Source organism: Lepidochelys kempii, chromosome 9 (assembly GCF_965140285.1).
Source record: "Lepidochelys kempii isolate rLepKem1 chromosome 9, rLepKem1.hap1, whole genome shotgun sequence".
Lineage (NCBI taxonomy): Eukaryota > Metazoa > Chordata > Testudines > Cheloniidae > Lepidochelys > Lepidochelys kempii.
Window position 1 is genome coordinate 37,311,712 of NC_136388.1, and position 144,179 is coordinate 37,455,890.

The following is a 144,179-nucleotide window of genomic DNA, read 5'->3' on the forward strand; positions in this document are numbered from 1 at the left end:
ACAGATATTGCAAGTACAGTATCAGTTTATTTTTAAATGCTTATTTGATGCCCCTATCATTCCACTGGAGGTATATCATCATTCTACATGCACAGCTGGCCTTGGGTAATTGTTAGATGTCTGCAATTCAAAGCAAGCTCATAGAAGCTCAGTGGCATTGGTGTGGGCCTCTTGTTCCTATGGCTGACTCGAGAATACCCAAAGTCATATTTGATTGTCAGCTAAAGCAAGGCACCCATTTTCACAGTGGAGTGACTTGAAAGCATGTCAGGTTGACTCCAGCATCTGGGAAACATCATCAAAGCGAGATGGCAGATGTGTCATGTCGCCGTTAACTGCTTTGCAGCAAGGCACATTAACACATTATGTGATGTTAGGCAAGAATTAAAAATTCAGTTAGCAGCTGAGGCAGAAACCTACATAACTAACAAGTAGAAATACCAGAGGCCCAAGGACAATGGCAGCTGTAAACACTTGATAACTTAAATGGTCAGATGTCCGCCCAGTAACTCGGCCTCTCAGTAAGGAAGAGCAGTACAAACCCTCCACAGCTCTCCGGATATATGTGAACATTCACCCCCACCCCACCACTTCACCTTAAGGGTAGTCATAGATAATTGATGTAATCAGAATGGTTTCTATGCGTATGTTCTGCTCCTGTCATTGTCATGTTAAGTGTTCTCTCTCTCTCTCACACTCGCTCTCTGAAACAAAGTACAAGATAAAGGCAAATGGATTGGTAAGAAAAAGTATATAATGGGTCACTAACACCATACTTTTGAAGCTGTTTATCAGTCTTCCCGGTGCCGTGAATAAGCCTGTTCAGTATTGTCTGTGCTGCCTGATTCTTGGGGAAAAGAATCTCATTGCTTCACAGTGAAAATCATGAACCATGCAAATCAAAGTTACAAGAGCCTGCAATGGTCATGCACAGTCCTGTCTATCCCACTTGTAACTGTGTTTGCGGTCCCTGCATTGTCCTGACCTTGTATACATGTGCTTGTTTGCTGAATCCTAGTACATTAACATTGACGTGAGACACCATCACAGTATCAGTACAGTGTTGATAATCTTGGATTATTAGAAAGCTGTTCTTACCACTCTGATCTCTTCTTTTTAGATTGGCTTGTTTCAGTCCACATAATGGTGCTGGAGCTTATATTTCATTTTAACTATTTTGTTGGTTTAAAGAAAAATGCACTTATTAATTGTAGGATACTCTAGAAAAAAAGTCTCTTTTCTGCTGTGCATATGACAGGCTCCCTTAGATTCACCAATTAGGCTTAAGAGTAGTTTTTCTGATATGATATGATACTGATATGATACTCAGATATGATGTATATATAGGAGTCCCAAGCATTGATTATAAAGCAGAAAAATCTGCAAAACTATTACCTAGAATCAATATGCTGTGATATAATTGTATGTGTGACATAACCAGACTGATCTGCAACTGAGGGGTTTATAGCACACTAACCAGCATAGCAGGCTGTGGCCCTGAGTTGGTTTCTCCCAGCTGGCCCTTTAAATCACCCTCACGGACTGTACTCAAACAGGCAACAAAGGCTTTTAAATAAACAAACCTCAAAGAAAAACCTTCACGCCAAAGTTCTTTCCACCACAGAGTCTCTGCTGGGATGCAGTTTCCAGTCTTCCTGCACAACTTGGAAGATAGCTCAAGAGGAAAGGTCCAAACTCAGTACTAGAAGAGGTCAGCAGGCAGGCAAGAAGTCCTTCTCCTGCTAGGGACTTGCCAAGTACAGGGAAAGAAAGCACTTGATATGCTGCCCTCCCCTTCCCAGAACTTGCCATGGTTGGCTGAGTTCCTTTTCCCACTTGTCCTGGCTCCAGCCCAAGCCCAAACATCTGCACTGAAATTAAACAGTCCCGTAGCCCAAGCCAACTGACAAAGGCCAGCCGCGGGTTTTTAATTGCAATGTAGACATACCCTAAGATTCCACCCTCTGGCCTGAAAGAGCCAGTACATTGCATTTCAACCAGTTATACACTGAAGGTGCCGAAGGCTTTCAAAAGAGCTAATTAACTGTGTTAAGTCTGGATTCACGTAAGCATAGGAAAGCTATGTTCACACTGCATCTGGGAAGGTGCTTGCCAGCTGTGGTAGACAGACACACTAAAAAGAAGCAGTGAAACCAGGGGCAACACAGGTGTCGGCTTGGCCTTAGCCGCCTGAGTACGTACTTAAGGGGTCTAGGTGGGTTTGTACTCAGGCGGCTAGCCCAAGCTGCCACCAGTACTACCTCCAGCTACACAGTGATTTTTACCATGTAACTTGAGCAAAGCCAGCACGGCTCCCTGCCCACGCTGGAAAGCACAACTGCAGCTGCTGAGTAAATGTACCTGAGGATAGGTCTACAGAGTTTTAAAGCCTGCGGCAATGAGTCTCTGAGCCCAGGTCTACAGATTCAGGCTTGTGCTACAGTGCTAAAACCAGCTGTGTAGACACTGAAGTTTGGGCTGGAGCTCAGGCTCTGAAGCCCATCCTCCTCCCTGGGCTTCCAAGCCCCAGAGACACCCTGAGACCAAATGGCTACAGAGCTATTTTTAGCACTGCCGCACAAGCCCAAGACTGTAGAGCTGGTCTCTGAGACTCATTGCTGTGGGTTTTTAAATGCAGCGTGGACATAGCCTGAGATGCTTCACAGACAATTGCATAGATGTACCCTGGTATTGTTCGCAGTCTATTACTATGTAGTTTTAGTAATTGCATTTCCTCTCTCATTTATATATATATATATATATATATATATATATATATATATATATATATATATATATATATATATATATATATATATATATATATATATATATACACACACACACACACACCCCTACCACAGGTTGTCAGAATTCCTTTATTTATCCTAATAAATCTGCAATATTTTTCCAATTTTTTTCCATTTCTGGTTTATTATTTTAAGCCATTTGTGTTTTACCCCTTACCTTTTGTTAGCTAATGTGGAGGCTAAATCTAGATCACTGGAAAGTAGACTTCCAGTTGTATGTGCTCGACTCATCCATTATTCTTGTATCCATTTTTCTACACACGTTTGTCCGTCTCCTGGCAGTTTCCTTAATATAACACCCCTATGAAAATTAAGCTTTCCATAGGGTTACTTAATACTTTATCCCTTCTTAGTACCCAGAGTTAGATTAGCTTCTACAATAATTTACAGTCCTTCACTTCTATTTATTGAATTTAGCATTCAAAGAGCATCCTGCAGAGAGTTTTGCTGCTGCAGGGCCTTAGGAAAATTAAAGTCAAATTATCTAGAATTACTTTAAACTAAAAGTTTCCAGCTTTAGAAATATCTTTGAAGGTTTTGAATACAAGTGTGTACCAGGAGGAGTCTGGCATCTCACACACGGATGAAGGCAAAATAAACGGGCTGTCTGTTCATCAGGAAGGGCTTAGCATTCAGCCAGAGATCATTCTGTCCCACCAGGTCCATGGAGACTAAAAACCTACTGTGAGAGTGGGTGCATTTCAATATGAAGAATAATAGAACTACTGCTTTACAGCAACAAGATACTACTGTGATTAATGCAGAAATATAGGGCTAGTAGACTCACCCCCAAGTTTAAAACTAGACAGTTCACATGGCTGACACTCCGGCCCTCAGCCTGAACCTTTGCCATGTAATCAATATAAATGTGATAGTATCTGAGATTGACTCAAATCTTTGCAACTGATTTCCAGATAATTGCATTCATTTACGACACTCCAGCCCTCCAACACAATGGGTACCATAATATGGTCTAAAAGAGGTAAAATTAATCATTGCAACCAAGGTTGAAATACAAGAAATAAAGATGATATTTACGTATCATTTAGAAATTGCCAAGCAGAGTGTTATAATACTAAATGTCAGCATCACACAACAACACAAGTATTGTTATAAAAATAAGTTTGCATGGTCTGAATGTAATAGACAGTAAAAATGTAAGAGGGAAAAGGAAAAATTATTAGAGGAAGACAGGAATGTTATAGTATGTCACACACTTGTGCAAAAAGGTTTCCAACAAAAGGAGAAAAATTCAGAGTATGTCCCCTTTGAAAATAGCAACATTCTCAATGGTCTTAATTCATTACCATTTTTAAAAGCGGCAAGAACATAGTTTATATGTGAAGGGTTAGATGTGTCCTCAGCTGATGGACAAGTATACTGTTCCACCAAGTTAATGGAGGGACCCTAATTTACACCAGCTATGGTTCTGGTCCAGAATGATTTTTTGTGGGGGGAAAAAAACAACACCCTGAAAAGGTGAAGAACAGGAAGTGCGAGGCTTAATTTGTGAAACTCAATTTTATCTTTCTTTATTTTTGAAACTTAATGTCCAATTACAAATAAATAATTCATACAATATAAATCAGTTATGATATACACTTTTTCAGGCAGTTCACATTAACAACCAAACCAAGATTACATTGAAAATGAGTTTGCATTAAATAACCAATTATAGTATTATACAACTGGTCATTCAATTACATTTTCAGACTGGTCTAATGTGTTCAAACTTAAAAGGAGACCCCTCCTCTTAACCAGTATGGAAGACACAGATGTATACAATTTTCTTACAAGCTCAAACGAATGAATACACCACATTTATTAAAAAAAAAAATGCTGCAACACAAGGTCTAAGTGGAGTTCTAATACAGAAGAAAAGCTTGCCAATTTCAGCAGCATACATATAAAAGTTTACTTCCATGGACTCTTATCCCCTGTGGCAGTTTCTGCCTAAATTTACAAGCTTTGTAGAATGTTTTTATGTAGGGTTTCAATTCCATACATTTCTCTTCATCCTATTTATAAACTTGTTAGCACATATCTATGTGCTATATTTGTAGTTTCAATTGCACACCGCTTTGAACTTCAACTTCAGCAAAATGTTTTACTGCTGAGAAGACACAGCTTCCCCTTGAGGTACAGTCAATTTTTCTGTAAACTGCAATAGTAACAGCATCAATAAACTTGCCAGGTCTTTTCTGACCTCTAATTTTTAATTTCCTAACCACATCCAAACAAGCTTTGTTTATTCTCTGTAAAGAACACTTGTGACATCTAGATTGAAGTGTCAGTCTAAAGTCTTGAAACATTTCAAAAACCAACACCAGAAGATGTGTGCCAACTATTCATCTTCAGTCCTGGTTCTTACTAGGTCAGTTAATCCTCTTTTATACTGCAATTCAAAATTCATAGCTATGCACATTTCCACATGGGGATAAGTAGCTAATGATCACTACTATCCCACAGATTCAGAATTTTAGGAATTTTAAATTGCTTCTTGTCAAGATGCTTCTTTTCAAAGGCCAACTTTTAGGGCCAGAATAGACTCTCAGCGGCAGTTCCCACCCCATGTTCTTATTATGAGAACCTTGAAAATGTGGAGGCTAAATCTATTCCATCAGGTTGCTAGATTTCTTTCACTTTTGAGGGCTGAGAAAAAAGCCCCCCAGACCAGTTCATAATTGGAGTCTGGCATCACGTTGACTGCTACCATTAGGATTCCCATGAACCGCCTCCTAATTGAATTGTTCCTCTGCTAAGCAGCTAGCATGGCCCATGATCACAAGATGAAAGGATGGTGGCAGCTCAAGCACGCAAGAGATATCATTGCTCGATGGACTACAATCACAAGGGACACGTGCATTTTAATGTCAGTTATGACACAGGCTCCTTTTGTGGCCCTGGTCATTTAGTGTAACTTTTCTGCCTTAGAGCCTGCTCCAGAGAAGATCTGAGTACCCACAACAAGTGACTTCAACAGGAGTTGCAGATATTCAGAACCTCAGAGGATCAGGCCATTTGTTCCCCCATCTTTGAGACAGGATAATAATACTTACCAAAAAATATTTTTTAGGCCCATCCAAAAATTCAAAGGCCCTTTTCTCTTTAAAATTGTTCTACCGGTTTATTTTCACGTAGAGGAAACAAAAGCTTTATCTTTTACAAAACCAATCTGATCTCAACAGAAACTGGAACTATTTGTCTACATCAACTTAAAAGTACATCAGAAAAGAAAATTGGACTGAAAAACAGATGCAGAGTTAGATTACAGTTCAACCTTCTGGCAGAGCTGGAAGGAAAGTGAAGACTTGTTTCCAAACTAATGTTAAAACATCTGTTAATTTCTGTGATTTATCCAAAGTGCATTTAAGAACTTAGCATACTTTAAAATACTATTTCTTTCAGAATTCTTCTTCTGGGTTAATCAAATTTAGAATTTTATTAATACACTACAGAGTACAAGTGGTCTTAAGATGCTGGCCATATTACGTTAGCCATTTTTTGGATTATTTTTGTTTTTCTAGGATCACAAAAAAGCCATTTGCAACTTTAAGCAAAGTATATCATTGCTTCAAATGCAGGCTCTATTTATGAACCTTATTGCTTCTTGATGCCATTTGACAGAGTGCAAATCTATATTTTATTAAACATTTTTCTATAACTAAAACATGACGACACTTTTCCTTTGAACTTGACAGTTCATGTGCTCCCATTCTTCAATCAATTACTTTCCTACATTTAGGTTTCAGAGTAACAGCCGTGTTAGTCTGTATTCGCAAAAAGAAAAGGAGTACTTGTGGCACCTTAGAGACTAACCAATTTATTTGAGCATAAGCTTTCGTGAGCTACAGCTCACTTCATCGGATGCAACCTACATTTAGTCTTATCTGTATATATCTACCATGTGTTTATAACTTCTTTAAGATTCAGATCATGTATAGCCTGGATTACAACGGCCTCATTACTCATACAAATGTGATTTTGAACCCCTTTTAATTCTGACAATTCTATTTGACTAAATACACCAAACCTCACCAAAAGGTCCAGAGAGTTCTCCAGCACCAACAACAGTGCAAATCCATGGCAATCCAGTAAGAGCTATTAAAAATACAGCTCATTCTTCCATTATTTAAGTGACTGAAACTAGGTATGATACGTTCAGCTTTCACCAGCACAGGGAACCTACCTGACTTTGGTCTCCGATACAACTGAACAAGGAGTGTCAATTTTCATATACTTCAGAATTAACTTTTTCATCAGAGTTTGTGTGAAACCATCTCCTAAAACTCCCAACTTAAAGCTTTACCAATGTTAACAGCAGAAAAGGTTGGTTTTAGGTACTGCAAGTCTTTTGTACAGCCAATGCTCTGTTATCAAACTATTGCATCAAGCAAGCATGAAGACCTGACTTTTTACATTATAATTTCATACACCCTATGAGGAAAGAAATTTCAGCAAATTAAAGCCCTTTTAATACCTGGTCCACCACAAAATTTACTGATGTATGCCTTTCCATGTTCTCATGTGACCCTGATCAGAATATTTTCTCTAAATTAATATATTAAAAAACTAATAATAAAATACATATCTGAAACCAATCTAGAGGCTCTCACTTTAGACCTAGCTAGCACCCAGAACTCTGGAAATGAAAGCTTCACAGGACTATTTATAATCAACTAAATCAAGAATTTGGGTGCAACAATTAAACAACCAACCAAGTAAAATAAATATGACTCTTAACGTACAATACTTCAGACATCTGCCTTCAAAGAAAAAAAGATGATAAACAAAAACATTAAATTATTAATTTAGGGGGAAGATTTTCAAAGGCACAAATGGCAGTTAAGTGCCCACTTCCAACTGGTACCTAATGGGACATTTTGGGCCTTTAAGAAATTTCCCTCCAAAAGATTTGGGCTGCAGCTAGGTTTGAACATGACTGTTATCAATGATTTACAAGCAACAAAACGGAAAACCTGAATTGTGTACGTAAGACTGATGAGAAAAGAGATGATTTTGTTAAAGTCCCGCCAAACTTTCTGAATTCATTTTACTTAACACTTAAAAGTTCTCACAAATCTTAAACAATATAACTTCTGTACAAAATGGCCTGAAGATATTTTAAAAGTGAATTTCAATATTAGACAGATTATTCACAGATGTAGCTTTTGGTGTGTTAAATAGCATCTTTTGCATTAATAAAGCCTCAAACAACATATTCTCCAGGGCTGTCTGCTTATATACAGTGCTGTGCCATGCCCACCTTTCTTTTTCAGGTAAAAAATAAAATATTTAAGGATCAACCATCAGGCACATATTTCAGGTGTATTTCATAAGTCAGAATGTCAGACTTTTTCTTTCTTAAATTTACAAAGAACAATTGCACAGCAACAAAATAATCTGGTCTTCCGTCCAACAGTGATTTGATTTATAAGCATTTTCAGATTACATAATTTCACAACATCAATAAGTTTTTATATTTAAATACTTATATAAAAAAGGCCCCCAGAATAACCATTTCTTACATAGCCAAGTTATCTGCCTGTACATCCAAACTTTAAAAAGTTGCAAACCGAACATTATACAGGATTTATAAATGATATTTAAAAACTTGAGGCTTCAAAAATCACACAGTTTCCCAAAAGAACTCAGGAAAATCCAATTATTGACAGGATAGCAGAGAATACTGGAAAGAAGGAGACAGACACAAGTTTGCTGCCTTAACATTTTACTAATCCTGACAGTCAACGATGTTGATGTTATCAGTTTAAGTTGAAAATGAGGAATGGTGTTTTTGTGTGTTGGTCTCAAGTACTGAGACATGAGATTCAAGTATTTCCTATTTGATCCGAGCTCACTGTAGCAAAGAAGCGCAGGAAAAGAATTATTTTGTTTTTCCATACATTCGATCAATGTCCATCTGGTAGTGTGATGTAAGCTCTCTGCGTTTTAATTTGAAGGCATCTGTCACCAGACCAGTCTCAGGGGTCCAAGGATCAGGGCTCAAACGAATTTTTACTGGTATTTCAAATTTCTCCAGATGAGCTGCAATAATAAAAAATACAAATAAGAGAAAGATTTCAAATGTATGTGGGTTTATTTTTGTTGTTTTTTCCCCTCCTTAACTAAAACATAGATTGAGGAGCTAAATCGTGCTCTCACACAGAAAAGCCAGTGCTATGGGGATAAAAGTACTCCTCAAATTTTAGTTTGATGCCACACAGAGAGGTCTTTAAAGCATGTGGCGTCACAGGATCTCTGGACAATTAAATTCGATTACCATGGAATATGTCCCATGTGCTTGGGCTTTTGTGCTGCTCACTGGCTTTGCAAATGCATGCTCGCTCATACACACAGCAGAACGGCTCACTCAAGATCTATCCTGCCAGGCCTGTTTTCTAACCCTGACCCTCTGAAAGTAGAAGGCGGCATGGAATTGAATTTATTTAGGCTCAGAATAGTGCTACTTTCTGCTGTTTATTTCTCATAGTATTTCTAGAAAGTTGCTGGGAGAACGTGTTGAGTACAGTAGCTGATTCCTTTGCTACAATATACTTCCCCAAACCTGCCCAACCCTAATTATACACTGTTTGTGCAGTTGATCTTCAGCGAACTCACTGGAAAGGGACACTGAAGGAGGAGGAGAGAGGGAGAATGTAATTTCCCCCTTTCACTGTTTTCCCACCCTTTTTGTTCTCTATGGAACACAACAGAGAGGAGTGTTTAACTATTACTCTTTAGCATGGAGGCTAAGGTTATGAAGTAATGTAAAAGTAAAGTCAATGGAACGCTGAGCTAATGAAAACAAATAGCCTATTGCATACTGAATGCTCATTAGCTTACACAATACTTAACTTGCTATATTATATATTAAAGTTTCTGAGACGGACAAGGAGAAAAATGTGGGTTACTTACCTGTAACTGGAGGTTCTTCAAGATGTGTAGTCCCTATCTATATTCCATACATGGGTACACACACTCCATATGTCGGAGATCAAAGATTTCTAGCAAGTAGAGTTTGTCAGTCCACACATGGGCAGTTTCTTCATACCAAGGGCATACATGGCAGTGCAGATGGACGTCTCTCCAATTAATCCTCTTACTGTGAATCCGAGAGGATCAAAAGCAGAGGGGAAGGAGGACAGGAAGTGGAATACAAATAGGGACCACACATCTTGAAGAACTTCCAGTTACAGGTAGAGTAACCGAGTGCTGGTCCCTATGTGTACCCCACATGTGGGTGACTGGTAAGCTGTATTCAAAGAGGAGGGTGGTGCAAGGATGCAGTCAATATAGAAGTCTGTAATACACCTCTGCTGCATCTGCAAAAGATGCCTGGACTAAGATGTTATCTTTGAGAGATATGGATGGAACTCCAGACTGCTGCCTTACAAATGTCCAGTATAGGTACTTCTCGAAGACATGCTACTGATGTTACCTGTGCTCTAGTATAGCGGGTCCTCAGCCTGTCCGTGGAAGGGAGATGCGCCAACTGATTACAAAGAGCAACACAGATATCAATGTAGAGAGTCCTTGAGCAGAAAAGCTGGTCCCCCAGAATGCTTTGCTATAGTGACAAATAGTCTAGGAATTTTCCTAATTGGTTTCATTCTTTGCACACAGAACTCTAGAACCCATCTGACATCAAGGGAATGAAATCTCCTCTCCTCATTAGAAGCATGAGTTTTAGTGAAGAATACCAGCAAGCGAAGAGACTGCTTCACATGAAAAACTCAGAAATTACCTTGGGGGTGATTTTTGGGTGAAGGTGAAGGGAAACCTTCTCCTTATGAAACGTGGTGTATGGTGGGTCGCCCATGAGTGCCCCCAGTTCACTCACCTGCTGACTGCTGTGATGGTGGGAAGAAAGACTACCTTCGTGGAAAGATGGGACATCAGGCATATGGCATATGGTTCAAAGGGTGGCCCAGTAAGTATTGACAGTACAAGCACAGGAACAGACTTCTGGTTTTCTCCAGGGGTGCTTCACCCGCGCTCTGCTCTGAGGCCCCGCCCACACTCCGCTCCTTCCCCCAATGCCCTGCCCTTGCTCCACCTCTTCCTGCCCCCACTCTGTCCCATTCCCCAAGGCCCTGCCTCCATTCCACATCTTTGCACCCCTCTCCGAGGCCCCTGACTGCCTGCCACTCGCTGCCCTCCCCCAAGCCCCTCCGTGAGCCACCAAACAGCTGTTTGGTGGCACCCCCAACTAGCTCATTGGGAGCATCGCCAAACAGCTGACTGGTGCTGAGCACCAGCTATTGGTTTTAACATGGGTCCTCCAGCCTCGGAGCACCCACAGAGTTGGCGCCTATAGGTACAAGCCTGAGGTCCCGCTGCAATGTTGGCACTGCTACTGGAGGGAAGATCCTAGTGAGACCCTTCAGAAATCTGACTATTGTCAGGTGACTAAAAATGGATTAGCTCTCTACTGGAGAATAGAAGACATTGATTGCAGCTAAGTGGACCTCCAGTGAGCTAATGAACAATCCTGACATCTTGAGGGTAAGAAAGTAGTATAAAATAGCAGATGCTTTTTCTGAGGATAACTGGCTCTGTTGCATCCACGTAGAGAAACGCCTCCATTTTGCTAAATACCATTTTCTGATGGAGTCTTTTCTGCTGCAATTGAGAATAGTCTGAATGGCCTCTGATCATGGCTATTAGAAGGGTGCTACTCACAGACTGAGGCCAAGGTACACAAGGTTTCCTCTGGCCTGGATCAGACTTGTGTCTCATGGCCTTCTCCATGAGGTTCTTCCTCAGTCGGAGCTCTCGTCTCTCATAGGTCCAGAGAGGGAAGGAGCAGCAGATGCTGCACTTAGTGGAGATATAAGACTCCACAAGACAGTAAAGGTAGTACTGGTGGTCATTACTGACCAAGATGCGGGAGGGCAGGAGATACGGTTCTTAAATCCTGGAACTCTGGGAATAGACATAGTTCCTGAGGTGGGGACAAACTAAACTACACTAGACTATAAAATACTAAAAACGTTACAACTATATACAATTATACATGCAGATTATGAAAGATAAAGATAGCTTCACACACACAAGATTCCGACTGAGGCCACATGGTGGTAAGAAGGAACTGGAAAAGCATCTGTCCTCACCGCTCTTTATCCTGCCAGTATAGGGTATAAGGGGAGCAACTGTGCAGGTGCAGACCAAGAGACATTACTTACTAGAAATATCCAGTCTCAGACACATGAAGCACATATGTACCCACGTGTGGAAGTCACACAGAGACCAGCACTCTAAGAAGAATTACATAGACTATGTCCCCCACCCCTCCCACACACAAAAAGCACCCTCCAGTTAAAGTCAAATTTTGCAGAAAACACAAATACTTCATTATCGGCGGATTCTATTTTGGACACAAATTACTCATAAAACATCTTTTATAAATTCATATGCCTATTTTGTTTCTACTGTTTTATATTTTATACTTTTACAATACATTAAGTTCCACAAAGCAAATACAAATTTACCTGACTGCTCACCTGAGCTAGCAGCTTCAGTTACTACCTTCAGTACCTCTCTTTCCATTTCAGCACTGGTGCAGATCTCTTCCCACGTTCCTTTAAATCCTTTCTTTCGAGCTAGTTCTGTAAGTTCCTTTTGATTTGGCACAACAAATGCAATGACATAAGACTGGAAACTGAGAAGTATAAAATGTACTTTAGTATGAATTTGGTAGCATTAACAATTAAGTCATTTAAAAACAATTATAAAGTTAAACTTTTTTCTATTTTACATTGATTTTTAACTTTTGTTCATCTAGAATCTCACAGAATAAGTTCACAAAATTGGACCTCTGCCCTTTTTTAAATAGGTAGAAGTTTGTATTACTGAATATGGTTACTTATGCCATAACAGACCCATGTAAGTATTAAGGAGAAATATGATAGTGGAAGAAAACACACAAATTTAGAGTTGTAATTAATACCTAACTATAATGTCAGATTAGCCATTTTTAAATGTAATTTCCTTATTATGAGATAATTTGGATTGCGTATTTACATAATGAATAAAAATAGGGCATATCGGGTTCAAATAATTCATTGAGGGGCAAATCTTAACCTGACCTTTACAGATATGGAAAGTCCTCTTGCAAAGGAATCAGTGCAGTTCTGCTATACTAAGGTGAGGGGAGGCAGGGCTCAGCCTATGCAGAATGTGCACACCTCATACATAAGGAGGATATGCAAAGGTCCATTATAATTGGATGTTGTGTTTTACACAATATTTGTGAGAGCAAGCAGGAAAGCCTTATAGGTAGATGGGAGAATGAAGAGAGGAGACTTGCTCAGAAGTTCGAGCAACCAGCAAGGCATCCCATACAGAACACAAACACCAGGGGAATGCTGTCAGGGATGCCTACTGTTTGTATTTGAGTCACATGCCTGAACACGGTAGCCAGTGCGGTGTGTGTTCAGATGCAAACATTATGAGTGCTGGTGTACTGTGTGTGGGTCGTTGAAGTTGAATGGTCCCTATATCCTTTTGTAAAAGCTGATGCATTATTTCAGGTTTATTTAAAGGATTTTCTGTGTTAAATGCATTGATGACTCATAATGGATATATTATGTATAAATAGTTTTATTATGAAAAAACAATAAAACACCAAATACAAACCTTTAAATGAACAAATGGGAAAAAACTGTATTTGGAACCCCATTTAACCAACCAATCTTCTTAAATAACCAACTGAATACAAACCTTTCACAAGTGCAACAGTAAGAACATTTCAAATGCAACGATTTGGAAGAGGGATGCAGAAAGTTAAAGGCAAGTATACACCTGGCCTCTGTCTCTTCTCATCCACATAGGTTGAGCACTTTGGCTCAAAATTCTCAGAGGCATTGTAGGGCGCAAAAGAACTGGAGTCCCAAGTGCCTAGAGGTTGGATTTGAGAGGTGAATGGGAACTGCTAGAAGCATTGCTGTGGGCATGCAGAGGTTAGGAGTTAGTGCTGGTCCCCTAGCCAGAATTGTCCAGGGTCTGAAGAACATGGCTAGGTCCCAAATTATGGGACTTCAGGGACTGCTGGCCTAGCAGAAGCATGTTTTCAAAAGGACGTTCTGTCTTAGGATAGCATCCATGAGTTGTCTCAGAATCTCTCTGCCTTTTTCCATGCTCTTCTTCACCACGGTGATGCAATTCTTGGCTACAGCCATACTTTCACTGGTCACTGTGACGTTGTCCTTGCTCACTGCCACGTTCTCCTGGGACAGCTGCACTTCTTTCTCCCTCCCTCATATACAGTCTCCACTTCTCAGCCAGCCTGGTTTTCCTCTGTGTCTCTGCCCTGAGTTCTGCAAACACCTTGTCTTGAGTCTTCTTTTTTCTCCCCTTCAAGTTGACCAGCCTGTCAGCAGTTCATATCCTGTCCTTGATGATCTGGCTATTGCAGAGCTGTGGCTGTGGAAGTAGGGGGCAGAGGAGAACAACTGCTTATTGTTCATATCGCAGACAAATCATGATACCAGAAAAAAGCTATGTATATGTGACTTTACCTCCCCGAGACTCTTGCCATTCATGGGGGAACCTCAGAGATGCTAAGTGGTCTGCATGTACAGAGGAATTTGGGTGCATTTGGATTTCAAATCTACTGTATCTGCTTTCATGCTGTTGGGGTGATGTGGTTGGAGCTATGATCCAGGTTTGGTTTTGCAGTTTTGTTTGCGCCCTGGAGGTTCTTCTATGGCATTGGAGGTGTAAAGGAAGGACTATAGGGGGCAAACTGGATAGTAATTCCCTCTACATCGCCTTTAAGCTGTCCTCACTCTCCATAACATTATGCTGACGTGGCTGACTAGGAGGCAGAGAATGGTCTTATTCAAAAAGACAAAGGGCAGTATCTTGCTGCTCAGTTATTCACCAGGATGCCCCCCCCCAAAAAGCACTGCAGGAGTGGAAGGAGCTGACAAGCTATACTGAGAAGCATGGGTGAGTGACTATTCCCTGTAATATGCAAAACAAATATCAAGCTATTTCTCAATCTTAAGGTCTGCTATATCTTCCCTGTGGACATGGAGAAAGTGCAGAGAAGGACAGGGTCCTTCAATGATCATCAGCTACAATGTATTTTACCAGGCATTTGTACCTTAGAAGGGTCCAGTATTGTTTGTGTCTTGACTGGGCAGGCAATGTGCACTTATACCTCACATAAACTATGAAAACTAACCCAATTTCTTTTCCTGCAAGCATGGTCTCAATCAACTGTTAATTTTGCACAAATGAATGCTTTTGTTATTGAAATATGCTATGAAGGGGGGGTGCACCAGAGGAGGAAGAGGGACTAACTGCAATTGCACTATGCTGGCTGGATTTTGAAGCTGTAACAAACGGGATGTGGGTTTCTAGCTCATATTTGCCAACAATAATAAAATAATAAATTGTAAACATAGATACTTACATGCTGAAGTTTCCTTTATGGGATATGAGCCTTCAGGCCTGGCATGGGTTTCTGTCTGGGACTCTGGCTCAGCTGATGCAGGGCAGGAACAAGGGTCTGTTGTAGCAGAGCATGACGGGAGCTGGCTTTCCAGCTGGCCAGAGTCAGGCTCCTGAGTCAGGCTCTCAGGGGGCAGTGCCTCTTCGGCAACCTCCTGCTCATCCTCTGATGGGTCTAGATGGTCGTCCTCAGTGTGGGGGGGAATGCAGGCAACACTCTCAGAATAGTGCCTGAGATGGGTTGTACTATAATCAGGTAGAATCCTGTCTACTTCATGAAAAATGGAGAGATCATGTGCCCCGTCAGATTGTCTCCTTTTTCCCCCTCATTTCAATGTTTCTCCTGAGCTTTTGGCTTCTTATCTGGCACTTGGCGGCATCCTGGTCACAAGCCCCCCGCCCCGACATCTGCTTTGCTATGTCCACAAAAAGGTTCTTATGCCTGTGGCTGGCCACAAGAGTTTTCTGAACTGACACTTCTCCCCCAGTAGTGATGATCCAGGGTCCCAACATGGCTCCAAATAGCTGTGTGAGGAATGTTGTTGGGTTTCTCATGTGCTAGCACGTTTGTATCACCAGAATAATGATACACTGTAGTATAGGAGCAAATGGCCAAATCTGGCTCTGCGCCGCCCTTTAAAGAGGGGAAGGGTCATCCTGGAAACTCAACACCAGGGCAAGGATGGCACACGAGTAAATGGACAAGTCATAACGGTTGACCTGAAAAGCACTGTGGGATAGCCACTGTAAGCATGCAAAAAGGTGGACAGCAACTGTAAGCACACAAACAAAAGACTAAACTAATTCAATTAGGAGCAAACCTAGTTCATTTGCGGAGGATTCCAGAGTTCCCAGGAAATGTGGAGTTAGAGTGCAATGATGAGTTGCATCATGCATAAACAGGAATTTTCAAACCAGATTAACTGGATTTGATTCAGTTTAAAACCCCATGTAGACAAGCCCTCAGCGAGTTGCAACAACATTAGAAGCTGAAGAGCGGTTTTCCACTGCTGCCTCAATGTCTAATGGTGGATGGGTCAGGTGAGTTCTCCCTTCACTCTTGCAGAGATCCTCAACATATTCAGTTACTTGCAGCAGATATGTGGAACCAGATTTAGCTACAAATGTATTAATTTGGTCATGCACAAGTACTTATGCATCAATAAGAGATAGCTAACGCTTAATCTTTTCAAGTCTTAGATATGGTTATACCTGGAGCTGAGTGCATAGGCACAGTGCAAAACTTCAAAAAATACAGAACAAAACAAAAATCTCTTTCAAATGGGCAAAAAACTTGCAAGTTAGCAAAAGAGTTTTATGTGCAACCACTGTAGTTTAAATATTAGAAAATGTTGACCCCAAAGTCTTGGACACGAGCTCTCTTACCTGCTTGCATATGCACAAATATTATCTACCAGTGGAAGATTCTTCAAAGCAGCCTCAACTTTGCCAAGAGAGACGTATTCTCCAGCCTGGAGTTTTACAAGGTCTTTCTTACGATCTATTGATAAAGGGAAAAATTAAATAAACGTTAGTTGCAAAATGAAAACACCAAGGGCTTGCTGATACCCATTTCTGAGATATTAGTGTATAAAAGCAACAAACATATTTCTGTGTGTTTTAAATTGGATAAATAAAGTTCCAGTTTTTGGTACTGCACAGATTAGCAAAAAGCAATCTGCCCAGATCATTAGATGTGTCCTTCTACCAACTGTGATCCATATTTTAAACTACACAGAAACCTTTCCCCAATGAAATATTTGTATGTTTACTATATGTTTTATTCCAACTAGATCTTCTAGTTATATGGTATCTTTATCAGATGTAACAATATCTATCAGCACTGTAAGCGAATATAACTAGACTATAATTAGAATTATGTGAAAAACAGTATTTGGCTGAAAGAGAAGGTTACTCATACTCTGCAGTAACTGAGGTCTTTGAGATGGTTGTCCCCATGGGTGCTCCACTTTAGGTGAATCTGTGCCCCTGCGCTTGTAATCGGAGATTTTTTGTAGCAGTGCCTGGTTGGGTCACACATGCATGGTCCCTGTCCCTCTCTACCGCAGAGTCTCTAACATGAAAACTCCAAAGTAGAGGGGAGGGAGGGAGGGAAGTGGAGTTCCAGTACCTCAGAGATGGATGGTCTCAGTGTGGTCGGTACTGATGGGGTCTGCTGGGTCGGGAACAACTCTTTTTGGCAAATTCCCAAGAAGGGGAGGTCAGAGTTCTTTTCTTTGTCACCTTTTTGGCAAAGTGCTCCTTCCTCTGAGGGGGTAGCAGAGAACCTCTGTCAGATGCCACCATTGGGGACCGGTGCCTGGGGGTCCATGATCCCTAACCGGATGCCGGGCGCAGAGACTTCTCCTCATGACACTGGGATTGAGGACCGACAAGTGAGGCAATATTTAAAACCCAGGGAGTCGGGCATGCCACTTAGAATAGGGTTTCTCCCGTGAGGAAAGGTAACTATACTATACCAAGGGGGATCCTAATAACTGTAACTTAAATTCCTACGTTAAGACTTTTTTTTTTAAGAATAAAAGGGGAAGAGATAGTAGTTAGTTTAGTTTACTACCCTAATTAACTAGTATTCTAAAGTTAAGATAGGCTAAAGATAAATCTCAGAGGTGCTGCCAAATGCTCCATCTCAAGCTGAGAGAGGTGGAGAAGGAACTGGGGGGTGGGTTGGTCACACAGCACTATGTAACCGCCAGAAGCAGCACGGGACAGGGACAGCACATGTGTGATCCAACCAGGCACTGCTACTAAAAATCTCCAATTACAAGCGCAGGGGTGCAGATTCACCTAAAGTGGAGACCCAAAGGGACACTCTTCAAAGTAGTATGTTTCAAGCTGCTTGGCTACTATACATATGACCAGAAACATATGCAGGAAATGCAACGTTTTGTGGTATTTTATTATTTATTCTTTTAATTTATATTTTAACAGTTCATCTATTGCACAAGACACAATAATTAGAGATACAGGCCTCATTTCTCAGGTCTGGCTGAGGTCTCATTAATAAAGGACCCAAGTGGGGAGGATAGTAAAGTGACCCCCAATCCTGGATGTGGTAAGGAGTTGATTCAGACCTTGGTACAAGTGAGAGCAACTTGAAGGCTGTTCTATCTTGCACCAGCTGTAATGGCTTCCAAGGGGCTGTTGCAACAGACGAATTGCCAAGTGCAGTGGCACTTTGGCCAAACCCCCTTTCCCTGGTCATACCCCAACATGCTCTCTGGGGCAGCCAAGTAAGCTACTTTTGCAGCTATAGTGTCCTGAAAAACCACTGCAAAGGGACCTAGGACTTGGCCCATATCACAAAATAAATGAAGTCAATAGCAACAGTCCTCATTTTACTCTTAAATCAGTGCTCTGATTTTCAAGATTACGGAGCACCCAGAAGTTCCCACTAACTTCACTGGTGTTTCACACTTCTGAAAGTCCTGCCACTTATTTGGGTGCCTAAATATGGCCTTAGGAGCCTAACTTTAGGCACTTGTTTAAAAAAGTGTTGCCTGCATGTATTCCTCTTCCATTGTCTGTAGAGGACTCCAATTAATACCAAGACAAAGAAACACACCTTAGAATTACTGACAGCATAATACCATTACAACTTCACCCACCCACCCACCCCCCATCAAAAAAACAACAAAACAAACAAAAATCTCTAGAACTTAATACAATAGTTTAAATAGCTCATAAATCTTGATTTAGGAAAGTAGAGTCCTCTGTTGATGCACCCAATATCACAGCTAAATCTATATTAATATTCTAAAAGAGGGAGAACAATTGTAGTTTAAAATATTAACTGGAGCTTTGGGTTGAAGGATAAACATATTCCTTGGATACACAGAACAACATGAGCCCAAATGCCAAGTAGTCCACCACTTGAGAATTCTAGGTAACAACACAATAAAGCAGTTCAAGTATGTTATTTACCTGAACTGTGTCAATTGATAGGAGTAAATTAATCAAATTCCTTAGGTAACTCACCAATTATTTTTAGACATCCATCTGCATGGAACTCTCCAATGTCTCCAGTATGGAGCCACCTCTGTCCAGTCTCATCCACAGTGAAATCTTTTTTGGTTCGTTCTTCGTTTTTGTAGTAGCCCATGGTCACATTTTGGCCTCCAATAAGAATCTCACCTCTAGGATACGGTTTATCAGTATTATAATATCCACCTAAAAACAGAGTTAATTATTTTCTAAACATGATGTTGATTTAAAAAAATTGAAGTTAAACAAAAAAACTACAAAACAGAAACTATTCCAAGCAAATCTATACAGTTTTCAATGGATTGATGTGTTTGGTTTATCATCAAAATTAGATTTTATAGAGCAGGTTTAGATTAGAATAATTATTTTTGAAAGTATCTTTTTTTACAATAAATTTCTGAATAATTTAACTAGAGTATTAGTGGCTCCAAACCACTTTTAGCATCTAGTTAGCGAGGTGGGTAGGCACTGTTCATTAATGGTGAAATTCCTATGTGTGCAGAGGACCAACTTAAAGCATACGTATCACCTCAGTCCCATTCAGGGGACTTAAGTTAGACATAAGCCTTACACTGGCCCAAATCAAAGGGGTGAATTTCATTCAATGTTGTGAGACAAAAGCGCTCCAAAATAATAAAGCAGCTCCGCCATCCAAATTAGAAGAAACTGTGAAGGGAGGCAAAGGACTGAGAGGTACTTCAAACATCTAATTAGACCCATTAGATTTGGCATCTATTTAATAGGCTTCCATTTCTTTCTTTCTTTCTTTCTTTCTTTCTTTCTTATATTAATGCTAGTAAACTGCACTATGCCTATTGTGAAATTTTCTAACAAGAGGAGAAAATGTGTACTTGTAGTTTAGCTTGAACCACAGTGAATCCAACACCCCTGGTTTGGCACATACAGAATTTTGTCTCCCATTCCAGTGTGTTGACATTAAATAATTCTCTAGATAGGAGGGTACATGCATGCACATGCACAAACACACCAGATGTATGTTCATATATCATGTGACTAACAAAAAGAAAGAAACACTACAGTAGATTATTTATATTATCCTAGTGCCTAGGAGTTCCAGTAATGGACCAGTATCCCATGGTGCTAGGCATTGTACAAACACAAGCTGTAAATCAGAACTGTTTAAAAATATTCAGTGTGTGCTAATAAGCAAATCTATAAATATTTATAACATTTTACAGTGGCTTAGGAGCTGATTTTTTTAAAATCAAACTTGTGTGCAACAAGGTAGGAAAAAACAAACAAATATTCATCTACCAATCTAATATTATTGAAACACAGGAAGTTTCCGTTCATCCTGAAACAAAAACAGACTAATTCCATGGCTTTATTATACTAACCATCACCTATTTAGGCAAATATCAACAATTGTCTACATTTAAATTATTTAAACATTTTGTTCACTTCCTCTTCAGTAAGCAACACATGCACGGTACTTCTTGAGGTAGATTTTTCTCAATCCAGCTTGAGCAAGCTCTATAAGGGAGCTTGGTTGCAGCTCACTAATCCTGTGTCACCCAGGAAACAGCTTTACACTGTGGAGGATTGGGCATAGTGCAGCCAAATAAATAAATACTGACATAAGGTTCTTACGTGCATTTGAGTTTCATTACATAAGAGTTTTCTTACCTTTTTCCCAGTTCATTAATTTGATTTCACAGCAAACCAAAGGTGCTCCTACTCTCCCTGTAGTGTAGTCCCAAACTAAAATTAAAAATAATTTTCAATTAACAATTTGCAAGTAGTGATTACAAATAAATTTTATTTATCAAAACTGAACAGAGTTGAGTTAATTAATGAATTAATTCTTAATTTTAGTTCTTGCAACACAACTTTCAAAATGTGCAATTAAGATACAAGCATACTGATTAGGATATTGATCCTGCAATGGGGGAGCAAGGTGAAGACCTCAAATTAAGTCAATATGGCTCTGGGTAGTCACAGCAGTCCACCCTCATGAATCACATTACAGGACCAGAGCCTACAGCTGTAAATGGATGCTTGTGTGCTTGCTGATTAAGTCAACAATAAATAAAATTTCACAATAATTTATCAATACTGAATTTCTTTTCTGAACTACCTTTGAACAGACAATGAAATTCCAAGATGGGAATCCCCAATGCCAAATGATGCTCCATACCATGTAGTTCCCACTTGTGATCTCCAGAGATCACGTCTGCTCTGGCTCTCTGCCAAAGCATCCACACTCCAGGAAGGTGCACTGGTTGAGAGGGTGATCTGCAAATGCAGAAGTTCCAGAGATTGACTGCTTCTATGCAAAGAGGGGCAAACCATGCTTCCCCTTGTTTTCTGATATAGTAAACTGTTGTCATGTTATCCAATAGGCCTTGAACATGCAAGGTCTGAATAAAAAGTAGGAATCACTTGCAGGCTTTGTGCACTGTATGCAGCTCCAGAAGGTTTATGTGCAGCTCGGATTTTCGTTGGGTCCAGGTACTCTATCCAACACGTTTGCACAGATGGGAGGGGGTCTGTAGTTCATCTTTCTGAGGGTGGGGAGGGACAAAGCGAAGTCCCATGTTCCCTTTTTTCACACCAAGGGAGAGAACACAGAACTCGGGGCAGGGGGGGAGGGGGTGGGCGGGGAGAAGAGGAGATCAATTTGTCTGGACTGTGTTTGTTTGGCACTGTCCATAAATCAAGCCTGTAGACATCGAAGTCTCACCAAAGGGTGGCACATGACCTAGGCAGTTAGGACAGGTTCTAACTGTTGTCTGAGGGCTCAGTCAAAGCTAAGTGATGAAATCCTTTATGGCTTGGAATATGTCCTGGGGTAGGTATGCTTTGGCTCTGATTGAATCTAGGGTTGCTCCAATGAAGTCTATAGTTTGTGTGGAAGCTAAAATGGACTTTTTTATGTTTACTTGGAGTCTTGACAAGTGTAGGAATCTGAGCAGGATCAGGGTTGTCATCCATACTTGATATGGTGTCCCCATGTACAACCAGTTGACACTGCTCTGTGCTAGCCACCATTTTAAGGAGTTGATTCATACTTTTAAGATGAAGCTAGAATGCACGTGATGTCTGATTGCATCCATGGAATGATCCCTATGCATAATACTAGGAGGCCTAACAGTTGAAGGCTCAGTGCAATATCAGGCCTCTTGAAATTCCTAAGCAACACGAGGAGGTTCTGAATTTTCTGGAACCTCTTAAAGACAGACACCTCGACAGCAAAAATATGTTCAAAAATCTATGTTCATTCCCAAATGAGTTATTTGGGTGAACGGAATCAAGCTTTTCTTGATATTGATAATAAAGCCATGAACCTCAAGGAGATTCAAAGTCAGGGATGTAGCTCTATGTGCTGTTGCTGTGGATAAGAGCTCTGATTAGTGTCATCCAAGAAGGAATATAGGTGGATCCCTTGTGACCCGAGTCTGAATATGATTACCACCACCATCACTGTAAAGACAAAGAAGCCCGCAGACAAGCCAAATAGGAGCATCCAATATTGATAATGCTTCCTGACGTACAAAAACCTTAGGAACCTGAGATGGCACAGTCTGATCATGATATGAAGTTATGCATCCATCAGATCCACCAAAGTCAGAAAATTCCCTTCAGATAGGGATGACACCTTAGAAGTTAGGGTCTCCATCCAAAACTTTGTTTTCTTCATCCACTTTTTGAGCCTTTTGGGATCTAGAAGGGCTCAGCTTCTCCCTCCCCGTATGCTTCTGAACAATAAAGAATCTCTCTTATAAGGGAACACTTTCTATTACTTCCATATCCAGGAGGTAAGAAAACAGATTCTGGATTAGACCATGCTTTATGGGGTCATTTGAGATGGAAGACTGGATGAAGAATGGGAGGGGTGGAGCCTATAACTCAAAGGAACATCTCTAACTCACTATCTCCCTGACCACTAGTCCATGGTTGAAACAACCCATTCCCCCAGGAAATGATAAAGCCTGCTCCCAAGCTTCAGCTCCAGGCAAAGACCTAGATGGTCTTCATCACACAGAGAGGCTTTGGGAGCAGCAGGGTTCCTTCTTGGCTTTCCTCCCGAGCCACAGTTTCACAGCTTTCCTCTGGAGAATCTGCTGTCTCTTCATTTCTGCAAGGATGAAGGCCAAAAGGAATGCTTTTATTGCTCTTAAAGACATCCTGTAGCATTTAGAGGGAGCGACTGTTTAGATTTTTGCAGCATTGTCCACCACTACCTTGACTAGCTTCTCTCTGAAAAGCCAGGCTCCCACGAATTTGGTGGAGCACAGAACCTGCTGTGTGTGGCCATCCACCTTTCAGTCACGGAGCTTTAGGTGGCAACTGGTCACTGACCTAGAGACCATGACTTTGGCTGAGAATCTCCTTGTGTCCATTGAGGTATCAGCAATGAACTCTGTTGCCAGGGAAATGTCCTTTAAAACAGAGCCAAAGTCAGGGTGATCTCTATCTTTGAAGACCCTGAGATCTTCCAGTCAGGAGAGATGTGCTCACAAAGCAAGCAGCTGATAGGGATTCACTGAAGGAGACTGAGAAGGTCTCAAAGTCTTTTTTGAGAGTGGCCTCCACCTTTTTTTTATCCATGGGGTCCTTAGGCTAGAACTCCCCTTCTGAGGGGATAACCATATCTGTAGCCAGAGATGCTATGATAGCGTCAATCCTCCTGGCCAAATTGGGAAGCGGGCGGGGGGAACATGGGAAAAATGGACTGGGGGGGGGTCTATGGACCCTGGTCCATTTTTCCCATGTTGGAGTTGTGGTTACTCCAGTGGGTGGGAGATTCCACATGCCTCTCTGACTCATAGCCCTGAGTTAGAGAGACAGAAGGCTGGGTGGAGGCTGGGCACAACTCACCATCTACTAAGCCTGGGAATACAGTCTCACAGATGGAGCACCATTTGGTGCATTTTAGGCAGCAATGCAATACTTGGATGGTTCAGAGGAGTCAGCAGAAAGGCACTGCAGCTGAGGCTCCAAACAGTTCCAACACCTGGCTAAAAAACTGGCCTGAGAGGAAACAGGGGCTGGGCGGGAGATAACTACTCACCACTACCCCAAATCTGACAAAACACACCCTTAGGCATATGTGAAGGCAGGAGCTGTAAAAATCGCTGTCCACACACTCTAACAGAGGCAGAGAAACTGGAAGCAAGCAAGGTCTGAGGGGACACAGCCAGACAATGTGGCTCCAAAACTCTGATCTGCCTCTGTAGCTTGCGGAGGGGGAGAGTAGCTCATATGTCAAGAATTGTGGGAAATTCTGGGTAGCAGAAAAGTAGGCTTTTATACTGATGTGCAGTGCTGTCAATATTAGCAGTCTTTTTACACCTCGACTGTTTGATGGTACCAGTGAGTTTTGAACTGATGGTCAGGGCAAGATACAACAGTACTGGCAATTCTTAGCCTGTTTAGATTGAAATGTCCTCCAGGGCACTGTATCAAACTCCTGATACTGGAGAATGAACCGGGCTTCTGTCCCTTTGTAGCACTGGCGGTACCAACAACTCCTCTCTCACTTGCAGTACTGACAGCATAGGTAGCATCTGGTTAGGACTGAGGATGGTCCCATCCCTTTGGCTAAGGATGGTTTTGAGGTACTCTTGCCTCTCAGTGACTTGAAACTGGTCCCATGCTCCTTGTGAGCGTCTGACACTTGTATAGTGGGGCACGGAGTCTCACCCGACTTAAAGGGTGTTGTGGAGAAAGTCAAGGTGAGCTTGAGTGAGATTTCTCACATTTCTTGTGAAAAAGTTCTCTCTCTTACCCTCCTCAGGTCTCTGCTTGGCAGGGTCGTTAGCCCTGCTCAGATTATCCTCGGATTCAGAGACACCATGCTCAGGAGGGTACTTCTTGGTGCCCCTGCCTGATGTACAGGGGTGGTTGACAGCCAGAATCAGACCGGGGCCTCATTACATGAGCCCATTGTAATCTTTTAAGCCTGTACTCATGGGCTTGACAAGTTCATCTGGGAAAGGACTAGCAGATGTTGCACTTAGAGGGGATATGAGTGTTGCCAGCTGGGAAAGCCCACAGACGAGACATACAGATCTTGGATCCTGGACATACTAGGCAGCCGTAGAAGGGGTGTCCAGTGGAGTAGGGAGGCAAAGCCCTAAAGACTACTAAACTACTCCAGCTAATTTGAAACCATCTAAAAACATGTTTTAAAACTATGTAAAACTAAAAATTCTGAAGAACGCTAGCTAACACTGCAGATACTGAAGAAGTTCTGTCTCAGAACACGAGCAGTAGAAAGGAATTAGCAGTTTGGAGTATAAGGAGGATAGAAACACGTGTGGACAAATGGATACTGCTAGCAAGAATCTTCCAGTCTCAGGTGCATGTCACACATGTGCACCTCAAGTGGAATACACATAGGGACCATCACTCAAAGAACAAATTTACTGCTGGGGCCTCAGGCTCAATATATGGGGAACGGTGAAATGTAATAGTCTATGATATATAGGTCAGACTAGAGGATATGATGGTTCCTTCTGGCCTTAAATTTTATGAAACATTTTTTTGGAATGACCAGCACAACTCAAAAACGTCTTTGCTACTCATGAGTAATGTAGACATTCCAATAGTATACCAATGAAGTCTTCACCCAATGATGTGGTGTATTCCCTGTTTATTAAGTACATGCATACTGTACATAAAGCAGCATAACCTATAAAATAAGCCTTTCACACAACTGTTGTATGAATGTCAGTTCATCCATAGTAACAAATTTAAATTTTTTTAGCTGTTTTGAAAAAAAACTAGACTTTGTAGTGCACACTTTCTATATTCGTCATGCATGATATGTCAAGGCTTTTTTAACCAGCACTCACTGTAACTCAAGGTATTTCAAGAATCCTGTCGTCAAGTACCGTATATATTCATGGTTCAGCTGAGTTATCTACTGTATATATATTATATATTTTTAAATAGATCTGTTTCTTTCTTATTTGAGTCAATACTATTGGCTTGATTCAAATCCCAGGAATACTGCATGAGTTACTGGATATCTTGGGAAAAAAATGTGACTGCATATTCACAGCAATGTGCATTCACATATTTGACTTATATATTTAACTTAATTACTATATGGTCTCTATCCAAAAGTAGAAAATCAAATTCCGGAGCCTGTGTACACTCAAGAAAGACTGCAGGTCATTGGTGAATGCATTATTCCCATCATGATGCTGGCCAACCTATTCTGCAGGCTTCTTGGAACAAATTTATTCAGTTCAGCTAGTATACACAAATAATTCCAAAATTCAGTTCAGACCATTTCACCTTTGTTTGCTATAATGAGAACATCAATTTATATATTCCTATGTTTTAGCACAAAATCCCCAGATTATGCCTTCTAAAATTAATTTACTCTTCAAAAAGCCTGTCACCTCTCAGTGCTTTCTCACTTACCAGTTTGTGGACATAAGCCCAAATGAATACTCTGTTGAAGATTATACAAACACAGATCACCGCATCCATTTGGACATGCCAACACTAACCTTCAGTGATTGTTCCAGCCCCGGCTGACTCAGTTAGTCCATATCCCTGTCCCACAGGGCAACAGAAACAGATGTTCATAAATCTCTGAGTTGCAGCAGAAAGTGGAGCTCCTCCACATAGTAGGACGCGAATTTTACCACCTAGCAGCAGTCGTACTTTCCGGAAAATAAGACTAAAAATGCAAAGTTAAGAAAAGATGATGTTTTTGTTGCTTAAAAATAGAAGACCAAGGAGATTATCTTGTTTTGCATGGGCACCAAAAACTTCCACTAACTCCAAAGATTTTTAGATGTGCAGAAAATGCAGGATGAGATCCACAAACAGTACACTTAAAATTTAAAGTTTTTAAAAACAATGTTTAGATAGAAAATTTTCAGGTTTTACTTTTGCATTTTACTCTGCAGGATAAGTCGAAGTCTCTTGAATATGCTTTACTGAGACAGCAAAATTCTAATGTTTATTTTGCCCACATTATTGAAAAGGAAAACAAAGTGCAGAAATCTGTTTATACTATATCTTTTAGTCTCAGCAAGGTCTGAAATCATTTAAATCTTACAACTGACTTGAGCTTGGAGATAAGTTGTATGATTTATACACTTTTGCAGAGTTAAATTGGACTTACCCATGTATCACGTGTATGCAAAAGGCTCAGAAAACATTAGCAGTAGTCTGTAAATATTTATGTGCTGTTTATTTTAATTGAAGTTTACAAGAGGATTTGAATTAGCTTGATGCGACTCTACCTTTCTGTCTGCATTTGTGAGTAACTACCTTTTCCCCCCATGTCTTAAGTTCTGACAGAAGCAGGGCCATAATCACAGAAATGTAGGTCTGGAAGGGACCTCAACAAGTCATTAAGTCCAGCCCTCAGCCCTGTGGCAGGACCAAGTAAACCCAGACCATGCCTGACAGGTGTTTGTCAGTATGTTTTTTAAAATATGCAATAATGGGAATTCCACAACCTCACTTGGAAGCCTATTTCAGAGCTTAACTACCCTTACAGTTGGAAAGTTTGTCCTAGTATCTAACTTATGTCTCCCTTGTTGCAAGTTAAACCCATTACTTCTTGTCCTACTTTCAGCGGACATAGAGAACAATTGATCACAGTCCTCTTTACAACAGCTCTTAACATAATTGAAAACTGTTGTCAGGTGCCCCTTCAGCCTTCTTTTCTCAAGACTAAACATGCCCAATTTTTTTTAACCTTTCCTCATAAGCAAAGTTTTCTAAACCTTTTACTGTTTTTGTTGCTTTCCTCTGGACTCTCCAATTTAACCACCTCTTTCCTAAAGAGTCGTGCCCAGAACTGGACATAGTACTTCAGCTAAAGCCTCACCAGTACCAAGTGGAGTGGGACAGTGACCTTCCGTGCCTTTCTTACATCATTCCTGTTAATACATCCCAGAATGATAACCTTTTTTGCACCTTCATCATATTGTTGACTCATATTCAATTTGCGAACCACTATAACCACCAATCCTTTTAGAAGTACTATCACCTAGCCAATTATTCCCCATTTTGTAGTTGCGCATTTGATTTTTCTTTCCTAAGTAAAATAATTTGCACTTGTCTTTACTGAATTTCATCTTGAATTCAGACCAATTCTCCAATTTGTCACGGCCATTTTGAATTCTAAAGCTTCCAGCTTGGTGTCATCTGAACATTTTATAAACATACTCTCCACTCCATTATCGAAGTCATTAATGAAAATACTGACCAGTACTGGATCCAGGACTGACCTCTGCAAGACCCCACTAGCTATGTCTCCCCAATTTGACGATGAAACATTTTTATCTACTCTTGAAGTATGGTCTTTCAAACAGTTCTGCACCTACTTTATAGTCATTTAGACCACACTTCCCAACTGTGCTTATGAGAATGTCATGTGGGATTGTGTCAGAAGCCTTATGAAAAATCGCAATATATCACATCTACTGCTTCCCCAATATCCACTAGACCAGTAACCCTGTCAAAGTAGGAAATTAGGTAGGTCTGGTATGATTTGTTCTTAACAAATCCGTAATGGCTATTAGGTGCTTACAAGCTGAGTGTTTAATAATTGATTCCAGTATCTTTCTAGGTATTGAAATTAGTCTGCCTGCTCTATAATTCCTCTGGTCCTCTCTGTTCCTCTTTTTAAAGACAGGTACTACATTTGCCCTTCTGAAGGATGGGGGAGGTCCCAGAAGAGTGGAGGAGTTCTCAAAAATAATTGCTAACAGTTCAAAGATTGCTTCAGCTAGTTCCTTAGGTACCCTAAAATGAATTGCAACAAGACCTGCCAACTGGAATACCTCTAACTTATCTAAATGTTCTTTAACCTGTTCTTTTCTTTTTCTGGCTTGCATTCCTTCCCCCTTGTTGTTAATAATAATAATGTTGAGTATCTGGTCACCATTAACTTTTTTAGTGGAAAACTGAAGCAAAATAGGCATTATACATCTTAGCTTTCTTGATGTCATCAGTTATTGGCTCTCTTTCCCCTCTAAGTAGAGGGCCTATACTTTCATCTTTCTCTTGTTCCTAATGTTTTTAAAGAACCGCTTCTTACTGCCTTTTATGTCCCTTGCAAGGTGTAACTCATTTCATGCCTTAGCCTTTCTGATTTTGTTCCGATATGCTTATGCTATTCTTTTGTGCTTCCTAGGAGTTTGTGCATATTTCTACTTTTTGTAGGGTTACTTTTTGTTTTTCAAGTTATTAAAGAGCTCCTCATGGAGCCATATGGGCCTCTTCCTGTTCTTCCTATATTTCAGGATAGTTTGCAGTTGTGCTTTTAATATTGTCTCATTGAGAAACTGCCAGCCCTCCTCAACTCCTTTTTCCCTTAGATTTTCTTCTCATGACCTTACGTAACGCTGACAGACCCCGGTCGTCAGCGGGAGGGACCGAACCGGGGACCTCAGTGCATGAACCTCTACCGCATGAGCTAAAAGCCAATTGGCTGTTAGCTAAGACTGTAGAGCAGACTCATTTTTATCGCTCTGTAAGTGGTTTCGGTGCCACTAGATGGGACAGAACACCACACCCAGAAGGTGCGTGGGTTATACTTACAGACCAGTTGTACGATAAGGTTCACATTATGTTAAAAACAAAATATGATAAAGCCTTGCTAGGTTATAGAAATAGATTTTTCTCTCCAGGTATGTACAAAACCCCAGATTAAAAGCTAACAGGAGCAACACAATGACTTGAATAGGAAAAGATATCTAAGCTTTCAAATTACTGAAAGAAAAATAATAAACTTAACACTTTTATTATATTTATATTAATAAATGCTGAAGTAATCCCAACTGAACTACAGACTCATTGTGTGACTTTAGGCGAGTCAATGTATTGTGCCCCAATCAAACAGTGAGCTTTAAAACTAAACAAAAGTATGACTTCACTGAAGACCACATATTGCACTTATAGCAATATTTTGATGAGCATTTAAAAAGACCCCTATAGAAGTGGAATTGAAAATCTACCTGTCACAAAGTGGTGTAGTGTAGCCATTTGAAATCTGCTCCATTTTGTAATTGTAGGCCAATATAAACAGATTCCTTTGGAAACTGGTCATTTCGTTCACTTTATTCATGACATTTTTGTAGATCCGATCCATGATTTCCTAGTTACATTAAAGGATTAAATACAGATAAGCAAGTTAATAGCAATACTAAATTTAGTGCACTAAAAGGTAAACATGAGACGTAGAAATGCTAGTACATTTCAAGGCACAAATCCTTGCCTATTGCTCCCACTTTTACAGGATACCTGTATCTGGGGTAGGATCTCTAGGACAGACCAAGGTGACAGAGCAGCAGTAAAATGCACTCCCAGTCTGAGCAGGTGCACAGTGCAATCCTAATTTACATCCTGCCTGCAGCATAAGTGCTGTATAGCCAGAGGTCTTAACATCTCCTAACCAGCATCTCATGCTGCACTGGCTATGGTGTGCAAGCTGGCATGTTTGCTAACTCTCAGTGTTCTTAAATGCTATGGAGTTTACTTCTCCTGCTTGGTGTGGACAAGCAGGGTGTGGACACCTCCCCTCACCCCGATCCCTTTCCTATCCCTTCAGCATTAGCAAAGCCTACAGAAGGACACCGTCCTCAATTTATAGTTAAATGGTAAAACATGGATGACCTAACAAAAATAATGATAAAATCTTAATGTACAAAGTACAGTATTACTCAAATATTTTGAGATTTTTGATGTCTTGCACTACACACTATCTGAATTTAGAAGTATAAAACTGTAATCTAATTACTGCTAAATACCACCTTTCCAATGTTTCATTAGTAATATACCTCAAGATGCAAAGCATACCCACTACATTCTTTGCCCACAAAAGGCCTAACTAGCTTGTATATTTTTTCCCTTTAAAATAACAAATGAACGAATGTTTACGCCAAAGCCAATTTTCCACATTCTTTTTACATAATGCTGGCAGACTCATTGCTCTATAAGGAACATTTCTTATTAGGAGACAATAGTATAGCACACTCATGACAAATAGAATAAAATGTCTTCTACAGATCATATTTAGCTAATTTTACTTAAATCATATTTATACTACCTACTATTAGCAATAGTGTGATAAAAGTTGAAATTCCAACGTGTAATTTTCGCATCTGGTTTCACATTTTCAAATAGTGTTAGTCATCTAGTATGTAAGAATGTTCACACCACCGTGTAAATATTTATATACTTTTTTTTAAATACAGAGGACATTATGTAAACTATCAACGCTAAAGGTCTTCTCATCCTTGTAATTTACAGTAACTATCAAGATATTATTCCTCTTTGTCATGTAACATTTGAATGACGAAATATCTTTAAAAGAAAGCATTAAACTTACCGGTACAGATGCCATTAGGGTAGGTCTAAGCATAGTAACATCTCCTTTGCTTCCTTTCTTTATTTTAGAGGACTAAATAGGGAGGAACATAAAGTTTAATGGAGGATTTGTGAAAGGTTTGAATATGTAAATAGAAAAGTGACAGTTTACTTAATTAGAAAACCAGTGATGTCAGTTTATAGAGCCTTCACCTTAAAAATTGCTTAGAAACTAGTCTAATGTATTGATATAGAACAAAAAATATACCCATTTATATTTTGGTATATAAAGATTTTCTTATTGCTTTCCTATTAAAAATGTTTAAACAGCTATTAAGAGATCCATCAAAAGTTGATCTTTTATTGTTATGTTGTGACATATACAAGTTACGTACCTGATCAGCTAATGTCTGGGGTGAGGAGTAACCAATACGGCATCCATGAGACAGACAAACAAGTTCAGCACTTAATTCCAGAACATGAGCAAGAGGCAAATATCCAATATAAATGTCTTTTTCCCTGAAAAGTTTTTAAAAGATACATTCATATTGTACTATTTAGTGTCTTCATGACAATCATTTAAAGCCAAACTGTATTTACAGCCTCCAAAGAACCAGAGAAGGTTAAAGAATATGTGTGTACCTGAAAACCAATCTCAGTATTCTTGAGCATATATGCGTGGTTTCAAAAGTTGTGAAATGTTCATTTTAAATTTAGGGGCACTGAGGAAACTGTGTTATTTACTTATCAGGGAACAAAAGATTCAAAAAGTGATCACTTATAACTAAGACCACAAAGACTTTTCCAGAGGCAAGAGTCTATGCTATACCAACTAGAGGTGCAGCATAGAATTGACAGCTAGAGGGGAAAAGAAGAGAAGGGGGCTTTACCCTACCTTTGTGCTCTCCTGATTCCGGGGTGCTCCGGTGCTTCAGCGGTCCCAGACGTAATTTAGACAGTTCTAAGGGGCTAACTTACATCAGCTTCCACAGACTGACCTCTGAGCCACAATGCTGCCCAAAATCTCTGCAGCACTCCCTACTGAAACTCTGACTCTCATATGCCACTGCTGCCCTGGCTTGTTATTTGGATTTTTGCTAGTCATTTGGATTTTTTTAAAAAAAAAAAATCTTTAAAAAAATAAATAAATAAAAATAAGTCACTATTCCGAATATTCCTAGTAAATGCTTTAACTTATCTTTCAGTGAGATGTCATGCTCTTATCTACCACATAGTAAATGGGCAAATAATCAACAGCACTTCCTTTGAAAAACTTGGATAAAATAGTTGTATGCCTGCTTGTGGTCAACAACTTTGCTGCTGATACAATGAAACTCTCCACATTAAGGGGAAAGATCATCCTTTTGGGACACAGAACTTACTCAGGGGTCAGTCCAAGACTGTGGAATGAACTCCCAATGGAACTAAGGACCACCACAAACCTCACCACTTTCTAGTCTAAGTGCAAGGCCCATTTTTGACCTTGCCATCCCTAACACAAATACATGGGAAAAAACCACATGACTAATATCTGTCAGAATAATAATGCACGACTGAAAAATGCCCAGATACTATGGTGGCAATGAGTGCAGTAGAAGACTTTATATAGAATAACTAGTTATACAATAATTAATCTATGATTGCATGTAATTACAAGCCATCTTTAATGAAAATTTCTATTGGTACATACCCCAAATGAGGAATTCTTTCAGCCATCCCAGTTATACCAGCAATAAGGTTGCTATGAGAAATCATGACTCCTTTTGGAAGTCCTGTAGATCCACTTGTGTACATGATTACTGCAATATCTGAGGGTACAGGCCTGGCCTGCTGTTTGCTTACTGTAATTTTTATTAAAAAAAATTATGCACAATGTATAGAAAGCATATAAAATGTAGCATCTTAAATACTAAAACATATTATAGTGATTATTCTGATAAGGAACCAGACATTACTACTTCTGTGACAATTAATCCCAGGAACCTTCACAGGGAGAAAGAAAATTTGAAGTGCCCCCTAACTTCTCTGCATCATCTATGAATACTGCGTAGCTACACTATGGTAAAAATCAGACTCTGAGTTTACTACGTCTCAACCACACACCTGGATGGAAATGGGTGGGAAGAATGGGGAATGAACAAAGCTTTTGTTCCCACCCTCAATGTGCTGGACAGCAGAGCTGCACTGGCATGCCAGGAGATGTCCGCTGCACCAGATATAGGGCAGGATATATACCCACCAGACCAGTGAGGGGAACCAGGAGCCTGATTGAATCAATCTGCTTGTGTGCGCTCCTGGGGCATAGCAACACACTACCTTACACACAGGGCTCACGGCAAAGCCACAATTGAGCCAATGTCAATTCTCAAAACCGTGTTCTGTTCACCTACTATAACATCTGTGAAGAAGGTGTAATTCATTTGAAATAAGCAATCTACACCGAACTGTAGAAATGTAGGCCCTAATCCTGCAATTTATTTCCTGTAATTAACTTTTTGCTTGAGTAGTCCATTGACTTCAATGCACTAAGTTAAACACATGCATAGGTGTTTGTAGAATTGGGGCCCTTATTTGTATATAAAATTATATTTGCTATATTTGTAAGTTTACTAGTGTTGGGCAAACTAAATCACCTTTTGTTTATTCTTTTGCCCTTGCATACAGGGTTCTGTTTTATATGCAGAGCTGGTAACAGTAAGTCACTTTCCATTATAAGACCCTATTTTCAGTTGCTTATAACATTACCAAATGTTCCATTCCAGGTGTCTGTTGGAGGTTGACTATATTTTTAATGTTTATGCAAAAACGGTTCAGCTGTTTCTCAGAATGAGATAATGGAAAATACACTGTTTTGCGCATGTTAAAAAAGTTTTACAACCATTTCGTAGAGCAGCTCTAGTGCCTATATATCTTGGAGCAGGAATCTGAAATACAACAGAGCAGTCTCCCAGGTGTCTGGGGCATGTCTTTTTCTGCCACCATGAAAAAACTTGTGCCATTTCTAAGCTACTGTTAGAATCTGGCAACTAACACCTCAGAAGATCCCATCTACACAGAACAGGACTATTCCTGCAACTGCTCTCCTGGCAGCCAGGGCCACTGTGGTGTTAGCACAGGGACAGAGGAGGGATACATGCTCTCAATGCTCTTACTGCTGGTATACACGCAAAAGAGGAAACTGCCTGACTGGAATGCAGAGTGGTGAGGAGCAGGTGTGACAGAAACATCTGTTGGGTGAGCAAAGGGGAAAACAGAGGCTGAGTAGGTAGGGAAAGACGGGTCTATAATCAGTAGATATCACTCCCTTCCAGAACCTGGAATAGAACCTGGGATTTAGAAGGGGGAGGGATAGCTCAGTGTTTTGAACATTGGCCTGCTAAACCCAGGGTTGTGCGTTCAACCCTTGCGGGGGCCATTTACACATATGGGGCAAAAACTGGTTAGATGATTTAACTGGGGATTGATTCTGCTTTGAGCAGCGGGTTGGACTAGATGATCTTTTGAAGTCCCTTCCAACCCTGATATTCTATGTTTTCAGAGTAGTGAATGAGACAGCCCTCTGCAGGACCCTGACTTATCTGCTGTAGAGGCTGCAAGGTGCATAGTGAACAATGCAAGGGACTGCAGGGAGAAAAGGGATATTCTTGTGATTCAGGCAGCTGAACGGCAACTTGGAGAACTGAATTCTATCCCTGTCACACAATTCCTATGTATTTAGGAAGTCACTTAAGCCAGATTTTCAAAGATATTTAGGTGTCACCATTGCAACGCCTAACTGATTAAGGAGCCTAAAGGTCATTTTCAAAGGGATTTAGTCACTTTGTCACTGAGATTTTGGTTTCTAGTGCCTAAATCCCTTTTGAAAATGAGATTTAGATTCCTAAATCTGTTTAAGTGTTGCAACACTGAGCATAGCAATACCTACAGACCTTTAAAAATCTGGACCTTAAACCAAAACTTTTCACAAGGGCCCACTAATTGGGTGTTCTTTATTTTATGGATGCTCCACTTGGAACACATAGGTTAAGATTTTCAAGAATACTGAACACTCAAAACTGCAACTGTAATCTACTCAAGGCTGTGCACTGAACATATGAACTGCTATACAAACGCTAAACACTCTAAAAAACCAAAATCAGGCCTTAAGCATCTCCAATTGGGCACCCAAAATTATCAATTACTTTTGACAATCATGGTCTTAATCTCTACAAAACCTCAGTGCCTGGTTTGTAAAATGGGGTAATACTACCACATAACACATAGTAGTGTTATGAAGGAAAGGCCATTAATGTTTTTAAATGCTCAAATATTATTACAGTGATGAGTACTGCAGAAAAGCCCATGAGAAAAATAATAATTCTGTATTTAGAGAAGGGTTTGCATGGTGTGCAGTAAATATGGAATGGAGCACTGAGGAGTACAAAAAGAAGTATTGCATAGCTACCCAACCAGAGAATATTGTCCATCATGGGCACTGAATGAAACAGGGTCCAATGAAAAAAAAAAAAGGTGTTCATGTAATTAAAGTGTATATCATAATGCATAGGACCAAGGGGGTTGAATTAAAGTTGCATGAGGAACCCTAATTATGGCATTTTCTAACTTCTGAAAGCTTTACTTTGCAAAGTTATCATTCTTTTAATGGAGTTTTTTGTATGCAATATTAAACAGTTTGAAGCAAGGTGAAACATAAGGCCTTCTATTTAGTAAAGTCGAACCTCAGAGTTACGAATACCAGAGTTACGAACTGACCAGTCAACCACACACCTCATTTAGAACCGGAAGTACACAACTGGGCAGCAGCAGACACAAAATAAAAAAGCAAATACAGTACAGTATTGTGTTAACTGTAAACTACTAAAAAAAACAAAGGGAAAGTTAAAAAAGATTTGACAAGGTAAGGAAACTGTTTGTGTTCTTGTTTCATTTAAATTAAGATTGTTAAAAGCAGCATTTTCCTTCTGCAGAGTAAAGTTTCAAAGCCGTATTAAGTCAATGTTCAGTTGTAAACTTTTGAAAGAACAACCATAACATTACAAACATTTCAGAGTTACGAACAACCTCCATTCCTAAGGTGTTTGTAACTCTGAGGTTCTACTGTACTTTGAACAACAATATTCAACTGATTCAACATGAAGTATAGCTGTACTAAGTTCTGCTGATAGTGGGCTTAACATTTTAATAGCACATAAGGCTAGCTCATCAAAAAGGAACACAATCATTTCTTTAAATGGAGAAATTAAGCCCTTGTAATATTGGGAAAAAAAACTGCCCAAAATATTATTCCCACGTAATTAACAGCATGTACTAACCACACACCCCTCCTCCTAAACAGTTCCATCCAACATTCACATGACCTAATGATTAAAAGGATTGTGTAACCCCAATAAAACACAACACTCAGAACTGGGGGGGGAGGAGTTCAGAGGAACTCCATGCATGACATCTGAAATAATCAGATTAACCAACTTTTTAGCACTAAAAGTGAGAATTTTCTGCCACTTAGTGAGATGCATTAAAACATTTAATGTCAGGGAAATTCAGATTTCTGGTTCTAAGGTGTTAAAGAAATTAAAATTAGAATTCAAGAAATTGGCATAATATATTTTGATACCTTCTAAAATACAGTAAAAATAATTTAAACAAAGTTTTAATAGCTCTTGATTTAAAACAGATTTTACGTGTTACTTCTAGTGGGTATTTATACCCAAATTTACCAAAGTGTACATAAAATACACTATACAGCTTTAATGCAAGTCTTTCCACCCTGCTTTTTTGAAAAACCCAACATGTCAAGAGAAAAAGCCATGTAGCCAAAAAAAAAAAAAGTGAAAGTGTGTAGATTTGTGTGTTTTTCAAATTAAAACTTTTCAATAACAAGTTGCATCAAAAAGCACTTTGTAAGATATATAAAATGTATACATAAATGATTTAACAAGATTTTCAGCAGTAAAGGGCTATCATCTTCCTCTCCTAACTCAGTCAGGTTTAGTTGGACAAAAGTTTCTCCAATCCAAATATTTAAAAGTACATACCATTATCTGCCTTGGCCCCCATTGCTTGCACGGAAGCCATAGTGTGAACAATGACACCCTTGGGGAATTCTGACCATGTTGTTGGTTTGCCATCCACAGTAATAATATGTCGCAACAGTGGAACCTGAGAAACAATTTCCTGTGGAAATGGATACATATGTTTCATTTTGCACAGAAAGCTAGTGCAAAAGTTTGTGCCAGGAAAGAAACAAAATATTTTTACTGAACATGTTAAAATATTATTGATATAAATGACTAAATTGTAATAAAGTCACTCTTTGGGTGAAAACTGCAGATTCCCACGGTCAAGATTTCTGGGACATCAGGGCTAATTTAAGCGTTTCTTTAAACATAAAATTAAGGCCAACATTTTCACAACTGTCCACTAATTTTGGGTGCCTCCATTTTTGTGTGCTCTTGTTGAGACAGTCAGATTTTCAGAATACTGGCCACCTGCCACTCCCACCAAATATTGATGAAAAGGATCACCCTGTCAATTCAAAGGTAACACTGAGCTCAGAATGGATGACTGAGTTTGTCTTCTCGGTTATTTCTTGAAATGCAATGTTTAGTATGGTATTTAAAATATGCTCTGCAGCAAATAGAAGTCTAGCAAAATGAATAGTCAAATAGTATTTATTACCAAAAGCAAAATCTAAGTTTTAGAGCACCTAAGAATACTGATCACAATTCTAAGGATACAAGGCAAAATATAAAATGCTGGTCAGAGAAAATTCTAACACTCATTCATTCTAGTTTTTATTTGTTCAGTACCAATTCTTGTAACTATCCAAAAGAAAATTTAAAAATACAGTTTAGGGATTCCTGACTCTAAATGGAATAACACAATTTTTGGCTTAAAAAAATGTGTTGCACCAGCTCAGGGGTCTAATGGCTGCACAATGTGCTACTAGGTGTGGAATGCAAATTAGAAGTCCCATCTGCAGTCAGTAAGGTCTTGGAGCACTCTGAATATTCTGCACTCAGCTTCTGGAGAAAAATGTAATTTGAAGACCAATCCAACAGTCCTAATGACTAATAAACTGTTAGGTATATATTAAGAATCAGTCTTAATACTACAATTAAGGGTTAGATTCATTTCTGAGTGGGAGGAATTAACTATTTCACAAATAGCTTTCACTAAGTCTATGAAAAATGCTTTCTTTTTAATAAAAAGAAAAGGAGTACTTGTGGCACCTTAGAGACTAACAAATTTATGCTCAAATAAATTTGCTAGTCTCTAAGGTGCCACAAGTACTCCTTTTCTTTTTGCGAATACAGACTAACACAGCTGCTACTCTGAAACCTTTCTTTTTAATCTTATCCAAACCTCTTTATGGAAATAGTTACAAAAATACAGTAACTAGTTATACTACTTTAGAATTTATAAAAAGGTAGTTAAATTTCTGCATATATGTATTAGCTAGTTTTTGGATCTTAAATTATCTAAGACTTCAAACTGAAGCCATAAATGAATGACAGAGCACTTCAGACTTTTGTTTGAGTAAAACTGACGCCACACTAAGTGTGGCCATTTTTAGGCTGGGGAAAATTCTCTCATCAAATTTACTTATTTTTCCAACTACCATGCTAAATTTAACATATTCTTATTTGTAATTAAAAAAGGATGCTATTAGACTTGGCAGGTTCAACCTTTAAGCTACTTTAATAAAAATGTTTAAGCTGATCTCCCATTTCAAAAATGACACTGACTCAAAAACAAAGGCTGCCACTCTGCACAATCCACTGTCTGCTGGGAAAACAATTAATAATAAACTAGGAGTGCTAAATTTTGTCACATTTATTATTGCATATATACTTTATGCATAATTCTGCGCTGCCTATTTGCTTAATTTCTGATCACTTAGGATACTGAAAATACATAACCATGATCTCAGAATGCTTTACAGAATACAAGTAGATCTAACCTCACCTGCCCTGTTTTCTGCTAAAGGTGACAGATTCAAGACTAACTCTTTTATTCTCTTTGGCATTGTTTTCACAAGCCAAATGTGAGCATTTTTCTGCACTAATCCAGCTCCAATGGTGCAAACTCTTTTGTACTGAGGTATTTTAAGCTACCCAGCTCAGTAAGGTTAAATAAGATATTAAAAATGCCTGCACCTTGTCTACATAATAGCCTCAATTGGTAGGACCAGTATAGCTGCACCAGTACAAGTAAAATGGTTACAAATTTTACCTGTGTAGTGGCACTACCCCATCCAAATTAGTCTACCGCAACCATCAACTTAGTATCTGAACGCCTCAACCCTAGTAAGAGAGTTAAATCACTGGGGTAACACTTTCTTAAGTCTTGTTCGGCTACTTTAGATGTTAGTAGATGGATAAATTAACATGTTTTCTTGCTTACTTATATAACTTATGAGTCTGATTCTGCACTGCACTGCTTTGCAAAAGGGTAATGGGATTATAAAGTATGTGTAAACCCCTAACAAAATTAGACTGGTAGCTTTTTACACCTCAGCACTATAACATACAACAGGTGGGCAGATTCCTGCTATCTGTAAGTAGCCCTTCTGGTTTCAATGGGGTTGTGTATGGGCTCACATTCCACCCATGCATTGCATATTAAAAGATTAATGCCTTACTTTGTACTGGTACAGATAACTGTGCAAGAGTCAAGGAGCATAAAATCAAGCCCTACATTTTACTTTAGATGTTTCTTGTTCTCTTATATGGTAAAAAAGAAATAAATCTGTAACATGTTAAATACATGCATTACAACAGGCAAGTAAATCAATAAATTGGGCCATATACATCAGCCTTTAGTCTCCAAAAACACCAGATCACATACACTACAACAGAATTATTCACAAAGAAAAGGCATATTCCTTACCTTCAATTTTGTTTGCATCAGTTCTTTACTAGTAATGATGGTTGTCACCTCACTTTCATTTAATCCATGTACTATTGCTGGGCCTCCTAAAGTAGCATACAGTGTAACAACTGTGGGAGAAAAATAAACGTGATGAATCCTTATAATAAATATTCAAGATATTTCAAAGGTCTTCCAGGAGGGAAAAAAAAGGGCCTCAGATTAGCTTGCCTGAGTTGGTTAAACTGCTAACCTGTGTTGCCAGCTAAGGTAACGGCCAAGAAGATATGTAGTCTTATGGTAAAATATGTTATATGCATTTAAAAGAAATGAATGCAAGTTTTAGTTTCTTATGAGAGAAATCAAGAACAAATGTTGCTTATATGAGTATTTGTAGTTAAGCAAGCAGTAACTGAATATTCCAAAAATCATACGAGCCTGTGTAACCCTCTCTAGACTTGCTCCTCAATCTTCCTAGCTTTTATCATTTTAAATTCAGGAATCTGTTCTTAATTTGTAAAATTTTACATTGTACTTAATCTTCCTGCATAGAAGAGGACTAACTTTAATTGATTAATTTCTTGTTCCAAAAATCATATATTCTATTACTAGACTTTTTGAACTGGTGACTGATCAGAAGCTATTAGTAAGTTGTAATTAATACAAGGTTGAACTTTTCTTAGTTTAAAAATGGGTTCAGGATTTCCCTTCAAACAATTTTGACGAATAGCACTTACAATGTCTGTCCAATTCACAAATTTTCTGTGTCTGGTTAGTATAGATGAAAAAAAATTTGTAACTGGGAGGCTCTGAAATCAAGCTGCTTTTCTCTCCCTTATCCTCTCCCATCCATTCTCTATATATACACATACATACATATAAAAAGCTCTACCATATGATGCACTTCTAATGATTCCCATTGCTATTATCCATGCACATTATCTATAGCTAAACATCTGAAAACAATTAAATGGAAACAATCCTGATTCACACACTTTGTATGAGTTTGCCCCAAATCATTTCAGCTGTAATGAAGAAATAGGAGTTGGAGTGGGAGGATCAGCACTGGTTGCAATTATACAAATGCTATAGTAAATTCATATACTGATATTATTACTATTAAACAAACCCCTACACTGGTTTTCAATTATATGCAACATTCAGTTAAATTATAATATGCATAACTGTAGTTTTCAGAGGTATGTAGTAGTTAAAGGTAAAAGTCTTCTTGTGCACCAAATGCCAAATTCAAGTATTTTATTTAAATGAACTCACCTCAGATTTGTGTCTTTGAAATAGGGCTCACTGAATAGAGTATAAACATTTGCATAAACAGCATTGCTTTTACTTATAAATTATGTAAGTAAATAAATGTTTAATCTTGAAAGTCTAATTCAGTTATCTGCTAATGAAGTGAAAAAAAAAATTTTATTTCCTGATTTGCATACTGTAGAATATATAGTATGTGACACTTTATAAAGTAATTATTTGAAATATTTGTTCTTCAAAACAACAACTACAACGGTTTCCCTTAAATTTCCTAAGCTTCCTCTATATGACAAAAATAGGATCAGTTATCCTTTTTATTTTTGCGGTGTTTAGTAGATTACATTAAAATCACCAGATCTGAACTGCCTACTGCTGGTCTTTTCAAACATTGATTCCAATTCTGCAATCAGATCTGCATATGCAGACCCTTGTGCCTCTGTGGTAGACCCAATGAAGTCAAAAGGAGTCTGTAGGTTCATCTGTGGATATCCAACAGCACGATCAGAGAAGAATTGTTTTTTCATATGATAGGAAGAACACTAATAAAAGAATGCATAAAACACCAATCCTGGAGGAGGAAGGAGGGGGGGAAGATGGGTAATTTTGAATGTGTATGAGCAAGACAATATACCAATTTTTGTCCTTGTGGAGTGGGGCAGCTGCCCCATTCTGGCATGGAAGGGGTTAAAGCAAGCCAGAGAGGCTGCACAGAGCCCCAGCCAATCTTGGAAGGTCTTACTGGAAGCCAGTCAAGTGGAGGCTTGAAAGCAGCCAATCAGGGACAGGCTGGGCCCTATAAGAGGGCTGCAGGGTAGAGAGGAGCACACACTCTCCCTGGAGGGAAAAGGGAGAAGAACTGGCTCTCAGAGAAACATTTAAGACAGAACAGAACAGGGCTGGGCAGGATCAGTAGAGGCTAGGAGAGCTCTAAGCTGACGACTGCCAGACTGGGGCCCTGACACAACGGGGCAGAGAAGGTGCTGGGGCTACGGGGAAGTGGCCGAGGGAAGTAGGCAGTAGAGAAGAGCTGGAGGAGGGCAGTAAGTGGCTGCCGTTAGAGGGTCCCTGGTTGGGGCCCAGAGTAGCAGGCGGGCTTCTTTTCCCCCAACTTGCGAGTGATGAGCATGGCTAAGCCAGACTGCAGTTTGCCCTTGGAGTAAGGGGCTAGACTGAGGACTGCAGTGAGCCACTGAGGGGAGTGATAGAACCAGAAGCTGCCAGTCCCCCGGAATGGGGGGGGGAGAGGGGAAGAGTCAGCGGAGCAGATACAGCTGGAGAGCACTGTCCAGAAGCGGATGCCGCGGTCCGGGAGTGACATAGGTCCAACTGTGAGGACGGTTGAGACAGAGAGTAATGGTAAGCAAAAACACCACTAGCAAAGGCGCACCGCTTAAAGCACTAATTCCCAAACCAACCAGCAGGAGGCACCACTGTGGTGAGTGTGCGCCCTGTTACACCTTGCTAAAGTGTTTTTACACAGGTCTTATAAAGAACTGAACAATCTGCCTCTTCGTCCAAAATGTTTTGGGTTTCTCTATACCCAGAACATGCAAATGAATGGGCTTACAGCTGAACTAAGTAATCTCATGCACACTTCCATGTCCAGGGACTATTAGCCCAGCATTTTAACCAAAGTATGGTTAAGTAAAGCTTTTCTGTACTGGAAATCAGCATCCACTAGTATTCTACTTGAAACAATGTAGTAAAATATACTCTTTACGGTTGTTTTTTCCTACCTTCCTTATTTTCCTTGGAATTACTTGGGGGAAAAAAATATTTCCTATTGGTGAAGGCTACATTACACCAGAGAGCCATTGGTTTATTGCATTCACACAACTATTTAAGTAGGCAGAATTATAGATACAATGGATTAATTCTCGTCCCACTAAAGTCAACTTCATCAGGGCCAGGATTTCATGGTGAGAAAAACTGCACTATTCTGTTAAATACCTTCCATATTTTAAGAATAACTCATGATTAGGAAAGCTGTAAACCTCAGTAATTACTTCATACTTAAAAAAATTATACACCCAAATTTTATTATTACAATTTGTGGGAAGAGAACAGATGTCAAGGCTGATTCCCCACTCTGGCATTTCAAGTGCTGAAGGTGGGGGCCTGCAAGAATTCTAAAAATTAATACTGGCCACTCCAGGCTTGTATTAAACTCCCAAGATTACAGTTTCTCTCTGACCTTGGATGGGTAGATGCTGCCACCACCCAAATGCAAAAAAATCCTTTGAAACCAGAAAGGTGCACTTGGGAATTCCTTCCTGTGGGGTACCCTCAAGCCCTTTCACACACACACACACACACACACCCAACCCCCTCCCGGGGAACAACTGAGAAAGAAAAACAAAGGAAATCAGCTGTTGCCACTAGCTAATTTAACAATATATGCACAAACCTCTTAGGACACCAAAAAATCCAGCCCTGTTCTTAAAGGTAAATTTTATTAAAAACCAAAAAAAGAAAGAAAATAATCTGGAATTTAGGCTTTTGCTAGATTTAAAAAACCCACTTACAAAATTTAAACATCAAGAATAACCTTCTTGACATCCAGTTTAAAGATTATAAGCAAAACAAAAAGCATTTGGGGTTAGCATAGAGGAATCCACAAACCAATAAGAAATAAACCTAACTGCATCTTTCTAGACATTCCCTAATTTACAGCATATATATGTGCGGTTTCAGATAAGTAATCTCTAGGTATGATTTGATGGTTTTTCATCTGGCTTAAGCGTCTCACAGCATAACTGCTCCCTGTTCCCCTCTTTCCCGGAGAACCACAACACACAGACAAAGGGAACGTTTTTTTCCCAATTTTAAGAAGTTCTAGTCCTCCCATTGACTCTCTTGGTCAGGTGCCCACTCCTTTCCTTTTACCTGTGGGCTTATTAAGCTTTTACAGGTAAAGCAAATAGAGACCCACCACCAAGAGGGATTCCATAGCCAACTGGCTGGCTGGGAGTCTCCAAAAGGGAGCTATCCCCTCTCATTTATCACAACAGAAGAGGAGAAAGGGGCAGAAAGAACCATTTAAAGGGAAGGGGGGGAGGAGGAATTTACAGTATAAGTCTAAAAACAAATCTAACTTTACTTTTCCAAAATGGAATCCCAACCGAGTAGTGAAGAAAGTTTAGTGCAGTTCACCTCCTGGAACAAGTTGCAAGATCACTAATTCTTTTCACCTTTGACACAATCACTTATTACAATGACAAGTTAAAGCACAGAAGGTTTGTGCCATTATCAGAATCAGATATTTTTAAATTTCACTTGGGCTTTTATCTGGATTTAGTTTGCTGAAATTTTTAACCGGAGGAAAAACCCGTTACAGTTTAATGATATTATTGCATTAGCTTTATTTTAGTAAAGTTAGGTCCCAATACCACCAAAGAAAAAGTCTTAGCCTATCGGTGGATATGTAATTCCTGGAACTAACAACTCACTATGGTATACTAAGAAAAAGGCAAAAGCAGCCAGTTTCTTTTCATCAAAAAAGTTAATCATCAACCTTTATTTTTTTTCCTTGTTAAAACAGTCTATCATAGTTTGGAACTGTTGCAGGGCAAATGCACATGCACATTGTTTTCTTTAATTTGGTGGGAGAAAAGGACAGAAGAGTGCCTCTAGTTCCCACGAGCTCTCTCCACTTAGTCCAGTGACCCCTGTTATACAAACAACTTAGCAAAAATTTAGTTTCCCCGAGCCAGCTAGCGTATTGAAACTCCAAAGTACTTGGAAAGAAAAGTATAATCTCTCGAATAATAATTTATATAATTATTCACCTACAAAGCAAACAAGTGAAAAACAAATTAGTTATGTGACAGAGCTGACTAGGCTGAGAGGTTTATATAGTTTACAAGATGGTGCACTGACGTCATGGAGAAAAAGAAAAAGTGAGCTATGACAGCTGCTTGCCACTATCACCAATGCTGATCTGCAAAGTCATCACTACTCAGCAAAGGTATCTAACACTTTCTCAGGCACATCTGAGACTGCATTACATATACGATATTATTAAGTCTGAAATTTAACTTCTATTTGTATATTTGATTTTGGTACTGATCCAAGAAAAGTCAGAAAACAAAAACAAACTTCCAAGCACTAAATTTGTCAGCTGATATGAGGTGAAATCCTCACCCCATTGAAGTCAATGGGAATTTTTTTCATTGATTTCCATGTGGCCAAGATTTCACACATTAAGACTAGACTCATTCACTCCCTACTATGTGTCAAACAGACAAAGTATATTTTTCATGAAAAAGACTTCTGTGAGGGAGTCAAATCCATCCTAGAAAAAAACCCCAGAGACGTCCAACCTCAGATTATCAATGTATTCGGAGGCTATTAGGGAAAACGTAATACATGACCTTATGTTTTTGTGGTGTTACTTAACACTGACTCAGGTCTTTCAGTTGTTCCCAGTGGGTGGGTAAGAGGTTTTGTACATGAATAGATTTTGAAAGAGGGAAAAGTTCAATGCAACTTCTACATTACCTATTTAAACTAGTCATGTAAATCACTCACACATACACACAACTTCTTTGAAGCTTTAAACAATTTACAGGTCTCAAAATAAAAGGTAAGTATAAAAAACTGAATATGTAGGATTTTTCTAATTATCAAATCATCTTAGTTTTGTGCCATTCATGAAATATATAAAATACACCAAAATACAGGAGTAAGTCTGCTGATGGATAGAATGTTTTTATGGACTATCAGTGAGTATAAAGCTTGTATCACTAGTATGTATTTTGTTCATACTGTACCATAAAAGATATCATATTTTACATTCCAAGTGTATGGTGCAGTACTGAAGGAATAAGTCTTCCTTTCCATATCTGCAAATTGGGAAAATATTAATACTCATATGTATAATTTAGCAGCAGCACAATAAGTGAATCATTTACCATATTGCTAAAGTTAGTTAAAATATAATTCATTCTCTTCTGACTACGTGAACAGTGCATGATACTATCATCTGCCAACAAAAAAGTCAGCCAAGTTCACACAAGATCACATTCTGCTTAGACACTAAATAATATGTCAGACAGTGAGCTGAAGCACGTCTCAATGAGAGAATTTAAAACATTAGGCCAAATAAAATAACTCCACACACCACTCTACAGCATGCATTGGGACATTTCACTATGTTAGAATTTTTTAAGACTTCTTAAAATTTGTAAATCTATTTCATTTCCAAGGATAAAATAAATGATCTGTGCATCTGCATCTTATTCCCTTGGGTGTTCATTCAGAAAATAATGGATTCCACAGATGTGGAAGAGGATGGATCTGCACAGGTAACATATTCTGAGGTCTCCAATTAGAGGTGAGTAACCCTGCTCATTTGAGAATTGCCTGTGCAGACCCCTATCCTTGGCAGATTATCTAACAATAGGGATATTTAAAGATTACAGGATTGCTTCCCTAGACTGTGTAGACTCAAACCTTAAAAGCAAAAAAAGACTGATAAAAATATCAGATAAGTCAATTTAGTTGCCCAATTTTAGCTAATACACCTCTACCCCAATATAACACGGTCCTTGGGAGCCAAAAAAAAATCTTACCGCATTATAGGTGAAACCGCGTTATATCGAACTTGCTTTGGCCTTGAGCATTTCCGTTAAGTCACTTCCCACACCCTGACTGACCCCTCAGAACTCCCGACCCATCCAACCTTGCCCTGCTCCTTGTCCCGACTACTCCCTCCAGAGACCCCCGCCCCAACCACCCCTCCCAAGACCCCACCCCCATATAAGCCCCCCTGCTTCTTGTCCCCTGACCGCCCCCTCCATAGACTCCCCTGTTCCTAATCACCCCCAGAACCCCACCCCCTACCCAACCCCCCTGCTCACTGTCCCCTGACTGCCCCATCCCCTATCCACACCGCAGCCCCCTGGGACTCCCACGCCTTATCCAACGCCCCCGTCCCCTGACCGCCCCACTCCCAGAACCTCCGAACCATCCAACCCCCACTGCTCCCTGTCCCCTGACCACCCCCCCAAGACCCTCTGCCCCTTATCCATCGCCCTGGCCGAGCACCCTTAACAAGCCGCTCAGAGTGGTGTGTCAAGCCAGATACGCTGACCCGCTGGAGCACGCAGCCCTGCCCCCAAGAGCGCTGCTTTACCGGGTTATATCCGAATTCGTGTTATGTCAGGTTGCGTTGTATCAGGGTAGAGGTGTATTGTTATAATTTTTATTATAATAGTGCCTACAGATCTCAACTAAGATCAGGACCCCATTGCGTTAGGCACTGTACAGATATTTAGGGATGAAGGGACTGTGTCTCAAAGAGATGATAATCCAAACATACAAGACTGGGGATGGGATGGCACAAAGGGGGACGGGGGGAGTTGTTTTCATAGACAACAAGTCTGTGAACTATATTTGCTATTTCAGCTGTGGATCTGTGAAAAAGTCACATGGGTTCTTTCTTGCTTTTATCTTCCTGATAACACTGAGGACTAGAAGCATAAGAGAGATGACATGGTAAATACTGACACAAGAATCTAGAGAACTGAAGAGAGCGTTGTGTCTAGTGGCAAAATAAATCTATTTGGGGGTTCCTCTGTTTCTGAAATATGGACTTGATTATAGCATCTTTCCAAGACCACTCATCATGAGCATAGTACTTGTGGGTCAGGTGATTTGCTAGGATGCTTTCTTTGTCTTGCAGATGGAGAGATTGTACAGCCCTTAACTGCCCTTTATTCCAATACACCGAGTCTGGACTCTTCCTGCTAATCGAACAGTTGGACTCAGGTGAGCCACCAGCCAAGGCTGGATGTATCTGTTACATGTACAGCTCAGGTAGGAAGAGAAAATGGGGCTCCCTGACCAGAGCTGTCCAGAAAAGCCCATCACAGCAGGGAATCTGCAATACCTTGCTGTGTGTTCAATAGAGCCTGGATTTCATCCTGCTGGGGCCAGTAAAACATGCATAATCACCAACACAGATTTCTCAGTGTGTTCTTGGGCTCTTCCAGCATCTGATCTCTTCTGGATGAGGTCTCCCAAATGAAAGATTCTGAGTCCAGCATTAAACCTTCACTCAAGAGGCTCACCTTATAACTGTTGCAGTGAAATAGGCAACAGAACAGGAATATTGTGGAGGAATATTGTGAAAAGGCAAAAAGGAGACATAGGTGCTCAGTTCATAATAGTGCCTTAAGAAAAAGGAGTAGTTGTGGCACCTTAGAGACTTAAAGTCTCCTCCTACACATCAAATAAAACAGTCTACTTACAATTTTCCCTAAACAATGCATGCATCCTAACAAATGTTATCACAGTCCTTCAAATGAAGCTAACCACTGTTTGCTGGACATCGTAAGTGACTAATAGACATCCTTAAAGAATTAAGAAAACATTTAAATACAGTGCCATAAAGCCTATATTACCACTATATTAAATGTGAAATGTAAGCAAGGAGGCTGCAATGACTCCTGACAGCTTCTGACATTGTCTTGGCTCTGAAATGGCTGGTCCCTATTTTAGGGTCTCTGGTGTAGAGTTTCGGTGCAAATACAGACCTTCTGCAAATGCTAGAGTGTGTACAGATCTCCAAACAGAATCAACATTTTTACTATTTCTTATTTCGTTTCTCCTTTGTTTTCACTTAGATAGATTTTTCGAATGCTGCTTTTACGAACTAGTCTTGAGTGTGTGAAAAATTCATCTCAAGAAATGGCTAGACCAATGTGATCACTTGAGGAAGAACAGCCATTTTCTTCGGCAGATTGAAGAAAAGTGGTGAACGGAAATGCAAGAGATCAGCGGGAATATAAATGCAGTAGGAGAAGAAAAGAGGAAGACGAGAGAATTAAGACAGATAAATGAGGTTTAGGAGACCTACATGGCCATCCAAAACGGGTTCCTCAACTAACATTATTAGTCCTAACCAGAACAATGTAGCTAATTAAAGTACAAGTGATTTAAATCTAGTTAACTTTTACTTAAAACAGAAAACTTAGGGCATGCCTACACTTACCTCCAGAGCGATCGATCCAGCAGGGGTCGAATTTATCGCATCTAGTGAAGATGCGATAAATTGACCGCCGAGCGCTCTCCCGTCAACTCCGGTACTCCACCGGAGCGAGACGCATAGGAGAGTTGATGGGGGAGTATCAATAGTCGACCTGCCGCAGCGAAGACGCCACGGTAAGTAACTAAGTACGTCGACTTCAAGTATGCTATTTTCGTAGCTGAAGTTCTGTAACTTAAACCAATTTAGCTCGCCCTCCCCTGCCCCCTGGGGTAGACTAGGCCTTAATTTGACAGGTCAATTCATGACAGTGAAGTGATAACATATAAGGTTGAAAGAAAACTGGGTAATCTCAGATACACTGATATACACTGTTGGTCTGATATAATAAAATAAATATAAATCCTTATTCAAATCAAGTTTATAACAGTGAAAAAGTCATCTTGTAATGCAAAACATAGCAAGTGTCCAATCTGAAATCTAAACCATATAAAGTGTAGATATACATCTGACTCACTTAATTCAATTAATTCTTATACGGTTTTTTATTTATTTTATTGTAAAGGAACTACAGCAACCTGCACCGATTCGACAGCAAAAAAAAATTGAAGATTGTAAGCAGGGCACAAACTGGTCTGAGGAAGGTATACTTACTTAACTTTTATGTATTTATGGAGACTCTACTACAATTGGGGATTGAGGCTTGATAGAACACACACAGGTTTCTGCATCTAGAGATTTGTAACGTTACACACCAGAACAGAATTGGAAAGACTTAGCTTAGCATCATAGATACTTTTCATTTGAGATTAAAATATTTTATTTTATAGAATATATAAAAATAATAAAACTTCTAATACATGAAGTGACCTCAAGATCAATTTGAATTTTCAGATTGTGTCATGATACCAAAAGGTATTAAAAATATAGGGTCAGTGAAGAAAAGTACTTACGTTGGTAATTGCACATAAAGCAGGCCTGTGCAACGATCATCCACTCTGCTCTAGTCTCACAGAAGATGGCAATGTTAGTCTTCGGTTGCTGCCCCAATATTGCTAAGCCATTTCCAAAATTAGTAGCTTTAATGTAGACTTCATCATATGAGAGCCAAGTGTATTTTCCAAGGATGACCTAATAAAGTAATATAAATTTATGTAAATGTAATTTAGAAAAGGGTAGGTCCCCAAGCTTCAGCGAAGATCTTTATTATGCCTTAACCCATGTGAAAATATGAACAATATAAGTCTAAAAATATTATCAAAGTTTGCCAACATTGTGGAAGTTCCACGTTTTGTCCGTCAAAGTCCAAGTTAAATGGCTCTGTACAAGAAAATTACGTGATTGTTGAGGGACCAGAAATTGGCTGTAGGATGGGTGTGGTATACTGGGAGCACAATACAGATGTAACAAGGAGTCCGGTGGCACCTTAAAGACTAACAAATTTATTTGAACATAAGCTTACATGGGTAAAAACTCACTTCAAATTTTCACTCCATGCATCTGAAGAAGTGGGTTTTTACCCATGAAAGCTTATGCTCAAATAAATCTGTTAGTCTTTAAGGTGCCACTGGACTCCTTGTTTTGTGGATACAGACTAACACGGCTACCCCCTAATACAGATGTAGTTCAAAATGCTAAGACATCCTCTCCTACTCTACTGTCCCTCCCAAAACATTTGCCCACTACCACCCCAGAGAACTGGCACACAGTTTGGGCCCACAATTCACAAGGACTGTGACATCTCCTAATAGATATCACAGTTTTTGTTTCTGCTCCCACACTTGGGAAGAACAGTATTTGAGGCCTTCTGAGGCCATGCTAAACACCACAGTAATTAACCCTTAAGTATTTAAAAGTTTATTCCATGCTAAGAAAAGGATAAAAGCTTAGTAGTAAAAAATTCTCTCCAATACTCTTTTTGCTTTACTGGTTTCCTACCAGTTCACCCACCTGCCAACCCACCCTTCCCAGCACCTCAGCAGCCTATCTTGAGGGCTTCTGGGAAATCTAGGCTCCCCAGTTCCACGGCAGCCATTTGGCTGAGAAGTCTGGGCTCCCCAGCCTTGGCCTAGGAAACCCAGGTTACTGCAAAGCCACAGAGCTTGGGAGCTCAGAAAGCTGACTGAAATGGACATGATGGTTGTCAGTTTCATGACTATCCCCCTCCCCCATTAAATAGCAGCTGTGAAACTGACCTAACTCTAGTTAACTTCATTTAGCTGATGCTTTTTGACAAAGCTGTGAACAAAATATTAGAGGCAGGTACTGGAGTTATTCATAAAGAAAACTCCCTCAACAAAAAATGGGCAACCAAGGAGTCAGGAGCCTGGCAACCCTGGCTCCCAAACTCCCAGCAGATCACCTGACTGGTTGGCACAAAGTCAGGGAGCCCAGGAGCCGATGGCTTATTCTAGTGGCAAAATAAATCTATTTGGTCACACTGAAATATTGGAAACACTGAAATATTCTGGCTGTCTCTGTGTTTTTGAAACAAAATATTGTGCATTTAGCTGGTCTGTAAAAAATTTTAAATTTTTGGATTTTCATCCTGTTTTGGGATGAAAAAATTTCCAAAAGACTGAGCATTCTTTGCAGACCTGGAAATCAGTTTCACTGCCAGCTCTAGATATAAAGTCACCTGGAGCAATGAGCAGCAGGACCCACTTAAGATCACCACCACCAAACTCTATTCTCAGCCTATTATACTAAGGGATCCAAGCAAGGGCCTACTGCCATGTAATATTTATCACTACCTCCCCGTGTGATTTACATCATCCACTCAAACTTAACATTACCTGCCAATATAATTTGCAGAAATACATGTGAAGGTCAAAACATCAAATTACTAGAGATCTGATAAGAGATCCCTAAAATAAGCAATGGAATTTCAACTTTAACCCTTCAACACAGATTTTTGTTTACATGTTATATTTAAAGTTTAAACTAATTTGGCTTACGACATCTGAACAAGGGGAGTCCTGCTTTAGCAGATCTTATGACTAAACCAGTGCTTTCCTTCACCAGAGCTTAGCAATGATACAGGTGTGTTTGGGGAGCTGGGAAGAGCTTTTATTAACAAAGGAAATTTTACCTCTATTAGCTGTCTCAGGTACTGAAGATGCAGCAGCGTACACCCCAGCACAGGTTGTACAAGCCTGCCTGGAACATTGGGTAACAGCACATGCTGTTGTGGCTTCACAAATGGTACTTCAGCTAGTTATATCAAAGCTAGCTTTGGTACATATACATGAACTGAAACCACACCATCTGATTGCTGTGTAGATAGATCCTTAATCTCCCTGCACGTACACATATGCTTCCTTGATTCCCTGAACTCATTTTCCTTACCCCAAATCCCATGGTCCCCTACATCCTTGTTTGTTCCTCTTTCCATGACATGCCAATGTCCTGCCACCATCTGTATGCTACTTCCTCCTGCCTTCCCAAGCACACATTTTCTGAGGATATGAACCAAAGCCTCCTTACCCCCCTCCAGGCTTCCAAATAGAGTGGCAGAAGACAGCTGTGAATGGGGGGGACAGTGACAGGAAAGGGTGCAAGGTGGCGCAAGGAGAGTTAGAGACTCAGCAGCACAGAGGCCACTTGCTCCAGGCTGGGAAGGACAATCCCAGTGGTTCCTACCTGCTCCTTGACCCAATCCTGGGTACTGCAGCAGCCACTCCAGCGCCTCCTGATCCCATTCTCATCTCCGCAGCTTTATGTATGGACAGAGTCCACAAAATATTTCCATTGCCCTTCCGGTTCTGCCACTCCTACCTCCAAGTACCCTAATTCCAAATCCATTTCCCTTCCAATTGCCTGACCTCATGTTTACACTTCTACCTAAACTGCCTCAGTTCAGCAGCTGGAGTTAGAAGATCAATTTATATTATAAGAGGTTGTTCTTTACACACTTGGAGACAACTCTGTCTTTTTCAGCAACATGACCCCCCTTTTTCTTCGCCCCCCCCCCACACCAGTTAACACTACTCAGATTACTAAGGCGATTTTTTCTCAAGGCATACAAAAAATAACGTATAGATATTTACCTATCAAAAGAGTACTTTAGAATTTTGAAAAATATTTTTAGAATTCCCCTTGCACTGCTTCAGTATTTTTATTAAATGGGGTAGGGTGAAATGATACTTTCTTCCTCGTCATTCACTTTGATAGTTCAGAAAAAAAAAATAAGACACATTGGAAATCACTGGTTCAGAACCTTTGTAAGGTAATGCCTATAATGGATTTTTAAAATTATGATGGGTTAGTTTGCATTTTAATTTAGTCCTTGTTAAGAAAAGGGTTTACTGATTTTAAAAACAATTTACAATAACTTTGGTTCTTAATCCACAAAGAGTACAAAAACAACAAAGTGTGAATGTTTACACAGGTACTTTCCACTGTACAGCACTTAGTGCCAAACTTAATAACCTGTTTACCATATAAAGATCCCAATCCTTCGAACGCTTACGTACATGCTTAACTTTACACACTTCAGCAGTCCCTATGGGGACTACTCATAAGTAAAGTATGCATACAGGTGTTTATAGGCTCTACGAGGTCAAAAGTAATATAAGAATCTCTCTTATCACACATTTACACCCAAACATTGTCAGAAATACTAGGTATCGAGGCAGTGCTTAAAGGTCTCCTGAGGAAGTAGTCAACCTTAAGAGTGGAAAACAAAAAATAAATACTGCCCTCTAGTGCCTCTGATTTTTTAATTTATCTAAACAGCAAATTAACTGCTAAAATTATACTGATTATGAAAATTAATATACATGTTCATACTTTTAGTTAAACAGAAAAAATGTCATACAAATACTAAATATTTGGAAATGTTTTAAAACATTAAAGAATAATCATTTAGTGGTTCTTGGACAAATCTCTTTCACATATTTGTCCATGCAGTGTTGTTGTAGCCAGTCTGCTCCCAGGATACTAGAGAGACAAGGTGGGTGAGGCAATATCTTTTATTGGACCAACTGTTGGTGTGATAGACAAGATTTCAAGTTACACAGAGCTATTCTTCAGGTCTGGAAAAGGTACCAACAAAATAAAAGTTATTACCTCACCCACCTTGCCTCTCTACATATTTGTCCAGACATTTAATATATTAGGAGTGGGATTTTTTAAAAGTGCTCAGCCTTGGACCAACTCTACTCTCACTAAAGTCAACTGGGCTAAGCCAAGTCTGAGCACTTTTGAAAATATCACCCTACAAACATTAGAATATTGTTTTTTCCCCAACATTATTGTTTTAAAAAATAAAAATGAATAATAAAAAAAAAGCCAAGTACGCAAAACCAACTCTTGCTTCCCCACATTCACTGCTATAAATCCAAATGCAGTTTTTTATATATAGATATACACTCTCAGATAGAAGAAGCACCACGCATATATCCAAAACATAGGAATTGCCTATCCAGGAACTGGATCAGACCTATAGTCCGTCTCATTCTCATCCAATGTCTTGTTTCTGACAGTGGTCAGTATCAGATGCTTCCGAGGAAAAGTGCAAGAAACCCCACAATAGGCATAAGCAAGCTAATCTGCCCTCCACATAAGGTCTTTTCCTAATACACCTCTACCCCGATAGAACACGAATTCAGATATAACGTGGTAAAGCAGCGCTTTGGGGGGGGCGGGGCTGCGCACTCCGGAGGATCAGCGCGTCAGCATGTCTGGCTCCAACAATGCTGCTCTGAGTGGTGTGTTAAGGGTGCCGAGCCGGGGGGGTTGGATAAGGGGCAGAGGGTCTCGGGGGGCGATCACGGACAAGGAGTGGGGGGACTGGATGTTTCAGAGGTTCTGGGGGTGGGACGATCAGGGGACGGGGGCGTTGGATAGAGCATGGGAGTCCTGGGGGGCCTGTCGGGCGGGGTGTGTGGATAGGGGTCGGGGCAGTCAGGGGACAGGGAGCCGGGGGGAGGGGATTGAATGCGTTGGGGGTTCTGAGGGGTCGGTCAGGGGGCAGGAAGTGACTATTAATAACGGAAGTGCTTGAGGCCAAAGCAAGTTCGATATAACACGGTTTCACCTATAACGCTGTAAGATTTTTTGGCTCCCAAGGACCGCATTATATCGGGGTAGAGGTGTAGTTAGAGATCAGTTTAAACTCTGAAGAATGAGGTTTACTCTCTCTTCCAAAATTTATGTTAGCATTAACTATTACAACTTCAGATATTTTTGTTATTCATATAAATCTCCAGTCTTTCTTTGAATCATGCTAAGGTTTTGGCCTCAATAACATCATGTGGCAGTGAGTTCTACAGTCCCACATGGTGTGAAAATTGTGTTTCCTTTTACTAGTAGTTTTTAATTTCCCATTTTTTAATTTCAATGCACGTCCCCCTGTTCGTGTTATGAGATGGGGAGAACAGAAGCTCCTGAGCTACCTTTTCTATATTATTCATTATTCTACATACTTCTACCATGTCACCTCTCATTAGTCTTCCAATTCTAATCTTTTTACTCTCTTTTCTTATGAGAGTTTTTTCATTACCCTAATCAGTCTCGTCACCTTTTTATGAACAGCCAAACATTCTATTCTAATTCTGGAATATCCTTTTTGAAATGAAGTGACCAATACCCCATGCAATATTTTAGATAAGGCAAACACCACTGCTTATAATGGAATTAAAATATTTTCTATATTATTCTCCATCTCATTCTTTATGCATCCTAACATCTAGTTTACTTTCATAAACACAGCTGCACAATATCATTATAGATGATGATTTCCTAACTCAAAAAAGTTTCGCAGCCAACACAGGGAAATTCTTTTTTAGACCTTGTCTTAACTGATAAAGAGGAACTGATCACAGAACTAAAAATTAATGGTAGCTTAGGTACCTAATCACGACTTGATCACATTTACAATGTGCAAGCGGAATAACGTTCAGACCAGTAATACATATACTTGTTGCTTTAATAGTACCAATATCACCAAGTTGAAAACAAATTTGAGCAAAATCAGCTGAGAGGAAGCATTTAATCAGAAAAATGTGAATGATAATTGGGAACCATTTAAGAACGCCTCAATAGATGCCCCAAAAGCCACAATCGAGAAAGAACAAAGTCCAGGTTAAAAAACAACCTGGTTTAGAGGCAAGTGAAAATAACTATAAATAATATATAACAAATGATTGTAACGAATATAAATCAGAAATGAGGAACTACAGAAAATAGTTAAGGGAAGCAAAGGGACATAAGGAGAAATCTAGGACCAGCAGAATTAAGGAAAAATAAGGAGTTTTTAAAATATATTAGGAACAAAAAGAATTCTGACAATGGTATTGGTCTATTACTAGATGGAAAAGACAGGATTATCAATAATAATGCATAAAAGGCAGAAGTATTCAATAATTATTTCTTTTCTGTGTTTGGGGAAAAAACCAGATGAGACAGTCTCACTATACGATAACACTTTTTCTATTTGACTGTAATCTCAGGAGGATGTTAAATAGCAACTACTTAGGTGAAGATTTTTAAATCAGTACATCCAGATAACTTGCATCCAAGAGTTTTACAAGAGCTGGCTGAGGATTTCTCAGGATCGTTAATGATGATTTTCAATTAGTCTTGGTGCACTGGATAAGTTCCAGAAGACTGGATAAAAGCTAATGTTGTGCCAATTTTAAAAAAAGGGAAAACAGGATGATCCACGTAATTATAGGCCTGTCCGCCTTTACATCAATCCTGGGCAAGATAATGGTATGGCTAATATGAGACTCGATTATTAAAGAATTAAAGGAGGATAGTGTAATTGCAAATCAATCTGGGTTTATGGAAAATAGATCCTGTCAAACTATCTTTTTTTTTTAAAATGAGATTACAAATCTGGTTAATAAACGTAACAGCGTTGATATAATATACTAAGACTTCTGTAAGGCATTTTACTTGATACCACACAACATTTTAAATAGTTAGAATTAAAAAACTAGAATGATATAAAATTAACATACATTAAATGGATTAAAAACTGGCTAACTGATAGGTCTCAAAAGGCAACTGTAAATGGAAACTGTCACTGAGTGGGTGTGTACCCAGTAGGGTCCAGTAGGTGTGTATCAGTTCTTGGTCCTATGCTATTTAACATTTTTAACAATTATCTGGGAGAAAACATAAAATCCACCACCGATAACATTTGCAGAAGACATAAAAATTGGGGTAGTAGTAAATAATGAAGAGGACACATTACTGGTTCAGAGCAATCTGGATTGCTTGGTAAACTGGGAGCAACTAAACAATATGAGTTTTAATATGGCTAAATGTTAATGCATACAACTAGGAACAAAGAATGCAGGCCATACTTTCAGGATGGGAGACTCTATCCTGAGAGGCAGTGACTCTAAAAAAGATTTTGGGGTTGTGATGGATAATCAGCTGAAAGTGAGCCCCCAGAGTGACGATGAGGCCAAAAGAACTAATGCGATCCTGGGATGCACCAACAGGGGAATCTCAAGTAGGAGAAGAGAGGTTATTTTATCTCTGTATTTGGCACTGTACAATTGCTGCCGGATTACTGTGTCCAGTTCTGGTGCCCACAATTCAAGAAGGATGTTGATAAATTGGAGGGGTTCACAGAAAAGCCACAAAAATGAATACAAGTATTAGAAAACATCCCTTATAGATCAGACTCAAAGACCTCAATCTATTTCGCTTAACAAAGAGAAGTTTAAGGGGTTACTTGATTAAAGTATATAAGTATCTACATGGGGAACAAATAATAATGGGCTCTTTAATCTAGCAGAGAAAGGTATAAGAAGATCCAATAGCTGGTAGCTGAAGCTAGATAAATTCAGATTGGAAATAAGAAGTAAATTTATAACTGTGAGCATAATTAACCACTGGAACAATTTACCAAGGGTCAAAGTGGATTCTCCATCACTGGTGATCTCTAAATCAAGACTGGATGTTTGTCTAAAAGGTATCAGAGTAGCAGCTGTGTTAGTCTGTATTTGCAAAAAGAAAAGGAGTACTTGTGGCACCTTAGAGACTAGCCAATTTATCTGAGCATAAGCTTTCCGATGAAGTGAGCTGTAGCTCACAAAAGCTTATGCTCAAATAAATTGGTTAGTCTCTAAGGTGCCACAAGTACTCCTTTTCTTTTTTTCTAAAAGGTAGGCTCTAGGAATTATTTTGGGGAAGTTCGACGGCCTTTTTTATACAGGTGGTCAGAATAAATTATCACAATGGTCCCTTCTGGCCTTGGAATCTATGAATGGTAACATGTAGATTGCTTTCATGACTGCAGCTGCACAATGAGCTAAGGTCTTAGTTGAACCCTCCAAAATAACACCCAGATTCCTTTCCTGAGTTGATACAGTTAAATTAGCACCTTGTAAGATGTACGAGTTTAATTTTTCCCCCCTTCAATGTGTACCTTACTTTGCATGTTGAACTTTATTTGCCATTGTGTTCCCAGTCATCTAGCCTGGTTAGAGTCCTCTGCAGTTCCTCAAAGCCCTCTCTGAACCTAATCTAAATAACTGTGTCATCTTCAAATACTGCTATCCCACTACTCATCCCCCTTTCCAAATCATTAACATATTAAACTTTGGATCTAGTACAGAACATTGAAACACTCCACTAACCTATTGCCATGATGAAAACTGATCATTTACCTATACTCTTGGCTTTCTATCTCCTAGCCAATTTTTGATCCATGACAATACTTTGCCTTTTACTCATGACAACTTAGCTTCTTTAGTAACCTCTTGTGCAGGACTTTGACAAAGCCTTTTTGGAAATCTAAATAAATTATGTCAGCCAGGTCTCCTTAATCTACTACATAATTGACATGTTCAGAGATACTAGAAAATATATAAATACAAAACAGCTGTTTTCAGTTGTTCATTAGTAATACTAAGCTCTTGTATAGCCTTTTTCATCTGCAGATCTCAAAGCAATTTTAAAGATAGGGAAATTGAGGCACAAAGGCGAATTAAGAGATTTTCCCAAACTTGAAAATCACCTAACCACTATAAAAAGGGCCACATCATATTTATACTAATATTAAAACACAAAATGTATATACATAAAACCCATATGTTTATTTCCTCTTAACTTTAAATGCACAAGGGCCAGATCCTCAGACAGTGTAAACAGTCATAGTGTCATTATGTACCTGGCTCACAGTTTTGAGAAGGACTGAATTCTACTCATAAACCACATGGACAGACAATGGTACAATAAAGTTCCTAAAACACTCTGCCAAAACACTTGAATGTAGCTTTTGAAAGCTAGAGCAAAAATGCAACTTCATGGCAATTCTCAAAAAGAGACTTTAAGCCTTTTAATAAAAATGGTCCTGATCTTGCAAATGGCTCTGCAAAAGTAGAGTCCCTTCATCTGTACAGAGTTCCACTAAGGCCAACAGGTCTGCCTGTAAAAAGTCAGTTGCAGGACTGGCACCTAGATGTACAGAGGTTGGAAGATGCAAGCAAGAACCCTGTTATGAACAATAAGTTAATTTGTATTTCTCTGATTTTAAAAAGTTGGACACTGCTTTCAAATTGTTTACAAAAAAAATTCCTTCGGTCTTCGCAAGCATTTATTGCCAGTGTTAAAACAATTTCATCTGAAGCCAGTTCCTTCTTCAAAAAGCACACACACGCTCGCACGCACACATACAATTTACCAACATATGAAAAAACTCTTGAATTACTTGTTAAAATAAAAACCTATGGAGTTATACCTGTGAAACCCCATTCTAAAAGCTAGTGTGGTGACACCTGTAACTGATGGCAAAATCTGGGCTGCAATGGCTTTATTGATTATGCATGAAAAGGAAAGAACTTAGTTTGACTTTCAGAATCCAGGTTGTTTGCAGGACTAGAAACTGGAAACACACTGTTCTCTTGTAAGCTGAGCAAATTTCATATGGAAGCCAGTGACCCACAAACAAGGAGCACCTCTAGGATTTTTCTACATTCTCCTTCTAGAGTATGAGATCATTTCAAACCTAAGTCACCCCTAGAGAGTGCTTAGCGCACAAATTGCAGGTCTTCCAGCCAGGAACACTGACAGGTAGTATTTCCCATAACTGTATATGCTTACCTATTTGTTCTTTTGCGTGAAGTAAAATTTTCAAAAAAAGTGCTCAGAATTTGCCAAGCTCTATTCTCACTGAAGTCAAGGGGATTTTTACCATTAACTTTAATGGCAACAGAGCCTGACCAACACTGGGTGGGTTTGAAGATTCCTACCGTTGCATTTTTATTCCAAATCTTGCAATAAATTCTCTTCTGCATGTTTTCCTTTACTTTGGAGAGACTAAAACAGCAGGCAAATAATAGAAGATTTAGTCTATTACTATTGCTTTTGAAGCATGTTACTCAATATTAGATCAACCAGATGGACTGGCCTCACAAACTTAGAACATGATCCTGCATCTATGTCTAGTCCCGGAAGGTCCCTGAGATAATGGGCCTTAAAAATCACAACATTTTTACCTCTACAGAAGTTATGTTAATCTGCTTAATATTTTTGACTTTCTGAAGACAGACTCATGGTAGCTAAGGGAGCCTGTGTCTGGAGGTGGATGGAAACAAATTTATCCGAATATAAATTTTTAAAATTCTATAATACATTTGTAAAACAGTATTTCTGTGGCATAAAAAGAGTACATGGTGGTGTATTGAGGTATAAAAGTTTGTCAGCACTTGTTTTAGATGATCTGCATAGTTCCCTTTACCACTGATAAGCAGGTGAGGCCATTTGATATTGAAAAAACCTTTATATTTTTACATGCCATCACATATTCTCCCATGTCTTTCCCTCACTAATGAAACATTTAAGATCTACGGAAAATAAATTTCTGGGGTGAAATCCTTGTTCCATTAAAATCAACGTGAGTTTTGTGATTAAGTTCAATGAGGCCAGAATTTTATGCCTGGTTTATAATCTCATGAATATGTGGTCCAATTTACAGAACTAACCTTCCCATTTTGTTCTACTTCAAATTTGTCAATTTATTTTTTCAAACACAAAAGCATACAAGATGAAGAAAACCAATCCTAAATGTCCTCTTCACAACCTAAATTCACTGAATTTTTCCAATTAAATTAGGCTTCCAGCTAAATTGTCATCTATTTTCAAGATTAGCACATCCTGGCCTTTTGAAAAAAATCCTTGGGGTGGGGAAGGGAAAAAGTTTGCCGGTTCTCTTGTTGATGTTTAAAAGGTATTTTCATCAAGAAAGAAAAACACCTGTCCCACGACTCAAGGGAACTAGAAAACTGAATACAGATTTAGTAGTGTCAAATGAAAAACAAAAAAGGGAAAAACTGTATTTTTTCTAACTGCATTCACTTATAGTACTCTTGGGTATTATTCTCAACTGCAGAATATACAAATCTTTCAAACAAACTGATTTTCTGTTTAGTATCCTTTTATCTCAGTATTAGTTTAATAATCAGTAATTTCATGTGCTATCAGTGACATCAATCCACTTCACAATAAACAGCAAATTAACGTCGGGCCTGATTTTCAGAGATGTTGAGCACCTGCAGTTCCCAGTGACTTCAAATGGAACCATGGCTACTCGGTTCTTCCGAAAATCAGAAGCATAACTTTTTACTTTTTAAAGACGATCTAACTCAACTTACTGACATTCCCACAAGTGAAATGCCTCTTCAAGGAGAGAGCATAGTCCAGTGGACAGGGCTCTTGACTGGCTTTCAGGAGACCTGGATTCTATGCCTAGCTCTGCCACTGACTTATTGAGTGATCCAAAGCAAGTCATTTCTCACCAGTTTGTACTCCGCTTCCCAACTGGCAATAATAATTACTACCCTTTGTAAGTAATTTAAGATTTATGAGTACACCATATAAATAAAAGTTACAAATTATGTAAATGTTCAAACGCTTGCTCTGAACAGTGACAAGCTGCCTTTACAAAGAGAACTAGAGGATACAGAATGATTTTAAATAGGAAAACTAGCAAAAAGACCAATGACAGTTAGTTATTCAACTAAAGTATTAGTTAATATGCTCTAGTGCAGGGGTTCTCAAACTAGGGGTCAGGACCCCTCAGGTGGTCACGAGGTTATTACACAAGGGGGAGGTTCGCAAGCTGTCAGCCTCCACCCCAAACCCCACATTGCCTCCAGCATTTATAATGGTGTTAAATATATTTTAAAGTGTTTTTCATTTATGGGGGGTGAGAAACACTCAGAGGTTTGATATGTGAAAGGGGTCGCCAGTACAAAAGTGTGAGAACCACTGTTCTAGGGGATGGGCTTTATGACTTTAGATCAATTAGTTGAAAAATAAGACTTCTATAAAGACATTACATATAGATTTGTTGTAATATGTCTGGCAGATGCATGTTAGTCTTCAAACAATTTTTAGAATCTGTTCTTTACAGCAGAGTTGCAGGGAATTACAGCAGAAGCTACTGGAAGTATTACTATTGACTTCAGAGACCAAAATTAGACCAAAGTCCCATTTCAAAAAATGTACGAGCCAATTCCTGCTATCCTTCCTGATGAAACTCATTGTCAAAACTCTCAGTGATTTCAACAGGAGTCTTACTAGAAAAATGTGCAAAGTACCTTGTAAAACTTTTACAGTCTGATTTGTTTGCTCAACATTTTATATCGCATTTTAAAGAAAATACAGCATTTCTTAACATAAAATGAAAATGCTAAGAAATTCTAAAAACAATCTTATGCAGCAGTGCCACCCCATGGAACAAAACGGCACAGCATCAAGTGTGGCAATCAAAAAGAACTGTTATCTCAAGTTTCATTAAAATTTCCTGATTGAAGATTTAGAGAGCAAGAAAAATAAGTAGGTCAATTTCTACACATTTTTCAGCTTTCCACTACTTCCAAGACACTTACTTGCATAACAGAATAGTCTAAAGCTTCCTAATGCTTAACCTTTATGGCATTAATTATGCTTAGAAAACAAACCCACAAAGACTACTTGTGGCCAAAATGTTAATCTGTACTCAGAGGCAGGCCCAGTTTGCATGAAACATTAACTTGCTCTTGTGCTTACTTTACAGCCCAACAAAGTTGGGAACGGTGCATCAAGATAGATTATACTCCTTATGAAAGCAAATGTTTCTGTATAGTATTTCCCTTTTACCAGGGCATTATCTCCAGAGCTGTGGAAAAGGTTCCCCATAAATTAGAGCCCCTCTGTAAGACAATTTAAAACAGAACATATGCTAACTCTTGTTTACTATTTTATTTTATGGATATTTTATTATTTTAACCACGTTTTATGTTTTTATAAATAAAAAGCCACATGTGCGTGGTTAAAAAATCTTTGTTAACATTCAAAGTAAAGCAGGTTCCCCACAAAAAGATTATCGTCACCAAAATTAATCTTTTTATTGGGAAGATGGCAACCCTTTCTGGAAGTCCTAGAGCGCACAATACTGCCCTCTACTGGTTCCTGGTCAGCACACACTTGACTGAGAATACTACATCTGCCATGAACTGCATTGGAGCATGCAGATTTCATGTACATATATGCAAGTCCTCATAATACCATCTCAAAATCATGCTATTATAGAGTTAAATAATGTGAAAAAAAATGGAGAAAATATTACTTGACTTATCCCCTAATGCAGTGGTATGTTTCTTAGGAGCTTACAAAAAGCAAGAGTCAATCATCAAGGGAGGCCTGAAGTTACAAAACTACAGAAAAGGCTACTGTACTGAAATAATCCCTATATAGTATTTGAGTTGTTCAAAATGTACTATTGGAATGATTTACATTTTTTTTTTTAAATCTGTAGTTCACCTTTAAGGTGACTGCACCAAAAAACAATCAAACAAGACTATGCAATTATGATCTGTGATACCAAATTGGAAGTCCTTGTGCAAACAAAACTCCCATTAAAGTCCTGCATGTCTGGTGCATAACTGGACCCTTCATTTACAATTCAGTTTATTAGAAAGGCACATACTAGTTTGTTTTTTCATATTATATGTTGTCTACAAAAGTTTAGAGAAACAGGAGTAAGGTTTTTCACTGACTAAAAATGTCACAATAGAAAACTTAAACCTATTTCCTCCTCCACCTCTAGATTTTTAACAAGCAGTACATTCCCCAAAAAATCAGAGAACAATCTTGCACAATAATTTCACCATCACTTTTTCCTGTTTCACTGAAACCATAAATGAGGATATCTAAAGAATGCAAAAAAGAGATTTTAGATTTGTCTTAAACAGGGATTAATGAAAGAGGGAATTATAACCTTTGCCATGGCTACTTAATTTCAGAAAGAAACCTAGTTTTTCAGTCTGTATCACTCTAGTTAGAACTGTTGCAATGGAGAGTAGTCTTTACTGGTTTTAAAAAAAAAAGTTAAAGGCAGACAACAAAACAACTTACCTTTTTAAAAACTCTTCCAGAGGGCTGGATTTCATCTTCCTCTTTCAAGACTTCACGTGTTCCTAAGAGTTTTTTGTCCTTAAATTTAGTTTTAGCATACTTGAAAGCTTTGTCGAGTGTGTCACATCCAGGATATAAAACGGAAGCTAAGCAATGCAAACTGTTAACAGACCTGTATGAACTACCAGGTTTGTTTGTCACAGGTTTAGCTTTAATTTGTTTTGATTTTGCTAAGGTCTGTCTTGAGCCAGATACTATGTACCATGGAACGTATGTTATAAACGTGTACACCAATATTATGAAGTTTATTAACTGCAGAAAAACAGGATTGATAGTATGCGTTAGCTTCATTTTGTCTGCTTGTGAAGGTTGTAGATCACACGGGAGTTTGACAAATTTGTTGATTACATGTAGATCAGCGAAGACCTGAAAGAGAAAGAAAAAGTCTGTTTGCAGTCCTTTTAAAAAATATGTATTTCCCATTTTCTGATTAAGAGTTACCAAAGTAGTAGGTCAATTTATGCATTTAAGAGTTTAGGGTAAAATCCTAGTCCCTTTGTACAAAGATCAAGCATCTCACAAGGGACCAGGAGTGGGGATAACAATTCTTCTCTTCCAATCTATGACTTGCAGTATTTATTTTGATTTATCTGGCAATTATGCAGAAATCTAGGCACACTAAAAATCTTATTTTTCAACACAATATCTGGATTTAAACAAATTTCCAGTTCCAATTTTCAAATAGATGCACCAACAAAAACTGAGGACACGCTACCCAATCACATCAGAATATCATAAGATTCTGTGCTTAGACATTCACCTGTAATCTTCAACTCCTTTGAACTATCAACCTACTTAAGAGCCTATGAGAAAAGTAGTAACACCCATTGCTCCTCACATAGTCATCAGTAAATCCATCAAATTAGTATGTTGGCCAAGTCCCTATAAAACCCTACATAGTACCTTGAATTGGGCCATTGCAGAGCTCTATTCCAGACTACACAGGAAACTATGCAATTCCACTGTATGGCAGGCACAGTGCATGCAGTGGAACTATATTGCTTCCTCTACATGAGGGCATTACATGGCCTAAAGGATTTCACTTTTGGTACTTGTATGCAAAAAGTGCATTTTTACTATAAACATAACCATCCCATAACAACACAATGGTGCCTATTTCCACTTGGAATTCACAGCTCTGAACTTTCTCCTGGAGTTAGGTGCCTAAGCCTTTTCTTGAAAAAAACTGAAGAGGTGTTGGCCTCCTTATGACCTTTAGCCCAGAAGGTGGGGCACTCACTAAGGATATGTGTTCAAATCTCCTTTCTGCCTGATGTGGGGCAGGGACTTTTACCTGGGTATCCTACATTGCAAGTGAGTGCCCTAAATACAGCGTTATGGGGTGTCTCTTTCTTTGTCTCCTGTTTGAAGCTATTCCACTTTGTCTGAATAATAAAATAGCCATTGGACCAGATAGTAAGAATAATCCAAGGGGTAGGGTGTTAACCTATGGTGTTGGGTACCAAGCTGAAGCCCCTGCTCCACAACAGGGAGAAGGGAGGGGGGAATTTGAGCCCTGGTCTTCCACGTCCTGGGTGAATGCTTTAACAACTGAGCTAAACGTAATAAAGACAACCATTTTTTGAAAGGCCTGATCCAGTCAGTGGCTTCCAAAAACTCCTACCGAGTCAGGCCCTGCTGTAGAGATAGCCAGGGCAATGCCTACTTTGAAGATCATGCTGGAGTTCTGGCATGAGGTAGGTGTTCAAGTGTCACACACTCTTGGTTTCTGTATGCGTACCCTCTGGCAGAGATTTAGGAACCATGGGGATTTTATTGATTGAAATTTAGGCACCATTGACTTCAACAAGGGCAGTATTTAACTCTTTGTCCATAGTGATATGATTAGAATCTTAATTCCTCTGTCATGCTTCCATGTCACTAAGCCCTGGTCTACACTAGGACTTTAGGTCGAATTTAGCAGCGTTAAATCGATTTAAACCTGCACCCGTCCACACAGTGAAGCCCTTTATTTCGACTTAAAGGGCTCTTTAAATCGATTTCCTTACTCCACCCCTGACAAGTGGATTAGCGCTTAAATCGACGTTCCCAGCTCGAATTTGGGGTACTGTGGACACAATTCGATGGTATTGGCCTCCGGGAGCTATCCCAGAGTGCTCCATTCTGACTGCTCTGGACAGCACTCTCAACTCAGATGCACTGGCCAGGTAGACAGGAAAAGAACCGCGAACTTTTGAATCTCATTTCCTGTTTGGCCAGCGTGGCAAGCTGCAGGTGACCATGCAGAGCTCATCAGCACAGGTGACCATGATGGAGTCCCAGAATCGCAAAAGAGCTCCAGCATGGACCGAACGGGAGGTACGGGATCTGATCGCTGTTTGGGGAGAGGAATCCGTGCTATCAGAACTCCGTTCCAGTTTTCGAAATGCCAAAACCTTTGTGAAAATCTCCCAGGGCATGAAGGACAGAGGCCATAACAGGGACCCGAAGCAGTGCCGCGTGAAACTGAAGGAGCTGAGGCAAGCCTACCAGAAAACCAGAGAGGCGAACAGCCGCTCTGGGTCAGAGCCCCAAACATGCCGCTTCTATGATGAGCTGCATGCCATTTTAGGGGGTTCAGCCACCACTACCCCAGCCGTGTTGTTTGACTCCTTCAATGGAGATGGAGGCAATACGGAAGCAGGTTTTGGGGACGAAGAAGATGAGGAGGAGGAGGAGGTTGTAGATAGCTCACAGCAAGCAAGCGGAGAAACCGGTTTTCCCGACAGCCAGGAACTGTTTCTCACCCTAGACCTGGAGCCAGTACCCCCCGAACCCACCCAAGGCTGCCTCCTGGACCCAGCAGGCGGAGAAGGGACCTCTGGTGAGTGTACCTTTTAAAATGCTATACATGGTTTAAAAGCAAGCATGTGAAAGGATTACTTTGCCCTGGCATTTGCGGTTCTCCTAGATGTAGTCCTAAAGCCTTTGCAAAAGGTTTCTGGGGAGGGCAGCCTTATTTCGTCCTTCATGGTAGGACACTTTTATCACTCCAGGCCAGTAACACATACTCGGGAATCACTGTAGAACAAAGCATTGCAGTGTATGTTTGCTGGCATTCAACCAAAATCCGTTCTCTCTCTCTCTGTGTTATCCTCAGGAGAGTGAGATATAATTCATGGTCACCTGGTTGAAATAGGGTGCTTTTCTTCAGGGACACTCAGTATAGCCCATTCCTGCTGGGCTGTTTGCCTGTGGCTGAACAGAAATGTTCCCCGCTGTTAGCCACAGGGAGGGGGGAAGGTTGAGGGGGTAGTCACGTGGTGGGAGGAGGCAAAATGCGACCTTGTAACGAAAGCACATGTGCTATGTATGTAATGTTAACAGCAAGGTTTACCCTGAAAGAGTGTAGCGACTGTTTTATAAAATGTGTCTTTTTAAATACCGCTGTCCATTTTTTTTTCTCCACCAGCTGGATGTGTTTCAATGATCACAGGATCTTCTCCTTCCCAGAGGCTAGTGAAGCTTAGAAAGAAAAAAAAACGCACTCGAGATGAAATGTTCTCCGAGCTAATGCTGTCCTCCCACACTGACAGAGCACAGACGAATGCGTGGAGGCAAATAATGTCAGAGTGCAGGAAAGCACAAAATGACTGGGAGGAGAGGTGGCGGGCTGAAGAGAGTAAGTGGCGGGCTGAAGAGAGTAAGTGGCGGGCTGAAGAGAGGGCTGAAGCTCAAATGTGGCGACAGCGTGATGAGAGGAGGCAGGATTCAATGCTGAGGCTGCTGCAGGACCAAACCAGAATGCTCCAGTGTATGGTTGAGCTGCAGCAAAGGCAGCTGGAGCACAGACTGCCACTGCTGCCCCTCTGTAACCAACCGCCCTCCTCCCCAAGTTCCATAGCCTCCACACCCAGACGCCCAAGAACGCGGTGGGGGGGCCTCCAGCCAACCAGCCACTCCACAACAGAGGATTGCCCAAAAAAAAGAAGGCTGTCATTCAATAAATTTTAAAGTTGTAAACTTTTAAAGTGCTGTGCTTAAAGTGCTGTGTGGCATTTTCCTTCCCTCCTCCACCACCCCTCCTGGGATACCTTGGTAGTCATCTCCCTATTTGTGTGATGAATGAATAACGAATGCATGACTGTGAAGCAGCAATGACTTTATTGCCTCTGCAAGCAGTGATTAAAGGGAGGAGGGGAGGGTGGTTAGCTTACAGGGAAGTAGAGTGAACCAAGGGGCGGGGGGTTTCATCAAGGAGAAACAAACAGAACTTTCACACTGTAGCCTGGCCAGTCATGAAACTGGTTTTCAAAGCTTCTCTGATGCGTACCGCGCCCTCCTGAGCTCTTCTAACCGCCCTGGTGTCTGGCTGCGCGTAACCAGCAGCCAGGCGATTTGCCTCAATCTCCCACCCCGCCATAAACGTCTCCCCCTTACTCTCACAGATATTGTGGAGCACACAGCAAGCAGTAATAACAGTGGGAATATTGGTTTCGCTGAGGTCTAAGCGAGTCAGTAAACTGCGCCAGCGCGCCTTTAAACGTCCAAATGCACATTCTACCACCATTCTGCACTTGCTCAGCCTGTAGTTGAACAGCTCCTGACCACTGTCCAGGCTGCCTGTGTACGGCTTCATGAGCCATGGCATTAAGGGGTAGGCTGGGTCTCCAAGGATACATATAGGCATTTCAACATCCCCAACAGTTATTTTCTGGTCTGGGAAGAAAGTCCCTTCCTGCAGCTTTTGAAACAGACCAGAGTTCTTGAAGATGCGAGCGTCATGCACCTTTCCCGGCCATCCCACGTTGATGTTGGTGAAACGTCCCTTGTGATCCACCAGAGCTTGCAGCACTATCGAAAAGTACCCCTTGCGGTTTATGTACTCGCCGGCTTGGTGCTCTGGTGCCAAGATAGGGATATGGGTTCCGTCTATAGCCCCACCACAGTTAGGGAATCCCATTGCAGCAAAGCCATCCACTATGACCTGCACATTTCCCAGGGTCACTACCCTTGATATCAGCAGATCTTTGATTGCGTGAGCTACTTGCATCACAGCAGCCCACACAGTAGATTTGCCCACTCCAAATTGATTCCCAACTGACCGGTAGCTGTCTGGCGTTGCAAGCTTCCACAGGGCTATCGCCACTCGCTTCTCAACTGTGAGGGCTGCTCTCATCCTGGTATTCATGCGCTTCAGGGCAGGGGAAAGCAAGTCACAAAGTTCCATGAAAGTGCCCTTACGCATGCGAAAGTTTCGCAGCCACTGGGAATCGTCCCAGACCTGCAACACTATGCGGTCCCACCAGTCTGTGCTTGTTTCCCGAGTCCAGAATCGGCGTTCCACAGCATGAACCTGCCCCATTAGCACCATGATGCATGCATTGGCAGGGCCCATGCTTTCAGAGAAATCTGTGTCCATGTCCTGATCACTCACGGGACCGCGCTGACGTCGCCGCCTCGCCCGGTATCGCGTTGCCATGTTCTGGTGCTGCATATACTGCTGGATAATGTGTGTGGTGGTTGATGTGCTCCTAATTGCCAAAATGAGCTCAGCGGCCTCCATGCTTGCCTTGGTATGGCGTCCGCACAGAAAAAAGGCGCGGAACGATTGTCTGCCGTTGCTCTGACGGAGGGAGGGGCGACTGACGACACGGCTTACAGGGTTGGCTTCAGGGAGCTAAAATCAACAAAGGGTGTGCCTGTACATCAAGGAGTATTTCAGGCAGGACTGCACGGAGGGTTCCAATAAGAAATGGTGAACCAAAGTTATCGTTGTTATTGGAACAAGGAGGTTAGCCTGGCCTCTGATTGATACATGGCTAGATTAACCTCGCTGCGCCTTCTCTGTGACTGACTGCAGTGTGATCTAGACAGGGGAGGAGGAAAATGAGTACAAAACAAATCTGGTCTATTTCTTGTTCTGACCCACTCCATCTATCCTTTACATCTTTGGCTGGCAGCAGACAAAAAAGGCGCGAAATGATTGTCTGCCCTTGCTTTCACGGGGGGAGGGAGTGTGGGAACGGGGTCCTGACAATATGTACCCAGAACCACCCGCGACAATGTTTTAGCCCCATCAGGCATTGGGATATCAACCCAGAATTCCAATGGGCAGCGGAGACTGCGGGAACTGTGGGATAGCTACCCACAGTGCAACGCTCCAGAAGTTGACGCTTGCCTCGGTACTGTGGAAGCGCTCCGCCGAGTTAATGCACTTAATGCACTTAGAGCATTTTCTGTGGGGACACACACACTCGAATATATAAAACCGATTTCAAAAAAACCGACTTCTATAAATTCGACCTAATTTCGTAGTGTAGACATACCCTAAGTGTCATTACAGGATGGTTATGTTTATAGTAAAAATGCACTCTTTGTTACAAGTATGGCCTCTTTACATACAAGTACCAAAAGTGAAATCCTACTGAGGGAAAAACTTCTGGCCCTAAGATTTCTGAAGCACTGTTTTGCAGGGCTGATTTATCATGTACAAACAAAAAAATAAGCGTGCATATATACAGATTTATTTATTTATTTTACATCGATACGATAATTCTCTCTAAATAGTGTTCTCTAAATAATGTTTATAACTCAAACTCAAAAGGTGGTGAGGGTGCCACAGAAGAGGTAGTTCAAGTTAGGACAAGTCAGCTTTCTTTGCTAGTTGCTCATTATGCTCATTTATGTTTTGAAAACCTAATGAAAAATGTTATTTTTCTAGCACAAGTTATCCATTATCTTATGGCATTAACAAGATTAAATTATGCAGGAGTATATTCCTTCACCATCAAAGTGGAGGAACTTGTATGTTGATGCCTCCAAGAAAAGACAGTTACCTTTTCCATAACTGGTGTTCCTCAAGATGTGTTGCTGATGTCCGTTCCATATTAGGTGTGTGTGCTCGCCACACGCAACCGTGCCAGGAGTTTTTCCCTCAGCAGTATCTGTAGGGAACCAGCTCTGGCGCCCCCTGAAGTGGCATCTGTATGGCGCAGTATAAGGGGTTCCACCGGACAGAGGACCACGCTGCAGCTCTACAGACGTCCTGGATAGGGATGTGCACCAGGAAGGCTGCCAAAAACACCTGAGCTCTTGTCCAGTGGGCTCTGACAATTGGCAGCTGTGGAACTCTCAGTAGATCGTAACAGACCCTTATGCATGAGGTGATCCAATTGGAAATCCTCTGCAAGGATACCGGATGACCCTTCATCCTATCCACTATAGTGATGAAGAGTTGAGTCCATTTATGGAAAGGCTTGGGACATTCTAAGTAAAAAGCCAAGGTCCTCTGGACATCCAGGGTGTGAAGACGCCTCTCTTCAGTGGTCTTGTGTGGTTTGGGACAGAACACCGTGAGGAAGATGTCCTGGTACATGTGGAAGGTGGAGACCACCTTTGCCAAGAAGGGGCCGCAACTGAACCTTATCTTTGTCGAAAACAGTGTACGGCAGTTCTGAGATCAAGGCTTTAATTTCAGAGACCTGTCTCGCCAATGTCACTGCCACCGGGAACGCAACCTTCCATGACAGATGGGAAAGGGAGCAGGACCCCAGTGGTTCAAAGTGCGGGTCAGTGAGCCTAGAGAGAGGACCAAGTTAAGATCTCACTGCGTGAAGGGAGCCTGCACCTGCGGGAAGAGTCTCTTCAGCCCTCTCAAGAATCAGACCGTCATGTCTGGAGGGACCCGAGGTTGGGGTGCAAGAGCTGACCGTGGACCTGCAATGGCAGGTCTGGTCGGTTGGACAGGGGCCAGGGAGTGGCCGCTGACAGGCTCATGAGCATGCCGAACCAATGCTGGTAATGCCACACTGGGGTAATCATGATAACCTGCTCCCGGTCTCTCTTGAGTTTTTCCAGGGTCCTGCTGATGGGTGGAATCAGAGGGAACACATACATCAGGCTCCCCAACCACCACAGGAGGAAGGCATCGGCGAGGGAGTCCTTGCTCAGACCCTGTTGAGAACAAAACTGGTGGCATTTCCTGTTCTGTCTGGTAGTGAACAGGTCCACTTGGGGAGTTCCCCACCTTTGGAAGATCATGCAGGCTACCTCTGTATGGAGTGACCACTCGTGGTGAGAGGAAAAGTCCCTGCTGAGCTAGTCTGCCAGTGTATTCCTGATGCCGGGGAAGTGACAAGCTTCTAGGTGGATTTCGTGGCTGAATCAGAAGTTCCACAGATGGAGCACCTCCTGACAGAGAGCTGGCAAGTGCACTCCCCGTACTTGTTGATGATCAAGCTGTCTTGTCTGTCAGGACTCATACCACCTTGCTCAACAGGTGGGGCAAGACGACTCTGCACGCCAGCCGGACTGCTCGGAGCTCTTTGACGTTTATGTGTAACCGTGCCTCCTCCAGGGACCCCCCCCCAGCCAAGGTCTGAGGCGTCCGACAGCAACTCGACGGAGTGAGGAGGGCTGTCGAATGGAACCCCTTCCAGAACTGTCCTGTTGGTCCACCATTTCAGCGAGCTAAGTATAGCCTGGGGAATGGCAAAGATCTTCTCGGGACTGGGAATAGACTGTTGCCTGCCATTGTTGTAGGAGCCTGGCATGGCAGACCACATAAGTGCACACTGCCATGTGGCCCAGCAGGCACAGGCAGGCCCTGGCTGTACGCAGAGGGAATGCAGAAACTTCCACAATGAAGTTTGCCATTGTGTAGAACCTTTCCAGTGGTGGGAACGCTCTGGTGCTGATGGAGTCAAGAACCGCTCCGATGAACTCTATCCTCTGCACCAGCATTAACGTCAGCTTTTTGTCGTTCACCAGTAGGCCCAGAGAGTGGCGTGCGGCTTTAAGCACAGCGACATCCCTTTGGACTTGAGACTTGAACCACCCTTGACGAGCCAGTCATCGAGGTATGGGTAGATCTGGATAATCCGGCACCTGAGGTAAGCTGCCACCACCAACATGCACTTGGTAAACACCCTTGGTGCTGTTGCCAAGCCAAACAGGAAGACCATAAACTGGTAGTGGTGGGGCCCCACTGTCCTCAAAAGATCACTATGTGGAAGTATGTGTCCTTCAAGTTGAGGGTGGCATACCAGTCTTCCAGATCCAGGGAGGGGATACTAGAAGCCAGAGAGACCACGCGGAACTTTAGCTTCTGTTGGTACTTGTTGAGGTCTCATAGGTCCAGGATGAACCGCAGACCGCCCTTGGCCTTTGGGATTAAAAAGTACTGGGAATAGAACCCTTTGTTCCTGTACTCGAGAGGAACTTCTTCCACCACACCCAGCTGTAGTAACCCCTTTACCTCCTGCACGAGGAGACTCTCATGAGAGGGGTCACTGAAGAGTGACGGGGAAGGCAGGTGAGAAGAGGGGTAGAAAGGAACTGGAGAATATAACCCTATTCCACTGTGTTGAGGACCCAGCGGTCCAAAGTTATAGTGGTCCATGCCAGGAGGAAAGGGGAAAGGCAGTCGGAGAACACTGGGAAAGATGGATCTAGGGAATAGTCTGGTAGGTTGCCCTTGGGAACACCCTCAAAACAACCGGTTGGCAATCTGCTCATTACGGGTTGAGCCCGACTGGGCTGAGGATGGAGGCAGGTGGCTCGGGTGGAGCTTGTAACCCTTGTCTTGTTTATGGGGCTGGCCCTGCCGAGGCTGGCTCCCCAGCCCTGAGGCTGCTGTGGTTTGAACCTCTTACACGCTGGGGCTGGGACGTAGAGACCCAAGGTTTTCAGGGTGGTGCAAGAATCCTTGAGGCGATGCAACTTGCTGTCTTGTTTGCTCCGCAAATAGGGCCCCACCGTCGAAGTCCTGACTTCTGGGCCTTGGAGGACAACCCAGAGAGGACCAGCCAAGAGACTCACTGTGTGGAGACAGAGGAAGCCATGGTGCGGGCAGCAGCATCCGATGCCACCTGGAGGGCTGCCCTGGCCGCAGTCGTGCCCTCATCGAGGACTGCTCGGAACTCCTTCTTGGAAGCCTTGGGGAGCAACCCTTTGAACATAGCCATGGCTTGCCACTTATTAAAGTCATATCAGCCAATGAAGGCTTGGTGGTTGGCCACTCTCAGCTGAAGGCTGGAAGACGAATAAACCTTACATCCAAAAGAGATCCAGCCTCCTCGAGTCTTTATTTTTGGGTGCGGCCCCAGGTTGTCCCTGTCTCTCCTTGTGGTTAACCGCCTCAACCACAAGGGAATTACGGGGCTGGGTGGGAGTACAAGTACTTGTGCCCTTTGGTCAGCACGAAGTACTTGTGTTCGGTCCTTTTAAAGATATGGACCTGGGAAGAGGGGGTCTGTCACAAGGAATTAATGATTTTGGAAACCCCTTCATGAAAGGATAGAGCCACCCTGGCAGGAGCTGAGGACATCGAACAGAGTCTGAGGGCTCTTCAAATTCCTCTGCCTGAAGCCCCAGGTTAGAAGCAACCCTCTTCAAAAATTCCTGGTGCGCTTTGGCGTCATCCTGAGGAACTGGGTGACGGGGCTCCCGTTATAGCCTCATCCAGCAACGACAAGGATGATGCCAGTACCATGGCAACCTCCACGTCCATTGGTAGTCCAGCAGCTTGCTCCCCTGGGTCCTCCTCTCCAAGCACAGGAGAGGGACGGGATACTGAGGCTGCTGGCCTCTCCGAGGCTCCCAACACCAATAGGGCAGCCTGGGAAGGTTGGGTGAACCCCCGTGGGTTCCATGGATACCATGGTGCCGGCCACTGCGCTTGGGGCCGTGGGACAGATTTCAGTGCCGATAATGTAGATGGCACTGCCAGTACCAGAGCTTATCCGCAGGCAGGGGACCTTGCTCTGAGCCGGAGCTACCAGTGGAGCGATTGGTACCGGACAACCAGGATTGGGCTGAACGGTGGCTCTTGTCCAACCGGGACCAGTCACTGCGTCCTAAAGTCGACCTGTCCGAGTGAGACTGTCTCTGTTGGGCTCCCGGGGAGCAACGGCGTTTGGAGGATCTGCGTCGGATACCCGACGAGCCATGCCTCACACTACTCGACCGGTATGTCTAACAGGACCAGGAGCTATTACGGGCCAGTTGCCAGGAGTATCGTCCTCAGTAGGGCAGCCTCTTTCTTGGAGCCAGGCAACAACGGCCCAGCGATCGGTGATCCCTAGTGTCTGATCAGTGCCTCAGAGTGTCTGCGCCAATCTACCGGCGAGGTACACCTTGAGTCCCTCGATCGGTGCCCCCAGTGGGGGGGACCGAAGAGGGCTCCACTAAGCCTGCCTCTTCAGTCCTGAGGTGTGACGGCTTCGGGCGAGCGAATGAAGGCGGGATATCCCTCTCGATGGGGATCGGTATTGCTGAGGCAGAAACACACGCATATGTCCCAACGCAGGTTTTCCCCGAGAGGGATACCATGGGAGCCGGTGTGGGCAACACCGGGAGCGTCAGGATCTCTTGAGCTGCTATAAGAGCTTTGGGCATCGATGAGACCTGAAGCTGGCTAGGGCCTGCACCGCTATCCGGGCTCGCAGGCAAAGCATGGGATGGGCTGCACTGCTCGACTTGAGCTGGGGCCTGACTTCTGGAATGGTGGTTGAATTATGAAGGGACATATGAATCTTTAGCACATCTGGCATGTAAATATCTTGCAATGCTAGCTACAACTGTGCTATACGAACACCTGTTCTCACTTTCAGGTGACACTGTAAACAAGCGGGCAGTATTATCTCCTGCAAATGTAAACAAATTTGTTTGTCTGAGCAATTGGCTGAACAAGAAGTAGGACTTAGTGGACTTGTAGGCTCTGAAGTTTGATATTGTTTTGGTTTTAAGTGCAGTTATGTAACAACAACAAAAATCTACATTTTTAAATTGCACTTTCACAAAGAGATTGCACTATGGTATTTTTAGGAGGTGAATTGAAAAAGACTATTTTGTTTTTTTACAGTGAAAATACTTGTAATAAAAAAATATAAAGTGATCATTGTACACTTTGTATTCTGTGTTGTAATTTAAATCAATATATTTGAAAATTTAGAAAACATCCAAAAATATTTAAATAAATGATATTCTATTATTGTTTAACAGTGCGATTAATCACCATTAATTTTTTAATCGGTTGACAGCTCTACTTAATCTCTTTACTTCAGTTTCTCCTTCAGTAAAATGAGGACACCACTACTTACAATTGCCTACACCAAAAGGGTGTTGTGAAGATTAACTGTTTGTAAAAGTAATTTTGCATTTACAAAATTCTGTAGCACTGATATAATTCAAACAGGAAAAACAAAGAATAGCTTTTGCAAAACAGATGGTTGCTGCAGAGGCCAATAGAGCTTCAAGTGTTTTATCTTTACAATTTTCTGGGGGATGACAGAATGCTTAACAAGCGTGACAACTACAGCATCCACTTTTGGTAATTTGGCAGTCAGCATTTAACTTTAGTACAGTATAGATTTTTTGTGCTTGTTTAATGAGAGATATTACCACTCCAATTTGAAAACATCTTCCAAGAGGGAATGAAAGAAAATCCATAGTTCCTTTCTGAAGGAAGGAGGGAAGTAATATTTTAGTAGTCAGTCATACTAAAATGATCGCAAAAAGAAAAGGAGTACTTATGGCACTTTAGAGACTAACCAATTTATTGAGCATAAGCTTTCGTGAGCTACAGCTCACTTCATCGGATGATCTAAATGATCTCATTTGCAAGATGGAAATTCTTGCAGAAGATAAACTGTGACAAAAGGAACTTTTGTTGGCAACATAGAGATTCTGTCTCTTTCCTTGCATGGCTAAAAGGTGGGTAAAAAAAAACAAACAAACACACATGATACTTTCACTCCTCGTTTGTTTTTCCTTCAGCAGTTTGTCTCCCACACTGACAGGAAAAGGGATCTTAGGCAGCGAATTAAATAGGAGCACTGGTTCTGCATGATTAAACATGGCAACATTTTCAGCACAATTGGATTAACATCATCCCCAACAGATAAACATTTGCCTTAGCCATACAGACCATGGGCCCTTTGTCTCCTGAGCAAAAATGTCAATGAAGCTACCAGAGGAAATAGGGGAAAGCCTCACATCAACTACTCCTGCAACATCCACCTTGTGACTGAAGAAAGCATGTATCACCATAAGAACATAAGAATGGCCCTACTGGGTCAGACCAAAGGTCCATCCAGCCCAGTCTCCTGTCTTCCAACAGTGGCCAGTGCCAGGTGCCCCAGAAGGAATGAACAGAACAGGTAACCATCAAGTGATCCATCCCCTGTCGCTCATTCCCAGCTTCTGGCAAACAGAGGCTAGGGACACCATTCCTGCCCATCCTGGCTAATACCCATAGATGGACAGTGATTCTTGAGCAGATGGTCATATTTATAGGTAAAGCAAACAGATGTTTATATTTTTCCACTGGAAAAATATCTGAATTGTTATCTCCAACCCAGGGACCACTCACGTGGGTATGTTATTGAGCCAGCTCCCCTTTTTGCCAGGTTAATGGCAATTAAGAAGGCCTTACAGAACACAATCCAATCTCAGAACTGATGGACTGTCAGCTAGAGGAGATATGGGCCTATTCCTTCCTGATGATTTATTCAGGATATGATGGCCTAACTGTTCACTTGAATCAAAACCGGTTTGTGAGATACCAAGACTCTAAAAGACGCTCAGTGCACAGAGCACTGTCCCCATCTTCAAACAAGCATTTAAGGACATTTTTCAGGAGACTCCAAACTCTTGTAGGTTCTTTATTCCTGATAATGATGTGGGAGGAGGAAAGAATCCAGTTTCACTGTGAAGAGGCCAAGTTGAGTTTCTAGGGCTAGCAATTACCAAAAAAAAAAAAACATTTTTATGTGTAGACTCAGCAATTCTTATATGAATAGAATTCTTATCTCAATGCAGCCAACCACAGAGGAATACACACTGTTGTTTTTACAGAAAAAAATCACTTCCCCTCCCCTCAAGTAGATTTCTTTAAAATCCTCTCAACAAAAACCACTTATATTGACATCTTAAAAAATGAATAAAAGATCATTTTCAATTAAGATACAAATGTTTGTAGACTAATTTGTTCTATATAACAGACTAATTTTTGAATATGAGCTTATGCTTTAACATTAGATATTCCAGAAATTCAAAGTAGGAAAATGTAACTAAATAGTTAGCAGTTGCTGAATATGAAAGCCAAATGCAATTCAGACTGTCCATTTTATATAGGACTGGTTCCAAACATCCGGCTTTGGAGTAACAAGAAGCCATATCGGTCCTGGAGTGGTAGAACTATTTCTGGAATCAGATCCTGATTATTAAGTACAAGATGCAAGATAGCTCAGCAGCATAAGTTAAAATCTTTGAGGAAAAGATGCTACTAATCAATGAAAGAACACTGCAGAAAACTTAAAGAGATAACTCTGTTTACATGCACATGCACACACAATCGCTATACAGTTGTACATGATACTTTTTGATGGAGCAGTACTGAAGTGTGAGAGAGGGAGAAAACAAGAAATCCTCCGTGTTCTCTCCTTCAGTCCTCCAAGTCAATGCAAGTCAGGCATATTTATTTTGGATCTTGGGGAAATGGGACTGGCTGTTTCCAGCGCTGATCCTTCCTTCTTAGACTATAATCTGTGATTTGTCCTGGTGATGTACTTACCATGCTAATACTATTCTACCCTTTACTTTCAAAAGTAAACTTTTGTGAAGTGGGAAAGAAATAAATCCTTACAAAAATGTGTTTACTAACTGATCTGCTTATCTTGTGACAACTACACTAGAATAAATGCACACAGAGTGTCAAAAACAAACAAACAAAAAAAAACAAACCTCATGCAACTTTTCATCGTGGCAGGTAAAGACGTGAAAGCCACTGCCAGATGCTTCAGTCCCAGCTTATCCCACAGGAGCTGTCACAGGCAAGTGTGGTGAAATCTACAGAAGAAAAATCCCAATTAAATAAGGCAATTATAAAAGTATAATATACTGTAACTGTTGTACTTTCACCCAAATCACTTTTGTAGTTTAAGATTTGTAATTTTCCAAGCAATGATATTCATGTTACATAACAATAGCAATTGAGTAACCAGATCTTTTTCAAAATTTAGCAACATTTACTAGTAGAAGTTGTATCTGGGTAAAAACAAAAGGATTAAAAATATCGTATTATTGGCTTGTTTGACTGTAGTGGGGTAGACACCTGCTCCTACCCTGAGGGGCTTAGAACAGCCCAGGAGAGGGCTGTGGCTGGGGCAAGCAGCCCAGGCTGAGTAGGGAAGTAGGCTCAGCTGGGGCCATGCCCCAATTTGGGCTCAGCTGGCCTTATAAGTAGGCAGTGAGCCAGGAGCTGAGTCACTCTCTCTCTTGCCTTTGGACACGGAGGGACCTGGCTGCTGGGAGCAGAGAGTACCTAGATTGGAGCAGGGCTGAAGAAAGGCCAAGGGAGCTGGGGAGCTCCGGCCAGGAAAATCCCAGACTGTGGCCTAGTAGAAGGCCAGGCAGGTACTGGGGTTGCAAAGGGGGCAGCCCACGGGTAGGCCGAGGCAGCAGGTCCAAACTCCTTCTTGCCAGTGATGAGTGGCTTTTACACTGCAGTCTGCCCCCGATACAAGGGGCTAGTTGGTGACTGGCAGCAGCCTTACACTGAGGGAAGGTGAGGATAGTGGGTAGGTACCCTGAGACAGTGGGTGTACTACCAGGAGCAGCCATCCAAGAGACAAGGGGCACTGGGTCTGGGAGGGACACGGGGTCAGCAGTAAGGTGGATCACCAGCCTGCAGAGGGCGCTCCAGAGCCTGGTGAGCTAATTCCTGACTAAGACCAGCTGGAGGTGCCGCAGGGGTGAGCTGGCTGCCTTACACTGACTCAATATGCTAATTGCCAGATGTGATAACACAATGGCAATACAAAATGAAATGTACAATTGCAGTGTGTGTAATAAGAAACCAAGGAAATCCTAGATTACAATCAATTCTACAGAGAGACTTGAAGAATTAGGAAGACAGTGATGGGTTTTCTCAAGAATCTGACTGAATTTTTTTTTTTTTAAATTAAGTCACATGGACTGCAGTCTCCAAACCAAGGACTGCTCTTCTCTGCTTAACAAGTTACAAGTGTCATTGAACTCCTTTTTTAAAATAGTTTAAGACAATCATGCTGAAAGTTTATTCTATTTTTACTATAACTCAGATTCTTCTCAATTCTCATGTTTCTCTACTCTAGCACCAGTTTTGGTGAGTCTACTGGGGCATGACAATGCCACAGGGACAAGATGATTCAGCTGAGTTGCAAATTATAGGCAGCGAACTCTCAAGGACTCCTGGTGTTAGTTTGCATGGTGCCTATTACAATGGGGTCCTGATGCTTCATGCAGGTCCTTAGCTGGAATCACCACAGAAATAATGATGAAGGTTGGTTGTTTTTAAACATACCATTCATCCCTGTTTAAGGGTTAACAAAAGAGCTGAGCACTGACTAAGAAAATTGTGAGGGAATTCTGAATTCATTTGGAGTGAATGCTACACTTCTGTGGAATAAAAAGTTTCATTCAACTGTTTTAAAGAACTAGAACAATGAAATCCCAGTAATTGTCACTGGAATCTTTCTTTGTCACTAAAAAACTAACAAAATAGTAAGAGCCTCAGACAGTAAAAATTGTATCCCCTCCTCTTCAGTACCTCATCTTGAGCAGTTTTAAAGAAAATCCTATAGCAGTTTGTTGAATCCCTAGATCTTCAAACATTGGGACAGATTCTCAGCTGGAGTAAATTGACTTCAGTGGAGCTATACCAATTACGTCAGTCAATAATCTGAGTCACTGAATTATGTTCCCAATTATTCAAACTGAAGTGGGATGTCAGGCCTATATGTTTAACGTAAAGTTGGTCACAAATTTTCTGACTGAGTTTTTCCATTGGAAAATGCCAATTCAACAAAATTTGAATGTTCTGCAGAAACACATTGATTTCATCAGATCTTCCGATGTAAACCAGGTTGGTTTCCCAAGAAACCCTGTCTGGCTTTCTGACAGCTTCCCTGCCTTGCAAGCTGCCACAAAGCCCAGCAACTCTGGCTCAAGCTAGGGCTGTCATAGCTTCTAGACTCCCTGCCATAGAGAAACCGAACAGTCCTGCACCAATGGGAGCCCTGTCTGGAGCCAGGGATCTCTGGTCTGCCAGGTCTGCAACAGGGAGCCTAGAAGTACAGCTACCACGTCTCTGGGGTGCCTCATCAATTTTGTTTTGGTGCATTTAAACAAAAAACTGTTTAGATTTTTCTAAATTAACCTTTAGAATTCCCATTCTATGAGAAAATTTAAAATTGAGGTTTCTTTTGAGGGCAAATTTTTTAAAGAAATTTTGGAAGTATTAATACCCTTTTACAAGGCACTGGTAAGACCTCCTCTGGAATACTCTGTACAATTGTGGCCCTCTTTGTTCAAGAAAGATGAATTCACACTGGAACCGGCGCAAAGAAAGGTTTCTAGGATGATCAGAGAAATGGAGAGCCTATCTTATGAGAGGAGACTAAAAGAACTTGGCTTGTTTAGCCTCGCAAAACAAAAGCTGAGATGGGATATGAATGCGTTCTATAAATAGATCAGGGAGGAAGAAGAGCTATTTAAGGTAAAGGAAAATGACAAGAACAAATGAGGTGAACTGGCCATGAATAAATTTAGGCTTGAAATTAAAACATTTAGAACCATCAGTGGGATAAGGCTGTGGAACAGCATCCCAATAGGAGTTGTGGGTAAACAATCTAACTAGTTTTAAGATACAGCTTGCAAAAATTATGAATGGGATTGTATGATGGGCTTGGCGACCTTGGTCTCTTCTGGTTCTACACGTTATGTTCTTAAAAATATCATGCTTCAGGGCTTCAGCTGGTCCCCTGTAAGGGTCAGGAAGGATTCACTCCCCACAATGTATTCTGGTTTGTTTGTTTTTTTCTTCCTTCATCTGTAACATTAGGGATGGCCATGGCTGGAATGGGATAATAGACAAAAAGGGCCAGTGCTCCAAGAATTCTCAGTACCATCTCATTCTCAGGTGCGCGGCTGGTGGGTCTTGCTCACATGTTCAGGACCTAACTAACTGCCATATCTGGCATCTGGAAGGAATTCTTCACCAGGTCAGAATGGCAAGGGCCTCAGGGAGGTTCACCTTCCTCTGTAGCATGGAGTGCAGGTTCCTTTCCAGGACAATCTGGGTTTATCTCACTTAGTGAATTCCATGCCATTGCAGAGATCTTGGGCATTGGTGCACCTCCATCCCTCTTGTTCTCTGCCTGTGGCATAGAACAGTTTAGTCTCCTGAGGACTGTAATACTTCAGACAAGTATTGGGCTTGATGGTCTTGGCTGGGTGGTCTTTAGTAGTCTGTAATATACAGGTCAGGCTGGATGATCTGGTGGTCCCTTCTGGCCTTATATTCTATGACTCTAGGTATGAGGACCTGTTTTGACTAAGTAATGTAGATATTACACAAGGAGTAGAGAGATTTGGGTGGAATACAAAGGAAACAAAAGTCCTTTAGGGCTCAACATGCCAAATTGGATTTAAAAATATTTACTGTTTCAGGCACTTGCCATAACAGCTATGATTTGCCTTACAATGCAACGGGATTGATCCCCAGTGAAGACTACAGGTGTCATTGAAGACATACATTTGGTCTCCACTATCTTTATTACCACTGATTATGCACAAGATGGGGACCAAAAAGAAAACAGCATCACTGTCAAAACTTAAGGGGAATTCATAAACTATTAGACAAAATATTTTTACTTTAGACACTGAAATTAGTGAGACATGATCAGCATGGAATCCCATATATTTTAGTTTACATGCCACTTTTCAGGGTAGACCAGAATTTAAACACTGTTTACCTTTAAAAGTCAGGCCAGGATAGCCATAGGAATTTTGCCTACTCTACAGTTTTGCGAGCATAGCTATGCTGGGAAGGACATAGCTCTGCCTGCAAAACTTCTAAGTGTAGACCAGTCCCAGGAAACATGTAGATTTTTCATCATTGTCCTACATCTAGTGTAGTTGTTCAGACAGAACAGAGTGAGAGAGAAACACTACCACAACGACTTGGTAGCATTTACCACCCACTTTACCCTGGGGTAAAATGGCTGCAGATACAGAACAATTATGAAGTAGGTGTAATTACTGAAGACTTTGCCAATATAGAGATTACATCAACAGTTAGAAATTATGAAATTTCACATTGACAAACTAAAATCAAAAGGGTTTCTCCCCTCTTCCTTTTTAGCAGGATAAACCTTTTAAAATGCAATTTTTTTTAAAAAAAAGAATTATTTGAAGGAACATATTTTCAAAATCAGGACATCAAGTACATTTCACAGATGCGTATACAAAAAAGGTATATATCCAATATGATTTGAACACAAACGTAAAGTATTCAGTTCATCCATGCTATGTTACTTTACACCTGAAGAGAACTGCCCCCACAAAATCTGAGTTCATAAAACGCATTGTAACGTAATAAAAATACTCATCGTTCATGGTCACCTACAAAGTCATGAAAGTCAAGAGGTTTGAAACAATATTAATCACATGCATGCAGATTGTCAAGGAGCCAGTGAGGCAACAATCAAAATTAGCTTTTTTACATTCCCCCTCAAATCTTTCAGTTCATGGACACGAAGGAAATATTTCCAGCTACTGCTGAGGAAGAGTTTGTAATGCATAATTATTACTTTTAGTAAACATGAAGTTTTTATTTATTATCCCTTTAGGTAAATACTGATTCTTGCTTTAAACTTTACATTTGTAATCAATTTAGTCAGCAAATTTACACATTTTCCCTGTTTGGGAATCTGTAAACACTGTTACAGATTAGTTCATTAGCCATATCTGTGGAAATTATTATTTTGTACAAAAGAATTTCAGCTTATGGGTGGCTTACTGTTCGCTCAAAGTACTCAATGTTCTAGATGTTATCACTGGTTACCTAACTCACATCATTTTGTCTCTGTACCCTTATTAGATGACCTAACACAAACCCACAGAAAGATTTCAAGATGGCCACACAAGTACAATTTTGGTTCCAATATACATTTGCATGAATATTCATAAAGCTTTCAAATTCAGTGAACCTTGCAAACAAAAATTAATTTGCTTTTTATGAACGTTGACAGAAAGCAAAGAAAAGGGGTTGAGAGTATAGGTTTTATTTGAAAGAGCATTTGAATATTTTTTTGATTTATTCACCTAGATCTATTTTTAAATAATTAACCAAGTCAATATAAACACTTGTAATACACAAATTTAAATCTAAAAAAGTTTGTCTCTACTAGTTTCCACCTGCATTTTCACTGCCTCCTTTAAGTAGTGACCTACTGCAGCATTTCATTCTACTATATTTCCGCTGAAATCCCCCATTAGCTAGCCAAAACATTTTAGTTAATTTCCAGCAAGTATTTATTACCAAGAGGTGATGCAGTGATAGACAAGATATACTATTTAAGTCATGATTTATATTAGCAACACCATATTTAATTTGATTACTTTGATATTTCACTCAAATCCATTTTACTTAAGCTTAATTATTAAATTCACATATTAAGAATACCACATTAAGAAGTTTCAGCACAATATTTTAATACTTGGAAATTATTCTTCTAAGTGGACAGACACTTGAAAAAACTGAGTTTGACATTTTGAGATGGGATAGAGATTGAGAGTGATTGTAGTCACGTGTCAGCCACTTAAGTTTTTGGGGAGAGGGGAAGCAAACTGCACTGGGTATACTTTCCCAGTGTTTTAAGGTATAACCAACATCGCATTTGCTAATGCGATTCTTAAACCAACCAACCAATTTCAGCCAACATGCAGTGAAATTTACTGTTTTACTGAACTTTTAAAAATGTATTAGTCTAATTCCTGGTTTTAAATTCCTCTTTTTGGACTTAAAATACATTCTTGCTTAGTTCACAGTTTATTGTCTTTGTGGTAAAATTCTCATATGCTCTCTCTTTTCTAGTCAGTACATACAAGTAGGAAACAGATAGAAAAGTGACTTATTTTACCAGGGAAATTGCTCTAAATACACTGAGGTAAAAAGGGCCTCTAGTATGATGGATGTCCTCTGGAAATAATCTTTTCTTCAAACTACCCAGGTCTGGGCTGATGCCCAGTCTTGAAATATGAACTAAACCATGTATTTTTAAAAAGACTTCCTCATAACTGTTTAAAAAATGTTTTCTTATTAAAAAGAACCGAACAACGTCAAAACATTTCACTGATACACACAGCAGGATTTCCCTCCCCAGGAAATGGGAGAAAGTATTTAGTCACTGTCCTTGAATGATGGCCGGGGCACAGGGTCCGTTTTTCTGAATTCTGCCGCAAGCACACCCTTACAGAAGTGAAAGGAAATTGAAGGCAAGGAGCCGAGAAGATCTCGGAACTAGAAGCCGGGGACAAACTACGCTTGTCTCCACCGCTAGAGAGGGTAACTGAACCCCGGTCCCTCCGCTTCCCACTGTGCCCCGGCTGCCCAACGATCTTTTACCCTGCAATCGCTTAAAAGGTCTGTGCGCCTCAGCCACTGACCTTACCTGCGGCCCTCTTCCGAGGAGCCCACTCGCGTTCCCACACACACCCCCGCGAAGTCTGGCAAGCAGCTCCCACAACTGCCATTCATGTAATGGAGATCGGGGTTAACAGCAGCTCTAAGCTAGGCAGCGTCTCCGTAGCAACGGAAAATCTGCTTTGTGACGCGTTCACACGCGCCCGCTTCCCTCCTGTCCCTAGCCCCCACCCCACCTGTGACCCGACAAAGGCAGTTGGTCTTCCTTACACGTAGCTGCTGCAAGTTGTGCTGGTGCTAAGGTCTATCCAATTGTCTTCAGAGGAGTCCTAGCGCCCACCCCCCGCTCCGATCCCCTCAGTCATTTCCCTGTAATTTCTAGAATGCTGGCATTAGCTCCCGGATCCTTTACGTACAGGAACCCCCCTTTCTCTCTCTCCTCCTCATGGCTTGTGCTCTGCGTGGTGCCTCCATTAACAAATTACGAACAGAGACAGTTATTTCAGAACCTGAGGGTAATAAATGCCTCCCTGAAACACAGAAAAACCAATTCACGGCTTCAAACAAAACATTAAAACACCGCTTTAAAATTAATTCCCCAACTGAGCGAGTTTGGGACAGGTCTGCTGTTGTTTACAGGCTTGAAGCTTCTGTCAGTGTTGCAACATACCCTAAGCTATCATCAAGCTTAGGAAGTGGGAAGACTGCCAAAGTCACTTCCAATCAACAATAAATACTTAAAACAATTCTATCTGACCATACATAGGCTATTCAGATTTAACAAAAACCCTTCAGTAAGGGGAGCTCGCTCGCTCTGAAGAGCAGGAAAGTATATTGTAGCTACAACTGAGAAAGTGATCTGCAGTCAAGAAGCTACCCGGCTTTCACAATCCTTGCCAACTGGATACCCTGATCCTCATAATGGAAATTTCTCTGCACCCTCCTCAACCCCTACTTTCTCATTGTAAGAGCTGAACCAAATAAAATGGTTAGAAGACTTTCTACCCCTCCCCAGCACCCTGTGCATGTGTGTGAAACTATTAGTTCACCTTGGAAAAAGGTACATACAAAGGACAAAAGTCACTACACATTTCAGACTTGTTTTTCCTAAAGACATTAAAGCAAGTCTTGCACAGATACTCTGCTTAGTTGAGGACATTTAAAGAACAATCATATTTACTCATTTTGATGCAAGATTAATGTCTGTACCTGCATGTATATTTCAGCAATTAAATATTAAAATTAAAAAAAAATCACTAAAAACAGCACTCTTATCTTATGATCCCTACTTTCATGATTCAGCCCAATCAACTGCTGCAGGTGCCAATGAAGCTATTTCTAACTCAGCCCTTCCAGCAGATCTCATACAGAGAGAGGCAACAAAAGAGGGGACTGGTAGAATCATTATGGGAATTCCAAAAGCTAGTACTACCACTGGGATCTTGGTGACAGATGCAGCTAACCTGATTATGTGCTGTAGCGGGGGAAAAAATTAAACAAAGAGATCAGGAAGTTCTACACCAAACAATTGTCAAGAAAACAAATCTTTGCATTAAGTGTTTACTTTCACACAGAAATATATTAAAAGCTCTGCTAAAGCGCAGATCCTCTAACCAAGGAAATAGAACAATTTGTTCAGCAACAAAACAGTCATTCAATCAACATTTCTCAATTTCAAGGTTTCATTCTCTGTTTTTTTATGAATGTATTGATTACAAGAAAATAAAGTGGTTTTATGTGACCAGAAAACCCAGCCTGGGTTACAACCCAGGCTAACAGTTATATATGGCAGTTTGATTTCTACTCACACTCCAGTGATTAAGCTGTTTTTGGAACCTTCATGTATGCCAGCTGCACTAGAAAATTTCTCACTATTGTTCAAAAAGGGCACAGGCATTTTTTACTATCAGAAGAACTACTAGACACAATGACAGAAACAAATGCACCCTTAGGGACATACAAAATGCCATACTAGATCAGATCCCAAGTCCATCCAGTCACCTGTGTCTAACAGTGACCTGTTCCATATGATTCAGAGAATAATACCTAGCTCTTACATAGCACTTTTCCTCCACAGATCTCAAGTGCTTCACAATTTTTAGTGTGTTTATCCTCATAATATCCAGTAAAGTATGTAAGTATTATTAATCCCATATTACAGATGGGGAACTGAGGCACTGGGAAGCTAAGTAATTTGACCAAGGTCACAACAGAAGTTTGTGGCAAAGCAGGGAACTGAACTCAGGTCGCCTAACTGCTAGGCTTGTGGGCTAACCACTGGACTATCTTTCCTCAGAGATAAGAACCATGCAGCAGGTAATTGTGGGATAATATGTTCTCTATATTGGCTCTTATCCTGATCTCTAATCACTAAAGACTGGCTTAAGGGTGTTGTGTTATGAGACAGGGAGAACAGAAGCCCTTGATCTACTTTCTCTAGTTTATGTACTTCTATCATGTTCCACTCTGATTGGTCTCCTCAAACTTACACCATAAAAAACAAGTGAGAGATTTCCTACGTGTAGAAACACCACCATTTGATCAGTTTGTTTAGCTGAACCAGTGTTGGCCTCCAAGCGTAGACAAGAACAAATCCATGGTCAGCTCAAATTTCATTAAACTGACTGCTGACAAAAAAAACCCTACTGAAACAGTGCTATTTCAAAGCATTAACAAGGGCTTAGAACATTCTGCAAGGAGACTGATCTTGTGGTTATGGGACTGGACTGGGACTCCAAAGACGTGGATTCAATTCCCAGCTCTTGCACATTCGGTGCATGTGTAACCCTGGGCAAGACACTAAGGTCCAGGATTTTTAAAGGTATTTAGGTGTTGTTACGCTCAGCACTGCAAGGTTTAAGTGACTAAGACTGTTAAGTGCCACTTCCAAAAGTGACAAAAAGGGCTTGATCCTTTAGAGAGAGTCCTATTGACCACAATGGGTTTTGAATGAGGCCTTATCTAAAAGATTTCCCTACTTCATAAGGAGTATTTTGAGGACAAGTTTATTAGTATTTGTAAGATATTCAGATATTACAATGGTAGGGGCTATATAAGTAGAGGGAAAGCCATGTAGGATAAGCAAGGAGTTAACTTGCTCGAAAACAAGGAAGACCGCCAAATTGTGTCAAAAGGCCTTTCAACATTTGACAGATGCTGCAACATTTTAGGGCAAGGTGCAAGTTTTATTTCTGAATTTTTTGACTAATTAATAGGATGAATTAAGCCAGCCAACAACCTAAAGAGTAAGCAGCTTGCTTCAATTTTTATTCTGCATCTCTTTCCTTCATCCTGGAGTGGTCTTTTGGTTTTCATCTCCCTGTGCATTTCCTGCTTGACCACTTCCCCTACTTGTACCCCTCCTCTTTCTGTTGGGTCAGCTTCTTTTTTCTCCTGTCTGCTCCTCCCTTCAGTTACCTCTTACCCTATGACTGCGAAATGAATCACTGCTTCCCCCTCTAGTTACAGTACCGCAACAGCTTTACTTCCCAAACACTGACAGCAGAAAGCAGACTCTTAACCTTTGTAATCAAATGCTGTTGATCTGCCACTACTTTTTATAGCTGCCTGTGCAGAGATGAGGCAAAGAGCCTATACCTCTAGCAAAAGCCTGTTCTAACTGTACTCATACTATAATTACCAGCAGTGTGTCAGGACTGGTAGTAGCAGTGCTTTAAGCACTTCTTTCTCCAAAGAAATGTTTGTAAGAAATACATGAACCCAGCTATACCATTACTACAATACTGGTATTTTTTCTTAGAGCAATTGCACTTTGAACCCATCTACACTGCAAAAAACTCCTCCAGTATAGGCAGGACCCCAGAGACGCAAAGATTTCAGTTAGCACACCAGTGAAATAAATGGAAGCAATTCACATTTCTTACAGGCAAATACAGCTCCTTCCTTTAGGGTAGCACAGGTCCCTTGTACAGTCTCAGTGAAGTTCAACTGTACAGTACAGGAAACAGAGAAGGATTTGGACAGCCCATGCATGGGAATCATTATCCTCTGTGCACTGCACAGCCCAGCTCCATGGAGTAAACCTTCATGTTGCGGTGGAGAAGAAAATGTGGGTATATAAATCTACCATCCATATGGGGGGGAAAAGACCTGAAAAGCTATTGGAGAATAGCTCCCCTTGTAAATACTCTTATGCTGCACTAAGAGTGTCCACGTTTAGCTTACTCCACTCTGGAAGCAAGGTGGATAAAAACAGATTTTTTGTTTAAAGGATTTTTAAAATTTAAATTAAACACAGGCTTGTTTGTTTTTAAATAAATCTATTTAAAATTAAATTTAAAATTGACAATATATGTTAAGGCCTAAACTTATTAAAATCATCTAAATTAATACGTTAAGTAGTACATATTTGCTGCCAAAGTTTTAAAAAAAGTCAAACCACTGAACTGGTAGATGTCACTGGCTAAGCACCTTGAACCAGAGCTTGCTAAAGTGCTAATGTGACCCACACACCTGGGTGTGGTGTTCGGTCTTATCTAGTTGCATGGAGACCACTTAGAGAGAAAGAGAGAGATAAAATGAGTCTGTTCCAGAGGTTCCCTGTTCAATCCTGCCCGCTGATGACCAGGGTCTGTCAGCATTACAAGTGGGGGCTCGTCTGGGATTTCAACTGGGAAGTCTCTGAAGCTTGGGTGCACTTCCTCAGCTAGGGGAAGTATGTAACCCACACACCTTCTGGGTGTGGTGTTCTAGCCCATCTAGCGGCACTGAAACTACTTAGAGAGCGAGCAATTAATGAGTCTGTTCTATAGCCTGAGCTAACAGCCAGTTGGCTTTTAGCTCATCCACTAAGTTCCAGAGGTCCCAAGTTCAATCCTGCTTGCCGACAACCAGGGTCTGTCGACATTACACTAAATCAGCTTTTGACAGTAGTAACGCGTTCTCCAGGTGCAGAGAGAATATACTTTTCTTCATTTCGGTTTATTCAACTAGTTCAGTTCAATGACTGGTTCACTGAAATTTAAGAAACCAACTGGGAGCAGAAAAAGCAGGAGCACTTGTTTTCCTCTTCCACTAGTGAGAGACAATATGATGTACAGTACTAGTTCTAAATCCTTGAAGGATATAGTGACCAGAAGCAATGATCTCAATTCACTACTACAAATCATACTACTTTTATTAGATCAGTTAGTTTTAAAAGAAAAAAATGTTCTGGTAAACTTTTTATAAGTTATTTTTTTTATGCATCCAACACATTTAGTTAATTTAAAAAAAAAAAAAAAAAAAAAGCTTGTTTTTTGCATTCTTAATTGAATTTGAATTTCCATCCAGATAGAGTTTCATGAAAACAATAAGCAAAAAAATTAATCTAGTAAACAAGAAATGCATCATTCACCATTTTCTAACATAATAAAAAATGCAGAAGTTAAGAATCTAAATAAATCCAAATTAAGCTATATAACTGCTTAAATAAATGCAGAGACAGTGTATTCTCCTGGTTATCAAAAAGAAACAAATTTCATGTAAAGGCTACATTTAGTTGTAAATCAACATGTTTTAATGGTTACCAGTAAACAAGAATCAATCTTTCTTCAGGAAAATAGCTAAAAAGGAAACCAAAATTGCTGGCACTTTAAATTAAAAAGGTCGTAGAGCAGTTTTTAAACTAAGGGCTGGGGGGAAGCCGACAGGTGCGGAAGAGCATGTGGTTCGGACAGAAGTATCCTTAAGAGGAGGATCTATTACTGGAGATTCTCTATGTCCTAGTAAGGAAGAGAGGATGGAAAATGATAAAATACAGGTAAAATCTGATCAGAAAAACAGTCAAATGAAAGAGAGTCTCATTTGATTACATCATATAATGGCAGACAGCTAAAAAGTAACAAGTTTTTAAAGTGCTTATATACCAATGCTAGAAGTCTAAATAATAAGATGGGTGAACCAGAGTGCCTCGTAGTAAATGAGGATATTGATATAATAGGCATCGCGGAAACTTGATGGAATGAGGATAATCAATGGGACACAGTAATACCAGAAACAAAATATATTGGACAGACAGAACAGGTCATGCTGGTGGGGGAGTGGCACTATCTATGCTTTCTTTCACATATAATCAAATGAAGTAAAAATCTTAAATGAACCAAACTGTACCGTAGAATCTCTATGGATAGTAATTTCATGCTCTAATAATAAGAATATAGCAGTAGGGATATATTACCAACCATCTGACCAGGATGGTGATAGTGACTGTGAAATGCACAGAGAGATTAGAGAGGCTATTAAAATAAAAAACTCAATAATAATGGGGGATTTCAACTATCCCCATACTGACTGGTGTACATGTCATCTCAGGATGGGATGCAAAGATAAAGTTTCTTGACACCTTAAATGACTGCTTCTTGGAGTAGCTGGTCCTGGAACCAACAAGAGGAGAGGCAATTCTTGACTTAGTCTTAAGTGGAGCACAGGATCTGGTCCAAGAAGTGAATATAGCTGGACCACTTGGTAATAGGGACCATAGTATAATTAAATTTAATGGCCACCACTTCCCGCAGCCCCCATTGGCCTGGAAAAGCGAACCACGACCAGTGGGAGCTGCAATCGACCGAACCTGCGGACGCTGCAGGTAAACAAACCGTCCCGGCCCACCAGCGGATTTCCATGACAGGCCGCGTGCCAAAGGTTGCTGATCCCTGAACTAGCCAAAGACTCAAAAAGTAATAGCAAAAAAATTTTTAAGTACATCAGAAGCAGGAAGCCTGCCAAACAACCAGTGGGGCCACCGGATGATCAAGATGCTAAAGGAGCACTCAAGGATGATAAGGCCATTGCGGAGAAACTAAAAGAATTCTTTGCAACGATCTTCACGGCAGAAGATGCGAGGGAAATTCCCAAACCTGAGCCATTATTTTTAGATGACAGATCTGAGGAACTGTCGCAGATTGAGGTGTCAGAGGTGGTTTTGGAATAAATTGATAAATTAAACAGTAATAAGTCACCAGGACCAGATGGTATTCACCCAAGAGTTCTGAAGGAACTCAAATGTAAAATTGCAGAACTACTAACTGTAGTCTGTAACCTATCATTTAAATCAGCTTCTGTACCAAATGACTGGAGGATGGCTAATGTGATGCAAATTTTTAAAAAGGGCTTCAGAGGTGATCCCAGCAATCAGAGGCCGGTAAGCCTGACTTCAGTACCAGGCAAACGGGTTGAAACTATAGTAAAGGACAATATTGTCAGACATATAGGTGAACATAATAATTTGTTGGAGAAGAGTCGACATGGTTTTTGTAAAGGGAAATCATGCCTCACCAATCTACTAGAATTCTTTGAGGGGCTCAACAAGCACATGGAGAAGGAGGATCCAGTGGCTATAGTATACTTAGATTTTCAGAAAGCCTTTGACAAGATCCCTCACCAAAGGTCCTTAAGCAAAGTAAGCTGTCATGGGATAAGAGGGAAGATCCTCTCATGGATTGGTAACTGGCTAAAAGATAGGAAACAAAAGGCAGGTATAAATGGTCAGTTTTCAGAATGGAGAGAGATAAATAGTGGTGTCCCCCAAGGGTCTGTACTGAGACCAGTCCTATTCAACATATTCATAAATGATCTGGAAAAAGGTGTAAACAGTGAGGTGGCAAAATTTGCAGATGATACAAAACTACTCAACATAGTTAAGTCCCAGGCAGACTGCGAAGAGCTACAAAAGGATCTCTCAAAACTGGGTGACTGGGCAACAATATGCAGATGAAATTTAATGTTGATAAATGCAAAGTAATGTGCACTGGAAGACATAATCCCAATTATACATATAAAATAATGGGGTCTAAATTAGCTGTTACACTCAAGAAAGAGATCTTGGAGTCATTGTAGATAGTTCTCTGAAAACATCCACTCAATGTGCAGCGGCAGCCAAAAAAGCAAACAGACTGTTGGGAATCATTAAAAAAGGGATAGATAATAAGACAGAAAATATAATATTGCCTCCATATAAATCCATGGTATGCCCACATCTTGAATAATGCATGCAGATGTGGTTTCCCCATCTCAAAAAAAGATATATATTGGAATTGGAAAGGGTTCAGAAAAGGGCAACAAAAAGGATTAGGGGTATAGAATGGCTTCCATATGAGGAGAGATTAATAACACTGGAACTTTTCAGCTTGGAAAAGAAACAACTAAGTGGGGGGATATGATTGAGGTCTATAAATCATGACTGGTGTAGAAAAAGTAAATAAGGAAGTGCTTTTTAATCCTTCTCACAACACAAGAACCAGGGGTCACCAAATGAAATTAATAGGCAGCAGGTTTAAAACAAACAAAAAAGTATTTCTTCACACAATGCACAGACAATCTGTGGAACTCTTTGCCAAAGGATGTTGTGAAGGCCAAGACCATAACAAGGTTCAAAAAAGAACTAGATAAATTCATGGAGGATAGGTTCATCAATGGCTATAAGCCAGGATGGGCAGGGATGGTGTCCCTAGCCTCTGTTTGCCAGAAGCTGGGAATGAGCGACAGGGGATGGATCACTTGATGGTTACCTGTTCTGTTCATTCCTTCTGGGACACCTGGCACTGGCCACTGTCGGAAGACAGGAGACTGGGCTGGATGGACCTTTGGTCTGACCCAGTATGGTCGCTCTTATGTTAAAAGAAGAAATTCAAAACATAATTCAATTTGATGATTTAAAGTAAAGTTTCCTGCTTGGTGATTTAAATCACTTTGATTTATATCAATCCACCCTGTTGGGTAGTGGGATTAAACTAAACCACACAACAGCACTCAGTGCAGTGTAAGGTCTGGTCCACACTACAGTTAGGTCGACGCAAGGCAACTTACGTCAACCTAACTATGGAAGTGTCTATACTTAAATTTTGCTCCCACCAACATAACTGTCCCGCTATGCCAACTTAACTCCTCCTCCAAGAGCAGCGTAGAGCCACGGTTGACGTAGTTAGGTTGACATAGTACTGTCAGCGTAGGTATTGCACTGCTTACATCTACTGTTACTGGCTTTCCGGTGCCATCCCACAATGCCCCACACTGACAGTACAATTGATACAAGCGCTCCTGGTGAGGACGAGCACTGCCAACACAAGGAGCAAAGCGTAGACACGCAGAAGCAGCAGTAATTTAATTTTGTAGTGTACGCATGACCTTTGAGTTTAGATGTTTGAGTTTAATGTGATCTAATGAGTGTGGAATAACTGTTGAGTTTTAAATTCACACCCTAGTTTCTTTTGCAAAAGCTTCCCCAGGTAGACAAGTCTTATTCCTCTCTCGCACACACAAGGAGCAAAAGTGTTGGAGGTTACTTTACCTGGAAGGCTAAAACAACCACCACAAAATGTCCCCATCCCACTACAGTAACTCCCCAGTGCAGAGTCCAGCTACTTAGACCATGCACTTAAACAGTGTTACACTTCCACTTGATAAGTGAGTGAAATCAGATCAAACGGTGTTCAGCAACATTTCAGAAATGATAGTTAAACCGGCACCTGTTACTGACACCCACTGACTGCAACAGGTAAATATCCTAAGGTAGGCAAAGATTCTGTCAGCCAACTAAGGCTACATCTACACTGCAACCTGGGATGTTATATGTAGTTCATGTGGACATATCCGCACTAGCTTTAATCTAGCTAGCTTGCTCAAAATAGCAGTAAGGACATGGCAGCATAGGAGGCAGCCCTGTAGATACATACTTACATTGCTAGATCACATTGAAACCCATGCGACCACGTCCTCGGTGCTTTTCTTTACCGAGCTAGCTAGATTAAAGATACCATAGATAAGTATACATGATCTGCAAATTATACCCTGGTTGCAGTTTAGACAATACTGCAATGCTACATTTGGAAGGGTTTCCTCCAAACTAAAAAGGCTAGAAACTGGCGATCATTAAATAAAAAGTTCAATTTTGCAGAAATTGGTAAACAAGCTCCCTAATATCTAGCTCTTATATAGAGATTTTCAACAGTAGATTTCAAAGTGTTTTACAAGGAAGTCATTACCATTACCCCCATTTTACAGACAGGGGATGTGACCTGCCCAAGGTCACCCAGCAGGCCAATGGCAAAGCGAGGAACAGCACCCAGGTGTCCCAAGTCCTACGCCAATGCTTTATCAAGTAGGCCATACTACCTCCTAAACAGGGAAAATGTATTTTTCACTGTTATTAGGTAAGTGGATTTATCAAGTCTTACTAATTCATGCCCCCCACACTTCCTATAAAAAATTATTAAAATACTTTGAACAAAAGAGAATATAGTATTTACAGGCAACTCTGAAAAGTACAAAAAAGTAAAACAAAATTCGACAGGGTAACAGACTCATGACAGTCACACAATTCTATCATGTTTAATGATCTATACCTTGAAGGCATGGGGCACATGTTCTATTACTTGGGATAAAATTGCATATTCAATTTAGCATCTCAATATTGATATACAAATTTAAATCCTGAAAAACAGGTTCATGGTCAACATGAAACACCATTTTGAATCAGAGGGAATCTCACTATTTGAGAAATTGTTGGTTAAATTGTATGTTGTTTCTCTTTTCTTTTTTTCTGGCAATGTCTCAGAATTCTAACTCCCAATGTCCTTGACATACAGAAGGTCAAGGTACATTGTGGTACTGAAATTGTAACACAAATAATACAATGCATAAAGGCTCTCTACTGTATAAATAAAGTGAGGTGGCAGGAAAGTACTTTTTGATATAATATCAGAATATGGATGTGTAAAGTATTAGGAGATTACAAGTCATTGTGATTAATGAAACATATGGAAGCAAATTAAAACTAGAAGACACCTCCCGACCCAAAAAAAAGTTATAGGAAAGAGTTTTGGGGGGGGAACCCTGAGGCTTTGAGCCACACTGAAGAGGGAAAGATAGCTAAAGAATGAATACATTCTCTCTGAAAACTATGAAGGTAAGAATTATGGAGATTTTATTATTATTATCATCATCTTCTAAGAGTCTCCTTCCAAGTACTTCCACTGGGTGGCAGACTAAGCTTTCGCATGAATGGACGGGGGGAAACGACAATTATTTAAAGAACTTTTCTGTTATACAACTTATTATTTGATCAGTTCTTCAAAGTTTCTCTCCCATTTTTTCTAGAAGCCCCAGGATAAAGGAAGCAGTCCTTCAGGGAGATTTGAAAATGATAGTGAGATGGGAACAACAAACATGTGGGAGAAGTGAATGGGTCAATACAGAAATTGATTTAAAATACATCAGCAGAACATCTACTTAAGTCTTGAAAAGCAAAGACTAGAAGATTGAAATAAATTCAGCAATGTATATTAGTCCTGAAGGATCTGAAAGGATGAGTACACAGCATTATTAAAATCTTGGGTGCAGTTTTGAGGGGGTTTCTTTTTTCAGTGCACATATTTAAATGTTACAAACTTTCTTTAAATGCATTTAAAAAAAAGTTTCCACTTATTTTAAAGAAATTATGACTCATTTTTAAGAATAAAAACTATTTAATTACTGTCTTCTTTGAATTATGTATTTTTAAAAATAGCCCACTGATCCACTTCAAAAACTTGTACTCCCAACTGTGCCAGTGAGTTTAGGAGATCTGTAGATCTTGCCATCCACCTTGTAACATTTTTTAAACACAGCAAGAAGTAGAAGTTTCAGGTATTTTCATTGTGCAGATTTTAAAAACAACTACTAATTTTCAAATTTTTGTTTTGGCAGGTTTAATCATACGTAAGCCTGCAAGTCTGTGACTTTCGTAATGGCTAGTGCTGGCTCAGCTGCTGCCCGGCTTGGGCAGCCCCTGCACCAGCAGTTTGGTTGTGTGGGTGGGGGCTCAGGGATAGGGGCAGGGAGTTGGGGAGTGTAGGGGGGTGCTTACCTCGGGGTGGGGGGGCTCCCTGGCTCCCAAGCAGCTCCTAGGCGGCGGAGCGGGGCTCCGCACCACCTCACGCACTGCTCACACCCACGGACCCCGCCTCCACAGCTCCCATTGGCTGTGGTTCCCAGCCAATGGGAGCTGCAGCAGCCAGCACTTGTGGCGGGAGCAGTGGAGCCCCTGCCCTGACCCCTGCCTCCGCCACCTAGGAGCTGCAGGGACACAAGAGCCGGGTAGGAAGCCCCTGACAGTCCCACCAACCCCCTTTCCCCCAGCACCAGCAGGGTCCTGGGCCACACACCACAGCCCAGCCCTCCTCTCCCCCAGTACCAGTGGTGGTCCCAGGCCACCTCCCCAGCACCCCTGGTTACCCCCGCAGAGCGCCCATGGCCCCAGTGATGAGCTGGAGCCGGTTCTCAATGGTTCACGCAAACCGGTTGTTAAATTTAGAAGCCGGTCTAGAACCGGCTGTTAAAGGGGTGGGCAAACTCTGGCCCGAGGGTCACATGCGGCTTGCGGGACCGTCCTATCCATCCTGCCTGAGCTCTCGGCTGGCGAGGATCCCCTGTGAATATTTACTCATTCGGTGGCACTCCGAGCCTTCCACGGCAGGTCCTTCAGTGCTGCCGAAGACCCGGAGCAACTGAAGGTCGTGCCACCCAAGTGCTGCCGAAGGCTCAGAGCAACTGAAGGAACCAGTTCTTCAGCTTCTGGCAGCTCATCACTGCACGGCCCTCTGCACAAGTTTTAGTCAGGGCAGGTATTTTTAGTAAAAGTCATGGACAGGTCATGGGCCCGTGAATTTTTGTTTACAGCCAGTGACCTGTCCATGACTTTTACTAAAAATACCCGTGACCAAAACGTAGCCTTAATCATACGTTACTTAAGAACCCTATAAGAATGAGCAGCAGCGACTGCAAAGAAACCAAGCTGGACGGATAAAGTGCTTTAATGTGCTTCAGATAAGACATCAAGGATATTTTCCATAAGCTTTGCAGAGAACAGCCTCACCAGGGTGCATATGGGATAAACAATGACAGGATGAATGACCCACTGAGAAGGAATTTCACAACCATTAGGACATCCATAGCACTATCATCCCATTTTGTTGAAAATCTCATCTGAAGGAATTGAAGGTGTGAGCTGGGAGTTCTCTCATAAGAAACATGGAAGATTGCCACGAGGCACTCCTCAACTCACCTAGTGGTCTGGCTGGGTGGAATTAAAAAATTCTTCCTTCCCATTGAGTCAGGTAGCCAAGAGGACACTTTTCACCCCTCCACAAGAACTAGAGAAGAAGTATTCAGGTAGTTTTTCTCCTAGAAGGTAAACAGAAATAATTTGTGGAGTCAAAACCCTAGAAAGACTGGGAAGCTGAGTCTTCCCCAGACATATGAAAATGCAATATTCTTGTACACTTGTGATAATCTGTGTTATCGAGTGCTACAGATTACAATCTGCTCACAAAGTCTGTTTTCTTCAATTTCCATCAATCTCTGTATTACACTGCATTTATGACGACTAACCTCTACAGTAACCAATACCAGTCCTCCACAGGTTGACAGATGCTGTTTAAAATGCTGATGTGTAACCAACCAAATCACAATTAACTTCTGAGTAACTTATTTTTGGAAAAGTATTTTTCAAATCTATCCTCTACATGAGCTCTCATTTAGCACTAAGAACATATAAAGTAGCTGTATCACAATGCACCAAAAATGACCTTCCTGCCCCCCCGAAAATAGAAAATTTGGTAATTTTTCAGAACTTTATACCTCTGAAGTTACTTAGCTGATTTGCTTCAAGCTTAAAAAAAATGCATCTGTGGAATGATGCAAAGCATTTGAATTTCCATGCCAAAATATGGTTTTTTATAACAAACTTAATACACTGTGTGAATAGTAAAGTGTTACAAGTAGGGCTTAGGCCAGATTTTTTTCTAACAGCCTTAACTATGGAATCAGAATTGTTACTTACAACCCCCTACAATCAGAGCCAATCTCCAGCACATGGGGCACACGTACACCAGAAGCAGAATACATGTAAACACCACATCTCAAACTCCACATACTAAACTATTAATTAGGAACTTCGCAAGAGCTCCTAAGGCAAGGCTGGGGACTTCTCTAGCATAATTTTAGATCTACAGTCATGTTCTCAACCCTGTTCTCAGCACTGGCAGTGTTAGCATTTCCACTAGGCTGTCCCAAAAGGCCCCAGTTCTCAAGCTGGACTCTCTGGAAGGTCCCCTGAAGACTGTCACAATAACCGGTTTCAATTGCCCAATACCCTAAGTCCTAGCGCAGGGGCGGGCAAACTTTTTGGCCCAAGGGCCACATCAGGGTTGCAAAACGGTATGGAGGACCGGGTAGGGAAGGCTGTGCCTCCCAAAACAGCCTGGCCCCCACCCCCTATCTGCCCCTCCTACCTCCCGCTCCCCGACTACCCCCCTCAGACTCCCCGACCCATCCAACCCCCTCGATCCTTGTCCCCAGCCCTGCCCCGCATCCATCGCCCCCTGCTCCCTGTCTCCTGACCGCCTCCTCTCCCCTCCCCGAACCTCCGCCCCATTCAACCGCTCCCTGTCCCCTGACTGCCTCCCAGGACTTCCTGCCCCTTATCCAACCTCCCCTCCCCCTATGTCCCACCCCCTTACCATGCCGCTCAGAGCGGTAGGACAGACTTATTGGAAAGCCTGGGAGGTTGGTGGGCGTAAGCCACACTGCCAGCATGGCTGCGGGGGAGGGGCCAGGAGCTCAAGGACCGGGCAGGACGGTCCCGCGGGCTGTAGTTTTCCCACCTCTGCCCTAGCGACTTTGCTCATTCTTTATTCTGAAACAGTGCAAAAAGGAGCAGCAGCTCAGATTCTAGTCTGGTGAGCTCCTTCACAGAAAGGCAGTTTACATGGTAATGTTAAAATCATTCTCTTGTCTCCTCTAGAATTCTACAGACGACCGAAGGGAAAAAAAAAACAAACAGGAACAAACCTTTTAAAATAGTTTTAGACCTTATACTTCATGAAAAAGCAAAAAAAAAAAAAAAAAAAAACCACAAACACACAATTTGTCCCCACTCCCTCTTTGCAGATCACCTTAGGACATAACGCAGGTCTGGAAAGGGTCAATCAAAGAGGATAATGCTTATTGTCTATACCTGCTGGTGGTGGGATAAAGAAAGAATGAGAAATCGTAAACTATTTTTAAAATATAAATGGAATGCAACGTTGTTCACTAACAAAATAACAGGAAGGTGTGGTTTCAAGAAGAATGAAGGAACCCAGTTTTTCTATAAAGTAAAAATATTCACCTTACAACAGTGCCCATTAATGCAACATTAAGAGCAAAACATTAGCGTCAGGAAACAAAATATAAAGTTCTTAAAGAAGCATTACTTTGGCTGTGTTAACACTTCCTATTTATTTTATGAGATACAGTTAACATTTAAAAAAGCACAATGAGATCCAGTGTTTGGAAACTGAAGTAGACAAATTCAGATTAGAAATAAGGCACACATTTTAAGGTACACAGTGAGAATAATTAACCACTGATGTTGTGAATACTCTGTCTCTTTACATCTTTAAATCAAGACTGGAAATCTCTTTAAAAGATATGCTATTGTTCAAACAGAAGTTATGGGCCAGATGCAAACATTATCGGGCATGGTTCTTTGGCCTGCATTAAGACAAATAGATTAGATCAGTAGTTCCCAAACTAGGGGCACCACTTGTTCAGGGAAAGCCCCTGGCGGGCAGGGCTGGTTTGTTTACCTGTCGCGTCCACAGGTTTGGTTGCTCACAGCTCCTAGTGGCTGCGGTTCACCATTCTCGGCCAATTGGGACTGAGGGAAGTGGCACAGGCCGAGGTAAACAAACCGTCCTGGCCTGCCAGGGGCTTTCCCTGAACAAGCAGCGCCCCTAGTTTGGGAACCACTGGATTAGATCATAATGGCCCCATCTAGACTTAAAATCTATGAATCTATTAAGCTAGAATGTTAACTAGATTAGATAGTATGTGCAACATTTAATATCGTTTAACTTTTATAAAAGGCTTTCATAAGAAAGAAAACCCCAATCTAACTTCATTCAGGACCGGTATGTAAGGTTATAAATAAAGTGTCTACTTCAAGTCTGTTCATAGCCCTCTTAGAGTCCTCAGTATTGTTGGATACACTAATAGCTATGGATGCAAAAAAAAAAAAAAAAAAAAAAAAGGTCTTTTACTCCTTGCTAGGACACTGCTCCATCCTGTCACACTCTGATATGACCATGGTGATCTATAATGAAAGCTGGTTGTGAAATTTTTGTCAAAAATGCAGAGTCACCAAAACCAAAACTTTTCACAGAAACTGATCAGTTTTGAAAAACTTCAGTAAATAAGTTCTCTCAGGTCCAGGATTGAATTTCTGGTCAAAACAAGACCCCTGCAACTCCACCCCTGGGCCTCCAGAATAGCCAACAGCCCAGTGGTTAAGGCACTTACGTTGTATATGGGAAACCCTGATTCAAGTCCCTCTGAATCAGTCAGAGCAAGGACTTGAGCCTGGATCTCCCACATCCCACTTGAGTGCCCTAATCACTATTAGGCTGTTATTCCATAGAAGGGAAAGGGGGTGGGGGAGGGAGCCTCTCTTTGGTTTTTCATAACAAAAATGTCAAAAAGTGAAACCTTCATCCCAATGCAGAACAGGAAAATTTTGACATTTCAAACATTTTTGCATGATGACAAAACCATTCCCACCCAGCTGTTTGTTACCTCAACTTGACTACTGCATCCTTAGGTATGTTGTGTTTAAATCACTGAACTTAAAAAGACTCTAGCTGATACTAAAGAGAGCATCCACCTACTTAGCAGGAATCTGAAATTATATCAGACTAATTGTTGAACAGCACATATTGTGTTCCAGCTCTGCTCTTAAAAGTCTTCCATGATAAGACCCCAACCTTCAACAAACATTAATGTTCATGGAAATTGAGGTTGTTTTCAGCAGTTACGCTTACTAGACCAATGAAACATTAACTCACAAGAGTAAAACCAGTAAGGGTTGAAGACAGAACTTTCAAGGTAGCTGGCCCACAAACATGGAACTCACTTCCAGAACACAAGATATCACTGCCTTCAAAACAAAACTTCCCTCTGCAACACACATACCCGAACCCAATTTTCCAAGTATTATCTCCCTTAGAATAGCAAGAGAGGCAGTGTGATCTAAAGGATAGGGCACTGATCCAGGAGTCAAGAGAAATGGGTTCTATATCCAGCTCAGACGCTAACCTGTTGTGTAATCTTGAGCAAGTCACTTGGCTGCTCCCCATCTATTTCCCCTTGTGAAGATATGCACTACTCCTTTAAGGGACAGGGTGGAGCCTACAGCGAAGCAGAGCCTGGGGTGTAATCAAGGAGGCTCTGCCCCAACCTAGGGCTGGGTTACATAAACAGGAAGAGGGAAGGAAAGGCCATGCAAGCTGCAGTGGTTTCTCTCTCTTTGGCTCTAGATGAGCCTAATCAGACTCAGAGTATGTCTACACAGGGATAAATAACCCACGGCACAGCTGCGGCTGTCCTAGGTCAGCTGACTTGGGTTCATGGGACTCGGGCTGCGGGGCTCAAAATTGCTGCGTAGACCATTTGGGCTCAGGCTGGAGCCTGAGCTCTGGGACCCACAATTCTCGGAGGACCAGTCATGGGTTTTTTATCCCTGTATAGACATACCCTCAGGGTACGTCTACACTATACATTTAAGTGGTCCTATGTTAGGTCAACTTACTATAGTGGTTCATGTCCACACTACCCTTTTTCTGTCAGTGTTGCGCATCCTCACCAGGAGCACTCCCATCAATTTAAGAGGGGCAGTGTGGGGTGCTGAGAGCCAGGACTTTCAGCTCTGCATGCAGCTCCCCACCAGGAGCCTGACTTACCTCCCCACACACACCTTGGCTCCCCACTGGGAATGGGGCAGCCAACTGGACTCCGGAAACGGAGCTCCCACCCAAGCACAGCTATGCTCCCAGTGGGGAGCAGGGAGCCAAGAGTCAGGGGAGCAGCCGGGCTCCTGGCAGGGAGATCCGCACCCAGAGCCTAGTCAGCTGCCTAGTCCCGGTGGGGAGCAGGGAACTGACAGCCCAGGTGGCAGCCCAACCGGGAAGAGGGAGCCTGAGCCAGGAGCCTGGGTGGCAGCCCAGCTTGGAGTGGAGCAGCAAAGCTGGGAGTCGGCTTTTTGGTCAATTTCACGACTCCAGCTTGATAAGAATGATAGCCAACAGATGTAAGTAATGCAGTGTCTACCCTGCATTGCCCTAACTACACAGGCATAAGCCCCATTACTCTTGTGGAGGTGGAGTTTTATGTCAGTGTAGTAGGGCACTTACATTGGCAGGAGCAAGGCTGTAGTGCACACACTGACATAATTAGGTCAATGTAAGGCAGCTTACCGTACACTGACCGAATACTGTAGTACAGACCAGGCCTCAGAAACTTGGTGTTATAGATTTAAGTTTGGATCCTGAGGTGGAAACCTTATGAACTGTTTACTGTAATGCCTCCTGTCCTGAAGCCTTATTAAAAAGGGAATATGATATTTTGTTAATGTGTATTGACTTCTTCTTGCTCAGGCTATTAAATTGAACATATTGATGCCAATCAGGGGAAATATTAAAGTGGTGCACACCTGCCAGGGAGGATAAAAATCAATGATTTTTCAAATAAAATAAAGAGATTTTTTTTTAATTTAAAATTGCATTTTTTGATAGATTGGTTTTTTCCTCAAAAAGCATTTTAAAGAAAGATGCATTATAGCTCAAAGAGGTCTCATCATGGAATAAGGATTATAAATTCTAATTCTATAGCATGAGAATATATTCATGTAATGTTTAAGAAAAGTTTTCTAAATGAGTTCCAATAGTTCATGGATTAGGGACCCCAATTTTATGGGGTTCTAGGGGCTTCTGTATAGATTATTTAGATTAATCTTTCTATCTACCCAATGGGACTCGGTATCTTCTAGACTGAGCACTATCAGAGATGCTTAGTTTTGCAGTTCTCAAACTGTGGATTTCAGTCTCCAGAGATAACATGCTTGTTAACAACAAAAATGTTTTTAAAATAAATAAATAATAGAGGTGAGAAATAACAGACCTCAACCCTATTGTCACTCTGTAAATTTGTGTACACAGAGTCAATCCCTTACCCCTTTCTAAAAGTGCAAAGTTTCAAAAAGTTCAATGAACAGAAGATTGTTGGGGGCAGAATAGATCTGGACAAGGAGAAGCCTGGAGATAAATATGAGAAGGGAGGGACAGGCAGTAGAAACAAAAGTGAAATTGTTTGAGCAGCATATTCCAGAAATCGTGAGGTCTTTCTGAGTGTAGCCTTCATTGATTTGAGATCTACCATACCATTCTTTCACTAGAAGGGAAAACCTATAATGACAGCAGGCCATAATAGAGACCCAGTTGGGGAATATTTTAATGAAGTTCCTCTACCTGTGGGTAAGACAGGTATGCGTGCAAAATGCAAACAGTACAACAAAGAAATGTAAGGCTGGTTGCCCAAATGAAACAACATCATGAGAAGTGTTCCCTCTCAGGAGGGAGCTGCGTTGAAGATGATGAAAGGAACATGTCTGAACATGTAGAATCTTCAGGTTGGTAAACTTTTTTATTTCATACTTCTTTCTTAAGGACTGCCTGTCTTCCTTCTGGACTATTCTTGAATTCTCACGTTTGAGCAAAAAATATAGTTGTTACTCTATGGTACTATCATTTTAGATGCAGTTGTGATAATAAATAGCTGAAATAGGTAGATCTTCCTTTTACAATTTCACCTTTAAAGCAGTACTGAGTGTCAATAATAATTAAACAACTACATTGACTTATTTTGTTTAGGAGAATCAATCCTCAACATACAGGATTCTGAAGACTATCCACCTTCAAGATCACCACCATTTTCTATAGTTTCAGAGTTATCTGCCAATGATAGTGTTTCAGTCACAACATTTATGTCACATAGTATCACCTGTAGCAAAAAGGAAAAAAAAATCTCCATCACCCAGAAAACCACCATAGATAAGTTTGTGATAAGAACCAGCAGATTACAAAAAGAGGTAATTGATGAAAAACTGCCCAGTTTGTTTATGCAACAAACTCTCCTTTCCCTAGGATTGAGAACCCACACTTCATTAACATGGTTCAGTCATTAAGACCAGGATACAGTCCACCCAACAGAGCAGATGTCGCCGGCAAGTTGCTGGATAAAGTGTATGAAAGAGAAATTGAGCAGTGTGCAAAAGGTCTAGAGGGTGAAATTGTTAACCTGAGTCTTGATGGGTGGAGCAATGTCCACAATGATCCTGTTGTATGTGCTTGTGTGACAACAGAAGGGAATGTCTTTCTTACAGAAACAATTGATACATCAGGAAATGCACACACAACAGAATACTTACAAGTAGCAGTAAAAGCTACAAGAAACTGAGAAAAAATTCAAATGTCTGGTACGCAGCTTGGTCACAGACAACGCTGCAAATGTATCTAAGATGAGAAGAAATTATTTAGAAGAGAGTCCCAAACTAATAACATATGACTGCAGTGCTCATTTGATGCACCTCCTAGCCAAAGACTTCAGTGTTCCAGAAATAAAGGCTAATGTTGTTGAAATTGCAAAATACTTTCATGACAACCACTTTGCAGCAGCTGCTCTGAAAAAAGTGGGAGGAACCAAGCTAACTCTCCCACAAGATGTGCAATGGAACTCAGTAGTGGACGATTTTGAGCACTATATCAAGAACTGGCCTAATCTGATGACAGTTCGTGAAAAAATTGTGAAAAAAATAGATGGCACTGTCACAGCCAAAGTTCTCAACATTGGGCTTAAGAGAAATGTTAAATACGTGCTGAGTACCCTGAAGTGTATTTCTGTAGCCTTGAACAAAATACAGGGAAATCGCAGTTTTATTGCTGACGCTGTTGAAATTTGGAAGGAATGGAGTGAGATCTTAAAAAGAGAAATATGCAATGACAGAGTTAAGTTACAAGCATTAAAAAAACGAATCGGACAAACACTATCTCCAGCTCATTTTCTTGCAACTCTTCTCAATGCTTGGTACCAGGGTCAAACCTTAACTGCTGAAGAAGAGGAGTTGGCTATGACATGACCATCCAACAATCATCCATCCATCCATAACATCAAGTATCATAACCTTCAGAGCTAAGGGTGAACCGTTCAAAAAATAGATGTTTGCTGATGATGTTTTAAAGAAAGGCACACCAGTGAACTGGTGGAAGTCACTTAAGCACTTGGATTCAGAGACTGTTGAAGTGATCATCTCACTTTTAAGCGCAGTAGCTTCTTCTGCCAGTGTAGAAAGAATATTTTCTTCCTTTGGACTAATTCATTCCAAATTGAGAAATCGTTTGGGACCTGAAAAAAGCAGGAAAGCTTGTTTTTCCTTTTCCAGATTATGAACAAACAGGAAAATTAAGGTGAAGACGACTGATTCAGCTGCAGAAGCCAGTATTTTAAGTTTCGCACATTGACTTGGCTGACAGTCGATTTTGGGTTTTTTAACTATATTTCATTTAACTATTTTAGTTAAAAACAATTTTAATAAAAACAAACCTGATTTTAAAAAACTTGAATGTTTAACTAAATGTTTACATTCAAAAATTAAATATGCTTGTTTTGTTAAAATATTATGTTTGCTGTTCAAGAAAAAATCCAGAATACATGATATCGTTTTATTTAACTAAAAGAACAATTTAAAATGTCTGTCTGGTGACGTTCTCCTCCTAATACAGCATGGCAAAAAATCCTCCAAATATTAATGATTAACCTGTTGATTTGGAGATAGTTCACCTCCAAATGACTTCATAAATATCTGTTTCAATTACCTTTGGTAAATGAAAAAACGAATCATTCACTAAAATGAATCTGAAAAGTTTTCAAAATAAATTACTTTAAAAATGTACCTTCTAAAAATGAAACCTGAGTTGTAAAGAATACGTATTAAGGTTATAACAATTAACAAGAATGCACTTTTATGCATAAATCCATGATTAAATCGAGTCTTCCTGACTAGTGATTTAAATCAAGTCCACCCTGACACCTACACCATCACACCAAGGCTTGCCCACACTTTTACCCCTCCATACTTGTTGTTTACCATGTCTATTTATAAGGTAAGCTCTTCGCGGCAGGGATTGTCTTCCCTTTTTTTTTGGTAGTGCTTAGCCCAACAATGCACCGATCTCAGTTGTGGTCTCTAGGCACTACTGTAATATAACTACACAAAAACATGGTCTAATTTAAGTGAAACAAGAAGCAATTAACTAAAATCATTTTCTAGACCCTGTTTGAAGCTGTATACATTGTAAATTCAGAATTGATGAATTCATCGTGATGGCCTCCTTTGCCTCTTCATGCAAAGGAGTCAGTTTGTCCCACAACAAGAAATTTTACTGAACTAGTACAGCTTGGTAATTAACTATACTCATATGGAGGATAGCTGATGAGCATGACTTCCTCCTCTACATATCTTGCACTCTGTCTCTTGCTTCTGTGGGACTAAGCAAGCGAAATCAGCCCAGCTTTACTACTGTGGGCTGCAGATTCAGTACAAAAATTAGGAACAGTATCCGTATAAAAGTACTTTAATCCTTTTTTAGAGCATTGGGTAGAAATGGTCAGCTGTTTTGGAAGGTGGACTGAAGATTAGGTTCAAAATATATTGGTTGAAAGAGTGGCTTTCCCTTTCCCAATTGCTTGAACTGGACAATGTTAAAAGTCAGCGAGATTTTTCAAACCCCAACAATTTTTCAACCTCAACAATTTCAGGTTCAAAGCTGCCAAGTCTCTCTAAGAGACCTTGTATTTTTCAAGGAATTTGAAGGAGGCACAGTTGTGGTTTTGCTTGCTTTTAACCAGCCAGGAAGGATGCAGATCCATTTCACAGGTTGCAGCTCTAGACATTTTTCAGAGCTCCTGAGCTTCAGTATGTGTGATGGAGCCAAATTCAGCCAGAAGTAATAGGGTGAATAGTACAGCCTAGTAATGGAGTCATTAAGATTAAGCTCAAGTTGGCATTCTATGGCTCTATGTGAGGCTAGAAGAGATCCACACACAAAAGCACAGATCCTAAATATTACCCCTCTAAGGCAGAGCAAGCAATTGTACTTGTATGTATATAGTACCTTCACATAAGGGGCAAGACTTGAGGCCCTGGTAGGGTGACCAGACGTCCCGATAAAATAAGGACTGTCCCGATAATTAGTTGTTTGTCCCGCATCCCAATGGATGTACTGTCCCGATATTTTGTTTCGGCGGCACTCCAGCTTTTTTTTTTTTTTTTGCTTGGGGCAGCAAAAACCTAGAGCCGGCCCGGGAGGGGGTAGCCCCTCATGTGTCCCAATATTTTGTTCTTGTCATCTGGTCACTCTAGGCCCCGGAGCTTAAACTTCAATCATTCCTACAAGCACAAAATCATAGCAGAACAATAAAGGCTCAGTGGAGCTACCAAAAAAAAAAAAAAAAAAGTAACTATCGGCCAAAAAGAAAAGGAGTACTTGTGGCACCTTAGAGACTAACCAATTTATTTGAGCATGAGCTTTCATGAGCTACAGCTCACTTCATCAGATGCATACTGTGGAAACTGCAGCAGACATTATATACACACAGAGATCATGAAACAATACCTCCTCCCACCCCACTGTCCTGCTGGTAATAGCTTATCTAAAGTGATCATCAAGTTGGGCCATTTCCAGCACAAATCCAGGTTTTCTCACCCTCCACCCCCCCACACACAAAGTGACCACTCTCCCTACAATGTGCATGGTAATCAAGGTGGGCCATGTCCAGCACAAATCCAGGTTCTCTCACCCCCCCCCCTTTTTTTCCCCCGGGGACACACACACACACAAACTCACTCTCCTGCTGGCAATAGCTCATCCAAACCGACCACTCTCCAAGGTTAAATCCAAGTTTAACCAGAACGTCGGGGGGGGGGGGGGGGGGGTTAGGAAAAAACAAGGGGAAATAGGCTACCTTGCATAATGACTTAGCCACTCCCAGTCTCTATTTAAGCCTAAATTAATAGTATCCAATTTGCAAATGAATTCCAATTCAGCAGTTTCTTGCTGGAGTCGGGATTGGAAGTTTTTTTGTTTTAAGATAGCGACCTTCATGTCTGTGATTGCGTGACCAGAGAGACTGAAGTGTTCTCCGACTGGTTTATGAATGTTATAATTCTTGACATCTGATTTGTGTCCATTTATTCTTTTACGTAGAGACTGTCCAGTTTGACCAATGTAAATGGCAGAGGGGCATTGCTGGCACATGATAGGTAGGAAAAAACAAGGGGAAATAGGCTACCTTGTTTTTTCCTACCCCTTCCCGCAGACATTCTGGTTAAACTTGGATTTAAACTTGGAGAGTGGTCAGTTTGGATGAGCTATTGCCAGCAGGAGAGTGAGTTTGTGTGTGTCTCCCCCGGGGGGGGGGGGGGGAGATGATCACTTTAGATAAGCTATTACCAGCAGGAGAGTGAGTTTGTGTGTGTGGTTTTTGGAGGGGGGTGAGAAAACCTGGATTTGTGCAGGAAATGGCCCACCTTGATTATCATACACATTGTGAAGAGAGTGGTCACTTTGGATGGGCTATTACCAGCAGGAGAGTGAGTTTGTGTGTGGGGGGCGGAGGGTGAGAAAACCTGGATTTGTGCTGGAAATGGCCCAACTTGATGATCACTTTAGATAAGCTATTACCAGCAGGACAATGGGGCGGGAGGAGGTATTGTTTCATGGTCTCTGTGTGTATATAATGTCTTCTGCAGTTTCCACGGTACGCATCCGATGAAGTGAGCTGTAGCTCATGAAAGCTCATGCTCAAATAAATTGATTAGTCTCTAAGGTGCCACAAGTACTCCTTTTCTTTTTGCGAATACAGACTAACACGGCTGTTACTCTGAAACCTATCTGGGCCAAGCATCTAAACTGCACTAATTGCCCTAACATGAACTGGAAAATAAAAAGATTTTACTACCCACCCCACCCCTCCCAAGAAAAGGGACCTACAGGAGTAGCAACAGACAATAGTGAGTACTTGCTTATACCACCAGCAACAATAAGAAGGAATTATGTAGCAGTTGGTGCTGTGGCTCCTTATAAATAATCAGATACAGGATGTGAGGAGAAATGCAGGGCGTGCATGCAGCTCCTGTGGAGCCCACCATCCAGAAAGTTTTAAACTGATATTTAGATCATCAGCTACCGTACTGTTTTAGGGGTCTATGCACCAAGGCCAGAACACACATTCTAGAACAGGGATCAGCAACCTTTCAGAAGTGGTGTGCCAAGTCTTCATGTATTTACTTTAAGTTTTTGCATGCCAGTAATACATTTTAACATTTTTTAGAAGGTCTCTCTATATAGGTCTATATATTATATAACTAAACTATTGTTGTATGTAAAGTAAACAAGGTTTTAAAAATGTTTAAGAAGCTTCAATTAAATTAAAATGCTGATCTTAAGCCGCCGGCCCGCTCAGCCCGCTGCCAGCCTGGGGTTCCGTTCACCTAGGCTGGCTGCAGGCTGAGCGAGACCTGCAGCTGGGACCCCGGGTGGCAAGGGGCCAGCAGACAGAAACCCAGACTGGCAGTGGGCTGAGCGGCTCAGTCCGCTGCCAGTCTGGGGTTCCATCCGCCGGCTCCTGCCAGCCAGGGTCCCGGCTGCTGGCCCCGTTCAGCCTGCTGCCAGTCTGGGATCCCAGCCCTGCCCATGTAGAGTGGATACCTACCTTCTCCCTGGTTCTAGCCCATTCTCTTCCTCTCTCTCTGCACTGAACTGAGGGTGGGAAGTGCACTGAGCACAGGGCTGGGGGTGAGGGAGCAGGCTGGGGGTTGGGGTGTAGGGTCTGGCCAGGAGCTAGAATGAGGGAGGGGGCTCAGGGTTGGGGCAGAAGATTTGAGTGTGGAGTGCTTATCTGGGCAGCTCCCATTTGGTGCGAGGGTGCAGGTGGGAATGGCGGGGGGTGTGTGCAGGAGCTCCCGTTTGGTGCTCAGGGTGGGGGTGGGAATGTGGGGAGTGCAGAAGTCAGGGCATGGAGTGTGGAGGGCTGGGTATGTGTGGGGGGTGCTGGAGTCAGAGCTGGGGTCTTGGGGGGATGCAGGGGTCCGGGCAGGAGGCTGGGATGTGTGGGAGGTACAGGGGTCAGGGCAGAGGGCTGGGAGTGTGGGCTAGGGTCGTGGGGGTGCTCCCAGCCCCCTGCCCAGAGCGGCTCACAGCAGGGGGCTGGAGGGGATACGCCCTGATTCCACCCCCGCTTCCCCACCTCTTCTCTGCCTCCTCCCCAGAGCAGTGAACGCGCTGGGGCTCCGCTTCTCCCCCTCCTGCACAAGGGCCATCAGCTGATTGGCTGAAGGGAGGGAGAGGAGGAGGAGGGGCAGGAACCCAGCACACTAGGGAAAAAGGCAGGGGAGGTTGCCTGTTCTGTAGCAGCAGCCAGCAGGACCAAGCTTCTTCACCCTGCCCCCACAGGGGGCAGAGAAGAGCGGGCCGGGGCAGGCAGGATTTTTAATTGCACGCTGCTGCCTGGGTTTGACAGCGGGCTGAGCAGGCCCGACGGCTGGGACCCAGCAAGCAGCAGTGTGCCATTAAAAATTGGCTTGTGTGCCATCGGTTCTAGAACAGGGGTCGGCAACCTAACACTCTTTAATGAGGACGTAACGCTGCCAATTAAAAAAAACTAATTGAGGGAAAAACCTATATTAAACTAATACAGATCTAGTTTCCTCAGCTAGCATGCCCATCAAGCTAAAGATGTCAGAGTATGCAGAAACTCAAACTTTGCCACAACTATCAGATTTTTGTAGTGTTGTCGGCAACTGCAGACTGATTTTAAAGCCCCCTGTACTAATAACTGTGTGAGTGAACCGCTGTGCTCAGGCAAAGCCCCTTTTGACTCTCACCAAAGACTCTCAGTGGATGATCGAAGAGTGAAAAAAGTTCAGACCAATATATCAAACAGTTAAAAGGAAAACAAAAGTTCCCTGTTTTTTAAATCTGAAAAGTATAGCACCACCTTTAAGGAATTATCTGAAACCGTATTTTAGCTATTTCTATCTGGTATATACCCCATTATCTATACATTTTTCAACTTTATAAAAGAGCTACCTCACTGATTTAATTATCGTTGAATTAAGTAATAGATGACCACTAGAAATACAGTAACATGTAATTTTAAAGTGCTGATGAAAAAATCATTTTTAGTACATTTTATGGGTGTCACGTAGTTGTACTTGTACAGAGAAAGGCACAACACGACTGGAGAATATCTACAAATTTCCTTTCCCTTACCTAAACTTAAAGAACTAGCAAAACTGAAAATTTTACATGTCTAATTTACTTAAACTTTTTGTTTTCTATATTTTTTCAATTTGGACAATGTAAATAGACTATCTGGTTTCTCTTTTTAGACACTGTCAAGTGAGTGTCAGGTCCTGGTTCTCATGCACTAGTACAATGCTGCAAAGTTTGCATTCGCCACTGGTTGGGAATATTTATTTGTTAAAAAGTTACACTGGAATGTGATATTATACAGTTGGGTGTTTTGGGTTTGTTTTGTTTTTAGCATTGTTGTTTTAAATACAAAATCCAAATTCGGCCTCTCTCTTCTCCAGTCACTTGTTCTCCCTCTCCTACCCCACAAAAACAAAAAACCAAGATGTACCATCAGACAGGACATATTCAGGACAGAACAAAACCTTCTGCTTCATGTCCGTCTTTTTGTGCGTCATTAACTCCAAACGCTTTCCTTGAAATAAGCTACATTATATTTACCATTCCCACTGTGTGGAGAGATACAGCACCAGTACGATCACCCATGAAATCCTCTCAGCCTAGACAAAATAAAGTCTACTCACCTCATATACAGGTTTCAAAACAACTAGAGCACCACAATAGACATGACTGAGCATCCCCATCCCTTCTCATTGCTCCTACTGCAAGGGTGTAGTGTGCAATAGGAAGTTTTAAAAAAAAATTCTCAGGGATTGTCTACACTTACGGTGCAGCTGCACCGCTGTGGCACTTAGAGAAGACTCTACCTGCACTGAGAGGCGAGCTCATAAGTACTCCACCTCCATAAGAAACAGTAGCTATATCAACAGGAGAAGCCCTCCCACTGACATAGTGCTGTCTACGCTCGGGGTTAGGACAGTATAACTGCATTGCTCAGGGTGTGTGGATTTTCCACATCCCTGAGCAAAGCAGATATAAATACAGAAACTGGTAGTATAGACCTGTGGTTCTCAACCACAGGTACATGTACCCCTGGGAGTACACAGCGGTCTTCCAGGGGGTACATCAACTCATCTAGATATTTGCCTAGTTTTATAACAGGCTACATAAAATGCACCAGCAAAATCAGTACAAACTAAAATTTCATACAGTCAAGGGCTTGTTTATACTGCTCTATATACTATATATCAAAATGTAAGTACAATATTTATATTCCAATTGATTCATTTTATTGTACGGTAAAAATGAGAAAGCAAGCAATTTTTCAGGAATAGTGTGTTGTGACACTTGTATTTCTCTGTCTGATTTTGTAAGCTAGTGGTTTTTAAGTGAGGTGAAACTTGTGGGTACACAAAACAAATCAGACTCCTGAAATTGATACAGTAGTCAAGAAAGGTTGAGAGGCACTGGTGAAGACCAAGGGCGTGTCTACACTTGCCATTTAAAGTCCAAAAAGTCCCTTTTTTGCGCAAAAACTGTGGAAGCGTCTCCCCTTGCCAATTACTTTTTGCGGTGAAACTCAGAAGTTTCACCGCAAATAGAAAACCACCTCCACAAGAGGCATACAGTTCTTACCGGTGATACTTTTGCGGTGATGTGCAAATGGAGACACGTTCTTCCTGTTTACACAGCTTTTAACCTCTGGACGATATCCCACAGTGCCTATGTGACCACTCTCGCCAGCAGCTCTGCTGCTCTGATGCCAGGTAAACTGCCATCTGCCCCTCCCCCTGTAAAGCCCGCCCCTCCCCCTGTAAAGCCTTGGAGAACTTTGAAATTCCCCTTCCTGTTTTCTTGGCAAATACTCACTTATCATCTGGCCAGGTGACAATGGCTGCTCCATGGAGCAGCGGATCCCCTGCTCGGAGCAATGCTGAGCTACTGGAGCTGATCAGTGTTTGGGGAGAGGAGGCTGTGCAAGGACGCAAGATGCCCCACGATCATGCCCCCTCCTTCCCACAAGACCTATCCTCAAAATGGAGAGAGCTGTACTCTTGAATAGCTGCCCTCAGTGTGCTGCTCTCATTGGCAATGGAAGTGCTGCAAATGTGAACACAATCTGTGGAAGTAAGTGAGAACACAAACCAGCACTTTTCTTTTACTGATTCTCTATCACCAGTGAAACTGACAGCGCAAAAACTCTGCAAGTGTAGACATAGTCCAAATCGCAGTCTTGCAATGTTGGGAGACCTAATGTAGCTGGGACTGAGACTTACTCTGAGACTAAAGGTATTTCTATGCTACAGCACTGCACCTGTGCCGCTATAGTGCGGATACTTCCTACATCAACAGAAGGGGTATTTTTGTCCATGTATATAATCCACTTCCCAAGAGGCAGTAACTAGCCCAACAGAGGAATTCCTCTGTTGACCTAGCTGCATCTAGTCATGGTTAGGTCAATTTAACTACGTTGCACGGGGGACAAAGTTTTTCCACAGCTCTGAGTGCTGCAGTTGTCAATCTAATTTTTAGGTGTAAACAAGGCCTAAGTTATTGTCCCTTTAAAGAGTTACACATGTCATTAGACCAACTGCACATGGGAAGCAATATCTGTAGTTTCATTTCCTGGGACTGTTATTTTGCATTGGAGGATCAGGGAAGGAAACTGAAGGGACAACTTGGAACTTACAGCAAGCAGCTCCTAATGCAAAAAGATGCCATTCATGACCCCAGCTCCCTAACTAAATCCCAAATTCCTATTTACTTGCCCTTCACTGAAGCTGTAGCCCAATTTAAACAGCTTCCTACATTCAACCAGTCTCAACATCCCAATCCAGCCATTTCCCTTTCCTGCCATCAACCCCACACGTTACCCAATACATGTGCCATACACTCTTCTCCTCTTGGTCCATCCTTACTCCCCTCCCCCTTGAGCCCTCCCACACCCACCAACTTCAGCCCCACCAGCCTCATCCCCTCCCCCTTGAGCCCCCGCTAACCTAAACCCTCCACCAGCCCCCTCACATCCACCTTCCTCACCTGCACCTACCTCTCTCGACTCCCCACCCCCTTGACCTCCCACACCCACCAAGCACACCGCTCCAGCTCCCACCTCAGCCCCCTCCACACCCACCATCCTCATTCCGCTCTCCCTCCAGCTCTCCCACACCCACCAATCTCGGCCCCACTATCCCCACACCCAACAACTACACACACACACCCAAAACCTAACTCCCCAGCTCCTGGAGCCCCCCCACCCCCCAGCATCGTCGCCGCCACCATAAGGCCCCCTCCCACCAACTCACCCCTGTGTCCCCTCCCCCACCTACTGGAGCCCCCGCCCCCACACAAGGCCCCTCACACGAACGCACCCCTGTGTCTCTTCCCCTCCCCCCGAAAATGCACCCAAGCAAAAGAGCAGCTGCCGGCCGCCGGCCGCTCTCACCGCGCCTTGCCGGATCCGGTGTCCAGGCCGCGACGCTGGGGTCCAGCCTAGGCTCCGTGCCCACAATGCCAAGCGGCTCCCTGCACTACCCACCCAGCCGCAGCCCCATGTCCCGGCACCGTGGAGCCAACACAGGCCCGGCTTAGGCCCCGCCTCCCCGGCCGCACACACCTCGCACAAACCGACGCAGCTGCGGAGCACCCTCATTCCATATACATGAGGAGCGCTCAGTGATTGGCCGAAGCGGGGTGGCGCGTGAGGGGCCGGCTCAGTAACATTATTAACGGTTGCCACGCAGGGGAGGGGAGCGCGCGAGCTGCACAGGGGTTACTACAGGGCGTTCGCTGCCGGGGTCAGGCGCTGTAGCGCGCAGGGCGAGGGAAGGCGGGGCCTCGGGACGGGGAAATAGGCTGGTGGGGCTGAGCGCGCGAGTAACGGATTTTCACTGACACTGTGCTACAAGTAACAGTTACCATTCAAATGCACTCGTGTCCATGGAGTAATTTATTATGCAAATAATGTATATTACTGCACATTGTGTAAATAATTACTATGCAAACTATTGCCTTGCAGGCACCCTCCCCTCATTTAGTGCTGTAATATAATCCCCAATCACTTTGTAAACTCAAAGATTTACAAGCACTTGAACTGTGTCATTTTAGTTAATTTAAAGAAGGAGCAACATTTTAAATTAGGGAGATTCATTTTGTGTTTACAGATGCTGTACCATTTGAAAATAAGTATCAATGGAGCAACATTATAATCAGAAGCACAAAATGAAGCAATTTTTTTTTTAACTTCTAGAGCATGCATACACTATAATATGAACATTTTACCACTCTTAAGTATGTTGAAGTAAGTGTGAAGTGGTAGAGAGATAACCACTTCCCCCAGGCCACTTTCTCCATTTTTTTTTCAGTTGCTCCTATTAATTTTTAGCAGGGCACAGTTCATACCAAACAGTTAAAATGATTCTGGTACCCTGATCTATTACTCCTGTCTTCTCAGAATACAAGGACTCTTTTTATGTTAGGAGAGAACAGGAATATTCCCCTCAGGTCATCTGAGACTTATAGGCACCAGAAAGACTCATAGCTTGGCCTGGGCTGCCTGCTTCATGGTTTCCTTCTTCTGACATATGTGAGTTGTAGAGGTGTCCTTGTAATTACATGAATCTCCTTCAGAAAGGGAGGAAAATATTGCAAGATGGAAATAGTATATGAGAGATTTCTGAGCTTATTATAAGCAGCATGAAGGATCACAGGCCAATACAGGTGATAGCAACATTATAGGTAATATCACAGCATTAGATTAAAAATTCAAGAGTTCTTCTATAGTCATGAGGATAAGAAAAGGAACAATAGAAGCCTGTGTACCTGGAAATGGAAGAACCAGTCACCCACTTGTTCCAAGGAAGGAAAAAAAATTAATAATTTCAGAAGGAGGGAGTTGAAGTGACATTCTGCCAAGGGATTCACTTGTTTCAACAAACACATGCCAAATTAAAGACAATAGATAGGATGTGAATGCAAAAGGGGAGAATTCAGAGTTGTGATGAACTCTCTGGCTTGAACTTCTAGTCTTTTAAATTTTACTTCAAATCAGTCAAAGGACAGTTCCACAATAAAACAATAGCTATTTTATGTAAACACAGACAAGACTTCACAGGGTTCAGATTGCACTCAGCAAGAGAGAGTGCCTCGTGCATTATTATAGTTGGTGCGTGGATGACAGAATGAATCCTCTTTTTCTTGTGCTTACCTATGGGTGTTCTGTAAGAAATGATCACGCTGGGTCAGACCAATGGTCCACCTCACCCAGGATCCTGTCTTCCGATTGGTTTTGCTGGGAGCCTCCAGAATTACACTCTGTCTCCCGGAGGCTACTGAAGCCAAACCGGGAGATTTTAGGCTGCTAAAAGTCTGTCAGCACAGCAGGGCTAAGGCAGGCTCCCCGCCTGCCCTGACCCTGCCCTGCTCCTGGAAGTTGCTAGCAAATCCCTGCAGCCCCGGGGAAGGTGGGGGCAAGGGGTCTCAGTGTATTGCCCCCATCCCAAGTGTGACTCTGCAGCTCCCATTAACCCAATGGGAGCTGTGGGGGCAGTGCCTGCAGGCACAGACAGTGCAGAGTCCCCTGCCCCATCCCAGGGACGTGCTGGCCGCTTCCGGAAGCTGCACTGGGCCAGGGAGCCTGTCTTAGCCCTTACTGTGCCACCAACCGAGGTAAGTGCTGACCAGCCAGACCCTCACCCCCTCCCAAACCCCAATCTCTTGCCCCAGACCTGAGCCTACTCCCAGACACAAGGCGCAGGGCAAAGGTGTTTGGGTTTGTGTGATTAGACAGTTTGCAAGCCTGCTTCCAATAGGTGCTTCAGAGGGAATGAACAGAACAAGTACTCATTGTGTAATCCCTCCTCTGTTGTCCAGTCCCAGCTTCTGGCAGTCAGAGGCTCAGGCCACCCAGAGCATAGGGTTGCATCCCTAACCATCCTGGTTAATTGATGCCATTGAGGGTCCTATCCTCCATGAATTTATCAAATTCTTTTTTGAACCTTGTTATAGTTTTGGCCTTTACAACATCCCTCAGCAATGAGTTCCACAGGTTGACTAGGTGTGATGTGAAGATGCACTACGCTGAGCGAGAGTCTCAGTTCCAGAGACTCATAGGACACCTAACTTGGAATTAGAAATGGCCCTGACCCAATCCCCTAGATTTAAAATCTACCAAAACTTAGGAAAGAGGGTGAATTTTTTACTCCAAATCTGGATCTCATTTCAAAGTTTGTACCTTGTCCCCATCTTTATAAAAGGCTGAACTAACATGCTGGATCTAAACTTGGCTGAATTTTGACATACAAATGCAAACTGTGTGTCACAGACCCATCTCCACTCTAAGTGGAAACTTCCCAGGACAATGCATTTGTTAATTTTTCCCTGCACAACATGGCAATATCAGGATCTCTAAAGACAACCTCTCCAGAAAAGCAAGTCTGAGAAACTAGTAATTGACGGCCCGATTTCCAGACATGCTGTGTACTCAAAGCTCTCATTGACTTTGTTTGGACTCCATTCAATAGAATGTGCGCATGCACAGAGTGCATGAAGCAATCTCTGCTTTCTGTAGAATTGAAGGGAGTGGGATAACAGCAAAACTAGCCTATGCTCCACTCTACATAGCTGCAATACTTTGATCAATTTGCACCCCTAACACTGAGTCCAGAGCACCCAGAATAGATACTATAGTTGGGTATAGATTGCTTTCAGAACACTGAACAGAGAATCCAACCCAGACAGAATCTTGTGTGCAGGACCTCATGCCTGGCAGGCACCCATTATGAAACAGCCTTTACTTCCCCCAAAGGCTGTCCAGCACATTGAGGCTGAAAACTTAGTAAGATTCAGAAAGGAACTACACATCAATATCACCTAGAGTTAGTGAATGATAAATTTTAGGATATTCATACTTCAGGGTTTAAGCCAATCTTTAACAGAGATTAAAAGGACACCTAATGTAGGGGTGAGATTATCTCAAGTCTGCCTAATGCAAGGTTTCTTGCACTGTCCTCTGAAGCATTTGATGTGGCCTACTGCTGGAGACCGATTACTGAACAAGATAGACTACAGGTCTGATGCATTCTGGCAATTGCTATGTTCCTAACTCAGTCCAACAGCTGAGCAGAAAGGTTACCTGGTACAGACTGTGCATGCAGACTGTGCATGCATACGAAATTTCAGACATCTCTACAAAACAAACAAACAAACAAAAACACTGCAGTGTATCTGAAATAGATTTCTATAGGAACTTAAATTAACTCCCCCTGCAGCTCAGGAACCTCTTTGGAAGTTCTTGACACTTTTATGCAGAATGGGCAAAATTCTGCAGCCAAAAACATGCTAGATCTCTTCGGGTACATCTTTACAGGGATAGATTTATTTAAATAAAGACACCCACAAACCCACGCACCAGCAGTTGGCCTGGATCAGCTGACTCAGCCTCCATGGCTCAGGCTGCAGGGCTAAAAATCACTGTGTAGACATTTGGGCCCGAGTGTCTATACAGCAATTTTTGAGCTCCACAGCCCAAGCCCTGGGAGGCTGAGAGAGCTGACCCGCTCTTGCTGCAGCTATGCTGTAAGTCTTATCTCTGGGTAGACATATACCCTGTGTTGTTTTAAGGCAATATTATTCTTCTGGCTAAAATGCACTGCCTACTTATTTTAACAATCCCCTGACTGAGCAGCCTAAAAGGTGCGTATCAAGGGTGGCATGCCACCTGAGGCAAAATCTGGAACAGACCTTTGTTCAGTTCCTTGTGAAAGTACAAAGTAATCAGCTCAAGAAAGGAAAATGTTAACTGTGATTTCACTCTCCACGTGACTTTTTATGTAAGAGGTTTATATTGCTGTCCATTATTGGAGTGTCTGAACACCTTCCATGTAGCAAAGTCCCAAGGGGACTTCATGCAGTCTGCCCTACTTCTCATTGTATGGGGTCAGAACTCTGCTTGGAGTAACTTTTTTGTTTTAAAAAAGCGCGGAGGATGGTGGAATAAAAAGCGTGTTCAAAATGTGAGTGTCGCTTGTGGTGGCATCACTTCCCCTCAAAAAGCAAGGCTTTGCAATGTTTCCCAAAGATGGTCAGACTCAGCTCACCTGATCTCCTCTGGAAGATATTGATTGCTTTCGAAATTAGGACCAAGGCTTTACATGGCCATCACATGCTGACTGGAAGCCAGTGGAAGGACTTAAGCAGAGGCCTGATGTGCTCATGAGGACTTGAGTCATGCAGAAGGTGAACAGCTGGAACTTTCTGTACCAGCTGGAGCCTGTGCATCATCTTCACGTTCACCTTCAAATACAATGCAGCCTGGAGATGAGAAATGCATGGGCAGGTCCTCATCTAGGATGAAAGGTTCAAACCCATGTGTCAGTCCACTGCTTGATTACACAGGGTTTAAGGATTGGTGAGGTAAATGGGGAGTTTTTATGTTTCTCAGTACAAAGGCAGTTGGGCTTCCCTTTGCTAAAAAGTTAGAAATGTTCCTAACTTGGAAAGCATCCTGCAGACTGTGCAGATCTTCCCAGAGAATCAGAGACCTGTAACCAGCTTCTCCTCTCTCTGTTGCACCAAGTGGCCTTATGGTATAAAAGGAACACTTCCTTACTATCTGTTCAGAGCCTAATGACTCGTCAGCTCGTTACTTTCCTGTCTGGGGGATTACATTAAAAAGTGTGAAGCATTTATAATGGATTCAGACAAACTATTTCTTTTTATGTAGAGTTGATACTATCAATCCATTTAGATTAAATACCATGAAATCTTGGATTAGACTATATTGAAAGATGCTGATATTGACTTCTGGAATTCTTTTGCACATTCATAGGAAGTGTATCAGTTGTTAATACTACCACAAGAGGCAAATGTATGGCATCATTTTTGTGTACAGCTAGATGGAATACTTAGAATATTTGTTATTCATTTCTCTGGCATCAATGATTTCAAGTACCAAGAGGTGGGAGTTTTTCCTCTATAAAATGAGAGCATTGGGATTATATTGTATCAGAGAAAAAGATTTTAGTGTCTGTGACACACTAAATTGTTGTTCTGTTGTGATTATGTCAATATTTTTTTCCATCATTGGAAAATATCAATAGTGGGAAAATACCTGGTATCTTGGTCAGAACTAAAGTTTCTCTTAAGTTTTAAATTTGTTGAAGAACCTTGGAAATTTTCACTGTATGATATAATAGTTCCATGCTGAATATTCATAAGAAAACCAAAGTGGAGGGGAGGGGGAAAGGTGATTTTGTAATAAACAGAATTATTAATTTTTAAAATTATTCATAATCTGTATTTATACTTAAAAATCTCAGATGTACAAGAGATATAGGCTAGTACTTTTGGGAAACTCTGAAATTTACCTTTGTTCACAAGCAAAGAAAATGAGAGATGATCAGAGCTCGATGACAAACTAAAGTATTAGCATGATGTTATTATAAACCAAATATTAACATGATCTTGCAAATGAAGGGAGTGAGTGCAGCTCTTAGATTATTCAGGCAATCAATGTGAAAATGTTCATTAACCCCTAAAATTGCACAAATTTTAGTACAAATATTATTTAGTGAAAAATGCTCTGATACAAATTTTCCAATATTCTTATTTCCTGTTGTAAAAAGTTTCAGTCATCCAGTCAAAGAGCAAAAACAACGCCTTGTGGCTTGGGTGACCAACCACAGAACATGAACAGCTAACAGCTCATGAACGATTTTTAGATTGTAAGTATTCAGGATAATTTGCAAACAATACATTTAAAGAAAGTCAGAATCAGTAAGCAAACAACCCACTCTCCAGAAAAAGGGACTAAATAACAAATATTATTGGTAACAAATAATTTGGCCAGCTCTACATTAATATACTGTACACACAAAAAACAAAACCAGGAGCCACATTATGAAACAGACTGTGAATGGGAGAATACACATGGGAAATTCTCAGTTAATTCATTATGAGCAGAGTCTGCTATATCTTGATAGAGGGAGTTCTACAGTTAGAACTAATAGAAATCTAAACATCACAGATGCTCATATATAAGCCCGTAAGTAAAACTCCAATGAGGGACATAGTTGAACAAAATAAGTACTTTCTTAAAGTAAACAACAAGAACTAAAATTACAATTGGCAGACTGCATGTAGAGCATGGTGATGATATCACTTGACACAACGGACAACTAAGAATGGGTTGGGTAGGGCTAAGCTTCAAGCCTGGGTAGGATTTAATAATACACCTTAAAATTTCTGAAGGGAAAATGACTATTAGCAAACTTACTATATGACTCACTGGATAACTGGACAATACAAATGATGGAGCACTGCTCATATGTCTCATAGCACTATGACAAAAAAAGCTTTAAAAAAAATGTAACCACATGCTAAGTGAACATTTTAAGAGCAGAGGTGTCAGATTTCTTGAGATTCAACAGCTTTCTCAAATGTATACTGTAGTGAAACAAAGACTCACTGTTGTGGCGCCTCCTGCTGGTTGTCTGGGAATTAGCTCTTTTTTAGCCTCGGAGTGCCCTCTGCTGGCCAGTGTCTTGCCTGCCTCAAGCCCCATGTCCCTCCTGGACCCCAAGGCCCTTTGAGGGGGTACTGCTGGGGCAGAACCCCAGGGTAACTCTAGGTCTTCACTCCCAGGGGAACCCCCAACCCTCTATCCCCACCTCACCTCAGTGGCTACTGCTAGTCATCATCCAGCCCCTATTCACTGGGGAAGTCTGTCATGGCCACTCATTATTGGCAAGGAGGGGGTTGGATCAGCTACCTCTGCAACCCCAGTACCTGCTTTGGCCTTTAACAAGGCCTGCAGCCTGGGGGTTTACCAGGCTGGAGCTCCCCAGCTCCTCTTGCCTTTCCCCAGCATTGCTCTGCTCCTGGTACCCTGAGCTACCAGGTCCTTCTCTCTCCCTACAGCTAGGCCTCCAGCTCTCTTATCAGGGCCAGCTGGGCCCTGATTCAGCCGGCCACACCTGTGGTCAGCTACTCAGTCAGCTTCCCTCAGTTATTCTCACTTCTGTTATTTCAGGAGCAGGGTAACCACCCCACTACACATACATGCCCAATCAGACTCCCATGAGGTTTTGATTTAAAAATCAGCTTACTATAAAATCCCATTCTTATTCCAGGGATCCATTTCCAATAATGTCTGAATAATTTGGCATTTTGCATGCCCTTTTGCAAATTTTAGGGGGCAAAGCTAATACTAAGTGGGTGGTATAAATCAATTGGGCTGAAAGAAAATGAAGAATTATGGCAGCAGAGACAAGCTGGATTCCTGAACTTGTTCATTTCCAGCAATAGTATTATCTGAGGGGAGAGAGAGGTTGTTTGTTTAAGTATAGAATTATTATAAAAGAAGCAATACAGATTGGTAGCTGGTCACCACTGAAATACAAATTCAACTACTTTGCTTACTTGCTTGGGAAAGAAGTTTGCCTACAAATAAAGGAATGAATGAGTGAATCTCCAAGTCTGATTTAGAGAAAATGAAACGTTCTGGCAATATGCCCAAACCAGTTCAGTATTTACTATAATTAGTAATACTGTCAACATATTCTAACATAGTAAGGACTCGGGCTAATCATACCCCTTGACTTTTGACAGTGGAAGACATCATGAGATTTATGACAAGGTGCTCAGTGGTTAAGTGCAGAATTTAACAATCAATTGGCACCAAAAAGGAACAGTTTAGTTTTGATAATGTTTAAGTACTTAAAAGTTCTTTAGGTTCCTTAAATTCATCTCATATTCTCTAATAGCACAGATAAATTTCCAGACTAATGCAAATAAATCAGAATACCATCTGTATAACAATAGTATAATAACCCAAAGAGATTGAAATATCCACCCAAGATAAATATATACACATTCTAAATAGGTTGGGGCCTACAATAAAAACCTGCAAAGCAAAACATGGAATGTTGCAATATTATCAGAATTTTGGCACCAAAGGAAATAGGAGGTAGCATTAAAAATAGGATATAAAACTGTTCTTGAACATTTTGCATGAAAGTCTCAAATAGTTACCAACCCCCGCAACTTTATAGTTTGGTTGATACTATCAAAAGCAAAAGAAGAATCAAAGGCATCAAACATGAACATTGACCAGAGTCTGCCCAGAGCAGGCAATAGTGACAGTCTCTGGACAAAGACATTTCTGTTGTATGCCCACCTTGAAAATCTGACTGAAATTTGTCAAATAGAAGATGCCTTTGTGTGATGGGGTTGGGGTGAAGTCCTGAATGAATGGCATGTGTTATTGTCTGTCTGACATAGTGACCAACTGGCCTGCCTTAGAGAAGGAAAGTGTCCCATTGATGGGGTTGAGGGTAACTGGTCCTGAGTTCATCACATGCCAGAGAATTTTAGTTAGGTCTATAAGACAGCTGTTGGTTTACCATTTATATATTAGAGAATGAGGCAGAGTTGGAGACATAGCTTCTCCCAGAACATACCAAAACCCACCTATTCCTAGAGAAAAAAGGTGCAAAGCACCGCTTTCCATGATACCAAAAAAGACAGGGGTCATCCGATGAAAGTAATAGGCAGCACATGTAATACAGACAAGAAGTACTTCTTCGCACAATGCAGAATTAACCTCTGGAATTCATTGTCATGTGGCGTTGTGATGGCCAGAATTATAACCAGGTTCATAAAAGAACTAGATAAGTTCATGGAGGATAGGTCCATCAATGGCTATTAGTCAAGATGTTCAGGAATGCAACCCCATGCTCGGAGTGACACTAAGCTTCTCTGGTACTGGCCACTGGCAGAGATGGGATATTGGGCTAGATGGGCCCTTGGTCTGACCCAGTATGGCAGTTTTATGATCTTATGTTCCTGCGGCAACCTTGTTCTTTGCTGGACTTTTGACCAGATAAAAATGGCATGGTATGGTAACAGTATTATATAAAGAGATGGGTGTATAACTGTTATGTACAGAAAAGTTGGTTTTAACTAACCAAGAAAACCTTTCCCACCACAGCAGGGTGAAAGCTGACTGAGCTTCCAGTGTTTTCCTGTGGGTTTTTATTCACCTAACTACTTTGAGGTGTTTTCCTAAAATAAAAATGTATTATAAATAAATATAAATAAAAAATAAAAATAAAAAAGTTTATATGACTTCAATCTGGAATCAAACAATCCTTACCAAGACTTTCAAGAATAGGAGCCTAAAGTTAATCTCCTAAATAAGTAGGTTGTTTTTCAACTGTGTAAGTCACTGTGAAATGCTGGGTCCTTCGCACTTCTGAAAATCAGACCAGTTAATCGGGTATCAAGGTATCGAGGTATGAATTTAACTTTTTTGGAAATCTTGGCCTCTGTATCTCACAGCCTTATGCAGACAACCTACAGTCAGATATATCTGCTTCATTCCAACTTATAATAGAAAAAAGATCAATTGTAAGCCTGTAATTAACCACAGTTTTCAGGGAACTTTTTTCAAATGAGGAGACAACACTACATGTTTAGAAAACTCCTCTAGACATTTACTTCTATCAGTTTAGTTAAGACTCCTAAGAATTAAATTATACTAGGCTTGATGTTCATGAGCACAAAGAAAAATTATGACCTGAAGCCAAGTCAACAAGCTAAATCACAGTGAAGGGAATAAATGAATGCATTTCCTCTGTCCAGACAGAAGGAGAAGTGGCTAACAATATAAATACTTTGGAAAAGACAAGCACTAACCCAGATCTAGAGCTATATTATCAGATATAAAAGAGTGGAGATCATTTATTATGAATTAGGATATTGTGAAAATGAGTATCTAGTTAAGTAGAATGAAAGTCTTGAAATTTTTCAAAGCATTGGAATGTGCAAATTGCAGTTCTGATGAACTTCTGATTATGGTGAAGTTGTTCCTGGAAAAAATATGACTTCCCTGTCATGATTCAGTTGTGTTCCCTGTTTTTAGATGGCGATAATTTGAGTCCCAGTCCTATTTTTAGCCCTATATAGCTTTGACTAGAAAAAAATTGGTTTGGCTTGAAAATTGTCAGTTTTCTGTGAAGGCTAAAATGGATTTTCCTATAAAGTTGGGGGAAATGGTAGAAATCCTGAATTAGCAGGTCACTAAAAATATACTCTGATTTGAAATGTTGGCTTTGATTATTTGGTATGGAAAAGAATCAACATAAAACTAGAAATTGGTGTAATACTTGTTTTCTTGGATGTGCCAGGTGCAGACAGAGAGAGATTAATGATTTTGCAACAAAACTTCCAATATATTAGAACATCCTCTGTAGTTCATGTATAAGAAGTACAAAGTGACGCCCCCGACTCCCCATGCACACACCTCCCATCACTATATGTACAAGCAAAGTTATTATTCCTAAATTTCACTCTTCCACCTTTCTCATCTAATTCCCTAACTCCCAAATCCCTAAATCAAACTGAACAACAATCATTTCCCACGTCACTCGACAGCACAACTGGTAACACCCAAAAGCCTGGAATGCCTGCCATGAATACTTTGAGAAGTATGTCACAAATCCTGTTCCACAGGTTGGGTTTTTAATAAGACTTGAACTGAATAACTACAAACGTGGGAAAGGGAGAGAGCTACAAAAGTACTTTATAAACCAATTCCTTCTTGCCTCTCTACTTTACAAGGCAGGAGGCTGCCACGGAAATGACACTTAGGCACCCGACTTAATCCATTTGCAAATATCAGATTCTGAATCATGATACCCACTACTGGCAACAGATAAACCAGAAAATTTAACCATTTCCTTGCTTTTATTGGACTACATGCAACTTCCTATTTTCAAGTTTAATATTTAAGTAAATGTGTTGCTTTTGCATGGGGCCTAAAGTCCTCTACCAACAGCACCTGCACTGGCATGTGAAGCTTTCTTTCACCCCATCTGCATCATTGTTGGGACTGATCCAAAGCCCATTCAAGTCAACTGAAAGACTTCAGTAGGATCTGGACCTGCCTTTGTAGAGGCATTATCTCTATCAGTTAGAGGGCAATTCAGTTTCATGCTCATTTATGGCTTCTCTATGGAAACCGTTTTACATGTGATATACATTTTAACAAATTTCATAGGTGGCCTGATCCAGCTCCCACTGAAGTCAATAGAAAAATTCCCACTGGAATTCAATGAGAGCTGAATCATACTCTAAAAGCTCTTTCAGCTAGGCACTGAGGCAGTCATCTCATTAGACAAACTGTACAGAGTGTGAAACATCCTCCAATGAGATCTTGTCCCTGTATTTCATTTGATTCATTTAATCTAGACTTACTAACTGAGCAAGCCCAACAGCTCAGCCACAAGATATGCAGACACCCCGTGCAACCGATTTTAAAATAACCCTTCGCAGAGAAGTGAAAACCACATGGTGCCAGAGCAACACATACTGCAAGTGTACAACAGTTGTCTTTTAACATACCTGATGTGTCAGATTATTCTACATAGTTTGTCTTATGTAAAGTTGCTGAAAAGCAAGATTCCTGTTATCAGAGGTATGAATAGAAACTTTTTGACTGGCTTACAAATAATTATGGTTATAAAACTTGAAATTTTGTAACTGTTCAAATCCTCAAGGGTGTCTGTCTGGCTCTCTCAAAAAAAGTATGTAATGGAAAATACCAGGAGGAAGAATCATGAAGAGTATGATCTAAAGCCCATGCAAGATAAAGGGAGTCTAATTTAGGAGGGAAATTCATCTCTTTATCAGTTTCTCTCTAAATTTATCGATTTCCAGTACTTGGAATACTTGTAAAGCTTCCCCAGAAGAAGTAGGAAATGACTAAGATCAAGACTATTATAGCCACTATATATAGGTCACATGCTGCTCTCCAGAGCTGAGCTTTGCTGGAGGTTAGACTGTGTGTCAGCTCCCTGCCACACCACTCTATCTTCCTCATCAGTTAACTGCTCAAGGCTCTCCCAACCCAGACATTGCCCCTCAGGTAACAATCAGTAAGCTCCAGCCCAAAGCTCCTCAGAGATGTTTCTCTGCAGTGTACAGCCCCTACCGCTCTGTGTTGACAGAAGATACTAAGTTTGCTGCTCTGTTAAAGAGTCAGTACATCACAGTTTATTATTTTAACTGGGGTAAACACACTCTCCCCTTCAAACAGTACTGAGTTGGTTTACAGTAAAAGTAAAACAAGTTTATTAACAAAATAACATGGATTAAGTGGCACCAAGTAAAGCAGATAAAGATAGAAATGGTTACAAGCATAAGTGAAAACACATCTAAGAGTCTAAAACTTAATCTAGCAAGATAAAGTCTTTGTTTAAGATGGTTTCTCTCACCTACAGTCTCCTTTCCAGCTTTTTACTGGCCAGCCTGACCAGGACCCAACACAGAGATAAAAATCACTTGGTTTCTTTATCTCCTTTAGGTGAAGAAGCAAGATAGTCTCTCTCTATTCCTTATATTCCCAAAGGGATGTCTTTTTCTTGCAAGTCAGGGAGGCCTCCTGAGGATTCAGTCTCCTGTGTCTCCGAGGTGCACGAGCTATGTTTCAGAGTAACAGCCGTGTTAGTCTGTATTCGCAAAAAGAAAAGGAGTACTTGTGGCACCTTAGAGACTAACCAATTTATTTGAGCATAAGCTTTCGTGAGCTACAGCTCACTTCACCGGATGCATAAGCTATGTTAATTATCAATCTCTCCAGTTCTGGCTCAGGACAACCTCTGCTGGTTTAGCTTGAGAACTTTGCTTACAGCTAATGTGTAAACTGAAATAAACCCACATTCCTTTGTCTAGGACAGACCTGTTCATCACCTTTATCTGGGCTAGGCTGTCTTGTCTTAAACATGTTCTAGTAACTTCATACAGAAGAAATTCATAACTTCACATATGTTAACTTGTGCATTTTACAATGATATTAATAAGCAGAGTTATTAAGATGACAGAGAGAGAGATACAAAATATAGAACTGAATGCTTATGGTACCAAGACAAATAGGAAACATATGGACAAAATAGAGAAGCAGGATTCAAACAGAAGACTCATAAAATGACTTGTTAGTTTAACCTGCTGTAAAATGTGTAGAGAGCACTTTTGTATGATTATATGCTGACATTATCACCCAGTGTTTGAGAAAAGGCATTAAAATTGAAGGCAGTTGTGATTTCTATGATAAGGGTGTTGCAACATTCTGTGTTTAGATACAGCATGGCTTGGTCTGACCCAGTATGGCCATTCTTAGGTGTATAACATTCCCCTTGCAATTCTGTATATAAATATCTTAATGGTCACAACTTAAAAAGTTTCATTACTGTTTTCATAGACTTCTTCACGAAGCACCCACACTGCCAATAGCTGCTGAGATAAGGACTCAAATTTTGGGGAGTCCTGTTGGTGTAGCATACCACCCACCCTCTCTGAAGCTGCCTTCAGTTCTCCAGAATCTAAAAAACAAAACCAAAAAGCCACACCCACAGATCTTTAGTTGTTGTGGATAAAGAGAAAAGTTTGAAAATCTGCCTGAGTTTGCAGAGATGAAATGCCTGTTCATTTCAATGGATGCCATCTCAGATGCTAATGATGAAACTTTAAGTATCAACATTATTAACAATTTCAGTGATCATCAAAATATGAAGAAAGGTGAAAAACGTATCATATTATGAAGTTCTACATAGTCTACTCTAACTATAGCTTACTTTGGCACTACAGACTTGTGGATTTGGGAAAGCACCACCAGTTATTTTTCATCCCAGTCATGAAGGAACCAGCATAGTACAGGGAGAATACACAATCATATTTTGAACAGCTGCACAATCAGAGAGCAGCGTCTTACTTTGTTGTCCCAAATGGATGCAATTTATGTATGTTATGGTTAGAAAAGTACCACTACTTTCTGGTCCAAATTCAAATCCTGGCTGAGTTTACAAGCACATGTAATGAGTAAATTCCCTTTCTCTCAAAATATTTAAGAACAGACAAGAATGACATTAATATACAAATTTTTAGGTTTATGAATTTCTTCACCCAGCTGTTTCACAGCCCACTTCACTGGAAGTAACAATTAATCAAACAGATGGTACTTAAACCGTGAAAGTAACAGTTATTTTAGAATGATAGAGACTCCAACTTACAATCTTATTTTTTCAAAGACAGGCTTTTATGAAAGCTATTCTACAAACATTTGGGTAAAGCATAGCTCATCATGGTACAGGTTAACTGTCACCATTTCATGTTAGTAAAAATAATATCTGGCATTTACATATAGCATCTTTCATCTTGAAGGATTCTAAAGGCCTGATCCTGCAAGGTGCTGAGTGTCCTCAAGCGTCACTGAAGGGCACCTCTCACAATGTTGCCAACTCGCATGATTTTATCTTGAGTCTTGTGAGAACGGGTGTTTTTCCTAAATTACCAGCTTCTGGAGCCATGTGAATATGAGATAATCTCTCTTTTCAGATTTAAAGAAAGTAAGCTGTTGTGGAGAAAAGCTCACAGAATCCAGAAAACATTTTTAAAATCCCAAATTTTATTTTCTTGGGCTTGAGTCATGATTTTTTGAATGTTTGGGGTTGGCTATGCTGTTCTCAGGGGGCACTCTTTATATATAGGGCCAGGGATCAGTTCAAAACACACCCAAAATTCAGTCATGACAGCTGTGGAACAACACATACCAACATTACACAAAAGCCTAGAGAGGAAGTGAAGAATACTATTCCTACATTTTCAGTGGGATATAGTATCACTTCAATTGGCAATTTGAAAAAGAAAGCACTGAATTTCATAGAAACTGGTCTTTGAAAACATAGGCACAAAACATGTGCCAGGAGAGAAAGAGTCCAAGGACTAAATAAGCATGAGGATGAAACTGTGATTATGAAAATAACATGTAGTTATATTCCAAGAACTGGACACACCCTGGAAATTCAATATTCAGGTGTTGGTAAGGTACATCTTTTTCCCTTAAGTCATCGCTTGCATCACATTTCAGCTGGAAGAAAGCATGGCTGTAAGATGCTTCTTCCTCCTCCTCAATGATTCTCTGAAATAGCCTAGTGAAGGAGGATGGCTGAGTGATAATTTAGTTACTTAACTCTGGATGTAGAGTAAATTCAAATGCCAAAGACACTAGTTGTCCTGAAGAGTCTCAATCAGTAGGAAGGGGCCTATTTAGATTGTAAGCTTCTACTTAGTTTGCAAGCTTGTTAGGGCAGAGAAGATCACCTTTTTGTTCTCTGTTTGTACAGCACTTAGCATTGTGGGGGCCTGGTCCATGACTAGGGCTCTTAGGCAGTCCTGCAACACAAATAATAATACTCTTTTATCTTACAGCTGTTGGGCTTGATTTTAGTCTCACTTACAGCAGTTTTACACCAGTGTGATTCCATTGACCTCCCTGGATTTACTCTTAATTTACACAAGTGTGAATGAACTGAAAATCAGAGCCCTTACCTTTACTCTGGCTTTCTTTACAGTCTGGTATGATAGTTGCACACCATCTTGACTGGAATGTTGTCACCATACACTTCGGTTCTTCCTAGACATGGGTTGGCCCAAATTCCTTATAATGACAGTGGTTCCACTGACTGCGGCATTATGTCTTGACAATATTATGTAAAATCTCGTGGTCTCATCCACAAGGCATGCAAGGAAGAACCTCTGAGGAACAGAGGCCTAGCCCATGTCATGGCTTTGAGGAGTGCAGCACCTTTCTCACACGGTCTTTTTGGCTGGCTGTTATTAGTTTTGCTAATCACTGATGTCACTCTACTACTTTCCACCAACAAGGAACTAGAAAAAAAGAGCCAAGCCAACTTGCCCTATTCCCGCACAAGCTGCCCAGGGACATGGGATTCCAGTGACTTTTGAGCACCAGGCAGCCCCAGCACCTAGTGACGGATCAAGACTAAATGGGGCCTGGAGCCAATCCAGCTATAGGACCCCCTGCACACACACATACATACACACACACAGACACACAAACATACTCATGGGGGTCCTGACTTCTGCCCACCAAAGCTGCCTCCTGTTCCTCCAGCATTCTCAAATGGTGGGCCCACCCTTGGATCCATACTGTATGTGTACACAGACCCCTCTTCTGGCTCAAGGCCCAGATCCACAATTCCTGTTTTCTTCTGCTCCTGCCAGCACCTCCATTTCACCCACCAGCACAACTCTTGCTGCCTACTGTACTCTTTTCTGCTCACCTTTCATCACACCCCTTCTGTCCCTTACTCATTCCATTCTGTTTCTCCCTCTCCTCTTTCACTCACATGAATTCTATTACTTCTCTCCTCCCAATATTTTCTCTGCACACTTCAACCCTTGCAAAGACCATTATGACAATCGTAAACAACTTTATGAAATGTGGGAGGATCAGGATGCTTTTGTAATTTAACCACAGCATCCACCCGACCTTACTGATATAACCCTTATTCTCTTTCCCCTCCTTCTTCCCTTTGTTTATCTGTATCACTCGTATTATGTGTGACCTGGTCCTTGATCCTGCAAATAGATGTGCCAGTGCAGTTAAAATGGGAGTAAAGGTTCATGCCTATATATCTAGTTGCAGGATAGTAGCCTTAGACTTACACTCTTTCTGGCCAGGGAAAATATCTTTATACATCTGTAAGGCCTCATGCACACTTGTGGTGCTGTACAACTAAAATGAGCTTTCACTAATACATATCGACTCATTGTCTTCAGCAGTCATGTCATGTGTCTTTATACATCTGTGATACAGAGGCCCATTGGAGGTTCCCTGCTCTGTGTCAGCACCTCTTATCAGGCCTGGCACGTTCCGTGTACCCCTACACACTGTTGTCATGACATATACCCAAAGGGTGTCATGTAATATATCATTGGAAAACTAATGACCCACTGATCATTAAGATTCTGACGTGCTGTATGTATGGTCAGTCCACAAGGACTTTATTGAAATGCGCTGCAAATATGTTATTAAAATGCATTTGTCAAACAGTCCTAAACCACACCGGTTCCAAACAGGGGAATGTAGTTCCGCCTGCTTGAATGGGTCTCTGGTGTAAATTAGGCAAGATGTGATCAAAGACACATTGAAACGTTTACATACAAGGCCCACAAAGCCATCAGGAGAGCACGTGGGGAAAAGAAGACTACCTAACAATCTTTATGGTGATTGCAGACTGCACCCGTGGGAAACCTTCCTGCCGCTTGAAGGAGGGTCAGGGAACTTTGGGAAGGTGTAAATAGGGAGAAGCAGCCATTTTGGCATCCTTCACCTGAAGGGACAAAGGAACCAAGCACTGAGATCTGTGAACAGTCCTGGCCAGAAAGTCTGGCGAGCCATGTTTGAGAAGAGACTTGGTTGAAAACACTTCTTTGCACAAGAGAGTTTTATTTGTTAGATCAGGTTTTTAGTCTTAGAAACATATTTTTACTTTTGTTTGCTTGTAATCCTTTCTATCTTAATTCCTTATACTTGGTATCACTTAATCCTATGTCCTTTTGTTAAATAAACTTGTTTTACTTTTAATATAAACCAATTCAGTGCACTGATTGAAGGGAAGGGTGTATTAACTGCAGTTAAGCTAACAAACTGTAATGTATTGTCTCTTTGAAGGAGCAACAAACTGACTAACTTCTGAGTGGGTTCCAGAAGAGGGCTGGACACTGCTTGCAGACAATTTCAGGGTGCTGGGGTCATGCTGCAAACAGTAACTGGTTGGTGAAAGCCAGGGTGTGACTTGCATGTTTGTATGCAAGCTGTTGGTGTCCAGGCTGTGAGCCACATCAGCATGGCATTTGAGGCACTCAAAGATACAAGGCAGGTGGCAGCACAATCTCTCACTGGTCTGGGTTGAAGCAAAGCATAACAAACACTTCTGATGGTGTCAAATTAATCACACACACACACCACTTCCTTCAATTTTTACTTACACTGTGGGTTGAGATGTCCCAAGTAGGCAATAAGAACTGGTCATGCATCTGCTGCACTGGAGAGCAAGCCTGCATGTGCAGGAAGTGTGATGGATTTTAAAAACAATTGAAAGCCTGGTGCCCCATTTGTTTCATACTCATGTTCAACACTAATTATAATAACAACTCTCCTTTATAACAGTCTTAATCATCAAGTCTAAATGACTGTATCTTCTGCCCTTTAACTCTGTTATTGAATTCTCCGCTGCTTGGGTGACAGATTACTTGGGCTGAAATTAGAAGGAAGAAGGATTACCAACTGATGCTAGTTCTTTAGTTCTTGTTGGCTCAGAACAGCTCTTACTGTTCGTTTTTGTTCATTCATTCAGTGGATGGTTGAGAGGATGGGATAATAGGCCTTTGATTTGTTCACAGCAATAATTTCCTGGCTCTCCGAGACTTGTATCCAGCATTGACAGGAGAATATTTTTCTTTGGGGGTCTTGCTGTTCCTAGTGAAGGTATTGCTGCTCCCAAAGCAAGCTATTTTAAAGTCATATTTAAACAGAGAACTATTAGATTGAGCTAAGGGGTGTCATATTCAACATTTGTTTTCTCTTGCAGGTTCCACTATAAATGACACATACTACCTACAGGCTAAATTCTGTAGTTCTTAATCAAGCAAAACTCCCATTATCTTTAGTAGTTTTGCCCAAGCAAGAAACTCAGAATGTGGTCCTAGGTATGTGAACAGATGCCACAGATATTGGTCTATTCAAAGGACTGTTTCCACATCTAAATATCAAATACTGAGGGAGTGAAAGGTTCATTTCAAACATTGTTTGGCTTATAATTATCAACATTTTTATTGAGGATGGATGACTCACCCCATTTTCTGTATCATTTGACTAACAACTCCCTACTTTTCTTTTTTCTTCTCCTCCAGTCCATCCCTTAAGTAATAAATTAAAAAACAAAACACCATGGGACTACTTGTCCGAGTACTCACCCAGTGTGAGTAAGAGCTCCACAATCTGCCCCATCTACATTGATTCTCTGCCTACACACACACACACACACGTATTTTAAATAAGAGTAAGTTGCACTGGTCACCATTTCCATCACTGCAGCATGTCTATACCAACACAGCGAAGCTACAACAATGACTATAAACTCAGTGTAGACAAGGCCTGAGGTACATGAATAGGCTGTAAAAATGTTATTACACGTAAGACCAAAAAGTTTACATATTGTATTTATTATGGAGTCAAATCCCAAAGTCTTTACATTTTTTCTCATCCCTAATTCAAGAAAACTTCCACTGACGTCAGCAGGCCAAATGCTACACTCAGCTACCCCAATGTAAATTTATATTGTAACTACAGGTATGGCTGTATATCTCTGATCTCTGCTGAAGTTTAGACCCATACTTTAAAGCTGGGCCTTCCTTTTTACAGGTGAATTAAACCACCATTGGTGAAATCATCTCCCCACTGAAATCAATAAGAGTTTTGCTATTAACTTCAATGGGGCTAGGATTTCACCCCATATCCAGACACCTCCAGACTTGACAGAAGTTCAGATCCAGAGCTGACACTCCTTTCTGAACGTAAGATCTCATTTACATCCAGGATAGAACTATTCAGCCTCATTGTAACTTTATGGTCCAGAATCTAAAATTGCTGTTGCATAAGATTTTGCAGAATTAGGATTATCTATAAATTGGTGGTTTTGGATCACAGGGGTTCATGCAAACTTTATTCTCAGTATTTGATTTGAATGGAATCATCCCCAAGAAATCAATTGAAACTCACCTGAAACTGCTGCCATTCACCTGGTTTGCAGCAAAACAATGCACAGATTCAACTAGCCATGAAGTTAGGATCCAGATCTGCACTTTCACAAAACTCAAAGGGTTGGATGTGGAGTTCCAATTCAGCCTCATCTCCAATTCTTTCTGCAAAACCATTCATTTGCCCAAATTTGCTTGAAAGTGGAGTCAGGTTCATGAACCTTTTGCGGAACTTGGGCTGAATTTCAAGTTTGTAATGAAACCCAAAACCAGGGGAGTTTCAAGTAGTTTTGTGTTTCATAGTGAAGTTTCACCCATCTCCACTCACAATACAAGCAGAGGTGCCCTTGGGGCACTAGGTACATTCATTCATATTTAAAAGATGCAACTAAGCCAAGATCAATGATAGTTGTTTCCACACCTTTGGCTGATTTTTAATCTTAGAAATAAACCTTCAATTTATTATTACTAATGCAGACTTGAAGATAAACATTTCCCTGCTGCACTCAGATTTTAAGGTATTACTTTCAAGCAATTATCTTATAAAAACCCATCATTCAAAAGCTCTAAAATTGTTTTGAGAACAGAAACTAGATCAAGATTCCATTCTTTATCATATATCAGTTGGACTATTCACATGCATATAAAATTGCAAAAGTCTTTGCAGGCGCAGGACCATAATTATACCACCCTTATACGATAATTTTCAGCTGTAGATCATTACCAAAATGTAAAGAGACAGCTGCAAATCTCATTTCAAGCATTAAGGGAGCCAAGAAATATGCTCCAAATTTTATAAATGTGTTAAAAGAGGAAAGTTGAAAAATTGTGCCATAGACTAAAATATCATGTTATATCCAACCCTATGCATGCTATTTTAATATTACCACTCCAGCATCCGACATCTCAAAATGATGCATTTCTAGTGAACACACAACTGACACATAGGCCTTGTCTACACTACCAGGGTAAGTTGACCTAAATTACACTACTCCAGCTACGTGAATGACGTAGTTGGAATTAAAGTAGCTTAGGTCGATTTAGCACAGTATCTACATTGCGCTAAGTCAATGGGAGAGCATTATTCCTCTCGTTCCAGTGGAGTCGACCGGAGATTTCACTAGACCTGCTAAATCGATTCCCCACTGCATCAATCACAGCAGCATCAATCCCCGGTAAGTTTAGACATGGCCATATTTTCCCCCCTGAGATTTAATTAAAAGCCCTCTAAACTCATAATACCAACGGGAAAATAACAGTGTTCGAATTTTGCTGGGATTGAGCCATGCTGCTTTAAAAAACACACCTTTATACCTTTTATGCTTTCATGATAGGAGGCAAGATTAAATTATATGGAGCTCTCCACAGGTTCTAGCAACTGAGTTACAACTCTGGACAATAGCCAAGTATGCAGTTTTCACTTGGACTCAGCACTGCAGTTTAAAGGAGCCAGAAAAAAATCATATGTACAGTTAGAACTAGTGAGAAAGCATGTAATGTCTTGCAGCATGTAATGTCTTGGTGATGGGGTGGAGCACACTAACTATGTCAGGGGGAAGGTCACATCGTACTCAAACAATTTTCATTTTAAATGAAATAGATTAAAAACACAGCTGTCCATCTACACTCACAGATGAAAGCTGCTTTCCACTCTCACTCCCAGATTAAGTCAAAGCTAATCAGTCTTCTGCAATCCAGTGACAACACCAACATTGATTTCAATGGTTTGGCCCATTCCATCCAAATGTTCATTCTGATCCATGATTTCTGAAGGGGAGATAATAATGGAGGCCCTAGGTGCTCAGATTCATAGATTTCAGGGCCAGCAGAGATCATTGTGATCATCTAATCCGTCCTCCTGTATAACACAGACCACAGAACTTCCCCAAAATAATTCCTAGCGCTTATCTTTAAAAAAAAAATCCAATCTTGATTTTAAAAATTGTCAGTGATGAAGAATCCACCAGGACCTTTTCTAAATTGCTCCAAAGGTTAATTACCCTCACTGTCAAAAATTTACACCTTATTTCTAGCCTTAATTTGTCTAGTTTCAACTTCCAGCCATTGGCTCATGCTATCTATTACCTTTATTGGTTATCATGTTACCTTTCTCTGCTAGATTGAAGAGTCCATTATTAAATTTGTTCCCCAGGTAGACACTTATAGACTAATCAAGTCACTCCTTAACCTTCTCTTTGTTAAGATAAATAGATTAAGTTTTTAGTCTGTAAGTCATTTTGTGATCCTTTAATCATTCCTGCAGCTCCTCTCTGAACCATCCAGTTTATTAATATCTTTCTTGAATTGTGAGCACCAGAACTGGACACAGTATTGCAACAGCAGTTGCACCAAGGCCAAATACAGAGGTAAAATAATTGCTCTACTCCTACGCAAGAGTCCCCTATTTATGTATCCAAGGATCATGTTAGCTCTTTTGGCCACATTGTCATACTGGGAGCTCATATTCAGCTGACTATTTACTCTGACCCCCAGATCTTTTCACAGTCACTGCTTCCTAGAATAGAGTCCTCCAGTCTGTAAGTATGGCCTGCATTCTTTGTTCCTAGAGGAGTACGATTATGTAGAGCCATATTAAAATACATATTGTTTGCTTGCACCCAGTTTACCAAACGAACCATATTGCACTGAATCAGTGACCCATCCTCTTCATTATTTTCCACTCCCAATTTTTATCTCCTCTGCATAGTTTCAGTGATGAATTTTATGTTTTCTTCCAGGTCATTGATACAAATATTAAAAAGTGTAGGGCCAAGAACCAATACTTACAGGACTGCACTGGAAACACACCTGCTTGATGACTCTTCCCCATTTACAATGATATTTTGAGACCTCTCAGTTAGCCAGTTCTTAATCCATTTAATGTATACCATATTCATTTGATATCATTCTAGTTTTTTTAATCAAAATGTTGTGTGGTATCAAGTCAAACGCCTTACAGAAGTCTAAGTATATTATGTCCACTATTATCTTTATTAACTAAATTTATGATCTCCTCCAGAAAAGCTATCAAGTTAGACAGGATCTATTGTCCTTAAACTTATGTTGATTCGCATTAATTACACTACCCTCCTATAATTCTTTATTAATTGAGTCCCATGTCAACTGCTCCATTATCTTGTCTGAGATTGATGTCAAGCTGACAGGCCTATAATTACCCAGGTCATCCCATTTACCCTTTATAAAACTTGGCACAACAATAGCTTTCTCCCAGTCTTCTGGAACTAATTCAGTGCTCCGAGACTTATTGAAGCTCAACATTAACAGTCCAGCAACCTCCTTGGCTAATTCTTTTAAAACTCTTGGATGTAAGTTATCTGGACCTGCTGATTTAAAAATGTCTACCTTTGGTGGCTTCTGTTTAACATCTTCCAGAGATACTAGTGGAATGGGAAGAGTGTTATCAGCCACACACACAGGAGAGTTTCAGAAGTTTTCTGGAGAATGTAAGAGGCTTTTCTTTCAGGTGCAGCACTGTGTGATATATCAAGAAGGCCAGCGATGGAACAGTAGAGTAACCTGCAGCGCATGTGCCACATTCTTTATTGCCTGAAAACAGAAGGGACATCATGTGCATGAAGTGTAAGTTGGTGGCTGGACTGGAGGAGAAGATTCTTGGAATGGAGGGGCAAGTAAAGACACTACTGAGAATCAGAGAAGCTGAAGAGTTCCTTGACAGCCAGGATCAGGAAATACCAGTACCTGACAGAGGCTCACTACTCTGTCAGCAACTCCTAGGACACCTGACAAACTCACTTCATCTAACACGTTGCTCTCATAGTATTTATCTATAAAGAATATTGTGTAAGGTGTCAAATGCAAGCTGGTGACACCCTGGTCATTAAATATCATTGTGAAATGCATGTATTCACAGTATATGAGAAATTTCAGAGTAACAGCCGTGTTAGTCTGTATTCGCAAAAAGAAAAGGAGTACTTGTGGCACCTTAGAGACTAACCAATTTATTTGAGCATGAGCTTTCGTGAGCTACAGCTCACTTCATGCTCAAATAAATTGGTTAGTCTCTAAGGTGCCACAAGTACTCCTTTTCTTTTTGAGTATATGAGAAATGTACCTATATCTATATAATATACACCTACTGATTTCATGCTATAAAGTCTGTAACAAAGCAGAGTGCATAAACAGGTCTCCTGCCAGACAAAAGCCTGTCTATGCCAATATCCCTGCCTGTATGTAAATTGAGTATTGTGAGACAAATACAATGGGAGTTAGATTTGCGAGTGGAGTAAACAGGAAAAACAAGTTAATGAGAGGATGTGAAGGCAACATGGTGCCCGCACACTGGAGAACAAGCAAGGGGCCAACAGAGGTGAGTGGGGGTGAAGAGTTGTATCTGTGTGTGCACTTCAAAAGGATACATTTCAAAGGTTTACTGGACAATAAGAGGAAAGGAAAAGAACCCCTTTGATATCTATTTCACTGAGGAACATCATTGGTGGAGTGGGGGAGATTCATTAATGATTGGATCTTGATTCAACTTAAAATCAGCAAGCTCTGCAAAGGACTTTGAAGGTGAGAAACTGTTTGAGACAAAGGAGTGTAGCCCTATGGTCCCCAAACTTTTCACGTCATGCCCCCCAGGAGCCACAGTCAGAAGCCAGGGCCAGGAGCCAGCCTGCGGTTCCTGGGAGTGGCCCGGACAGGGTTAAGGGGGCCAAGGCTGGGGTCAGAGCTGTAGCCAGGCTGGGAGTGGGGCAGGGGCTAGGAGCAGAGCCGCAGCCAGGTCATGGTTGGGGGCCAAGGCTGAGAGCAGGGCTGGGCCTGAGAGCAGAGCCACAATCAGGGCCGGCAGCCAAGGCCATTGCTAGGTGCAGAGCCACAGCCAGGGATGGAGTAGGGGGCACCCGGTCCCCAGTGGGGGCTAGCGTTGGCTTCACTGCGCCCCCCTCAATGTTCTTCCATGCCCCACTAGGGGCTGTGCCCCACAGTTTGGGGACCACTGGTGTAGCCTGTCAAAGCTTGGTCCAATAAAAGATATTACCTCACTCACCTTGTCTCTCAAATATCTGGGGACCAACACAGCTACAGCAACACTGCATACAAAGTTATGATTAGTCTTAGAAGTGTGTTATACTTTTGTAGCCATTTCTGTTTCCTTTTTTCTTACTCAGTACTCACCTGAATCTATGAATCTCTGTTCTTTGTTCACAATATTCTTTTTATTATAAATTCATCTCTCAATGTTGTGCTGTTAAGTAAAGTGTGCATCCTCAGTTGAATCAAGCAAGCTGTTGTGTACAATCTCTTTGGAGACAGCAGACTTGGTCATTACTGTGAGTGTCCTGGGGCTGGACAATAGAAAGAGATGCTTCTGAAGTGTTGAGGACTCGGGTACACCAGAGTTACCTGCATGGCAGAGAAAAAGGCTAGCAGAGCCTCTGAGGAGATTGTTTGGATGGCTAACAGACAGGGCTGACAGGGAGCTGACATCCAGTTTAGCACCAACATGCCTCTCTTTTGCTAAGGAAGGGAGTTAAAGTGGCTCTCAGTCCTGGGAAAAGCCCTGATAAAGTGTCACATCCCAAATTCAAGGAAGAATGGCACTGGCCATCAAGGAATTGAAGAGAGAGGAAGTCAAGGAGGCCTGGAGGATCGGAACCACCAAAGCCAGTGGGTCGCAGCAGTATTCTACATGGCTGGAGATAGATGAGGATGGGCAGGCTGTGGCTACCTGAGAGAAGAGGACCAGGAGGTATTCCACACAGCTAGAGGTTTAAAATCAATACCAGGTCCTCAACATGGAAACTTTGGAAGCCACATCTCAAGATCCAGCAGGTTCAAGAGAATGGAGAGATATGCCGGACACATGTGGATGGCAGCTCTGCCCAACCTGTAAGAAAATCAAGTTTGCATGTAAGGAAGATGGATGATAGTTGTTGCAGGTTCAGTACTCAGAAGATCTGAAAGAACACTCTGGTTATCCACACAGGTGGATAACAGGACAGTGTGCTGCCTTACCAGAGCCAAGACAAGAGATGTCACTAAGATTGGATGGTTCCTGAAGTCACTAGGCAAGGACCCATTGGTGATGGTTCATATGGGCACCAATGATATTGCATTGTGGGATATCTTGCAGCTAGATAGTAGATTACTTCAGGGAACTTGGAAGCATGCTGAAGAAGAATGTCTAAACAATCTCTCTGAGCTCCTTCCTGTCCCATGAGCAAAGGAAGACAGAAGGCAGAAAATTCTTGAAATGAACTGCTGGCTAGGAAAGTGGTATAGGGTGGAGGATTTTGGTTTTGTGGAATATGGGCAGAGAAAGCTTCATGTTTTGGATGGCCTCCACCTCATTAGAATGGGGACAAGTCTCCTCGGGGACAGGCTGGCGAGGCTAGTCAGAAGGGGGTTAAACTAATAACAAAAGGGGAGGGTAAAATGAGGGAAGATATGAGCCTCAGCACAAAAATGAGAGGTTGAGAACAAAATTAATCAAAGGATGAAAGGATATGAAGAGAAGAAATTCTTTAATTCCCTATAAACCAATTTTAGGAGCCTGGGTTACAAACAAGTGGAACTGGAATTACTCATTTAGAATTATAAATTCAATCTAGCTGGTATTACTGAAACCCTGGTGGGATTATCTGCATGATTGGAATGTTAAAATCAGTGGTTATAACATATTTAGGAAGGATCAAGTGGACAAAAGGGGAGGGGAAATGGCACTCTATGCCATTATTTGTTTCCAAGTCACTGATAATTCAAAAGAAAATGAACTTGAATGCTTATGGATCAGTGTCCTAATAAATAAAGTACAAGATATGGCATTAGCTTTGGTCTGCTGCTACAGACCACCAAAATCACACTAGGGAACAGGACGACCACCGCCTTACACACTTATCTATAAAGTGTGTGTGTGGGGTGAAAGCTCTGTGGTCATGGAGGACATCAAATTTGAGTGACATGCTGAAGAT

General features: G+C 41.2%; 1 protein-coding gene across 7 annotated transcripts; it reads right to left on the minus strand.

Moving 5' to 3' along the window:
• Window positions 1–4,316: 4,316 nt before the first annotated feature.
• Window positions 4,317–117,205, minus strand: ACSL3 (acyl-CoA synthetase long chain family member 3). 7 transcript variants are annotated; one of them, XM_073359942.2, is made up of 17 exons: window positions 117,053–117,205; window positions 99,588–99,706; window positions 79,825–79,929; window positions 65,077–65,502; window positions 50,670–50,847; window positions 40,479–40,588; window positions 37,622–37,760; window positions 33,277–33,427; window positions 31,982–32,105; window positions 31,609–31,680; window positions 30,236–30,375; window positions 26,765–26,937; window positions 20,925–20,999; window positions 19,272–19,463; window positions 16,659–16,773; window positions 12,317–12,474; window positions 4,317–8,858 (listed from the first exon to the last, which is right to left on the minus strand). In XM_073359942.2, exons 4-17 carry the CDS (start codon window positions 65,425–65,427, stop codon window positions 8,698–8,700), a joined length of 2,139 nt encoding a protein of 712 aa, XP_073216043.1. In that variant the 5' UTR covers window positions 65,428–65,502; window positions 79,825–79,929; window positions 99,588–99,706; window positions 117,053–117,205; the 3' UTR covers window positions 4,317–8,697. The 7 variants fall into 7 exon arrangements, with proteins under 7 accessions (XP_073216043.1, XP_073216039.1, XP_073216042.1 ...); XM_073359938.2 differs by having other exon boundaries at window positions 12,305–12,474; XM_073359941.2 differs by lacking the exon at window positions 99,588–99,706 and having other exon boundaries at window positions 12,305–12,474.
• Window positions 117,206–144,179: the final 26,974 nt, after the last annotated feature.

Excerpts from the sequence above, each read along its gene's own strand:
- ACSL3 (XM_073359941.2), bottom strand. The coding sequence starts at position 65,427 with ATGAAGCTAACGCATACTATCAATCCTGTTTTTCTGCAGTTAATAAAC. Across the intron at positions 40,589-50,669 it reads CTTTATGTGCAATTACCAAC|TTGTTACACTGTATGCTACT; the intron begins GTAAGTACTTTT and ends TTTCTCCCACAG. Across the intron at positions 12,475-16,658 it reads ATTTGTGCATATGCAAGCAG|TTTCCAGTCTTATGTCATTG; the intron begins GTAAGAGAGCTC and ends TATACTTCTCAG.